This window comes from Triplophysa rosa, linkage group LG6, assembly GCF_024868665.1.
Source record: "Triplophysa rosa linkage group LG6, Trosa_1v2, whole genome shotgun sequence".
Taxonomy (NCBI): domain Eukaryota; kingdom Metazoa; phylum Chordata; class Actinopteri; order Cypriniformes; family Nemacheilidae; genus Triplophysa; species Triplophysa rosa.
The window spans coordinates 10,039,338-10,179,877 of NC_079895.1; the positions used below are offsets into that span (position 1 = coordinate 10,039,338).

Consider the following 140,540-nt stretch of genomic DNA (forward strand, 5'->3'; position numbering starts at 1 on the left):
ATAAAGGACTTTTATTTTGACGGGTTGCCGCAAAGGGGTGTTTGACAGAAGCTTCCTCGTTGTGAAACGCGACGCTGAAAGCTCCACAAGCGCAACCATGCCACTCTTTCACTCATAAACACGCAAAACAACCAGATTACAAATACATCGCTGAAATCATATGGCCCTAGATATCACACATACGTTGAGCAAACTTCCTCTAATTCGCCATTTAACACCAGAATACACAGAGATAAAACAACGCAAGTATCGATAACAGTATCGTTTGTCATGAAGCTTATGGATACTCTGGTATTGACCGGTTATGTACCGGTCCAAAAAAGTACAGGTTCTCGGTACCCATCCCTATGTATGACTACTGGTTAACGTTGATTAGCTGCACCTAGGTCTGGATGATATGGCCAAAATTGATATTGAAATATATTTATTTATTTCGGTCAATACGATATAATTCCGATAACGATATAAAAATTATTACAAAAAGCAAAATGTATGATATAAGTTGAGCGAGCCCTCTGATATGAACAATAAGATGCTGATCAAAATCATTCTAAATGCCAGCAGTGTGCAAAGCTACATATGATTATTAGTAGGGCTGTTTATTGGCAAGTGCTTCCCGATACGATACATATCACGATAGATGGGTCACGATACAATATATTGCTATGTATTTCGATACGATACACATTTGCAATATATTGCAATACTTTAAATAGAAAATGTAAAAAGTAGAGCTAGAAATACAACATGCTGTGCACCACCGGGGGTTTTCTGTAAGGATAAGTGTAAAAACATCCCTTACCTCTGCAGAGTGGCCATGATGTGCGATGCATGGACCTTTAGATCAGAGGTTTGGGTTCTCAAACTGTGGATTGCGCCCCTCAAGTGGGTAGCACAGGGGAATAAGGTGGGTCACGCAAGTCACTTGGCTGTTGTGGTGCATTACAGTTAAAACAAAAATTAAAATCTGTTTTGTAAATGAATATACGGACAAAAATGATCAATGTTAAACTTAAACTAGAGATTTATACTGGGGCACGACGGAGTGGCGCTCCATAACACCAGTAGCCCCTGCTGCGGAGCAGAGCGAGGGCTCAGACCCGGACGTGTAATGTATATTGAAATATCGAAAATGTGTTTAAAAACCATATCACCGTTATCGAAATAAATTGTATTGCGATAGATATTGTTACTGAATTATTGTCCAGCCCTAGCTGCACCTGATGTGGTCGGCTGATGCAATCTTGACTCACGTGACCTGCCAGAACTGATGCTACGCTTGATCTAAACATATAGGCCACCTCGGAAAACGTAAACAACGCTGGTTTAGATTTAACACTGCACAAATGCTAAAAAAACAAACATTTATATCCAAATCAAATCTAATATCTCAATATTCATATAAAATAAAACCGGAAGTGCTTCAGGACCCGTGTTTACACCTTGCGAAGTGGTCTATATGTACACACACTTGTTTAATGAACAGCAACGGCAAAGCATTTTCCTACGTTACTATTCCTTTAACTAACAGAGTCCTGACAATACACAATTGTGTGGTTATGCCCCTTGGTCATTGACACATAAACAAAAACATCCACATGTTAAAAAATAAACAATGAACAAGTGTTTTTTGTACAAACCTAGTTACAAAGCCACTAGCACACAAGAGCAAATGCACAAACACACGTATACACACCTGAGGAACATGTGGTGCTAAACTTAAGCTAATTAAGTGACAGACAATTGCACTCAGGGGAGACATTCTTGGGAATCACTATCAACAACTGGATCAACATGGCAGGGAAAGGGAGGTGTTTATTAGCCAGTTGTTCCTATTTTCCTTTGCACTAACGTGTTAAAACGACTCATCGCCCTCTGTAATCAGTGTTTGTTATAGAAGGTGGCATCACAAACTGGCATGAGGAATGTTTGTAATAAAAGTCAATATTAAGGGTTTATATGTTACTGCAGCTTTAAAAGACCTGCCGGCAATGGAATTTATATATTTGCCAGCAACAGCAGGTAACAGAATGCCTTCAAGTATTTTATCGAGTGCTTTTTACGTGCACTATCTTATACTGATTAAACTTAATACATCGACACCGTATAGCAAACTATTAAAGCATCATCCAGGCTGCACACATATATGTTTGCCCGTTGATCCGATTTCACTCGCCATGTAAACACCTTGGCGTCTTGGGTGCGCATTAGACATCAGTGTACACATCAAAGCCGAAAAGAAACGTGATCTCATGTAAAGGTTTATGGGTTGTATCGACAACATCGGTTTTAATAAGCTGATTTGTAATTAGCTATATCCGCGTTTTGCATGTAACGTTAAACACTTCGCTAACACTTACCGGATGTGGGGATTCATAAGTTTAATTTTGCTAGGCGAAAAAATATATATATCGCCGGATGCGTAAAAGTAACCCAACCACACACATTTGACAACAGCAATAAGGAATCGTGTGGTATGTACGTGATAATTCTATGTATTAATCACCTACCTGGCTGCGTTTCAGCACATCAGGCAGGACGTTACGTCACCTAATTAATATTCATGAGTCAAGACTGATAGTTTTTGAAGTGTGACATGTATACCATACAATTGTATCTTGTCTTATAAATGTCGTTTGCCTTTACTAAATTCTTGGCTAAAAATGATGACAAAAGCACTATTCTAAGAGGTTATTTCTAAAGGAAAAATGCAAAAAATATTCTGTCATAGAGGGTAAAAGGTATTTGATGTTGATAAGCGCTTGTTAAAATCTGGATTTAGAAAATTGTACAAGATGTGTTAAGCGCAATATGCTGGAGGTCTGTCACAACCGATAAATGATCATTTTGCCTATCTCAGATAACGTTATCCCTATCCCAGGTAGATGCAAATCTATTGTGCTACATAAGATGAGTTAAGAATGATCTCTGGTTTTGGCTCTAATGGCTAGTCGTTAGTAATGCTCAATGATTGTCATTAAGAAAACTCTTGGCTGAGCATGGGCTTTGAAAAACATAAAATACACACTGGCTGGGCATGAATTCATCACAAAAGAACTTAATGCTTTAGAGACATAATGATCAAATCTTTTATGGATATCTATGAAAGGTATTTTACATTTTCTGTGGCCTTCTTTTCACACAATGCCTTGTTTGAGAGTGAAGACCGAACATCTTTGAGTGCTGCGTGCATGAGAATTTGCTTTCTATTGTTGCAGACTATCTTCAAAAGTGGTAGAAACCCTAAACTGCCCTGCTAAAAGCCATTACTAAGACAGGACCAAAGCGAAATGGATTTAGTTGTAATCTAATATGTAAAAGGTTCTGGATTTAGCCTGGAAGATGTCATATACGAAACATATCACAATCATTTTAAACGGGGATAACTGCTTAATGTGCACTTTTTAAATCATGAGAATAGTCATTTGAGATGATTGATCTTTTGTGAATGATTGTGTTTTATAATACTGAAATCCCATTCGATGGTCATCCTTTCATTTGCTCCCTAAATCCAAAAAGTACCTTGTGCAGTGTAGCTAAACAAAGTAGTGCACAGCTTTCAAGGAGAAAGAGCATACAGCTGACAGTTTATAGTCAATTTTTTTCCTAGGATCAGCAAAGGTTAAACTCAAGTGGCTAGTAACAACTCTATTATGTGGCGCGTCTCTCATTGGCAAACAGAAGCGTTGCATGTAAAACTCTAGTGTAGGCCTGTCCCTGGAGACCCCTGTGCACAGCAGGTTAACCCGTCAGTGCTTTTTTTAAGGCCTGATTGCTAAGCCCCCTGTAGCTTGAGGTAAACTGACAATTTTCCATCAGCAGGGAGGTTGGCTTTATTAGTGATAGGGTAAAAAAAGTAAATTTGAGCGCAAAGGGTATTGTTCCCTCCAATGGAGGATTAACATATGAGAGGTCCAATCAATTAGCCTGATGCTAAGAAACACATGTGGCTTGCTAATGAAGGGACATGCAGAAAACTGAGTAAGTAGACTATGTTAAGTTAAATGTTTGTAATCAATATGTTCAGAATACAGCTATAAAATGTCATTTAAGGATTATAAAATCTGTTTTCGCTGAATATACCGCAATGTAGCAAAGCTAACATGGCTTCCCTTTATAGTAACACTGCATTACACAAAATTGACAGGTACAGCAGAAATACAGTACAACTGTCAACAAATTAATATAGATTGTGCTCTAAAAGGGATTGCCTGAAAGAGCAGTAGGGCATGAAAAGTCTATTTGATGCCTGCATTTATATCTTCAAGATGTATTTTTTTATTGTTTGCTCATCTCTAATACGTCTTTGAGACGTTTCCTGTCAGATATCATGACATATGATGTTTAGAATTTTGAATGTATGTTAAACGGCTTTTTCCAAGACCTTTATCAGATATTTTTATACAGCAGATGTTTTTCAGATCTTTAGCAGACATCTTGCAGATATACCAGTGCTATCTGGGTCATGACAGGGCTCTAGACTAACACTTGAGAGAGGTGGCACTGGTGCTACCAAATTATTCAGTTGGTGGCACCAGCCCTTAATTTGGTAGCACCAGAGTTGTGGGGTGAGTAAGAAAAAATAATCACTAAAACTTCATTAAAATGTATTTAATACATTAATAAATCAATTAGAAATTAATACAAATCATTGTTTATGATTGAATTATTTGTATTGTATATGTAAACTCTCTTTCAACACTTTACCATATTTAAAGCACATCTTTCTTAAAGCTACTTTCTTCCTTTATTTGTTGTGAACAACTCATATAAGAGAACACAATTCCTTTAATATCAGTGAGTGTTTTTGGGCCAGTCATTTGCTGTTTGATGAACATTATAAACAGAGATCTTTATTATGGTGCTGCCCCTTTAAGAGCTCGCGCAATATACTGGAACACACATGCGTTTTGTTTCCCAACTGTTTGGTTACGAAACCGAATACCTTTACAAGGTTTCTTGTTAATATGGGAATTTTTACGTTATTTTGTGTTTATATGTCCATTTCAGAGTAAGAAGGCGTGAAAGAGAAGAGAACTCCGTTTAATATTATGTTGTCTGACTCGCTGGGCGCGCGCATATCTCAAACAACCCGACCTGACAACCTGAAGGCTTTTATGCTGTGTTCTCACCAAACGCGAATTAAGCGTTTGACGCGAGTAAATTACATACAATTACATACAAGTCAGTGCAAAGACGCGCATAGACGCGAACTCGCGGCAGGCGGCGCAATTGCCGCGAATCGGGCGGCCCGTTTGAGGCGTTCTTCCGCGCAAGTTGAAATTTTGCAACTCGAGCTATAAATTCGCGCGAAGAGTTTTCGCGTCACTCTCGCGAAAATAACGAACTTTTCCCGCGAGTAATAAAGAGCGTGGAACGCGATTGCTCGCGTTTGGTGTGAACACAGTATTAGTGATTATTCTTCATGAAAGCTGCATTGATACACGTTTGGCTTCTATCAACAGCGACGTACAAATAAATAATATTTAGCGTAATGTATAACGTTTTGTATGCTTTGCAGTATTGTTAGAGAGCTTTACAATAGTATAGTGCTTAAAGTTTAAACACATGTTTCCTGCATTAGCTTCACATGCATACAATACTCGCAACACATTTCGTTATCTTTGCTGATTTGTACCTTAGCCGGGGAAATTCTAGTATTCTGCGTATTTATTTCAGTTGCGAGATTGAGCGCTTCACTCGTCTGCTCTTTCGGTCTTTCGCCTCTTATTACCCGCGAATTACATCTTTGGGGGCGGGGGCAATGATAGATAAGTGAATGGTTGAAGGAGACGAAAATGAGTGACTGAATGCGCCGCTTGCGCAATATATAATTTCTGCGCATTAAATTTATAATACGCAAAAAATATATATTGATCAGTTTGACAGTCGCACCGGTGCGACCATTAAGAAAAACTTGTCGCACTGGCAGGAAAAATAGTCGCAAAATGCGACCATTTAGTCGCAGTCTAGAGCCCTGCATGAGGTACCTCTCTCCTTCTACAGGTTTTGGCAGAATTTGAAAAGAGGGTCTGACTTTTCAATTACAGCACACTTTAATCAGGAAAAACAAATTCAACACTTGTTGGAGCTGTTGTATGTCTTAATGTTGTTGTATATCACACTTGTCACTGTTTTGCCCAAAGCCATTTGGAGAATTGTTGGTTTATTGCTGATGGGAGATATGGCAAATGATAGAAGTGTATTGCTTAAGGAGGTGCCAAGCAATGAATAATTCAAGTCCCATAACCACATATATACATACATGTCATTAAGGTATATGCTGACCCTAATAAGACGTCGACACAGGAGGCTGGGGGTAGAATCCAGACAGCATGTGGGCCATTCAATCTAGCCCTTGATTAACTCATCGTCTGTCCACTTGTCCTACAGACATGTGCTAACATGTCATAATCGTCATAATTCTCATCAGCCTCCACTTGCTCCCCAGCTTCCTGATTAGGGCCCATTTCCCAAAAGGCCCCTGGTTAAAGCTTAATAATTCCCCTTAGCCTCACCCCAGTGTACGGTGGGCCCTTCAATTAAATACAGAATATCTAACCAACGCTCGCTGACTCAGGACGGACCCTACCTCCAGCTATACGCCATGCTGACAAGCTGTACTGTTCTTTGGTTCGCGGCAATTAGTCCCCTCTTATCAAACCCCCGGCACAGAGTGTGCTCTCAAAATGTGCTTGGTTGTTTTATTTTTCGTGAAGTGCCACCACAGCGCTTTGTGGATGGGGAGGAGGGATTTGTGCCTAGTCGAAATCTGCATTAAAAACGCAGCTTGTTGCTTACTGCACCTTCAAATAGCTTTTCTCCCCTTTGTTTTGTGCGCTTTCTGTACGATAGGACAATATCTGTCAGGAGTGCCACTCTTTTAATGCAATTCCCCCTCTTCTGCATCATTGTAAACAGCTGTCAACAGTGTTTCCCATTTATTTGTCAAGTGCTAGAAGGATGGGGGGCCTAAACGAATCCCCCAGTTTGCCAGCAAGCCCACCAGGGACCGTCTTCGCTCAGACTTCCCACGCGAGCTATGCACGAGGTGGGAAGTAAATGCACTCGTTTCCCTTCCTGCTTTATTTTTCAACACCTCCTTTGAGGGCCGCATCTCAGAGACCAGACAGCCAAGAGACAGGAGGGATGTCACTACACAACACCAATTTGTGGAGCAGCATCTTCGCGCACTCCATGCTTACGAAGGCGTCCGCGGCCTTGCAACTGCTTGCATGATGATGAGATGTGCAGCTTCAAATAGAGTGCCTCTGTCGGGATGAGCAAGCCGACCGTGTCCTTCTCACCACAAATATGACTTCCAGGAGTTTGGGGATAAACAGTGTTTCTCATTGTTTTGCCACTTGTGATTTGTCAAGAAATCAATATACTCATTATCACTGTAGCTGTTTTTGAGAGCAGCGAGAGTGCGTGTGCCAGGTGCAAAAACTGAGCAGAGAGGGAGATGCATGTTGTTGACACATAGAAAAGTGAGGTATTAAGATGACGCATGTGTAGAAGATCAGAGATGACAATAGTGGTGAAGGAACTGCACTTAAAGGGATAGTTCGACCAAAAATGGTCTCCATGACTTGATCGTATTAATTTTTATTCCTACAACATTTTTTGGTTGAACTATTCCTTTAAGACATTTGTCAGTATGACCTGCACACTGCTTCTACTTGCTTTAATAATTGCATGTTTTATCAAATAAAGCAAGGTAAATGCAAACATTATTACTAGCTCAATCTTTGATTGTATAATAAATGCAATTACCTTAGAAAGTAGCGGCAGTGAATCCAATGTGTGTGGGTTTTTCTAATACAAAAATGATGATTGATTCATCTAAATGATATGCTGAAAGCATTTCAAATCATTTTGCCTATTTTCAGTGGATTTTGATATCTTAGACAGCTAAATGAAATTGTCGTTTAAAAGTCAGCATAGCAGTTACAGTGCTTTTTATCCCAAGATGTTTCATTTGAGCAAGGGTAAGGTTAATTTGACTGTGGTTGACAATCTTGTTTAATTGTTTGTGAGATTAAAAATGTAGATTTTTTGTGTCTTCAACATAATTATGTTCTTGTTAAAGTGCAAATCAGATACATGGAGGGTTCGGTTTCAGCTTGTGACCACGTATGATGGCAATTTAGCATTAAGTTGACTGTTATGAGCATAATGTTCTTCAGCAAGAATGTCCTTCTGGTAACCAGTAATATTTTTTCAAATAACATGTCTGCGTGCGTTTTGTAGAGCCGAGGCCATGTGGGAATTATTAGGTTCAAAACTGTCATTAAAATTAAATCTGGCCCATTCATTCAAATCAGCATCACTTTGGGCATTAGCTTAAGTTAGTATGTACTGTTGTTCTTGACATTGACATATGTCAGGTGCTACCTGACTAGCCACTGATGAGCTCACTGACCATGATCGCCGAGACTGTCAGGGGACCCTGGACCTCCTGCTTGGAAACTTGATGTTCAAAGTCAATCAAATTATCTCCTTCCAGTCCACTAACCCGAGCAATGAACGACCCGGCCAAACCTGATAGCATGAATCTGACGACATTGATGGAGCGATCGCTAATGCTCCTCATGGGGTAAGACATACATTGATAAATATAGTGGACGTGAACAATGCCATTGAAGAGTTTCCAAAAAAAAACAGCATAATGGCGACGAGTCAGAGATACGCTTTCTCTCTCAGTGCCTTGAGCATTGTTGTAAAAAGAAGGTATCAAATTGGACTAATATTTGCATGAGACCGAGATGTTTTTGTAGTATTCAGAGAGCTCTGCGGGTGTGCGGCCTCCTCATGTGACAACCAGACAGTGAAATAAAAAAAGTATCATTTCTACAACTTACGGCACAGGAATCTGTAGTGCACAGACGGCTACTGTTTTGATGTTCATCTTCAACCAATCCTGGTGTTTTAATAACCTGTGGAGGGCCACTTGTAAACTCTTGATGTGGGCAACGTCAAAAACTTGTACGATATGCACAGGAATATCAAACCAAATCCGTGGAGCACAGGGGTCTTTGCGTTTCACATTTGCTTTGGAGATTTAGTCAAAGGTGCTCAACGAGAAAAGTAAGAGAGACAGCTGGGAGAAAGCTTATCTTTGAGACGTAAGGGATGATATCTGTGTGTTCCTTGATATTTGGAAAAGAGCCATCAACACTCATTCCTGTCAGTTCATGTAAATACTACTGAATTGCGTTTCTCTGCTCTAAGCATTGTTCACTGCGAGGATAACAGCAGGAGAGAGACATGGGATTTCTCAGATACAGCTTATTGAAAGTACAAGTTGTCAGAGCACTTTGAAGGATTGTCTTCATAAACTGATTGTATCGAGTGCTAAGACAAATTTAACTTGACATAAAATGCATACTCTTCCCCTCTGTTTCAATACTGCACGTGTTTCTAGCTTGGCAGTGTTGAGGGTTTTATTTGGTGAGAGCAGCCAGTCGAGTGTAATTACCTTTCCATCTTTAAATCGTATAGAAAAAATGCTGAAATAACCAGGTAACTTCAAACCTTATGCTGGTTTCCATGACAAATACAGCATAATGGTGGAGAACGTGAGGGGTTCTGTTCCATTAAGTCATTAAGTCCTTATAAAACCAAACTCTGAGAGCATCTTTAGCCCCGCTGCTGCCCTCGGGCAAAGGGCCGCTGTGTTTGAAGATCAAAGTCATAGAGGTGTGACTCTAGGTTTATATGTGCGGGGAAATTGAAAATTTCCCTAAACTGGAGGGGTCTACATAAAAAAGTAGGCCACATCCCTGTAATAGTCTTCAAAAACAGGCACTGTGCTCTTTTCTGCGTTTTCAGAGCTTGAATAGCATAAAGTCCATCTGAACTGAGTTATTAGACATCAGTTAGTGACTCCATCAGTTAAGAACTATGGGTGTACATTAACCAGTTTAAGAAAAACAAAGCAAAAAAAAGCATATTTTTCTCTTAAAGATCTTTTGTAAAATTATTATATTACATACTAAATGACTTTTAATACTTTTAAAAGCGTGTGTGCACTTCAAAGAGAGAATTCATTAATACTTCTCAGCATAATGTTTCTTTATCCTCTTTTTGAAAACTGAAATTCTGGAATATCGAAAAAAAACTGTGTCTCATGTTGAAATAGTAAGACATTGTTTTTGTTCACTATTCTCACTATAATGACCATACTTTATAATCCACCACTTCTCTGATTCACACTATAGTGTCCCGTAAGTGAAAAACTCTCATTCAAAGTGATCCTGTATAAAAAGGAAAGTGTTTAGCAGGCGAGATTTTCAATGCCTTGATCATGTTTGTCCTGAATAGGCGGTGCCAGCTTGGGTTTCCTCCAGGACTTAGGCTTTTTGTTTGTGTCTATAGGCCAGAAGTGACAGCTATTCCTGCTTGCTCAAAGTAAGCTTATACATTTGTCGTGAGAAAGGCTCTGTCTGAGTCCAACCCTCATGACATGAAAGTCTCAGTTCTGTAACAGGAAACTGTACTGTACATACAATTCCACACAAACACATTATAAGAAAAGGGTGGTCTAAAAGCCCAGGGTCACAGAATAAAGGGAGGGTGAGACAGAAAGCAGGTCATTTCAAATGCAATGAGATTTCTTTAGTCCCATCATTTTTAAATTATCGCACAATATTTTTGTGTTTTTATTCCCTGACATGTCATTTTAAAACATTAGGCCAAATATTTACATTTACTGATAATTGTTTTTTTTTTAACCTGACATTCATGAGCTTAGTCAGTGCAGGTAGCAGTACAATGCAGATTTCCCAAAATAACCCTTATCTAAGTAGTGAATATAACATTTTGTAAATTAATAAGACCCCTAGACCAATGGTAAATTCAACTTTCTCATTTCTGCAGTTAATTAGATTAAAATATAATTACATTGCTATCCTATTCATGGATTTTTGTTATTGTAAAGCTAACATTTACTATATTTACTAATAAAATATGAGTAGACAATGCAAACGTTATAACTAATTTGCGCTGTTTGCTCATCAGATATGACAAACACTAAAACCTTATGCTTGCAGTAAGGAGTCCAGACATATTACTAATAATTATCTTAATTTAATGTGAAGTAGTTTCCACAAAGAAAGAAACAAACTTACTAATAAATAAATAGATAAAATTTCGCGTGGGCTATAAGGACCTGTTTTAACAATTTTCCTTTAACTATTAAATTTTTCTTCCTCCAGTGACAGGTTCAAATCAGCATGCACATATTGCGTCTATGGTCTATGAGTACACCAGTGGAATAGAAATCCTTTTCTGACAGCTTCTGATCAGATTCTGTTCACAGAACTATTGGAAAATGATTAGTGCGGAACCCTTTAGTGGTCCACTTTGAGTTATAACATTGCAGTCATTTATTTTAGGCCACTTGAATTCATCTCTTAATACTTAATGTTTTGAAACCCTGTTTTTTATAAATGAAAGCCATTGTTATTTATTTGAATATATTCAGTATTGTTTCATTTCAATCATTATTGAATATACGCAATATCCAGTGTTTTTAATTTTGTGTGCTGGGGAGGGTTTTGGCCTTTATTTAGCACTTTTGGACCTGCCGGTTCCGTAGGATGCACTTCAGACTTCTATAATATTTCTATTTTTATCCTCAATATGATTTACTACAATAATTTAAAGCGAGATTTTTAACGCTATATCTGAAAACCTGGTTAGCGAATTGGAGCTCTTAAAGCAAAGAGCATGTCCTTTTTGTGATTAAATTGTTTTTTAAACCAGGTCCGCATGTTTCCACCTTAATTTATCATCACAAATAATTTGATTAAATAAGTGTTTAGGAAAGAAATCTCCCCTAACCCCCAAGCATCATATCTACAGGCAAATAAATAGAAAACAAACAATATGGGTATAACCTTCAAATTGTGTCAAATATTCTGTTAAAAATGTTGTTGTTTATTTATATGAGGCTAGTACTATTTCAATTTTTCTTTTACCCTGGAGGTTGAATTAAGTAATAATATAAAATAGTTTTATTTTACTTTAATATATATTAATAAATATTTACTACTATTTGCGACCGCCACAAGTGAATGTGAAGCTTAGATGTATCCTTCGATTTTTTTCTCTGTAAATTCGTTTATTTTAAATTACATGAATGACTTACAGATGATAAAATTCCATAAATGTCTATTTTATTAGAAGATATTCCTTCACGGTGGACTTCTTTGGGAGAACATTAGTGAGAGAGCAACGCAAGGTTACAGCAGGTTACACTTTAGAGAGCTTTCCGTGTAGCTGTGAGATAACAGGTTGTTTTCAATTTGTGATGTGTAACCCAAAGCAAAATACATCTTTGAAATAGTCATTTCAATGTTTTGTGCGTGTGTGTTTTCCCCGGCAGTCATACTGCAGCCGTACCACACTGACTCGCATATACTCCCATTTTTAATAACTGATTCCTATTCCCATTGAACTAATTTCAGTTTACCATATATACCATATGGGATACACTGCCATTTTTTATTTATTTAGCTAAACAGAGTCAATTGCATATAGAGTCATGTATTAAGCCATATTCAAGTTCCATTCGATGCAGAATGGTCCTCTTTTTAACAAATATACTTACAGATATTATATTATATCTATAACCAGGACTCCTACACTGTATAGCTATACCTTTCAGACTTAAAAGGGATGCTATTTTGATTGTCTGGTCAACATTACAGTAGTTATTTAACAGTATAGTGTTGTGTAAGACGTTACGCAAACGCATTAAGTCGGAACAGTTTGGGCAAGCCGTTACAAGAGCTAAACAAAACGGAAAAATACAAATCCAGAATCAACACCACACAGCAAAATCGCCAGTGTTAAAAATGTCAAATTAACACTCACAGTGTATATATAATCCACTCTCTCAAAGTTAATTTGACCTTTTTAACACTGGCGATTTTACAAAAATGACTATTTAAGTTTCCAAGCAAAAAAAACAATAGCTAATATGTCACAAAAATACACATCTAACTAATTCAAAATCTAAAAACAGTGCACTGTGTGCGTGTGTGTGTGTGTGTGTGTGTGAGAGAGAGAGAGAGAGAGAGAGAGAGAGAGAGAGAGAGAGAGAGAGAGAGAGAGAGAGAGAGAGAGAGAGAGAAACTGCGCATATACGTCTGCATATTTCTGCAGGTGTGGATGAAATCGTCTGGAAAATGACTGCAGCCATTGCTCTAACAATTTAAAATGAGATTGTCTGACAACCTCGAACCATTACTGCTCTTGGTTAACATGTCGGTGCTATTTGGTCAAGTTTAAGCATTTTAAGATTAATTTGATTGAAAAACCCTTAACACACAATCCTGACATATAAGCATAATTTGTATCAAGTAATTTGGAACTTTTTTGTTTGTAACTATTATTTTGTTCGCCCATGATTAAACAATGTCAATTGTAATGTCTGGAATAAATAACGCGGTACAGTGGAGGTGCCCCCTTGCTGTATGTTCCAGTCTGTATATTGAGAGTGAGTTGACAACACTCCTAAAAAGGTGGAAAAACAATCAACTGAAGCATAAAATCACAAAAACAATAAAACGAAATATGCAACACAGTCAAGCTTAATTCTTGACACATTCTATTTACTTTTTTCTTTGCTTGCCTGTATGCGATGCTAATTTCAAATGCCTTATTTAAAATAATAATAATAAAATAACTAAAATCCAACTTTCTCTGACGCTATAAATATACGTGTTTTGTTTCAAATTGAAAGTGCACTCGTGAACAGTATTTGTCTTAGGGCAGGTCTTTCTACATGAATCAATATCAAAACCGCATGCATTGAGAAGGAAATGCCATCCAACCTCTGCAGGACGCTGACCTTTCACAGGTCACACCATCTCTCCCTAAGCAGGTCAACACACCAACACATAATTTGAAGTATGACTTATCAAAATATATGTCATATATATCCGGCGTACTACATCCAACACAAGGCAAGAATGGGCGATTTAATTAATAGTCAGAATATTAGGCAGCCCATAGGCAACAGCACATTAATAACCAGTGTTCTGATTATAACTAAACGGACAAACTAGTTTTTCGTGGGTGGTACTTATAATGTACTAACCTGTTTTATGTGAATGAAATGTGTTTATTTAGGTATACATTATGTAGACACCCATTTGCCCATCTTAGAACACTTCTGGCACCGGGTGGTAATTGTAGTGATTTTACAGTCAACAACACGAAAAGCGACAAACAGTCTATCCCTTCCCCCCGACTTTACATGAATATTAATCTAATCCTCACAGTATACAGTTACACCACATTGCTCCGGAGCTCTTACAGATAGTGACATGGATGCACATTGCTCTCAAGTACCTATAGTCTATTAATTATCCACGCTGAAAGATTGTTTTCATAACACTTTTCATGCTGTCAGTGATATAATCATACCGGGAAAATGGCATAACCAGACACTAGCCTATATGCTTTCCTGTTGCCGCATCATGCCAAATTCCCATCTTGAATTTTATTTTGTTCTACTCAGACAACTTTTTGGCAATTAAATATATACTGTATCTTATAGCTATACCAGGAATATATACGTTTATACGAAATAAATCGCTAATTCACGAGAATTTAAATAGGAGATAGGCTAAGTTACAGAAATCGTCAATCACCCCTTAACGCCGAGAAAGGGGTTTTAATGCTTTAAGAGTGCCAGAGTCAAATTCAAGTTCACGGCTGCTTGATTTAAAATGAGATTTTTACCAAAGCTCAGAGTGTGTAAGGAAGGGGGCAGTGCAGCTTCGTTAAAATTAAACCTATGCGCTTTAAAAAACGATAGAAAAGTTTAATAAAAAATTTAATAATGACATTAATTGTTGTTTATTAACTTTCTTTAGTCGGATGAGGATCGACACCTTATCAGTGTATTATTTACGTGCTTCAGTACTTATATAGCCTACATTGGGGCGAAATAAAAAAAAATACTTTTTGTCTTTTAAAATGGGAAGTCTCTCCAGTTTTATGACGGTTCCTTTTCTTTGAAAATGTTAAAACATATATATTTTAACACATAATTTAATATAATCTACTTGGCAAAAAGTGACTTTCTGAGTCACTAATTTGTTTTAAAATGAACATTAAATTCCGATTACATAAAAAACACTGATTTCAACAACGAAACTAAATATGTTGACAAATGCCTAAAAGTTACACATTTAAACCCATGTGGACATAGCGTGGCAAAGAACATGACGCGTTGTAAAGATTATACACTTGCACCACATTTTATTATATCTGTATGCAGTTAAATTCTTATCACAATATGAAGAAAACACTTCTCAAACTTTGAACAAAAACACATTTAACAAAACAACTGCCCCTGTTCAGCCCATAATTGTACATATTTATAGTAAAGAAACATTCTTTATAAATAGTGTTTCATCTGTAGCAAGTAAATACCATAATTTAATTACAAATGGATAAATATGGCAGTCGATATTTACAAAAGAAGGGTGTAGTTACAGATATTTAACGGCACGACATTGATTTGCCCCACAATCCTCCAAATATATTTCACAATTCAAACTTGCAAAGCACAAAACATCACAAGTTAAGCCCAGCAAACTAAGATATACATTCACAAGCAAATATTGTGTCTGTCTTCGTTAAAGGTTGACTTTGGCACTCTTTCCAGTTAATAGATGTTAAGTTACAATCAGTTTGCCTTAATGGGATCACAATAATCATTATGATGATACAACTTTATGGTAATATGTGCACTAAAAAGTCCAGTTAGAGAAATAGCTACCATTGAAGGAACATCTATACACCAAAAACCGACGAAATCTATTACAACCATTGGGGAAAGAGAGTGTGTATGTACAAAAACAGTGTTTGGTGCATTTGCGCACGTTTCTTCTGTCGATGTGAGTATAATAAATCCTGTTGGACAAGCGCATAATATAGGAGCGTTCGTTTGTACAAGCTGTATGGATCTCCTGGTTTTCTGAAATGGTTCCTCTTGGGATGACACAGTCTTAAACATACCATTCACTGAAATTGGACGATAAACTGCTGTGGTTGTTGGAACTGTGCACCGCTGAGGAAGGCGACAGATTGTTGTTGCTTTGGGTCTCAGTGGAGGGGGACACCAAACCAGGGGGTGTTGAAGATTCATAACCAGAACTTGCCGCTGGCGACGAGTCAGATGCAGATGGAGACGATTCATGAACCTAAAAAAATAAATATTTAAATAATTAATGACCCGCGGAATGAAACAACTTGTTCACGAAAAAGCACTGCTAAATTTAGACATGAATAGCCTTTATGTATCAAGAGTTCCAGGACATTCAAAAGTAATATTATGCATCATATGAATCACGTTTGTTGTGTCTTTTATTAAAGTTATTATAGATAATAATTATAACCTTTAATCAATTTAGGGACTAAATAAATGTGTAATGTATTTTATTATTCAACGTCTGTATGAATTACCTTCATATGCTTTCGAAGAGAGCTGGGATGAGTGTAGGACTTGTCACACATTTTGCACAGATATGGTTTATCCGACGTGTGAACGTGCATGTGTTTCTTTCGGTCACTGCTGTTCGCAAAGCGCCGATCACAGCCCTCATACTCACACTGAAATGGCTTCTCCCCTGCGAAGAAAAACGTACAAAAATGCACGGGTTTAGTTAAGTTAAATCAACACAATAGTTTTCAATTACAAAAATATGCAATTCAGCTGTAGCTACAAGAAATTATGAAGTAACTATATTCATTTGAATTTAAATTTTAATCAAAGCTGTACAGACTGCGAAAATATTTAAATTCATTTTTCTGTTCTTTAGATAGCTAGTCGTACGCAGCCTACTAATGGTGCTTTACGTCTTACAACAACACAGGGGGTCCCTCACACAACCTTATCTACAAAACACGATCGATGTGACAACAAAACCACAATAAAATATAGAAAGTCAACTGCTAGAATTCGCTTTGTTGAGCAATTAATTCAAACTAAACCAAGTTTGAAATAACGGGGACGTGCGTCACTAAACATTTTTCCTACAATCACCACACAAAACTTCACCGTTTGGTTAGAAATAATCAAAATGTAATTAACATATTGACAAATAGAAGGCTCGATGCCGCCGTGTATTCTAAAGAGGAAATTGCAACCCTGGTAATGGCCTGTGTAACACATCGACTGTCAATGCAATGGAAAGAATAACAATAGGCCCACGTATCGCCCATTCCTAGGAAACATTCTTATTTCTAAGCCGTTGTCTTTATGTTGGTAATGTTCTGTATTTACTTTTAAATTCGTACATATGCATGTGCATGTGTGCACGTGCATCTATATGGCCTCTGCAGAGTACTTTGTAATTGTTTTTAAAATGTTCTACACTAACAGAATTTATCAGCATTGCTGTCTGCTACTATTATGCAATCTTTTTTATTTTACTCAGAGCAATTAAAATATTCATTTTGTGGGCAAAATTATTGGTACAATAACCACTAGTATATTCTAAATCCTGACGTAGTAACCCGAGTGCCAGAGCATTGGTACACGCAAACATTAAACCGGTTGAAAAGATTTACGGCTGCTCTGCTCACGCGATGAGCCCTCGAGTAGCCTTTGACCCGTTTAAAGTTTATGAACCACAAACCCTCGACAGTCTCTTACATAATTCACTACATTGTTGCAAAACATCGCATTTACTCTGTACTAGACTAGACGTAATCGTTTCCAGCCGCGTTAGCAGATTAATGCACAAATGGAATATATACTAAACAATGCAATGGGTTTCTTTTTAAAGATCTAAATCTACTTTAAGCGTCAATCTACGTAGATTTCAAAGTCTAGAAATACACCAACCGGGCATAATCATCTTATTTTTGTTAGCACCACTATTTACAAGGCATGATTTGGATATGGTAAACAGAATAATGTAGTTCCAAAACATACTCGCAACATATAAGCAAATTAGTCATAATTACCTGTATGCGTTCTCTTGTGAATCTTTAGATTTTCTGATCTTGCGAAGACTTTGCCACATCCAGGGAAAGGGCAAGGGAAAGGTTTTTCTCCCGTATGCACCCGGATGTGATTGACCAGTTTATATTTGGCTTTAAATGGTTTGCTTTCACGGGGACACTCTTCCCAAAAGCAGATGTGGTTGCTCTGTTCGGGTCCTCCAACGTGCTCGACCGAGACATGGGTGACCAGCTCGTGCATGGTGCTGAAAGTTTTATTGCAACTCTTCTTGGGATTGCTGAGCTGCTCTGGATCGATCCACTTACAGATAAGCTCTTGCTTAATGCACTGCTGTCTCATGTAGCGAAAGAAGGCACCGGGGTGATGGTGATGCGCTGCCATATTCATCCCCATGTTCATATTCATGGAGCCGTACTGGTTATGCAGCTGAGCGGCTGAGTAGGGATCGGTCCTCGGACTGGAGACCTGGTGATACTGATCTGTTCGACCAAAAACCTCCCCCGGTAGTCCGAGACGCATCTGCCCGTTAAGGACGTTTGGAGAGCCGTGAGATCCATGCTGGTCGTGGATGCCAGGGAACAAAATGTGGCCTTGGCTGTCTGTATGGGAGTGATGGAGGGAGCCGGCAGTGGGGCCGAAGAGCGCGTGTTGACCGCCCGCCGGCGATGATTCCCCGAATCCACGGCTGCGAAAGAGAAAGTCCCGCGTGGAGTTAAACGGCGAGCTCGCATATGATGTGACATGAGCCGCGTGCGCACCCAGAGCCGCTGCGGGGTAACCGGGCGCTTGGCTCGTGAATGCAGAACTCTGTCCGGGAGAGAGATCGTGGTTCAGTTTGAAGGCGCCCATGTGCGCCGAGTCGACGAAGCTGTTCTGCGCTAAACTCAAGTCTCTGTCTTGCATTTCACTGGAGGAGTGATGATGCCTAGCAAATGTGCCCACTCCCAAACCAGGGAACTGATGCCCAGCGTCCAGTAACATGTTTTCGTTCACCAAAACCAGTTCTCTTTAAAGCAGTCTATGCACAACGCTTCTTCAGCAAAACAAAATAAAATCTAATGCACTACGTGAATATTAACTTCCAGATTGGAAAACACGACATGAGGCGACGAAGTTCGATCCGTTCACAGGAAAAAAAGCTTTTCGTATCGAGTTAGTCTATATTTTTCTTGTGGATAACTTGTTACTCAAAATCCCCAATGCATCGAAATGAGAAGATTCCTTTGCGCTTGTCCTTGCAAACTGAGTTGGTGTCGTTATTTTAAGATTGCACGAAAATACGAGTAATTATCTTACTGTGTCTTCTCTGTTCTTGAAGCATCTCGAATTGGAATGTTTATTTCTTTCGCTTGTCTATGTTTATCTCGGAGGGTCCCTCTTTCTCAGTGGACTGGCACTACCTCCTCTTACGCCCCCTTTAACTGGAACCCGGTCATTCATTTGGAGCGCTCTCATTGGCCGTCGCTCCTCATCAATCCAAGGTGCCCCTCCAATCCAACGCTCTCCTTTGGCAACTAATCGCTGATCGCCATCTTCCACCTACAATTACCGCCTACTTTTCGGAGAGGATTTTCGGGCAATAGGTTAGAAAGCAAAAATGTTTGCATTTTAATCAGACCGCTTTAAAAGTGTAAATCGATGTCCTAACGGACTCAATGCGTAATCCACAATGCTTTGCATGTACTGTAAATACAATATATGCATAGTTAATAATAATGTAAAATGTTTTTGAGAGAATTAGTTTATAATAATGACTAAAACAACAATCCAACAAACAGACAACGCTAACATCAATAAAATACAAACTCGTAAACATTGCTCAAGGTGCTTTGAGCCATCTGCACGTAGGATAAGTATCCAAATGACAGGCTATCGTATGAATTTAGACAGTCGAGGATTTAAAAACGAGTTTGCTCCCAGCTATACACGCAGTGGTCAGTCAACATCTGAATAAAGGACGAGAGGAAGCTAAATCACAAATAAAAATCTAATTAGTAAACAACGTTCATACATTTATCTATAAATATTGAAATTCGTTATACCAACAAATACATTAAAACGATATAGTTTGGGGGAAAGAAGGCAAAGGAAGTGTACGTATAAGCCATCATCTTTGTCGCTAATGCAATAACTCTTCTTGGATTAGAAAATGCACTGTTTGTTAGACCGTAGCAAACATGCATGCATAAATAAACTACTGTAGGCCCATAATGTACACAGTTTATTTCCTCTACAAGAATATACGTCATCACTAGATAAAAGGTTTAAAATACAATAGCAGATTACGTGTGATGTTAATGTCATGTTTTGACCTGACACATGTGAGCAAATGAGTACCAGATTACTTCATTTTTAATGCATGTTGGTTTATATACGAGCACAATCTGATACACTTTTAATAGAAAAATGTGACGTCATGGACCAAGAGCCTGTCATTCCGATTGAAAAAAATATAAATAACTTAATTGTTTTAAAAAATATTTTAATATTATGTGGTTCAAATATTTTGCGGTTATGGTCACTATACGGAACAATATGCGCTTTTACCTTACCTTGCCGGTTACATTGTACACTCCCTGACAATAATGAAACCGTCCGAGTGGAGTTATCCAAAATCATATGCTAGAGGGTTATTATATAGAGTCCAAGTCAATGCACATAAGTCACTCGAGGGACTATTTAGGGTCTACCAAAAAAAAAAAACTTCCACATATAGCATCCGAGAGTGTATTTAAATGCTGACTTTCAGTAAAAGGAAATTTACTTACAATTTATAAGAACCTATAAGTCCAATAAAGTCCCATTCCTACACTCTGTTTTCTTCGCCTCCGAACACTTTAAGTTGTAAATAAAAGAGCGAAGGATGTATAAAACTTCGGGAATTCTGTGTGCCTCAGCTCAAAGCCATGCTGTCTGAACGTTATGTACCATTCTTCCAAGACTATTTCTACCCTCTCCACAGGAAACGCAGGATCTGATCCAAGTTCAAAGTCACGTTTACCGACCTCTCTAAGAAGTTCTTTATTTCTCCAGAAAACCACAAAACCTTTCTCCTTTTCAATGGGCAGGGAGAAGAAGAAAAATTAGACAGAGTGCTGTCGGGCTGGAACGCATAGCTGCTGTTTTTATTCTTTCCACTGTTTCAAGGAAGGGAAGAAGTTCCAAAAGACTAAAACAAAACGGTTCGTTGCGTTATAAAAATATGTGTATAGGGCTATATATTTGTTCTCATGTGAAAACTGACAATCCAAGCTGACCTTTAAACCACCATTTGTGAACAGGAATAACCATAGGCTACCTCTTGGTCGACATGAAATATAGCTTTCCACAAATGTTGAATGCTCTTAGACAAAGCGACAAGACATTTCTTTCAAGTCTGACATTATCAATATGGCGACGCATTGTTGGTTACTTTTCGTGACCTTTTTTAAGGGTGTTTGACCTCCGAACCGTGGAGACCACATATGTTACCCTTTGAACTTATTATGTTAAGAAATCTTCTCTGTTCAAAGGTTGAAGGGGGACAAGTGCTAGCCATCTCCCTCCGTTATGTCGTTTTCATAAAAAACAGCTACCGAAAACTCTAAATGTCCCCTCAAAACTTTGTTTTAATTATATTATTTATTTATTTTGTATTTATACATTTATTTGTAAACTGACTTAATGAATATGATTTTTTACAGGAGTAACATTCACTCGTAATTAAAATAATATTCTTAATACAATTCAGAAGTACATTTTGGGATGTCTTAAATATTAATGCTTTGGTTTTATTAGCTGGCGCATTATTCGGCATACATCTTGGTTTCATTTACCTTAAATTAAGATAATAAAGCTGACAGCCACGATATTATCAGAAAATAAACACTTGCAATTGTTGCACTTATTGTTTAATTTGAACGAAAAACTCTAATTCAAATAGGCCTATATATAAAGATAGTTTGTCGAGTCTTCAGTTAAAAGCAAACATATTTTACAATATTTAGTATTCTTAAAATGACATAATATAGAAATATAATACCACATTTATAGTTTTTTTAATCTAAATCTAAGCCTGCTGTGCAGTTTAACCATTTCGTGTCCTTATTTAATTATTTTTTTGCAGTCATTTTTTGAAATATGGTAACAACTGCCCTGAAACATTTTGAAAGTTGTGTTTGAATTAAGACATATTAAATCAATGGCATACACTTCCTGCTGAGTTAAACATGGACTCTGTAAATGTGTGGACGTGCACGGTGACACACGCGTACAGCACACACAAACAAACAAAAAGATGAAATTATGTAAAATCTTTCTTAAACGTTATTCCTATCCACTGATGGCGAATACAACTTCAAAATGTCATGTTTAAATACGTTTTATCAATGCTTGCAGAGTTTTAGTAGGCCTAACGTTTTTTAATACATAATGACAGCTTATTCCGTCTACACTGTATTTCACCCAGGAATTTCTGAAGGAGACAGGGGTATTTCCTCCAAATATGTAATATTTACACAGAATACATTTATTTGTCTACGTAAATATAAATGTATCTGTTGAAATACATGTTCACGTTGTTGCATTTAAATGACATTACAATAAACCTATCATGACAAAAATGCCTATTGCAGTTTGTGTGTGTTTAGCCGTGTGCCGTTTTTTGGTGGCAGAACTTTGACTATCAAATAGTGTCTTGATGTTTAAAAAATGTTTTATCTTAGTATACTTACTATACATTAGGGTGTGTTAGTCTACTAAAAGCATGAAGGAAAATTGTACAACTGAATTTTGCTTGTATAAATTGGTGGTTTCATACTAAACAGCGTATTTTAAAAGACTTATTATGGATACCGGGAGGAGTCGTTCAATATGTTTCATGTATGTGAGCATCTCTGTTCCGTACGAAGAAAAACATCCTTCCACATGTGTGTGTGTCTTGGTAAACAGATTTGCCTGTAACTTTGCGAGCACAACTTTCTGGAGTGAACAGTGATGAAGGGAGTGAGGGGGCGGAACCCCGCTGAGCCTCTGCGCTGAAAGACAGCCAATCGCTTCGTTCTCTTAACTGCCAGTCACCGAAATCTGTCCAATACCCGCAGTGCCATTTCTAAACTCTATTCCCCACTGTGTCCTCCAACTGTTGTATGTTCTGCCAATCGCTTGAGGACAGAGTGGGAAAAGGAGCAAGCAGAGTTAGAGGCAGGACAAAAGAAGTTCTATAGACGGCCATATACATATATTTTAATGGTTTCAGAAGGCCTGTAGTTTGGGAAAACAATAGCAGTGAGGGTGGACATGACAGCGTAGTGATGGAGCCCCCTTTAAGCAAGAGGAATTCGGCGATAAGATTAGCGGATTTGGCATCGACTCAAGCCCTTCCTCATCAGAATATGACAGGCTTCCCGGGGATAGGGGGGCATCACCCGCACTCCCACCATGCCCACCTCCACCCTGGGGAGATGGGCAACGACCCCGGAGTGGCTCTCACTCCATTTGGACCCGAGCACATGGCACAGACCAATGCTCTCAAACTTAGTCCCTCTCAGCCTGTTCAAAGCCATCTCGAAGCCCAGACCGCGGCATCTTTCACGTCTTCTCAGACCACAGTTGGTTTCCCCGTGGCTCACCCCCACACAGGCTACGCCACCAGCAGGGACTTCATCCTCAGGAGAGAGCTCTCAGCCTCTGCTATGCATGCACTTGGCGACCAGCATAGTTCCGCCTCCTCCCCTCATCACCATGGCATGTTCATTTCCCCAACAGGTGCTTATGGGCACGCGGAAGGTGGTGCCCATCCACTTTTCTCTGGACTGCACGAGCAAGCGGCCCCAGGTGCCCACCACCACCACCACCACCATGCCCTTAACGGGCAGATGCGTCTGGGTCTACCGGGGGACATCTACGGCAGGCCAGAGCACTTCGGCCACAGGCCCGAGCACTATGGATCTTCTTCTCTACACGGCTACAACTCCATGAACTTAAATGTGAACCTCGCCACGGCTCCTCACGGAGCCACGGGAGCGTTTTTGCGATACATGAGGCAACCCATCAAGCAAGAGTTAATCTGCAAATGGATTGATCAGGAGCAGACCTCGAAGAAACCCTGCTCAAAAACTTACAGCACCATGCACGAGCTAGTGAACCATGTCACGGTAGAGCACGTCGGGGGACCGGAGCAGAGCTCTCACGTCTGTTTCTGGGAAGAGTGTCCGCGCGAGGGAAAGGCGTTTAAAGCAAAGTACAAACTTATCAATCACATCCGCGTGCACACGGGAGAGAAACCCTTCCCGTGCCCCTTTCCCGGTTGTGGCAAAGTATTCGCGCGCTCGGAAAACCTGAAGATTCATAAGAGGACTCACACAGGTTAGTTCAAATGCTCTTTGGAATCAACTTTATCCACTTACGTTTAGGTAAATGTGTATACGAATTAAATGTTCCATTGTACTTTACGGGTAATCGAAATGCCTTTCTATGCCGCGACGTGGGAAAATAAATACTTACTTGTCCCCCCCACCCCACCCCACGCACAATTTTTCCCCTCTACAAACAGTCGAGGGAACAGAGCTGTTTGTTTACAGTGCGCATTGCCGAATCTTATGCATCCTGCTTTGCCAAGCAAATTAATCTTCTGAAAAGAACCGTTTGATGTTGATTAGTCTCGTGTTCAACTTGCATACGAATCGTAGCAACTTGTGCGTATGGCAATAGTTCTACACTGGTAGTCAGGCTAGTGCTTAAAATATGCTTTTATTGATGTATTATTTTTTAAGGAGACAATTCTGTAAGGTGAAAAAAGGAAGCTGCAGTTGAGAGCGTGTTTCGTAATTTAAATGTTGCGTATGTGAATACTCCTGAACAAAACGAGTGCGAAATTTGTATTCTCCATTGGGAAACCGTGTGTAAAACCGTTTTCGGCACGTGTTGTCTCTTTTGATTCCACAACTGAGAGCTACGGTGAGTTTAATAGTTCCATACTAGTGCAAATTTAACTTATTTTGATCCACCAAACTGTGTTGGTATTACTTTGCAAAGCAAGTAAGGCCTCTGCCTTCGAAGGCAGTATCCTAACATATATTATTTAAATAAACATAGTCGCTTTGGTAGCTGTGCATGCTAATGAACTAAACCATGTTGAAATAGATATAAACAATATAAGTTCTCATCTCATCTGCGAGTCAGAAGTGTGTGGGAGTGCAAGCCAAAATGTTATTGCCAGTTGTTAAGACGTTGCATTTTTTTTAAACTATATTTAGCCCAGCATTATGTTCTGCTCATAACACGTGCTGACATGAATTACTCCCTGAATATGTAGGCTACCTTATCAAACCCATCCAGAGTAGATATAGATCATGTGCTTATGGTGGCATCTTGAATTAACATTGAATATTCGTAAAAGGATACATGTTATAATGACCCACGTTTTCACGCCATGACACAGTGAATCGCGTTTATTTTTAACATTTTGTATCCTTGAATATATGAAGCCGAGTCAGTTATTATACTTTGGGCATATGGCGGATCAAAATGTTTTTGCAGTTGTTGAACTGCCTGAATCACTGGCGTGTCCTGTAGCCTAATAACAATACAGGAAAAATACAAGATGAGATTTTGGCAAGCTTCAGTTGAAAAGTATTTACAGAGGGGTTGTACAACCATGTGGTATGTCTGAACATTTCACATGTAATGACAGAAAATAAGTAGGCTACCGTTCAGTTATAATGTGTGATATTGTTATGATTTTCACTGAGTCTCAGAATGCACAATACTATACTCCGAGGGCAAGCATAAATAATACACTTTGGCCATGCATCTATTTCTGCTAGTTACCGAGAAAAGAATATAAATAAGCTTTATTTTCTTATGAAAACAAATGTCATTACTTTCCCAGGACCTGATAATTTCAAAGATGCATGGATGGTTTCTTTATCAAAGCTATATCCATATCCTCTATGTTTTTTTTTCTCCTAGGCGAGAAGCCCTTCAAATGCGAGTTTGATGGCTGTGACAGGAAATTTGCCAACAGCAGTGACCGAAAGAAGCACTCTCACGTCCACACGAGTGATAAGCCTTACTTCTGTAAAGTAAGGGGTTGTGACAAGTCGTACACTCACCCAAGTTCTCTGCGCAAACACATGAAGGTTCACTGCAAGTCTCCTCCGCCCCCTTCCGCCAACACGGGCTCGTCTTACCATCCCTCGTCTACGCCGATGGGTGATGCCCTTTCACCCAACCTGGAGCCCCACAGGAACCGATCATCGAACCTTTCACCTCAGGTGACCAACCTAAACGAGTGGTACGTGTGCCAAGGAAGTGCCGGACCAAACAATCTACACACACCCTCCAGCGATGTGCCAACGTCGGAATCAGACGACGAGGACTCTTTCAGACACACAGATCCAAGAGCAATGCTCTGATTTTAACAGCAAGGAATATATTCATTCGTAATGGTTGCTAAAAACACACAACATTTCAAGTGATTTCATTTGAAGGACACGGAAAAGCCTGTGGCCCCCATGTTTGCTATTAAAACAGAGCACTGATGCAATTTATCTTATGATGTTAATACATTCATAAAAAGTTGTTACATGCAACATAGAAATGAAACGTGGAATTTAAATGTTACTCTTGAAATCATCACATTTTGTTTAAATTTTACGTGACCTGTCATCAAATAACTTCATATGAACTCAAGATTTATGATTGGTTGTTTTTTAGCATTAGCCTACATCCCTAAAGTTGTTACATGCAACATAAAAGTAAACGTGGAATTTAAATGTTACTCTTGAAATCATCACGTTTTTTTTTTACAATTTTACGTGAGGTGTCATCAAATAACTTCATATGAGCTCAAGATTTAGGATTGGTTGTTTTTTAGCATTAGCCTATACATTCCTTTTGTTCATAAATCTTTTATAGATGCATTTTACACGTGTAACGGGCATTGATTAAAAAAAATGCAGTGACTTTTTTAATTTTCAAACTTATATTGTCAGTGTCAAAGAAAAAAAAAATGTAAATGGGTTAAGTCTTTGTTAAAGTTTATACAACAGCTGTGGTCAGGGCGGTTTTTTTGTGATATTTAAATATTTAAACTTATATTTTATGCAAAATCAGTGTAACTTTGATTAAAGAGTACGAATATGTCCATTGAGACCCTAAATAATGTATCATTGACAGGCCTATCTCTGACTGATTTGTAAATAATTAATGGTATTGATGCTTGTGAATGTTGTCTAGTGTCTCAAGTTTTGTACATTGTAATTTATTTGCTGGTATTTGTTGGTTTAAACGTACAGATACACCAAAGAATAATATAATTTTGGTGAAATGAAGTGATGCTTTTTATCGTGTTCTGTAAAAAGGTCTTACTTGAATAGGCTGTATAATGTGAAGAAGTATTCGCATGACCTGTGTAGTAACTTTTTTTGAGGTGCATGATGGCGTTGATGGAAAACGTAAGACGGCCGTGAAGAAATGTGATGTTTGTGTATAGTTATATGGAAAACTTGAATAAAAGCAGGACGTGTAAATATCGTCTTTTAAGTAAAAAGGCTTTTATTCATTTATCAATGTACGTATCTTTTTATATTCAACAATCTACCCGTTTTGAAAACACCCACTCATTGTTAAATTCATGTTCTAAAATCAGATAATGATCTTAGTTTATGTAACATTTGGCAAAGTAAAAATAACCAAAACAAAGCCATTTCTGAAGCATTCTTTCTATACAACTGTGCAACAACTGCGCGTTTTATTACATTTCCCCTAATACATACAAAAAGTAAAATAGCAGAAAGCAACCACATGAATCATTCATGGGAAAATAAAACATTAAAGGTTTCTAACAATAAAAAGAATCTTGTATGGAGAATATCAAACAAAGTCCCCCGTCTTTTATCCTTCATAAAACGCACAATCGCACTTTCAAAGTACCCCCTGTCCCAGACTATAGACTCAAAATTGACCAGCGCAAGTCCTGCACACCTTCAAAGAGATGCACATCAGAACGGAAGACTGCACGGTGCGTTAGCATTCTATGGGTTACATTTGAATATGGTGGCAAAAATACTAACTGCCACTTAATGGCCAATCATCAAGCAGAGACCTCTCCCATGAAGCATCCCCTCTCTTAAAATAAGTATACATAATATTTTATAACAGTGAAGAGAAACCTCGCATTTTTTGCAAGAAGAGTGTGTCGAAAAGTTATGCTTTTAATTACAACAACAAAGGGGGGATATGATTGAATGAAATCACATTATTTACACGGGTCATGCTGCTTTATATAAAGATAAAAGATGAATGCTGGTGCGTCGTAGGAGATCGTAACTTTTTCGTATAGGTGAAACGCCCCATTAATAGTGTGAAGTTCAAGGGCACTTCATAAAGTGTGTGTTTACCGGCCACTGGAAACAGGCCACTTGAATTGGGAGACACTCTATTAAGATACAGTCGCACTGACCTTTAGTTTCATGCTACGTTAGAGCAGTCAATTCAGAATTGCTCATATTTTTGTTTTCAAATCTTTGAAATCCCTCGTGCGCATTAAGGTTTAATTTGGAGACAAGCGCGCGCTCTGCCCATCTTTTGTCCGGAAACTATTATTTGCCCAAGCAAAGAATGATCTTCTATTTATTTAAAACAAGTGTCCTTTGAATAGAGCAAAATAAACACGGTGAAAAATAACCAAAGGGATGGTCCCCTCGGAAAGAAAAGAGGGACTTTATAAAAGCTGCAGCAGTCACAGCTGAATGGGAGACGCTTTGAAGTAGAACTTATTATCTGAGGAATACTTTTCGGTCGTCCTAACGACGCTATTGAATCGAAAACCTATCCCTTTGTCAGCGATTTGTTCTCCTTTAGTGCAATGCCCGTGGAAATCACTTACATGGTCTACCTTAACATACAGCCTGCAAATCAGTAACTCTAAGAGTCAGACTCTCAGACGCCACTTTTCAAAAGACAAAGCAGAAGTCAGTGTGAAAACGCAGCGAGTTCTCTCCCGTATTCCCTTTATTGGACAGAATGATCACATCAGAGGAGCTGTTTACTACAGTCTAGTCAGATTTCACACCGTCAGCTTCTCATTATGTGTTTGACGAGGGTTCAAAGTACCCGAGTCATTGTGCACCTCTTTTTGCCATGCAACAAGGGCATGTGAGACACTTGTACTAAAAAAACATACAAAGTTAAAACTTTGTCATACTTATATTAGGAAAATGCGCTCCACGCCTTATAGGTCTGTGTACCGTTTGCGTGTTCAATTCCCACACCATATTTATTCTCAGAACCTGCAAACTCTCAGAGGTAAATTACGGCACTAATTAAATATTTGCCACGGTGTCTGGGGGTCTGCAGAGAGAGAAGCGTTATGAGACACGTAGAAAAAATATAAAATGAGACAAATAAAATATAAAATTATTATAAACGATATATTTGGGCTTGGTGCACGTCTAAGCTCTTAATTGAAAATGTACACTTGTCAACCACATCTAGATATTAGTTTATTTTTGTTCAACAACAAAACTATAAATCCACAATGGTTTAAACATCACAACACGTTTTCTAAAATGAGGACATATTTGCAAAAGCTCAATAATATTAGACCTTTAACAAATCCAGTTTAAAGAGAGGGGGAGACTCTCAAAGACAAACACGGAATAACTGTGCAGAAATATCCCGGCTCTATAACCACATTTTAAAAACATAACTACATTTACTATCTTCTTAATCATGTTCAAAATTATTACAACTTCAAGTAGGCTATGTGAGCTATTATAAATATCGGTTGAATGTTTTACCACAGCTTTGAAGACCAAGAAAACTGGGCACATGTTCCTTATCCAGGCAAACTGCCAAACTCTTTGCGAGCACCCTACCTGCCTACTATCTTAAGTTTCCCGAATAAGTGAGAAAACACAACCCAGTTGCAGCTGCAGGACTGCATGTTTCCTCCATGCACTCCGAGATTTAACTCTAAAACACGGACAGGGAAACTTTTGATGCACGGGCGAAAACTTATGGGGTGTTTATACAGTGCAACGTGAGTACATTTTTATGAGCTCAACTCTGAAGAGAAAAGCTGTTGCATGCGTTTCTCCTTTTAACTAACAACTGTTTTAGCGTAGTTATTGATGACGATTCGTGCTTTTTCCTCGCGCATGCATGTAAAGAGGAGGTTGTTGAGAAGGTTTGCCGTCCCATTAAGTTAGTGGCCGGATGAGTTGTTTGCTATTTGCTCTGAAAGCTCAAGCTCGACTCAGACAGCTGTGAGTTCACCTATTAGCCCCGATGTCTTTCCCAAAAGATTGCTTGAGTTAAACATCTGACAATGAGCGCAGGGGTGCCGCTTGCTTGACCTCCACTCGCTTTTAATAGTTTCGTAAGAACTTCATTAAATCAATTACTCCGCGAGCACATCATAATTTATTTGTTCGTTTCTCAAAGAATTCGTTGGTAACACTAATTTGTTGGTCAATTTAATAGATTTTATAAATGACTCGTTCATAAAAAACACAGAGCAATTTAAAAAATCTGTGTTATAAAGTTATAAATAAAATATGTTTGTAAATAAAATGCATTATTGTTACAGGTTAGATTTTTAGTTTCCGTATTTAGCCTACAGAATTTTAACACTTGTTTGGAAAAATGTTCTTTGCAACATTTAGAATTTATGTAGTTCTGAATCAGCGAGGTGCAAAACAAACTACAATTTACTACAAAATGGTTAGCCAGCAGAAGCTTATGGTTTTGTCAACTGTCTGCAAACGTTAAAAATAGACAATGTATGGCTAATGTTTCTAATGTAGAGTATTTTTGTGGTTGAAAACATTTATTTGTTTAGCATTCCTTTCACTTTATTGTATCTTCATCATTTTAAATGTTTATCTGACTTTTAAATTAAATACTTAGGTATAATGTACACATATGAATCAACGACCTGATAAATGGTGATCCAATTTTCTTTCTAAGAAAAATTCAGAGAATGCTGAAAATGTTTATTTAGTATTATCATTATTAACTAAAAGTATAAAAAACGAAGTATGGAAGTATGGAAACTAAAAAGGTAAAAAAAAGTTTTGAATTGAATGCATCTTAGTATAGCCTATATCTTAGCACAACATAGAGAATCCCTTTTATTGTTAAAACATGAATCATCCTGCCTATCTGCATGAGAAAACTGTCATAATGCATGGCCTTTCCACAACATCTGTGGGCCTCCAAACTTGGTGCTGGTCCAAATATGGATCCCCAGGATTGGGAGGCTTTCCAAGGCACTTGGTGATGAGAGCAAGGTCGTCCACGGACATGTCCAGGAGACAGAGCTCTACACCTGGTCCATTCAGCCTATGCAGCACATGAACTGCACATCAGAGCCAGGCAACTGCTTCTGTTTGCCTTGCATTTGACAGGTCCTGTTTAAATGGTCCTAAATGTGGTCTTGACTTCCAAAAAGATTTTTTTTCCATCTTTCCATCTATGTGTTCAGAAGCATTTGTGGGGCTGGGCCTTGTCCTAGGAGAGTATGCAAATGTTTTATATCAAATCTGTTTGATCTAGAAACATCATGGACAGTGTGACCTGCTTAAATGCGGACAGGCATGACCCTTTAAAAAAATGTTAGCCTTCAGTGTTTTGGCTGTTGGGCAGTGGATGTTCCAGATTGGCAGAAAACAAAATATGTTAAAAAGGATTAGTTTACTCAAAAGTGAAAAATGTGTCATAATTTATACCTACACTCACGCCATTCCAAACTCTTTTTTTTTTCATTTCTGGAACACAAAATAATAATAAAAGGGTGAGTAAAGGCTTGCATTTATTATCCCATACATACTTCTCTCAAAGTTCTCAACAACTTCATTTTAAGATTAATATCAGACTTCAAAATTCTCTAATAGAAAAATAGTGAGATATTTGGATGCAACTAATGTGCATCCAAGTGACACAATGATCTTTACTAAATTAACTTTCCATTCTGATTTTACACTCTTTAGATGCTGTTCTCTTTCCATATCTGACGAACAACCATGAGCATCACATGCCTATACAACATCTTTCATAGAGGAAAAGGTCAACATTGAGTGTGAGGAAATCATCCTGCACAGCTGGACAACCACAGTGCTGGATCATCTCATCTCAAACAAGAGGAGAGAGAAAACACAAATACACAAGTCTCAAGTGTAAGGAATAGGAAGGTTATGAAAAAAAGAGAAACAGTAAAAACGTACAAAAATATAGTCCACATCTACGCAGCAGAATCTTTGACTTGACATTGTTACATGCTTTGAAGATCTTCTGCCTTAAATATACAGAACACACACTGTATATCTCTGTTGAATAAACCCATAAGCAAACATATAGACTCCCCCAGATACCCCTCACGTGTCTGTGGTCACCAAAGACCGAGCTGGCTTCACATGAGTGCTTAGATGTTCTTAAACATCACAAGTCACTTTCTCTGTTTCAAGCTGACCTTGGAATGGCTTTTAGACATGGTTTTGAACTACTGGAACTATCTTTCATAAACCAGTGTCAAGGGTGCCCCTGAGTTGATAATGACTTGCTTTCATAACTGCTGTGACATTTCGTGAAGGTTTGCTAGGCTCACTCGCAGGCCGTATCTCCAGAACGCAATGCTTCCTTCCTCCCTCAGCAGGTGAGAATCCAAGCTGCATAGACTGCGATTTGCCTGGCTGTGTTCGCGCATCACAGAATAAATACAGGAAGGAGCATACGCTAATGTCCGACATGGATAAGCAATTTGGATTACGATTGCTACTCAGAATAACCTTAAAACTGTTTCACACTTCAGAACTGTCAGACTTTGAAGTGGCCTTTAAAAAAGTAAAGTCCATTTTGAATGTTTACTAGGAAATATGTACAGTAACTACTGTACCCTCGGTTGTTCACATGGCCAGTCTTTATCTACTGGCAACATTTTTCTACACTTGCAGGCTATATATAACGGAATATAAATGACATTAAGGCCTGATATTGGATGTTATTAAAACATGCAAGGTAGTCTTTGAGGTCACAGAATGTCTGCGTGCCTTGTCTAGTTCCTGTGGATGAAGAAAAGATAAATTAACTCGCTCACTGTGCCCTCACATAAATGAGGGTTGATGAAACCGATGATGGACTCGGGCCGCTGAAGATGTGATCCCAGTGGAGACTTTACAGTGTTCTGTCCCACTCACAAGACAAATTATATAATTAGGCACAACTCTTAGGGGATGAGCACCTTTGCCCCATTCTTGACATCTTCAGTGGTAAATGACAGCATATCTTGCTAAAATAACAGAGCAAATTCATCTTGGTGACATGAGCGGAATTCTCCTTACAATTGTATTAATTGTCTAGTTTTGGAAAATCCCTTGACATGTACTTTTTACATGACAATGTGCACCTGTGGGAGAACATTACATTTGATTATAAAGATAATCATGGTTCCTGAGCCTGCCTGAGAGATTTGTACATGAATGAAAAGCAAATTGTTTAAACATTATAGTAATTTGCATACATAATATTGGAAGAGTCCATGAATAAATTGCAACGTCTTAAGATGGCTAAAGAAATGGAATGAATTTATTTCACATGATTTAAAGGAAGAACCCATAACCCATAGCTTATGCATTTTAAATTTCATGCTTATAGGATAGTTTTTAGGTTATTTACACGTAAAAATAAAGGTGCAAAAAGGTTCTTTGCAGCGATGCCATAGAATCAATTTTGGTTCCATAAAGAACTTTTAAGACAAATATTTCTTAAAGAACCATTTCTACCTTTTTTACACTACAAAGACCATTTTGTGCTAAAGTGTTTTATGGAACCTAGCTCAAAAAAATAAAAAAAGTATTTTTAAACAATTTTTTCAGCATAATGTTTTAGCTAAACTTCAATATTTTATTTCCAAACATTGGTTTCGGAATGTTTGATAACATTCAAACCCAAAAAGAAATGAGACTGGCTTTCTGGAAACTCAAAATTCACCTATTTGAGCAGCAATCTAAATTATGCAACAAAACAGACACACTCAAAGATGACTTGCTTTCATCATGTCGTGTGTATCATCGGCATTGTCAAAATGTTCATTGAGGGCCACATGCCCTGCAAGGGGCTCCAACTAAAAAAGCAGAACCCGGGCTCCTGCCTTGCCTAGGCAGGGTTAAGCCACCTTTCCAACAAGGCAGCACCCAGCGGAACCCTCATTACTTTGGCTCCTGGAGCAGTCAGCTGTGCCGTGGCTCAGAGAAGAGTAGCTCCTTACCTGGGCATCACTGCCTTACACGCCAACATACTGTAAGTGCCTTTACCAGCCTATGACAGCCCATCCCCAACTACATCCTGCTGAACATTGAAATCATTAAGATATAGTTAGTTGCCATTCGTTGTGAAATGTTGCTGACTGACATTTGTATCCATGCATCACATCACTTTGACTTAAGAAAGATTTTAGAGACACTAAAGTCTTATTTGGTAGTAAGTTTATAGCATATGTGTATTTAGAGCATTCTTAAAATAAAGCTGCAATTTCAGCTTATATGGCTTGAGGTTTTATTAAGTTCAATCACCCCATGTGGTTTCTTTGTTGTAGAGGCAACATTTTTATTGATATGCAAACGGTGCTCCATGGACATTGCTGTTATGAGAGCTTACAGAGACAGCAGAATAGCAGAAAGGGACACACAATTAACCAATTTCCTCAAAAATCTAAATACTGGTTGCTTATAGAACAAATGTTTCTATAAAAGCTTTTTGACATACTATAAATATAAACGTGGAAGCAATAAATAACTTGTATAAAAGAGGGCCAAGCCTAATTTTGCCAGATTTGAAATTGTAAACCAATTAATTGATGGCTGTCACTGAAATAGTGATTCATGTTCCTTATTCCATTTTACTATACAATGTGTTTTTTACTCACTGTATGAATTCAAATCTCACGAATTAAGTCTTTGCATTATACAAAGAGTTACTTCATTAAGAATATTAATACAGGATCAGATTAGATTTGATCAAATGAATAAAATATTTCACTTTATTAATAAGAAGTGTTAGAGATGTTGGACATTTTAGACCAAAAGTATTGTTTTAGACGTCCTGTTAATTCTTGAATAAGCAAAGACTTATTTTTTAAAAGTTCAATTTCATATATTAAATAATGAATAAAGACGTTTTACGACGCGTGTTTTTCCCTCATAATTTTATTTCCATAATAGTCTCTGCTATTGAATAGGCCTACATCAATACATATGTTAATTAATGTCAAACGTTTTCAAAGTCGTTCAGAAAATATTATTCCATATAAATTAAGTAAAATGAAAACGCTGAATATAATTGTTTTAAAATATGGACCTGGTCGTGAGCTTATATGAAACGTTTAAATGATTTAAACGAATTCAAATAAGAAAAAAATGTTTAGTCATTGGAGTCGCCAGAAACTATGTGACTATGTGGGAAACTACAGACAAAAATACTGGCTCTAAACTTAATTATGCTAGATTATAATCAAATAATTGTGATTCTTCCAAATGAATACATTAAAATTAGGCTATTCAAACAGGTTTGTTAGATTCTACGTTCACTTTTCACTTTTACTTGTTTTTTTAATTTGATGGAAAAAACGACTTAACCAGACATTATCTACATTACATTAAAAATTCGATCACAGTACTTACTGCAATTTTTAAATAGTATTTTTAAGTAAATAAAATAAGACGTTATTGCGTTTGATGTGTTTTGCAATAAATTAATTTACGCATCCACGAATTTCACCTAAAAATATTTTTCCTCCAAAATAGGTAATACAATAAAAGTAATGGAGCACGGTGCACGAATGCAGGTTCAACAAATTAAATGTATTTTATTCATTCAAAGCCATAAAATTGTCAGCCGCCTAACAGTTAAACAGTGGTATTCACTCTTCATTCAAAGTGCTGGGTCTATAGGACAAACATGTTTAATTGGATTAGCAGAGATGATGTCATAAACTACAATTTAGAGCTCGACTGTGCAAACACAGGCACGCGCTAAACTTGTTAAAAGAACAGATCTATGAAAAAAAAATACTGGAAGAAAATAAATTTCTGATTTTTTTTATAAATATATATATTTAAAAATACCAGAAGACTTTTTTCATGCAGTTTAAAACTAAACTATCAAAGAAAAATAAAACAGAAGTACCCAAAAGGAAATAATTTCATTGAAACATTTACAAGTTGTATTTACCCCTAATTAAATCATTATCGAAGAGAATAATGACAAAAAAACATCACACTGAACACAGATAGGCTAATGTTTAGGTGTCCCATCGGACCCATGTGTCCACGCAGTATAGTTCATCATCTAAACTTCATTACATTTTAAAAATCAGACGTGAGTTCATGTTATTCGGGGAGGTTTTTTAATGCTACTAAAAAGACAATGAAAATATGAATAGATCAGTATTATAATTATACAAAAAATATATATAAATATACAGTAGGCCTACATGTGCTATTTTGAGTGCACATAAATGATCTCAGCTTGTTATGTTTGTTACGGGGCCTAATGGGGCTTAATTTTTTACAAAGAAACAAAATTATTTTTAAAGGTATAAGAGGTTTATGCGTTTCCGCTATGGCTTGTTAAACACCCAGCACATGTCAGGTGGACACGGTAAGACGACTTCTGCAGAACTTATCTCAAGGAAAGGCGATCAACCAGCAACTCAGTTTCACGTGCGCGACAAGGATGACTCGATACCTGACAGTTAAATCAATGAGTTGGAAAGGGAATTGGTGGTAACAGTCACAACAGATGTACCGAGGCTGTAGAGAGTAGCCTACACGCTTAGGGTGTAGACCAACTTTATGTGTAAAACGGGAAAATATTTGACGACGAGGCAATGACTGAACCAATAAGGCCTTTTTTGACTTATTTTATTGCTAATAATATACACTGTAAAACTTTGCTGTAGTTTTGCGGCAGGTTTGCCAGTAACTTACTGTAGATTTAATTTACAATTTTGTTTTAAACATAAACCTAGTTTTTATATTTTATTAAGACTAAATATCTTATGGAAAATGTAGCGTAATTTAAGACGTTTTAAATATTTTTACTAAAAAACAAAACAAAAATGCTCAGGAAGAATGTCATTTTTCCATTGTATAATGCCAGTAATGAGACCAGTCTCGTCTTGCTCATTACGAATATAAAAAATCTATGTGTTTTAATTTTGATTAAAGTAAAGTTTAACTCAAAATAAAAACAGTTCTAAAGGAAAATATTAAGTAGTAATCAAATCGACAGCAAGTAACAGGCAAAACTGCAAACTTACAGCAAAGTTAGTCTAATTTAAATACAGGTTCAAATTAAAAATGTGACTTTTCTCCAGTACACCTGTTATAATAAAGGATAAATACATAACCGTATCAACCTAAGAGCAGACTGATCATATATTCCTCTCGATTGGTCTGTCTGGGTGCATCTGCACTGTTCAAAGGGGGGTTTAACAGCAAAAGTCTTAACAGCCAAGAAGCAATAAATGTCGCCTTTATGAACAGCCATTCTCTTTTTGCCCCAATTTTGACAGCATCCGGCGGCACACTTCTTAAAGTTCTGTTCTTCTTTCATCAGAAAGCCAGTGGGTGAGATGGTACTAGCTGCGCCAAGCAGTCAAGACACACAGCAAGCTCACCAGCACTCAAAAGCGTATCTGTTTTATCGCATCCATGAAAGATATCGCGCAATTGTTTTAATTTCTCTCTAATTCATGAGCAGTTCTGTGATAATGAGCCAGCCGCCATAATATACATAAAACCACGATGCTCTGATTATCCTGGAGGCTACGCGACAATTGCACAATTTTGTCATAACAGAAGGAAAAGTGGATTTGAAAGGGGGCTGCCATGGGCCTGTAATTGGGGAATCCACCCATGGGTTGCTCCTAAGACTGAACAGTGAGGTGGAAATTACATCTGCCCATAGTGCAAAAAAATATTTAAAAATAATCATCAGGGTGCAGGAACAACTTTAAAAAAATTATGATGCAGTCATTCACATGTTCAAAAACGTAACTTAGTAACATATAACATTTTTGAAGTTGCTTCAAAATGTTTACATATAAAGTATTCTTATTATATACATTTAGATTAGCATTATTAAAAACTACAGTAGGCTAATAAAAAATGAATAGGCTATAATGAATACATCGTTGTGACCTTTAAATGGAGAAAACAAGAAGGCGCAAACAGAGCCTTTGAAATAATGAATAATAGTTCATGACAAGAAAATAAATATAAAGGCTGCAGGGTCAGGCCAACAAAAAATGAAAACGTTTTTTGAGACTTTTTGTCGCACTGTAACGAGTCTGATTTACTTGGCCCCTCCACTCGAAGCCATAGCAACCGCAGACAAAAGAGCGGAGGAGGTTTGCTGGGGTTTGTCCTTTGATCTGTCTCCATTTCAAATAAAGAGTCAGCTCAAAGTCTCTGCTTATTCAGAGGGAGCTATCCTTCACTCAAGCAGACACATCAGTATTCCACCAAAACATTCAAAATATAACAGTGTTGACAGGTTATATTACTTGAAAATGATGGAAATAGGGGATATTTTTAGATGCTTTGTTGTGGAAATAAGTTTAATGTTACAAACACTGTTGTCGTATGGGTGATGCGTTAATCAACACTATAAAAAGTTACATTTTACAATGTTACAATAAATGATGGATAAAGAGCGTGCTCAAAATATGCATTTGTAATATTTTTAAGTAATTTTTAAAAACTATTAAAAAAACATATTTGGTGACATTTGATAAATGCACTCTGCGTTTTTACAGAGAGATTACAGCGTTAAAAGTGCGTCTATACCCAAATAAGTTACATTTTTTCGCTTTCTAATACAATTACCAATATTCCCTAGAGCAATGTAACATTATTTGTATTTTAGTGTTTTGTTCGTCTATTATTTTTAATACTTTTTCAAAAGAGCTAATAAATGGGAATATTTGCTAATAAATTAGAAGCAAATATTCTTTCTACTTCTTGTTAATGTTATTCTAGCAAATTCACATTAACCTTCAAGCAAAAAAAAAAAAAACCCGACATTTTATAGCATTATTCGAGTAGCAATTTCACTCATTACCCCTATTGCCAATAAATTCAATTTCATTTCAATTAGACATTATTCGCAAAATGGTTCCCGCCTGCTCCTGTTGTAAACGATTGGTTTTTATTGCAGGGGAATCATCTTTGTCGAAATGAGTTTGTCATATATTGTCTAGTAAAAGAATGAAGTCATTATTGGGAGATCCCTTGGCGAGAAATTAGGCGAGCAAAATCCTCCCTGCCACACGGGTCCCATTGAGATTAATGAAAAATATGTAAAACGTTTCCTTTTAATTTTCCTCAGAAACACTTTGCATACATGCATTTTCTCCGCTGGGTTGATATCAGATAATTTATGAGAGCAATCTCAGCACATAACCATCAGGACTGTGTTTCAAGCCTAATTGAGTGCTGTCAAGATTAGGTAAGGTCCTATTCGTGTTAATTGTATTGTACTCTCTTTGGGAATACTAGTAAATGTATTTAAATAATTCCGCCTTGTGAGCTGAAAAGATTATGTCAAGTTAGAGGCATAATAGAAATATCATGACAAATAGTTAGAAATAGCATTTCGCTGTTCTGTGGAGTCTTTCAAACCCTGCACAGATCAGTTTCAAGATATTATTAAAATGAATGGTGCCTTTGGTGTATGGGTCAGGATTAATTCTGTTACTAAATGTAATTTCAATTGACATTAAAAGTAAAGGGGCAAATAATAAAAGATAGCAGGGTTACCAGCTGTAATGAAAAAAAAAACAAATTTGCGAAAGTCAGCTTTAGTTTCATATCAATCAACAATTAAATATCTATCACAAATTCAGAGGTCAGCATCACCCAAGCATTTGTGTGATTTTGTTTATTCTCGCTATTACTACTTTATGATGTGAAAAGCTTTTTTAAATAGATAAAACTGTTTTTCAATACAAAATGGTTGTGGATGAGTCTTACAACCATTCACATCTTTCAGCATCTATGTGCATTGACCTATTGATAGTACGGCCTCAAACACTGATTGGAAGTCTTCAGGACTTGCTTAAAGAGAGCAAAAGGGCTTGTCCAACACGAGTCCAAAAAGAAGACTCCAAAGAAAATGAAAAATAAATGAGCGCAAAAGGCAAGGAGCACAGGGGAGAGGGTACTGGAGACAAGCGTGGGCCGAGTGCCAGGCCGTCAGCTTACTGTCGGCCCTTTGGGTTGCTCACAGCAGCGACTTCCATCTTTCTGTCTGCTGGCTCGACCAGAGACTCTCGCCACAGACACTATTGATCACCGCTTTATGTAGAGGCCTTCATTACCATAGTGACCAACTAAACCATCAACCATTCCCCCCACCCCCATCCCAGTCATTTCTTCCAAAGATCTCATCAGCCCGTGGGAGCCCAAGACCGGCAGCAAGAAGAGGGAATGGAGTGTACTCTATGATGTATTTGTGACAAATGTGACATACAAAAACAACAACACGCTCGAGGGTAGAAAGGATGGTCATTCACTGGAAATGACATCCTGGAGTTTTATTTGAAAAGAGCCATTCTTGACAAAGTGTGTGCTTGGAACGTTGATGAAATGGGCAACGGCGGCATGTCTTTTCAGCGCCCGGGCGCATTCGTGGCAATTCACAAGCTGGATGGAGAGGTGGGACCTGCTGACCGGATAACAACGCCAAGGAAAGCAGGATAAACTGCTGATATTTACATAGAGGGAAAAGGACAAACTGCAGAGGCCCTTGTGTACGTGTTTGTGAGCGGGCGAGCGTGTGGCGTGCCACTGAGCGGGTAAGCCCAGCGCCACACCGCAGATGCATTCAGGCCTTCTATTTGAGGGAGTCCCCTGAAACAAAGGCCTACAATTTAGAGCGAGCTCACAGACGTATTCTCTCTCTGCTGGTTTTGGTAAATTCATGGAGGCTTCTTGGCAAATAGGACTTTGATGTGCAGGGCCCTGGAGCAGCCTTCAGGCTGAATGAAGGCTCGACTGCAGGGCAGCTCTGTTTGGTTGCCCTTTCAATGGGCACACACAACCTTTGCCATGGACAATAGTGTGCTCTGACACAAGAGAGAGGCAGGGGTTGGGTACTGCACACACAAACAATAAATCAACGCATAAAATGGTAATGCAACATTATAATAAATTACAGCGATTTAGGTCAATTAGACATAAATATCCAACACAGTCAAATTTAAAGGATCTTTGAAACCAAAGAGTTCTCTGCTGCTGGTTAATGCACAGGTACATTTGAGGGTGTTGATGTGAAGCGCAAGGTACGACCAGCGTGGTACAGATTTTGATGTCTGAGGAACTCGGGTTTGCATCACTTTCTGTGAACAGCCGAAGCCAATGTGACAATGTTTTGAGCTTGCTTCAGAGATGGCATGTCAATCATACTACCATGAAAGGTGAAGGCCCCCTGAAGAGAAAAGAACAGAGCACTGGATGAATAAAATGAGATAACTGAGATACTTTCTTAGAAGGATATACTATACACACGCTTCCAGAAAGCTTTATTGCCATACAAATATATGCGTTTTTTTAGAGACCCTCGGGCAACTGCATATATGCAAAGAAAATACAAATATCATAAATATGATGTAGGATGCATTTAAAATGTATTCTTATCATTACAGTATGTTGCAGTGAATCAAAAACGTCATGTTAGCTTTAACAAACAAACAAACAAACCAACCAACCACAACCGGCATATTGCTGCAGTCCTTCTCAAACCTTCAATCTCCATGTCTCCAGATTTTTATTTTTGCCATAAACCATTATTATTTGTGACCCTTTATGCATACACATTTATTTATTAAATAACAAAAAACACATGATACAGATACAAAAATGTTAAAATGTTTAAAAAGTACAAACATTCCAAGTATACCGAGGTCCAACGATCGATTTATATGAGGAACAGACGCGAAAGCGATTACCATCTGCTGTCTTCCGGTTTCTGCTGCGTTTCCCAATTTTCAAATCTGGCACCAAGTTACGTCAGGCCTTAATAGTGAAATATCATTGGTTTTCGTCTGTCTCGTGACAGACAGCGTCATTGCGTCAGCGTTGAATGTGAAATGCTATTAGCTCTCGTCGTTACCGATTACGTCATTCTAATGTTCCGGTTTGTTTAAAGATGTGTTGATGTCTGTTCCCGGAGTATAAATTTAGTTCAGAAGGTTTGCAACGCGACTTGTTTGTAATACGTTTATACTGTTTTGTTTATTGCATGGAATAAATACATGTGACTGTACTTTTACTCATGTGTTGTGTTTAATGGTTGACAAGCGGTTAGGTTTAGGGTAAGGGGAGGGATTAAACCATTAATACTTTTAAAAATGCAAAAATAAATGCGTCTTTACCTGACTGCACAAAACGCCATGGGGTCGTTTTCATAACAATCGCTAGAGGGCGCTTAAATTTAAAACGTGAACTGTTGTTGTAATAAGATACATTTACAAACGACCTATTGAGTCGTTTTTACTTGGAGGACAGGCTGAAATTTAGACATCCAAGGTTTTGGAAGTACAGCAACAATATAAGTATGTATCCTAAATCTAAGTTTGTACCTGTTGGTGCACTCTTAAAAATGCCATGAGTAAAACCTCAGGTGCGTATTCTGCAAACATGTTCTGTAACAAATCTTAAAGCAGATTGAAAAGGGCATGGAAAAACTATGGGAAAACTCAAATAAATCGAGCAACTGCGTCCCGGAATCCCGGCTTGCAAGCTTAGAGCCGAGTGAGGAAAGTGATGCTGACGCACACCCCAGGCCATCCTTAGCGTAAGAATTACTGGCAGATTGTACATTACTAGCACATCTCAGACACGCGCAGCCCTACCGAGCAGAAAACGCAGGACTCAATGATGCACTAAATTAGGAACTATAATATTCGACACCTCATTTGCTTTCCTTCCACGAAAGCTGAAAAGATACGGTACAGCATGGGTCGTGGAAGGCGTCTTGATGTTACGCCACGCTGGAAAATAGTACAGATCTCTGTATGGAAGCTCAAGGAGTAGCGAGTGTTTACCTTCCCCAACTTCTGATGCTCCTCGAACGCTGCGATCAGTTCCGAGGCCCACTTGATTCTCTCTGGGCTGGGGGCAAATTCTTCTTGAACAGCCTTGATCTGATTGGGGTGGATGACTTGCTTTCCTAAAAGGAAGAACATACATGAAGGAAATGAATCAATTTAATCTGTATAACATCATAAATACTTGATCATTTTAATAATCATGTAGATACTAGATGACAAACTAGTGACAACACAATATTTTAAAATGAAAAAAACTTAAAGTGATAGTTCACCCCAAAATATTCCTGTGGCTCAGTGGTTAGAGCATGGCGCTAGCAACGCCAAGGTCATGGGTTCGACCCCAGGGGATTGCACATAGTCAGAAACAAATGTATAGTATAATGCACTGTAAGTCGCTCTGGATAAAGCGTCTGTCAAATGCATACATATAAATTTACTTACCCCCATGTCATTTCAAACCTGTATGACTTTCTTCGCAGAACACAAAAGAAGATATTTTGAAGAATGTTGTTAACTGCCACCCATTTACTTGCATTGGTTTTGCATCTACCAACTTTCTTCAAAATATCTTCTTTTGTGCTCTGTAGAAGAAAAAAGTCATACAGGTTTGAAATGACAAGAGAATGATTAAACAATGACAGAATTTTCATTTTTGGGTGAACTATCCCTTTTAGGGCATTTCAGACCATAATGTGTTCTCTCCAAATCTAGAGACCTTGAGAATAAGTAACTGGGGAAGGGGACAACCGGGATGTTTAACATGGGTCTCGGGCTGTGACCAATGGATAACACTAAAATACTCTATAGTATAGCAGTGTTATTGTGCCCAAGGGAGGGGGGGCAGCAATAAAGATTTTGTTCTGCACCCTGTAAAGGGTCATTTAAGCAACAGCCCTGTAACCAACTACTATTGTGTGAATCACAGGTTGTGTGTGTGTGTTATTTAAAACCTAACAACAGAGATTTCAATAGAAATGAATCATGCTATAAAGATGCAGAAATCAATACATTAAAATCAATAAATTATAAATTGCAGATAGATAAAAAAATAAATAAAAATGTTATTTACTACATTAAACCATTAAACGTGTGTAAATATAATCTTGATATCTTAAATATTGACTGAATAGTGCCATGTCAAGCTTTGAAATCATAGTGTTATCTCATGATTTTGAGACTTTAGCCTGGTTTTCACAGATTGGGTAACAAATTGTTTTAAATTACTTACTGTACCTTTAACAATATAGTACTAACTAACACATTATTACAGACAGTGATTGAATTCTGTGAAAACATCAAATGTACGTAGGATTATTGCTGTAGTTTTAAAGGGCTTTGGCTCAATAGAAGGACGGCCAATGGTTGGTTTTGGCTCCTCTTTGTCCAGGAGTGAATTGTAAGGGACACCGCAGGTACAGAGGATGCTATGAATTATGGGTGTCATCCCGATTTTCGTCTCGTGCCCCGCCGAACTCCGAAACTTTACTGCATGCTTAGTTACACTCCAATCTCAGCCTCTGTGAGACTTCACTCGCTGCTTTTATTACACGACTGTGTGAGAGTCACCGAGTACACACACAGTAACTTTAACACACACACATGCAAATATAGAGGTCACGTACAGTGGCAACTGATACTTCTCATGAGATCAGTTATGTGTGCATTAATGCCTCAACATCAGGTGAAATTTTTGAATGGGACTACAGCAGATGAATTATCCAAAAGATGAAGTGAGACAGCTAAAGTTTGCAAGTCATGACTACTGACAAAACACTGTTTCATTTAACACAAGAGTATTTTAGATCATTTACTTTCTCCATTTTTTAATAGAATTTACAATTGTTCAATTTCATCTAGGGCCATTTTCAAATCTCTTCTGCACGATTTTGGAGCATCAACTAAGAAGCTAAAACGGATTACGGTCAAGGCAGCAAAAACCTTATTCTCAAAAATAACATCTGTCCAGTATTACGCCAAGATAATCAGCAATCATGTTCCAACTTCCCAGATCAATCTCCTGGGTTATGAAACTCCATTTGAGATATGACATCAGTCACCGTCATTTAGCTAGTCTCTAAAGAATAAATACAGTAAGGTAGCTAGCTGCCCACCCCAGAATTTAATACATGAGAAAACCATTAGCTCCATCTGCGTGTCTTACCTCAGCTGACCCCACTGAAACAAGCCTCTGCCATGTGTTATCCATTTCACTTCCCACATAATTCAACACACAATGTTACATAAAGCAGCATGTCAGTCACATGTTAACACGCTCTTGCGATACACTGGTGTTACTGCTGCTTTTACACATTGTCAAGGCAAAATACATCACGGCATAGTGCTCCCACTATTCAACTGAGAGTGAATGAGGCGTCAAGGAAATGCATCTCTTTACCAATGACAGCTAAAACATGAGCTTCAATCTATATTTACCAAACCAGCTTGGTGACTGTGTTTTCTTATTGAGCCAACAGTGCCACAGACGGACAAATCGTGGAGGCTGAGGACCAGCGTGTGTGTGCACCGTCCCTCCGCGGCTCTGGAGGAGACGGCCTGTTGGATCAACACCCTAAAGCTGAGGCTCAAGGTCCATGTTTGTGACGCCCATCCCAGAAAAGACTGGCAGGGGGTCGTTCCCTCACATCAACAAAATATGCCCCCTTCCCTAGACTGCCACCTGTTCAGGAGCAGTCTGTTCCGAGCCAGCTAGTGACAGAGCGTGAAAAGTGGGTGTGGTGAGGCCTAACGCCACACTGCCATTGGCCGATTGGCATTAGGGAGCATTAATGATGTGCGGTGGCAGGCCAATCACAAGGTGTCTGGTTGGCCCACTACCATTTAGCAGAGTGCGCATGAAATGATTTTCAAAAGCGCGCTTAGAGTGACACAATCTATGAAAGACACAAAAACGGCAATTTTTACAAAATATTAAAATATGAGGTTATTGTAGTACAATAGTCATGAACTGAAAGAGCTATGAAATAAATAGGAATCAAAATAATTAATCTATGAAAAAATCTTATTATTTATAATAAAAAAAAATACCTATCTACTTAATCCTAAACATTTTATTGTCTATTTTACCAGATCTTAATACAATTTTTAATACAACTTAATACAATCATTCTTATTCATTACACAACACAGTATCTGTGTACTCAATAATGCACCTAAAGTTACAAACAGGGCTAAACATGATTCAAGGTCAATTCACAGGTGGGGAGTTCAGCGGCAATGAAATAATGCTTAGACACAGTACGTGAAGTCATACATACAAAAAGAGAAAATATATGTTGGTACTTGTAAATGTACCTCTCCTGTTTTGTGGCAGATTAGATTGTAAATAAATTGTATTACCCTATTACTAATTTTAAAGGGTATATTTTATTAAAGCCAGATTATAAAATATATATAAATAAAAATGTAATAATACACTATTCGTCCATCATGCAATGTTTGTAATAATCTTAATCCTAAAACATCAAAATGAATGTAAAAGTGTGGTTTTAAACCAAACCTACAATTCTTATAAATTCTAATAAAAGGTGTCAGATTAAGTGTTAAGAAGTAAAAGGCGCATCAGATCAATAGAAAAACATTCTTAGTGTATTTATTGACTTGTATTTACAATATCCTATTTTCCTACATACAAGCACACTTACACACACACTTCACACTGAAGGTGTAACAATATAAACAGTGTTTCTGCAGGCCTCCCCATACAGAGAACTCAGACTAGCAGTGGCAAACGGGGTGACACGAGCTCAACGCATGCTACCCGAGAGCTGCTCCGATTCAGACTCGCACAAGAGAGTCATCAAACCCGACCCCACCTGCCTAATGACAGGCTGCTGTATGCAGCCCTGACTGATGGACCGTGGCACGATCAAGCCGCAGGATGGCTGCCGGGAAAATACAAACTATTTCTGTGGCACCCGATAGATTTCCTGAAACACTACAAACCCAAAAATATATAATTCTTCACAAAAATATAGCACAGTAAAATACTATAGTTACAACATTTTTTTCAAGAGTAAAACTGATATTACTCAGCTGTGTGATCAAGAAAATAAACAAAACAAAATATTTCTTATCCTGTCAGGTCCTCGACTAGTTTATTATAATTTTACAGTATACTTAATACATTTAGTAGGCCTACTGTATTTTGCCACAAACTGTTTAATTTTTGTATGTTGTTTTGCTAATAATGCAACAATTAATAAATGTTCCTAATTATTTTCTGCATTAAAAAGTAAAACGTTTTAATGTTTGCTCAATTGCATTTATGAAATAATTATTTTAAATAGAAAACTCACATATTTAATGAAATTAGTGATAGAATTATGACATCAAAAGAAAAGGAAGGAAGGGAGATCTTCAGCAGAGGAGGGTTCTGTTCAGCAGGAATGACAGTTCTAGTGTACACAGGGATGTGCAGAGAGAACAGTGTGCATTCTGCAAACAGCAATTATATATTCATTAGCAGAGACTCAGAGGAGGGCTGTGTCTGGCCACCCGTGGCCAGTTACTCGCTCACCAGGACACACACACACAAACAAAGAAACACATATGCATATGTAGACAAACAAACATAGTAAACTTTCTCTCAACCTCTCTAAATGTCTGTAGCACAAGAGGCCAAGTTCCACACATTTTAAAACACAAAAAAGGATAAAAAACGAATTTGATTGACCAGACCAGCATTTTTTATTAAAAAAATGAAATTTGGTGAGGAAATCAAAGAAAGAGCCACAGATGCAGGAACAGGGAAAGAGATGAATGTATAGCTCAGAAATGTATGTTTTCCATTCACACTTGCGTAACTTCCATTACAGGTTTATATATTGTGGCTCGGTCACAAGCATCTCAGACATGCAATCGATTATCACTTAACCCTAAATATTCCTTTAAGACTTTAAGTTTGACGTCAACCACCTCACAGCCAATCACAGGTTCTCTAAATTATCTGGCTTAGGCAGAGGGCATCTTCTAGATAAACCAGTGTATGACCTTGCACATCCCAACATGCATTTGCAAACGCATGTGAAGACCATTTTTGGGAAGGAAGATCAGTACAGCCGAGCGTGTGAAAAGAAATGTGAGAGTGTACCAGTGAAGCCCATGAGAGCTCCTTCTCTGGCCTGAAGCCTCAGTCCTTCCACATCCTGATAGTCGATGTAAACAAGATCAATCGCCTGGAGCCCGAACGCTTTGGTGGTGACCACCACTTTCTGCCGCGCGTACAGGAGCTCTTTAGCGTCTTTGGTGCGTGTGGCCCCTTTAGTTGAAACACAGGAAAAATAGATTTTTCAAAATAAAAATGTTGGGTTAATCTCATATACGTATATAAATACAAAATAGCATTATATTATATTATAAAGATAACAGACCTATGCTGGCACAGAAGTCATCCGAACCGAAGACAACGCCATCATGATGAAAACCTGCCTTTGGCCCCAAATCTCGAAGTGTTTCACACACTGCCTTTAAGAGAATGAGAAAATAAGAAGCTGTGTGTAGTGTGTGTGTGTGTGTCGGTGCTTTGGCACTCAATCAAGTCACCCAGTCAGTCGGCTCTAATTTTCCCCCAAACTCCCTTAATCGCCGTCCATGCCTCTGTTCTTCATATAGTGTTTCAAAATGGAACCTGATCAGTTATTATAAAGAAAACACACACACACACACGCACACACACAATTAACGGCCTGATGCGCCTCTGTCTCCGTGGATGGAGAAATCTGTGAAGACTCTCCAAAGTTTGAAACTAACCCCAGAACTAAGACTGGTGAAAGAAAGTCTGGAATGTGATGTGACCGTGTCAGGCGTGGAGCAGATGGAATTTCCTGAATGCTTTTGTTGGGTTCCAAATTAATTTTACTTCTCGCTGTGACTCTGCAATATTTCCCTGCCTTGCCTCTGTGATACTGTCTAGCCAGCACAACAGAGGGTTTGGGGGAGGGTAAAAGAGGAAAAGAAAATAATAAAGAGCAAAAAGGAACTGCGTATATTATAAGTGGACAAAAAAATGTCTTTTTTTATTATTGTATTTTTGAAGGTCATGTGAAAAGTAGTGAAAAATATATAAAAACATTAAAAGAATAAAAAATAAAATATTAAACATGTGATTTTACAGGGTTTTTATTTACCTTAAAATTTAGCAGACCTACAGCCGTTTCCACAAAGGTGACCAAGCGGATGGGTTCCTTAAGCTCTCTGCCTTTTAAATACTGTTGAAACCTGTCAACAAACTGAAAAAGACACACACACTCATTAAAAAATAAAAACACTTTAATCTCTTGCAAACAGACAACACCTTACGCAAAACCAACGCTAACTGAATTTAAAAACCGGGGTTTAGCAGAAATAAAAAAAATATTTTACTTCAAAGACTCTTTCCTTTGCAAAGTCTTTGGACAACTCCTGTTTCACAGGGGCCCTCGAGATATACTACACGTTCCTGGCTGAATTTACAAAGAAACGCTGAATATGAAAAGTGGAAAGGGATGAGATTTGAGCAGTCTGGGAGTGCGTTTCATTTCGGTTGAATGCCGAGCCTCTGCTTCCCCCGGTGGAAGGACTCGCAAGACGTGCGGCGTGTGATACGAAACTTCTCCTCTCTATTCATTTTCCCGCTCATATTTGAGCTCACCTAAGAAGGCTTTAAAATGAAGTTTGATTCTTTGAAGACCAAAGCGTTCAGGTTTTTTCCAACAGACCAGTTCACAGCTAGCTGTGGACTGCCAGTGGGGTTGCCCAAATTCCAAAATCTATCATCTGGAAACACACAAAAGCTCCCTCTGTCAGATATTTTCTTTTAAAGCCTGTACCAAAAAGGGAGGGGGGGTGGAAGGGGAAAAAACTCAACGCAGAAAAGTGTAATTCCCTGTTCCCCATTCGTCTCTCTTTCACACGTCGGGGACAGCAGATTAAAATAACCTCAGGTACGTTAGTTTTCCAAATAAAGGCAAAAATATCCCACACACACTTGTTTTATTAGCTCAAAGAATATGCTTTCATTGAGGGATTTTTTCTAATGGGGGAATTTTAATCATCTCCCCATTCAATCTCAGTAGGATAAATCATATCTGAGAGATTTGCATAAATATAAACCATCAAAGACTTTTCATCTTCAAAGGGGTTTTCAAGACCCAATAAGCTTTGTACTGTAATCATCTGAGGTCACAACCCTGCAGGGGTAACGCTGCTATGGCAACATAAAAACGCCAAAGGCTTAGCATAATATTCCCCTCGAACGCAAAAAGGGAGGGAGAGGGATTGGCTTGTTTAGTGGCCCTTCCATTTCCTCACCATCTCTTTTATCAGACGCTACACTGCCCTCTCCAACGGCCCCGTATTTTTGCACGAAATACGGGGCCGCTCTGCGGCAAAACAAAGCATTTCTGTAGCCCTCAATAAAAAAAACGAAAACCTCTGCCCTAAACAATCCCCGACACGCGCGCGTGCCTGCCGTGGCGGACGGACGTCGGCGAGTGACACATTACATGTGTGCTTTTATTGCGCTGAAGTATCGGGACCGAATGGCCCCTTTCAATATTTACACAAGCCCCTGGGATCTTGGCATTGAACCGTAGTCGCTTAAACGGTAATACCGCTCTCAGGTGTCAAGAGAAGAGGGCTTTTCGGTTGTCAATAGGGCTATAGAGGCCAGGCTCCTTCAGTCCTTGTTCAGCCCTCTAAAACCCACACTTCTCAACAACAAGTGCCACAAAATCAGCCCCATCCACCACCGCACGGCTGGGAACGACGAAGGGATTTCGGGGCGAGGGAGCTGCTAGAGCGAAAAAGGCGGCAAGTGGATAAATTTCAATTAATTCTCTTCAAAAGAGGGCCAGATTAAATGTTTCCGGCCTGCTGAAGTGCTCATTTCACCGTGTGGGGGAGAAGAGAATTAGGAGCGGACGGGGAGGGACGGGACTCGAGCTGGTTCTTTTCAGGACTCGGTAGTGTGGCGGCCAAAGAATGCTCACGGCTCCGAATCTGTGGGAGAATTGTCTGCGGACAAAAGGAGGAGGGGGGGAGAGTTACGCCTGTTATAGTCCAATAAGCCTTGTCAGTCAAATAAGCAGGGAGAGAAGACAGAAAGGGAGAGCAGAAGATTTTCACACAAAAGGAAACAAGTAAGTCCATCTTTTAGCAACAAATCAGTCTGGAGGTTCCTTCGCTCATCTACGTGAAAAAAGGGAAGAAAATAAACAACAGAGGGATTTAGGGTCGGCTGCAGAGAAGAGAAGAAGAGGAGGAGAGAGATAATCAGGCTTGTAGTGGTACGACTTTGTGTTGTGCGTTGGATTAGATACTCGCTGACTGCCCATCACAGACGCAACACACGCGCACAAAAAACGGGGAAAGAGAGATATTTAACGCTACACAATAGCACTTGATAGCAGGTGATTATTTTCTGGGATCAAAAGAAAAATGCTACAAATGATTTTCTTCGTCCACCACTGGATTTACAAAACCAAGAATTTTTGTTCATTTCAATTTTTAAAAACTAGTATTTTGGTAAACTGCAATGTTAAGGATTTAAACAATTATTATTTTTTAAATACCTCGATATACAATGTACCAATTCTAACTACGGGTTCTGCAAAAATATATATTTTAAAATAATACTAAATTCATAAAGGAAGGTCTTTCAAAAATGCCCTAAATCAATAAGGAAATTTTTGTTATCATGTTTAAATAGAAATGTCAACAGGTCAAAGGTCAACAGGTTCCCCAAACTCTCCATCCATCAGCCATTGGTTGAACAAACAAGTGGTTCCGCCTCAAACTCACACCATTGGTTGAGTCGATTTTGCTATGATGGGCCAAACAAACCTAACCACTGCATTACACTCTTCGGGAAATAAATCCATGAATGGCTTATTTAAACCTGCACATCAAACTAGGATACAACAAACCATTTAACATCTGAAAATGACAATCATTTCCTTTAAATCATTTTAATGACAGTAATGGTTAATTCCACAAGTTCCACAACACTACAGATTTTCTGTAGCAACACTAAAATAACAGACAGGGGATTCTGTTAAACCATGACAATGTAACTAAAATGAAAGCAGCAAAATACAGCAAAGAGAAGAGAATCACTCTCTCCTTTCATGTTTGTCTCACGCCACTTTCAAAGCTGCGTGCCCATGTCAGGTCAGTGCTACACGACTTCCTCTCCGCTCACAATCTACCATATCCTGCTGCGGCTACGGGCTCAACCATGTGCAAAGCACGTGGAGACCATGTTCTAACCCCACCACATATGTGTGCACCTTTTTTAACACACACACACACACACACACACACACACACACACACACACACACACACTGCTTGCTGTGTGTTAGCCAATGTGACATATGTCTGGAGGTTGTATTGATTTTTGAGTGGCTATGTGGGGAGTGAATGGCTGATGTTGTGGTCAATTTTATTTGGAAAAAACTCTCAAAATGGGGTTGTTTTGATATGTGGTTGAGGGAGGATTCCTGATATCTACTTTACGTAGCAAAAGAAAAAGTATATGCTTTCTCGTTTTATATTTTTATATCAGCAGGCCTAAAACAACAGTGTTTTAAAGGAACGCTAACAGGGGATGTCTAATATTTTTGGAGGAAACAAAATCAGACACAAAACCCCGACACACGGGAACGGGAAATATGACCACCTGTCTGCAATTAAAAAGGGAAAAAGCGGCCCAGGAAATATATTAGCACTAATTAAAACCACTAGTTAAAAACTTCCTGCTTCAAGCCTAAACTAACTGTGAGCAACAGACAGGGGCCCCTCCATCTCACTACCTCCGTCCCTCCCTCCCTTCATCTACCTAGTTAAGACATAGTGGCTTCTTTAGGGCCCTTTCAGTGCTCATGCCGAGCAGCTGAATACTGCAGATTTGGGCTGGGTTGGCTGATTGGGAAAATGGGCTGGAGGGATTTGGGGGTTGGTGTGTTGGCCATGCTGGGTGCCGCCGGGGCCTCCTGAGGCCGCCTGGCAGAGGCCGCCCGGCTTTGATTGATGGACAGAGGTCCACAAGAATCCTTAACACCTATTAAAAGACACACAGGTGTTGATATCACTTGAATAAAGACCTTCAACGTAAGATCAACTGCTTGATATCTTCTGTACGATAATTTTGATTATGATAAATACTTGCCTATGGTGGCCGGGAAGTGCAAAACAAAACAACAAATCGCAAAACTAAAAACAAATCTAAAAGCAAAATAAAAAATCCAAAATCAAAATGACAAATCTGAAAACGCAATATCAAATCTATAAACAGAATAGCAAATATTAAAACAAAACAACAATTCGAGAAACAAAATAAGTCAGAAACCACACGACAAGTCAGAAAGCAAAGCAACAAGTCAGAAAACACAACGACAAATCAGTCAAACCGGAAAAGGTAGGTATTTTGTTGAAATGGGATAGCTACTGCTGATTGGATGAAACTCCTGTCAATCAAGATATCCAGGACGCTCGATGTACTATGAGAAAGGACATGCATATGTGATACTGCGCATATTCATTGATTAAGGTTCAAAAGCCACATTTTGTTAATAAAGTTGAAACGGGCTCATCTTGCATTAGGAGTAGATGCGTGTCTGTTTCACACTGCATGAGCAGAGTCTTCGTGTGGCATGAGCCCTGAGCAGCACGCATAGTGCAGCTTAAAGGCGACTGCCTGTGTACCATGCATGATCATTTTCCCCTCACAAGATACATACAATATAAGCATATAACATGATATGTACTTTAATCTGTGTCCCTGTTGGTTATGGTGAGAGAGTGACTGACGCGATCGTTTGTTTCGCTTACAAATATAAACATAAGCCTATACACGCGCATCAAACGCGTGCGGTGTACGCAATGCGGTGCTGAGAGTCTCGGCCAATGTGTGAAGCCAAGCTGGAAAGCGATAACTTTGCTATGGTTTTGTTTGTACAACTGTAAAAAAATGTGAACGAATATAAAGAGACGTTCAGAACAACTTAGCCACACCGCACGCGTCAGATGCGCGTTTTCACAGTATTGTTATAGGTTTATGTTTATATTTATAAGTGAAAACAAACGCGTCAGTCACTCTCTCACCATAACCCACAGGGACACAGATTAAAGTACATATCATGTCATATGCTTATATTGTATGTATCTTGTGAGGGGAAAATGATCATGCATGGTACACATGCAGTCGCCTTTAAGCTGCACTATGCGTGCTGCTCAGGGCTCACGCCACGCGAAGACTCTGCTCATGCAGTGTGAAACAGACACGCATCTACTCCTAATGCAAGATGAGCCCGTTTCAACTTTATTAACAAAATGTGTTTTAAGATTTGCTATTCTGTTTTTAGATTTGATATTGCGTTTTCAGATTTGTCATTTTGATTTTTTATTTTGCTTTTAGATTTGTTTTTAGTTTTGCGATTTGTTGTTTTGTTTTGCACTTCCCGGCCACGGTACTTGCCACTATCAATGCCACTAATATTTTGTTTTCTTAAAGGTCCAGTGTATGACATTTAGCGACAGTAGTGGTGAAGTTGCGAATTGCAACCAATGTCTCACTCCACCCCTCCACCCTTCCTTTCAAAGCACTACAGAGGACAACACAGCACTAAGATGTTGTCACGTTTACAGGGTTTATTTTGCCGAAGGAGATAACATATTTGTGTGGATAGAAATAGTTCATTCTAAGGTAATAATAACATAGCGCTTCATTATGTAAGGTAAAAATATCATATGAAATATATATATATTCAATATAAAATATAAAAAATATAATATAATACCTCTGAAAACATAGTTATATATTTACAATAACAAACACAGCCCCTTTAATGCAACAACATGAATTTTAAAAAGGGATTTAATCTATTTTAGGGATAACTGTATGTGAACAGGGATGTTTTATATTTTTTGCCCCCTAACCGACATATCATTCCTCAACGTTACCAAATGTATAGTAGGTTTATTCAAGTGGCCCTGTGTGTCTCCGGGGACCGAGGTTGAGAGAGTGTATTTGGTGACATCTGTCTTTTCAGGCCAATTTCAAATGTCATGGCTTTTATTGAGCTGATGCCAAGAAATACAGCCCATCTCTCTCTGGGCTGAACTAGAGACATCAGGCCGTCTTTAGAGTAATGGAAAAGACTGTTATTATTGCTTTGAAAAGACCTGTGGTTTCCTCTTACCCTGTGAGTTCTGAGGTTGCTGTGTTCTTTACAAATGATGGAAAATGCAAAAGCACATCAGAGGTATTTATACTTTCTCATTTTTCAAATTAAGCAGTCTTCAATTTTTGGATTAAAATATAATTATTGCAACATTAACTATAATCATCCTACATTTGATATGGAAACACAAGCCCTCCATGCAGAACTCAAGATTCTGATGAATTTTATTTTTGGTGTGCTGTTACTCTAAGATTCTTAATAGACTCGAGTATGATTCACTCACCCACCGCACCTCTCCTGTGTCCTCCACCTTTGGCAGCATGAGTGCTGTGGGCAGCACCTCCGCCTGCAGAATGACATCCAGGTCGGCTTCAGCCAGGCCGCTGGACGCAGAGTTAACTCTGACGCATTTCTCTGTTCGCCCCAGATCCAGCTCTGCCAGCATCTTCGGGATGGTTTTCCGGGCTGCGTCCTGGCAGGCACACAAAATAAACATTCAGGTTCTATTGTGTCAAAAGCACTGACCTCTCCGGAATTGACACTACAGAATGGAAATGACTTTAAATGCAAGCTGGTCACCAAAATGACCAGCTTGCATCTGCTACGCTCTATTCAATGATGCAATAACGCATAATGTGCTTGCAACAGAACATTGAATTGCAGCGTTACATAATTCAGGCAATTCAGGATGGAAAATATATTCTTTCTAACTGTAAGAAAACAGTAAAACACAGTCAGGTTTGTGGGTGGCCTGCATGGATAAATGAAAGAGTGTCGAACTCTTTTGGTGGGCACTCAAAAAAAAAAACATAGAAGGCTTGGCCACATTTTCTAATAACTTTAATGCTTCATCTGCTCCACTGTTTAAACTTATTATTTAGACAATATATAAAATCAAAATGCTTTAATCACCCAATTTTATTTATGAAAATAGTAACAATTACTGCCAAAATCCTTCAGTGGAGCTAAGTTTGCAAATCCATTCACAAAACACTAGATTTTTACGATACCTCTCATCTCGTACCATTGTTGTCAATTCTCAATCAAAGACAGAGGCTTTAAAGCTCAAAAATTTGTATAAAATGTCATCATCCACAAACAATGTCAAGCACAAACTGAGGTCCAGTATGAATCAAACTACTTTGTAAACCCTATTGTTATGTTTTATACACTATAGTATAAACACGCACACAATACGTTTTTCTTATCACTTTTTGTTTTTATTTATTATGTTTATTGTTTGTTGTGTATTCTTGTGATGTTCTTTTATTGTATTCTTATCATGATAAACAAACAAATGTGCACACCAGTGGAAGTGTTTGTATGCTGATTTGTATGCCTTTTTACTACTTGACAATTCTTTGCATTTAAAGGGCTAGTTCACACAAAAATGAGAATTCTGTCATCATTTACTCACCCTGTCATTTCAAACCTGTATGACTTTTTTCTTCTGCAGAAAACAAAAGAAGATATTTTGTAGAATGCTGGTAATTGAACACCGGCGGTCCCCTCGGACTTGCATTGGTCTTGTGTCCATAGAACAAAAGTCAATAGGGCCCCAATGTTGTTTGGTTTCCAACATTCTTCAAAATATCTTCTTTTGTGTTCTGCAGAGGAAAGAAAGTCATACAGGTTTGAAACGGTGAGTAAATGATGATAGAATTTTTATTTTTAGGTGAACTATTACTTTAATGATAAATATTTTCCAAATATGAGATATTGTAATAAAACTGCGACCCCGGAAATACCAGTTTGGCCACTGGTGCACTTGTAAAAGATGCAAGAGTTTGGAAGCGCAGACATTATGTGAATTTACAGGGGAAGTTGTAGTTGGCGCCTGGGATTAGAGAACAGAGAAAGACCTAGAGAGAGGGATCGACCTCTCTAGTGACCATAAAGTGAAAATCCCCACACACAAGCCTTCCCCACAAACACCAAAAACACATGACCAAAGGAAGTGGAGGAAGGCAGAATCAAAGTTAATGCCAAGTTCCAGGGCCTAACTGTGACACAGCAGCACACGCCAGGAGATTCAAACCAGATGCGGCCCAAGAAAACTGAAGGTGGGAGGGAAAAAGGCTGAACAATGAGGTTTCCATTGGTCTGAACACGACACTGTCCAAAGGAAATGTGGTCTCAGTTAAGCGGTAAGAGGAAACGGTAGCTCAGGACTTGTCAGCTTAGATCAGAGGAGGGATGAGAGTGACCACGAAAGAGAGAGGAGGAGAAGAGAGGCCTTGGGGTTAATTCAACTTGAATGAGGAACTCCTTATCCTAGGTCATCTTAACACCATCCACAAAAGAGCCCCAGCCAGGGTCAACTCCACCCAAACAGTGTTTAACTTCAGCCCAGACCATGACGGCCACGTAATAAACGGCATTGAAGTCAGTCTACATCTGTGACTCCCTCTTTTATTCTAGTCTAGTCTCGACCATAAAACCCTTGTCATTCGACCTGGTAATAACAACAGCATTGTCAGTCATTTTTACAAGAAAAACACAGAATGTTCAAAGTTCTGTGAAGTCAGACTTCTACATGATATCTGAAGTGTGGAATATCCTACCAAAACGGATTAAACCCAACATACAATCTAGACACTCACATATCAAAACTAACATTATGGTCCTCAACTTACATATGGTAAGAGTTGTTTAATTGCCAATGATCAAAAACGTCTTCTCAATAGGCAGTCATGGGTACGCTTGAAGCCTATAATGTATTTGGTGATCACAGTAGTAATTTTAGGAGGGTTGATGGATTTATGAAGCCGTAACTCAGACTGGATCCCCCATGGAACAGCTTTATGAATGTTGAGTGCTCCACTGCACTGTGTTGAAGATACTGCAGAACCACTGCAAACTGGTATCACATTTATATATGTAAAAAGTGTCAGGAAAAGTGACGACAAACCAATCAGATTGAAATAACCATTGGCCCACACTGAATTGTGTAACGCATTATCAAAATTCATACCTCACAATTTTGTGCTCTTTTATCATCACGTGTATCTCTTTGAACTCATATTCCAGACAGCAAAATATCTTAATTGTTATCAGTGGAAAGGGCGCACTAACTCATCCCCCTTCAAAGTAGATTGACAGAAAGAACATTCTAGAGAAGAGCTCGGCTCCTGGGGTGCCCCAGCCACCCAGAGCCAGAATAAAATACTTTGAAAGCTGAAATGTTTTACATTAATGGAAGCCCATCCAACTAGTTGCTTCAAAAGACCCTTCCCCCAATCCCCCAGCATCCCACAGAGTGTCCAGGAGAATCACAGGTTCGAGGGATCTTTGATTCTTTCCATCATTAAAGCTCGACATAGTATCATGACAGCACGTCCACAAAACACTCCAAACAAAGGACGGACCTTCAAGTTTTAAAAAAGGCCAAATCCTTCAGATTTGTTGAGAATTTGGTCTCCAGCTGTGTGGTATGCCAAGAAATGGATCTACTCCCGGATTATTCAGTGTCTAAATCAAAGCAGTTGAAAAACGGGTTTGTTTAACATCTGAAATGCATAATGGATTCCCTATACAGTCAAACTCAGAAATGAGTGAGGGGGGAAGAAAAGCTAAAAAAAAAGAGGCAGAAAGAATTTTAAAACACTCAAATCAACTGAGACTATATAAAAAATTGTAACGTAAAATTGGTCATCATTTACCATTGTTTTTACCATTAGTCACCATTGTGTGCTCAGAAATTCTGCCTAACATGTCTTTTTTAAGCATAATATAAGAAAAAAATGATTTTTTGGGGGGTGACCTATATATTTAAACGCACATGTATTTGAAAGCAGTAGCAGACACACCACCTGTGGCCTGTTATTCCCAAGCAGCCATTAAATTTCCTTTTATTTAATTTCTGACGTTTTGCATCCCACCATGACACCTGCAACACTGGTGAAAATAAACTGTAACTACAGAATGTGGGGGAAAGTGACCCTCATTCTTTACACGTGAAATCTGTGCAAACAAATGTGCCACGGACAGGCTCTGACAGGTGACGCACCAGGCATCTGGAGCTCTATTCCAGCTGAATGATTAACAGATCCAACATCTGATCCTCTCCTCATTCCGCATTTGTCCAGTTCCGCATGAGAGGGAACCCCCGTCCCCCTAGGCTCCACGTTAGATGCTCTCAACCCCCTGAAAACCGCCACTTTTCCTCACACTGTGAGGTTAAAGAACAACCCAGGGGCTGCTATTTTTTCAGAGCACTGCTTGGGCGGCTCGAATATTACACGACTGTGTGGCCGGCCGGCTTTGCCAATCAAAACAGGCGGCTGAAATCTGATAATGAGAGATGGAGGTTTTTCTCTGAAACTCGGCGTATTGCGATACGTCGTGCTGCATTGGACGCCCAGTGTCAGGATGATAGAAAGGTTTCAGTAAAGGAGCCTTCAGATGGGCCCACCACAATGCCACATTCGACCTCTGCATCCAACCATGGAGACTTACTGTACTTGGTTGGTTGATGTGCCATTTTTTGTTCAGCACATAAAGCATCTGTCAGCAAAACTAATTTTTAAGCAGAACAATGTACACAAGTGAAACTGGACTTGTGAAAATGGCAAGCTAAACAAATAGTGCTTAAAACCAGTGTGGTGGCCTAACTAAGACTCTATCCACGCATCTTTTTTTCTCTGTTGTTGCCTTTTGTCCACACTGAGACAGAGTTTTTTCAACGGCTTTTTGAAAACGCAAGTGGATACATTTGAAAACACTGTTTTCGCGTTGTAGTGTGGATGAGGAAAACAGAGGAGTTTAAAAACGATGACGCGTTGTTTAGGCTGCTCTCCTGTTTGATAGCATTAATGTCAGTTCATGCATACTTTAGATTGCATTTTAGGAGACGGAATATTTATTTCATCTCAGTTACTGTTTGGCAGCAGAGCGCGAGTTAAGTTTCACTTTTGCAGCTTTATAGTCTCGTGTTAAAGGGCGTTGAAGGAGACTCGTGTCTAAGTTACTTTGCTCCACATTCCCACGACATAATAATTCAGAAAGTAAATAAACGCCAGACAGAAATGACACATGCTGACGTGTCTTGGGTTTTACTCATGCGCAGTACATGGATATAAGCGTTTTCAGATGTTTCAGTGCGGATGGGCAGCGTTTGGGAGACTCCGTTTTCAAATGAAAACACACCAGTGTAGCCAGGATCTAAGGCCACTGTCAACATGTTAAAATCTATTTTGAAAACGGAAGGAAAAATGTCCTAATAAAGCTAGAGACGACTGCGTTAACATACAGATCTCGCTGTGCTTCTTGGGAAATGTGACATTCGGTCAAAGCACAGCTTTTGGGGGGGGGGTTTATGTTCCATCCATGTTTTACCAACAAATTAATCTGGATAAATTTGTAAACACCTTTATCCTCAAGGCTTTTAAAAACACACAATGGGACAAGTAATGGGACACAAAATTGCTCTTTACACCAACCCTCAATTTATCCTGTTTCTTCTCGTAGTGAAGTGAAACCACCAGAGAATAGATTATTTGCTGGACACTTACAAAAGCATGGGCTGTATTCAATAAAAAATTACATTATATGGAGTACATGGGGTCCACGGAGTGTCAGCAGTAACTGACTTTCAATTTTCAAGCCATTAGAGTTTCTCACACCTGCTGCCAGGGTCAGAGCTTTGTAACAAAGTCTTTATGTAACTTGTGCCTTTGAAGCACAAGCAAACCAAAATAATAATAAATGTGCCATAGGACATTCTGATTTGATTATGATAATCTTACTGAACAGCAAAAATAGCGCATTAATGGCCTGTTTTTTTTTCAAACACAAAACTACATTCAAATGCATTAAAGACCCCAATACAGTCTTTAAAGGGGTGATGTGACACGGCTAAAACGAATATTATCCTTTGTTTTAGATGTAATTTAATGTGTATACATGATTTAAGGCTCAAAAATGCTGTATTTTCCACATACCGCATAAAGCGAGGTGTGCTATGATTGGCCAGTTAACCAGTGCGTAGTGATTGGTCGAATACTGGAAATGTAACTTCTCTTACCATATTTGGAACATCAGGTTCCAAAGCAATTGTGCTGACAGGTACGCCCACCTTACTTGCGTATACATTTGGGCGGTCTTAGTCAAATCATACCATGAACTGATGTAGATTTGTGGGGGTGTGGTTACACGAGGCGTTTCAGGCAAGTCTGGGTGAGCATTCGCTTTTAGATAGAATGCATCTTTTGTTCAGACACTTTAATTTTTGCAGTACATTTTCTCATGGACGTTGCTGAATTTAAAGTTATGTGTAATACAGACTACATAAATCAAGCAAACATTTGATTCGTTGTCGTTTGCAACCTTTCAGAATCAAACTCTTGGTGCAACAGTGAAACAGATGACTCGTCTCTATCCAAGATGTGTTCTCATTCTGATTAGCATGCATGCATTCATTTAGTCTGACTGAAACTGTTATAACTCCTCACCTTAAGCACATCTTAAATGCATTCATGATATTACGACATCATAAAACCTCAATAAGCCTTCCTTAATTATCATGATGTTTCTTCTGCTCAATGCAATCGGGACAACCCCCCTTATCGACCCTCTAAACCTACAGAGCTTCTGTGATAAAGGCATGACATACTCACACCACAAGCTTGACTGGCAAGCAGTTTCTACTGAAGACTACTAAAGTTCACTAATGCTGGGGATTCATTTTCTGTGTGAAAGCCTCAGATCGCTATTTGTATTTCTTGGCAGCCGATCGCCCTGTGTTTCTCTGGAACATTCCTGTGCTGTGCCGTTTTGGTTCTGGTAAAGAAATAGTTAGAAGAGAATAGATTTAAAATAATAAAAACTCTGTTATCACCTTCATGTCATTCGAACCTGGGTGATTTTCTTTTTATCCGTTAACAGAAATGGCGTTTAGCAGAATGTCCAAGATGCTGTCCTTAAAAATATCTGTATGCACACAGTCCTTAGTTATTAAATATTTTTTATTTAAAGTTAATATTTTATCACTAAATAAATATACAAAAATATATAAAATTATAAAAATAGCATTTTCTATTTAGTACTGCCCTGAGTAAGCTACTTTACAGATTACATAAGATTTACAAGTCCACTACATAGTAGGCCTACATACAATAATAACTGAATTGAAAAATTAAAACAAACGTTTCCCTAAGGTACAGTTAGATTTGAGATATTTCATTATTTGCAAATATCATTCATATTTTTAAATATGTTATTGATATAACCAAAAGAAGCAGGTTTGGAAAAACATGCCAAAACTTTTATTTTGATGTTGCACTATTTCTTTAAAACACAGTCTTCTTCTCAACAGAGCTTCCAGTCCTTTGGTACCCGTGAGTACCAGGAAGATGGCAAATTGAAAAGGCCAAATCTCATTTTGCAGTATTTGTCACGTGGACTCGCACACATCTACACATCACTACGCTGCTGCGATCCATTGTGGCATTCCCTCTTTGAACCGCCCCAGTGAGTGCGGTGGAAGAAATCCGAGACGTCTTCAAAATAGCGACATTGGATTTTGGACTTCTATATCAGATAACAGTTGGTTGCATAAATTATGGTAAGTTGGAAATGTTGACAGGAAGCCAAAGTATTACACTTTCAAATAAGCTCAAACTGAAATCCAAAACTATAATAGTGTATTACTGAGCCGGTCCTGACAAACAGAAGATGAGTACAGTACTTGTGAAGGCATACATGAGCAAAAGACAACAAAAACGTTGTCATGCAGGTATGGAGCTGTCCGCTGCAAGGCACACTGATGTATGTACTGCAGATTGCAAATGTAAAAACATAAGCCGCGCCACTTTTTTCATATCATTTCATCTACTGCCACCACCAGGGCTGACAAAGAACACCAAATATAAACAGAACATCAACAGCCTGCTGTCAAACAAGGTGATAGAAACGGTAATACAATTTTAATGTCTGAAAATCACAGTTGTTCAGTCAATTATTAACTTAATGTGCTTCTTCTTGTGATTGAGAAACTACTTGAAGACTGGTAAGAAAACTTAAAAAAAAGTGATATATGGCCAAAAGAGAGATGTCTGGATGTTTGTAAGTCAAACACTTACATAATACATTATTATACTAAAATAAATAATTGTAGAAACATGCAATGTTGCAAATCCCTAATAAAGAAACCTGAGCCCTGAGAAGAACCAAGCGTTTCTTCCATCAGGCCAGACCGAACCAGCAAACCTGTTGCTTAGCAAGATATCTTGCACCTGCTCCGAGTAAAGAAGCAAGTGGTAAGAGACAAGGTGAGACAGTAAGAACAAGAGAGAGACAAATCAGAGGGAGCGAGAAGTTGAAAAAAAAGAGGGCAGGGATAACTGTCATGATTCCAAGCATCAGCAGTCACCACCCGCAGATGAGTGCATCAGATGACAGAGCCTGATGTTAGTGACACTACACCTCAAAAAAACCAACAAGGGCGCGCACACACACACACACAAGGCGTACAGACAGCCATCGCAGCTCGGGTGTGCCCGTTAGCAGGGGGACTTATTCTCTACATACGTTGCCGGGTGGCTTCAGGGAGCTCGGAGCTGATCACAGAGGAACCGAAAACAACATCCGTCCACTTTCACACTTCAGTGGAAGAGGTGCCCCCCCCCCCGGCAGGGCTGCGTAGTCTTGCCATCTGGAGAATAAATCGAGTGTGAAGTACAGTATAGTTTGGGACCAAGCTCCGTGGCGGCAGCTCAGCAGTCAGTTCATTAGTTCCAAACTTCCAGGGATTGGAGATGGGGGGTGCAGTACAGAGCGAGACTGCCGCAGAGAGAAGGGGGAGGCGGGCAGGGAAGGCGAGAGGGGGAGAGCCGCCCGGTGGAATGCCCCAAACTGAGCCGCCGTCTATAGGGCATCTATGCCACAAAACACAGAAATAAACAAACTCGCCCCCGGAGAGAAAAAGACAGGTGTAGCCATCAGACCTGCCGGAGGGAGAGAAAGTGGTCTTCCCACCCCTCCTTATCGGTAAGGAGTGATGTTTTTAAATAATACGTGTGTGTAAGTTAAGTATGTAGCCAGACTGGCAGTTAGCAGTAACCGGGCAGGCAGCCTGAACTGTCTATCACGTGGCACCCAGGGGGCGGGGGCTGGCAACTGGCACAGGTTTACAAAGGGGAAACTATACAAACCAAAATAACTCTTTTAGTTTGTTGAGTAACCTCATGCAGACAAAAATACACAAAACCGTTTTGAATTAAAAGTATTTTGACCAAAAAGACATTCAGTGATTAAATTCTTTTTAAAATAAAAATTCTGTCATCAATCATTCACCTTCATGTCATTTTAAACATATACAGCCATGGTAAAAGTTACGAGACCACTGTGGCAATTCCAGTCCAGTTTTTGTTGAATTTCAACAGAAACTAACCTCAGAAATAACAAAGTCACCCAACAGCAATGTGAAAGACTGAGAGAAAGCAGACAAAAGCATTTGTTTTTGTACTGTTCTTAAAATACATATTTAAACAACACAATACAATTTTTTATATGAATATACACTCGTTTTTGGCAAGAGTCAAGATCTGCAGTGCAAAACATTGCATCTTCTTTTTTATTTTGACAAGTTTGTCCCGTTTGGATTTTCATTTGGAATCGGATGGAAGGTTGTCACTAGTTAACTACTTAAACACATAGGCCTACCTAAAAAAAAAAACTGTACATTAAAATGAAAAAAATAATAATTTTGAGGAGGTCTCTTAATTCTTTCCACTGGTGTATATGACTCTTTCCTTTGTGGAATACAAATTAATATATTACAGTGATTTTGTGTCCAAACAATGGAGATCAATGGGGGCCAAAGGCAATGTTGTTTGATTACCAACATTCTTCAAAATATCTTCTTTTGTGTTCTGCGGAAGAAAGAAAAGTCATACAGGTTTAGAATGACATGAGAATGAGTAAACTCTTCATTTTGGGTTCTTTAAGGGGTGTTCCTTATTACAACAGTGCTTTACAAAAAAGTGGCAATAACCGTACGAAAGGACAAATTAGCTCTGTTCCAAAAACCATTGAGCTGCTTTGCTGCTTACAGCCTGCATACTGCTTTCCAATTTGGAACGCTCTACATAGGCCACAACTCCTGGGGCCACTTCCGTCCGCTCTCAACTAAATAAAAAGTGCCACTAAGGTCACAAAACGCTTTTATACATAGAATTTTACAGCAATAATATATTCCAAATGATATCAGCCTTTCAAAACACTATCATTTCAAATAATGAGGCATCCAAACGTACTGAAATATTTCGGAAACCTGTTGGTTACATCGGCGCCTCACGAAAATAACTCTTAATCTGAGAAGTTATTTTCAGAACCAGTGCGTGTGCATACGTGTGATGTTTTCCCACTCCGTCATCCACGCAGGCCCACGCAAATGTAACTGAGCTGCAGGAGGAGTGCCGTTTACTAGCACAGAAAATAAAACACCTATCTATAGGTATACATAAACCCCTGTGGATTTCCAATTGCCGGAATGGGAAAAACAGCTGAGCGTGTGGGAAGTGAAAGAGCGAGTGGCAAGGAGCGAAGCGTTTTATTATTGAGTTAATAACTCATTTTTACATTACGCAGTTGTGCGCTAGCAAATAAATAATAGATCGCAGCTTTCCCCATTCTATGCCAGGCTCTTTAAAACTAACATATGGTCTTTCAAATTGACTGTGTCTCGTACGAAGGATTGTAAGCGCTTACGGCCCTAAAAGATTTATGCCATCAAAAAGATGAGGAGCAATGGGATTATATTTCAGGCTCCTCGCAAAGTACATTGGTATTTTCTAGAGTGAGTTATTAGCATTTTTATCTTGGAAAGGTACAAACAGCGTTAATTTTATCAGTCCTGACAGGGACATGAGATAGGAAAGAAAAAACGTTCAGCCTAGAGACGGACCCAAGACCTTCTCTAATGTTATTTTCCCCCTCTCAGATCACCTAGCATTAATATTCCTCAATGAAATAATCCTATCTGGGCAGAACGCTTCTTAAACTCAGAATTACTGTTCGGTGCTTTAATCTTTTCATACAGTTCTTGTAAAAACAACCATAACTTTTGTAAAACAGACATGCTGATCTATATCAGTTAACAATGCCATGTTTGGAGAGCCGAGCATCAATACAAAACAGGACACTTTGTACATCTTTTTCAACACTTGAAGACTGTCAAGGGTGGATTAACTCGAAACCGAGGCACTGAAACTAGTTATTTTTTCAGCTTTAGTGGATACTTGATGTATCTTTTTGAAACCGTTTCCCCCACTTAACAGTGATAAAGAAATTAGTGGGTGTTACAAAACATTGGGATCCTTCACCTTTTCTCAGGGGTCATAGTTTAGCTGTCTGTCAAACTCTTTTTTTCCCCACTCAAGCAGGAACAGCCTCTGGCCATATCAATCATCTTTATTAACATGACTTAAAAACCTTTGTTACCAGACTCCTTTCCACCGCTTCTCCTTTAGCTCCTGCACCAATCACAATTTCATGGAGAGGTAAACAGGGCCAATTGGCTGGCTGTGTGGGCGGGTCGAGAATGCTTTTAACCTGCAGCATCTGCTGACTTCCCGCTGTTTGCTCTGTGTGAAGTGGGCACCTTGTTTCAAGGGAATGTGATAGGGGGGCATTTTTGCCTTTATTGGCACATAATGGGACGGAAATGTGCTCGTTTTAGGCAATGCGCTTAGGCAGCTTTCTTTGGAGCGATTAAGGATCAGCACCTGGCTAAAAGAGAGCTTTGAATGATGAGGATTTTGAGGTTACGTCAGGTGTTGGGTAAAGAATGGGGGTAGTCGGTACCTTCATGTTGAGGGCGACCCCATCCTCACAGTCGAGAACGGCACAGTCCACGTTCAGCGAAGTCAGTTTCTGCAGTTTTCTCTCATCGTTGCCCGGCACGTAGAGAACGGCGCGGCGAGGTATGTACTTTAGGGAGGTTCCAGAAGTATGGTGGGCACGCTGATTACTTTGACACCAGGGCACCGCTGCCAAGAGTCGCCGACTGATCCCCCTGAGAAAATACACATTTAAACACACAAATTGAATATACTGTGAAACTGTATTTGCATAGTTACCATTGTAAAAGTTCAGTTAAAAAAAGTTTTTGAGACATTTTCAATTAATCTCAAAGCCCTCCAGACACTTCATTTCTCTTACAAATCTTCACAAACTGACAAAACAAGGTTTGTTTTCCTCTTTGTCTCCTAATGGATAAGCACCGTTGACCTGAGGCTCTTATCTTTGACAACTTCAGAGCGAACGCTTCTTCTTTCATGCTAATTCACAACGGCTCAGCAAGCACAGCTGAAAAAAAACTATTTAAAGCCAAGCCAATACGGATTACAAACCCCACCACAACAATCATAACTTAAAGGTATAGTTCTCCAAAAAATGAAAATTCTGTCATCATTTACTCACCCTGTATCCTTTCAAACCTGCATGACGTTCTTTCTTCTGCAGAACACAAAAGAAGATATTTTTGTTGGTAACCGAACGGCACCCATTGATTTGCATTGGTTTTGTGTGCATACAATAGAAGTGAATGGGTACCACCGTTGTTTGGTTACCAACATTCTTTAAAATACCTTCTTTTGTGTTCTGCAGAAGAAAGAAAGTCATACAGGTTTGAAATGAAAAGAGGGGGGGGGTAAATGATGACATGATTTTTTATTTTTGGGGTGAACTATCCCTTTTGGTAAATTACTTCTTAGCATTTATTTAAACAGAGACACCCAAAATTTCTGTTCCTCTAGTCGAGATGCTCTTTTACGACTTCAAACACATTTCATCACTAATAACCACACACACATTTAATTGTTTTCTTCTGCAAATCAGGATGTTCAAACAATTAGCCTTAATAAATGCGACAAATAATTGGTATCACATACAAGTAATTACCTCCAACAACATTTGTTGGTTCCTGCTCATGAAGGGACTGTATGAGTTGACTGTATTCCTTTCCTCCTTGAAATAAAGAAGGGGGTAGCAGAGTGATTTTGGGGAGGTGCGGGGGTTTAAGAATTCTCTTTGGGTCTTTGTTGTCGAAAGAAGCTAAAGTCACATCAATATCCACTTAATCCCATCTTTCAAGCTTACAATTGCCCTCAAGAACCAAGCAGGCATATTCTCGACCGAGATGATGTAGCTACACCGGGCAATTAAAAGCAATTCAGGTAGTTATGGCTGTGAGTGGGCCTAAGTACACAGAGTCTCAGTAGGGATTCTCATTCTATAGTGTGCAGATTTGGTCAGTGGCACTACCACAACATGCAGGAAAAGGAGGAAATGAAAAAAAACTACTGCACTTAGTATGAGGAGAGAAAGAGAGGGGAGAGGAACTTGCTATTAGTCAATACCTCAAAGCTTACAATGCCCGAATTGGCAATAAAGAATCTAAACAGTGAAATTGTAGGCAATGTGTGTAGGAGGTTGAAAAGACATGGGTAAAACAAAAGGGGAGGGAGGATCCAATTTAAATCATCTAAATTCGACGCATACTGCTGCAGGGTGAAATGTTAAAAAGGCATTTTAAGTAGGCACTTGAAAAAGAAATAAATTACCTTGTAAGTAGGAGGCTTACAAAACGACAGCACTTGTAATTAAAGAATAGATTTCATAAAGGTAAAGAAAAATAACTCCATGGGGGAAGAGGGGTTTTCATGATGGATCTTTATCAGAGAGAGAGAGAGAGAGAGAGAGAGAGAGAGAGAGAGAGAGAGAGAGAGAGAGAGAGAGAGAGAGCGCAGATCGCTTGATGGAGGTATGAGGGGTCTAATAGAGAGACACCATTCAGCGCTACTCTCTCTATGCCTTTTTAAACACAGTGGGGGTCTCACTTTGCTTCAACCTAGCTGCCATGGGGAAAGAGAGAAGTTTGCTGTGTTTAGTTGTTAGTGTTGCTTTTATGTTCGAAGGAGATAGAGGAGGAAAAGACAAACCGGTCAAATCAGTAAAGGTTTTGGCGTTTTCAAAAGCACAGGGCTAACCCTCACACGTGTGCTGTGGTCGACCGTGATGGTGTGTGTTCAGCAGGGGAGCCCTTTGACTGTGTGTTCCTAAGCTGTAGACATGTACATGACAGGGTTCTAGACTCATTTTTCCCAAGTGCGACTCACTTTCTCAGTTGGTCGCACCAACTTACAATTTGGTCGCACCCTTTTTTATGGTAATCATAATGACCTTGCGTAATGACCTCAGTTGATGAATCGTGCTGTTAATTTGTCACTCTGTCTTTTAAAATAGTTAGATATAGACCGCTTCATATTTGCACTTTTACGCTTGCGAGCGCAATAAATGCAAAGAAACTTTGTATTTGTTATTTTATACAGTTGTAATTATTTAGTTTTATATTCAAGTGATATATTTGCTATGAAATGATCTGACACAAATATAACCTGTCACTCTTCACAATCCTCCTTTATTGCCCTCTTCGCAAAAAGCTGTATTTTTGCCACTGGCCTTCTTTATTTTTTACCACATAAAATTAAATTAAATTAGCTACTGTAGCTTAAAACTCAAAAGTAACTCGGAACTAAATTATTATAAATGTACTTTATTACTACACATTGTCATAAATAAACTTTTAATACTAAATCTTATAAGCCACTCTTGTTAAATGGTCTAAGCACGCTTGTATTCCGAGGTGTCTTGAGTGACTGATTTGATGGGTTTAGACAGTGAGTCTCTTGAGTTCAGTGTTTGATATACGAGTTGTTTCAACAAAATGAATCGGTTCAAAAGAGTCATTACGTCGCAAATCGGACATTAGCGGAAATTGACGCGCTGTTGGTTATTCACAGCTGTTAGGACATCGCAAAAGATAGAAGTTAACAAGGAAACTTGATTTTTACTTTATGTCGGCTGTATGTGCAGAGCACTTGTCAGGGAAGAAAAGGCAACATGTTTTTGAGCACATTCACACCCAGCTGTCATTCAGGTAAAAATATTCTCAAAATGCACCATGTGAAACATTTGATTCCGACCTTGCTTTTGATTAACGTGTGAGGGAGAGACCGATGTGTTCGACTTCATTAATCGCTGCGCAGAACGATCGGAATATGACATCAATGTTCCGTGAGAGCGTTTTAAAAGCATATGGAGCAGTCTGTCCCGTAGTGCTTTTATGCGGTTCGGTTTGCGCAACACCAAATGAAGTCAAACACACACTTTAGTTTAGAGACAGATGGAGTGCACAAGCTCTCTGCTCGCTTCCTGCACTTATCACAAGCGCGTCATTCACCACTCATAAATCACATTAAATGTTAAATAAATCTTTGGCTTTAAAATTCGTTTTACGCACTCGCACCAATGCGACCCTGTGAAATTTTTCCTCGCACATTATTAAAAAACGATCGCATTTGCGAGCATTTTGGTCGCAGTCTAGAGCCCTGCATGACCATGTTATCACTTTTAATAACAAGAGATTTCATCCAAGCTGCATGAAGACACACAGATGATTGTAACAATAATAAGAAACATATTCTCCCACATTCTCTTTGACTTAAATATGGTTTTAGCGGCAACAACATAAACATTGAGTGGCCCAAACTTAACTTCCGGTAGACCGCTGCAAAGAATCAATAACTGTTGAGTAGTTTTAATTTAATTGAATACAATGAATATACAATAAAATATGAATATAAATTAAATGTATAATTAATTGTTATATTATAACCAAACACAGAACGGAAGTTAACTTTGGGTCAAGCACGTGCGTCTGATGAAACCATCTATAGGTTAGAGATTTTTGTCTTAAAAAATAACCGAAGGTGAAGTCAAGTACAAACTGAGAAAACTGTCAAAGTGCACCAATTAACCTGCATTCACCCACATTAATTTCCTGTCAAAACTGTAAATCATCCGGTGATGGTTTGTCGGTCTTAGCTGGTTTAAACTGGTCTCCAGGCTGACCAAGCTGGTTAAGCTGGTCAACCAGCTGGTCTCCTAGGCAACAAGCAGACCAGCTTAACAAAGAAACCATTTTTAGCTTTATTTTGTTTATTTAGCATGAATTATAGAAACTGCTTGATCTATTTATTATATTATTATATTTTAAACGTGGCAAAACAATCTCATCAACCTTTGAAAAGCTCTTCTTAACTTCAATCCTCACTTTAGTTTCTTTAATTATAATACATTTTTATGATGAAAAAAAGCTTACTTTAAAACTGAATAAAACCAAAAGAATACCTTAATTAAGAAAAGGGTCAGTGGTTTGAATTCCACTTAGCACATTTGAAATCCCCCCCATTTTTTTAAGCGCTTTTTATTCAGCCCAGAGCATTAAAATTCACTCTGACAAAGGAATTTAATTCTCAAGTGGAGGAATTGATTGACAGACCAGCCAAAAAAAAAGTGATATTTGAACTCAGAAATGATCTCAGCAACACAGCCATGTCACCCAGCGAAACACTTTTGTATCCATTAATAAAATAAAAATATAAACGCTTTTCAAAATCTCATAGTTTATAGACCGTTTCATCAGACGCGTGCGCCTGACCCCCAGTTAACTTCCGGTTTGTGTTTGGCTAGAGTCTAATAATATAGCTATTTATATTTTATTGAATTTATGTTCATATTCATTTATATTATTATTTTATTGTATAATAATTGTATTAAATATTTTTTTTTACATTTTGTTGTATGTTCATTTTACTAAATAAACTATTTGTTGAATGGGTCCTGTAGTTTTGACCCATTTAAACAAACAGTATGGTACATTGACATCTAGCGGTTGAGCTTGGTATCGGAGTCTAAATTCAACATATTGGAGAGACAAGTTTAGCCAAGTAACGGTTCTTCTCGGTTTCTTTTGATTGTTATCAGAAATAATCTACAGGCACTCTGTTGTTTGTGAATGTGTAACGGAAATTCAGTTGGGGTCACAAAAGAGAGCATGCGCAGTAACGTTTGTTTATGTTGTTAAGATGAAACAGTCTATAATATAGCACTTTTAAGTTATAATAACTGCTATGCTGAAACACTGCAAAGCTAATTAGCATTAGCTAATGGAGTAGCATGCACTGTTGGCTTACTTAGCCGTGGAAGTCTTAAAACTTTGTTGCATACCACTTTTACATTATAAACCAACCTAAAATTCCACTTAACAATGTCTAATGAGATTTTTATACGAATATTTAACATGGCAATTCATTCACTGAGCTCACCGCAGGAAAATGAGCTTATCTCCCAGTGATTTATTTGATTACATGATTTGGCCGTTTCTCATTTGGACCCGCACTTAGCTAAGAAAACTCTGAAATTAATAAGCGCAATGGTAACTCAAGTGGCCAATATTATGTGTACAATAAATCACATAAAAAGCAACACAGACCATGAGCAATAAAAACAAGAAGCAATAAATGTTATTACAGCGCTACGGCAGCTCTGGAACCATTTGGAGAGAGCCGGTCTTCCCAACCAGATCCATACAGAGCTTCCGAGATACGCAATCTGGACCATTTTATTGATACATCTGTCCGGCATTTTGCCTTGTCATTAAACTATGATATATGCTTTATAAGTTCAGCAATCCCTGATGTATACAACATTTCTGCAGTCCTCAGTTTTCGGACTTGAAAGGCTATGATAACACGAGGCAGTTAGCTTAGCAGTTAGTGGATTTACTGGTGAGAGTTCTGAGGTTTTCTGCTCTTTGCTGTTTTTATATGCTTCAACACAGGCCTGGTCCTCATTATATGCAAGTCTGGGTTCCCTACATTAGGAGGCCGGAGAGAATACAGAATCCACTGGTGTTTTGGTCAGACATTGATACTCGCCTGTAGCTGACTGATATGCTACAACTGCCTGAACAAACTCTGAAATGCAGATGCGTTAGAATTAAAAAGACCATAAACATTTCTCTTTAACTGTTCTTATGCAATCTTAGGTGACTTTACTTTCTTCTAAATTTGAGATTAGACCACAAGTAGAAGGTGAGGGTATTTATGGGGTCATATGCCCTCAGTTTCAAAATGCCAAATTACCGGGAAACATGATTTAAAGATTTACTGCAAGACTGTAACATCTGCTTAAGTAGCCATTATAATTCTCCTAATGATACTGTAGCCGAACAAACTCAGATACACTCATTTAACCGCCCACTGAGTTTGTCCAAACTAAAAACATGCTGGTGACATTTTGAATAATATGTGCTACAATACAACTTTAGATTAAGCGTGCATTTTATGATAAAACCAAAAGACCAGCGTTTTATCTTTTCTTACACTGACTAAACAAACGATGTGCCAAATCGTCCTCAAAGAAGCTATGAAAATCACATAAAAAACTTTTAGTCGACATAGTAATAAAAATATCAGTTTCCGTACAAAATAAAGAGAATTACGTTTTGTTTTGGCTGTCTGCTGCAGCATTGCATTTCCTTTAAACTCCTCTGTTTCATGTATTCATAAACAGCTCTGGACACGGAACCATGGATAAATATGTTGTCCAATTTAACCCCCCCTCACTTTCCTGTCTCATACAAGTCAACTGCAGTCCTCTCAATATGCAGATTTAACAATTATTTCCAGCGTCTGGCAGCAACAACAGTAGCTGTGTCTAAAATGCACAAAATTAAAGATTTGTGTTTCTACTCTGCGATAATCAGCATCTTTTTAATATGCAAACTATTTTCAGGATCTGTCGCGTTCTGGCTTTTAAATTAAATTTGGAATTGGGGGGGTAGAAGGATGAAACAGAAGGGGGGAAACCACAACACACAAATCAATGCTATGATGCATAAACATGAAATAGTTTGGAAGACGGAGAAAAAAACAAACGGTCAAGGAGTCATCAATATTTATCCCATTTCCAGGCCTTGTCTTGCCCCCCGCCTCTTCTTGGCACCAGGCTAAAACAATCCCAGTAAAAGCTGCTTCTCAGCATGGGATCGGTCTTGTTTTTTTAGCCTGAGACACGAGGGCCAGCGTTAAAAATCCGGCCAAATTAACCATAGGGCATTGATGATGGTCAGGAAGACAAACTGAAACTCTCTTCTCTGCCTTACCATCTCTCCCTCCTGTCCCTCAAGGGGCTGTCAGACATATCTGATCCTCTCGTAACAGGATCAGCTGGTGGCTGGTGACCTTGGCAACAGTATCTTAGAAGTCTTCTGTTCTCCGTTTTTCCATCGTCCCATCGCCGCTGCTTCATTAGAGTGGATTTTACACCCTAATCTGCACAATGAGGCTGAAGTCATAGCAGTTATGCGCACTGGCCAACGCATCTACCTGTAATCCTTCTGGAATAGGGCTGCTCACTCTTTCTTTCTGTTCTTCCACAAAGCTGCACACACACAAAGACTGACAAACCGCAAACTCTAAGCTCTAATTCTTCTCCACACAAAGGCTCAGACTACAGACAGCTCAGCTGTCAAGCATCAGAGTGTTTTTGTTTCCTGGACTAAAGACTCATGACTGCCTGCCCACAGCACAAGAAACGTCTATATCCAATTCACTTCACCAGAGCGGAGACGGCAAAATAATGACGGCAAGACATTGACAAAATCTGGTCGGTCCCAAACACACTTTTGCCAGGAGCTGCAGATGCGGGCGCTAATAAACACGTGAAAAAACGAAAGTTACAACCCGATGTGAGAAACCAACTGCCCTGATGCATTCTCTTTCACAGCAGGTTGGAAACTGAAAATTTCCCATAAATTTTTCTTTAGAAATAATTGAGAAAGCTCCATCAAAAGGAGGGAGCAAGTGTAGGGTGTGGGGAGGGCAACGGGGTTACCTTTTAACTTAGCATTTTTATTGACTCCGGGAAAACAAAATAAGGAATCCTACTAAGAGTGTGCACTCGGCAATAGCCATTCAGGCCTTTGGAGCTCCATTGTAGCACTTTGAAGGGTCTGAAAGGAAACCCCACTGGTGAAAATCCAGTGGAACATCTCCACAACAGAGCACAACTGTTCCCTTTTGGTTTGAATGGGAGGGAGATAAAAGGGGAGATGGACTTCTGAGGTACAGCCAGAAACAAAGGCAACAAAAGTGCTGATCATGAGGGAAAGACACAACTCGTTGCGGCGGAGGGGCGCGGAGAAAAGGAGATGTAGACAATGGCCCTCACGGCCAAATGACACACTGAAGAACTGAAAAATCTACACAAGAAGTGCTTCCCTCCCCACTTCGCAAAAACCCACAAGGAACTGCTGGATGGCCGAGGGGTTGGGGCGTCTAACAGGCGATGGGGACGAGGGAGAGAAACAAACGCAAGACTGACAGCGGAATATGGGCAGAGGAGTGAAGAAAACTGAAACAGTCAAAGAACCTGACTAGAAGAGGGTGACACCATCGTAAGTGCGTTTTTGAAGGAAAGACGAAAGAAGAAAGAGGCCGACTGACAGACAGACAGTATGAGAGAGAGAGAGAAAGTCGCTCCTGTCTGGTTAGGCACTTTAAAGGTGACGCTGGATTCCCGATGCATTCCCACAGCGAGAGCTCTGCCACAGCGGCACTACTCCTGATGCCCGCTCTGTTCTTTTCCAGGACTTTTGAAGTACCTCTTTGTGCATCAACACAATTAGCTTTTAACCCCCGGAGTAACATTCATCCCCAACCACTCGCCCATTCAACATGTGGATGACTCTTAAAGAGCCGTTAGCCTTCATCTCGTCCTGACAAAAAGCCCTCGTGACTCCAGACACAAATAAGGCCAATCTATAATTATCATGCCCTCCGCTAACATTTCCCCCGCTTATTGCAGACACTTTGTTGGAACAGAAAAGATTCTTTTAGCGGAGCCAGGGTGTGCTGTCCATTTTAATAAGTGGCAGGGCTTCATTTACAGTTAAATCGTGTCACCTCCAAGACTGAGAGCATCTGAATACAAGCGGGCGAGGAGGAAAGGGGGGACTGATTTGTTTGACATGTTTTTATAAAATCTTTCCAAACGATGGCTGCCTCCCCCCACACCGGGTCATTTGCATGCTCCGGCACACAGCCTCGGCCTGAAAGATTAATGCTGATATGCATACAGAAAGAACAATTTTGAGATATGCATAACGTAGTTTGGAATGTTGTGTGCGTGCCTGTCCTTAGAACTTAAAAGTAAAGAAGCATAAAGATCAACTATCATAGTTCAGAGTAACGTTTAATTTAAGAAATGATTCAAACATGAATAAATACTTTAATGACAAGATGTAAATATCTGCCCTTGTAAAACACCGCAATATTGTGGGTGGTTGCTAACTGGCCTAAGTCAAAAAACAAATTGGATGAAAAAAGCACGCAATCTTATCCATGACCTCTACATTTCATCTTTGCAAAAACCACAAATAAGATAATGAATCAAACAGTATTTTACATGTCCAAAAAAATTCAAAAACTGATATTTTACAATATTATACACCGATACTGATAATAACAGATCTGAGCATTCCCAGGCAAACAGTTTTGCCGATCAAGTCACTGCTCCGGTGAAGCACTGCCCCAAGCAATGGAGAGGAGCCACTTTTAACTCACGACTCTTTCTTTTCCTCTCACTTTAGCTGATTAATGGATCAACGCTGTAATTGATTAGCGGCAAGGTGTGAATTTAACCAGAGTTCAGCAGCAATAATAGTCTCCTGACAATAGCAGCCGACGTAAAATGTAAAATGATAGCCTGCAGCCTGATGGCCATCAAAGGAGCGCAGCCCACATAAAGGGGCCGGCTATTCTCTGGAGCGCTGAATTTCTCTGGGCCCTTTTCTCTTGGTAATGCTGTCAGTTTAACTGACAGGAACTATTATGGACGGTGCTTGTCAGCTCACCTTCATAAAACAAGCTATAAAACAGCAAATAACAGGCTTATATGGCTTCATTATCTGAGGCACTCTAAATCACAGTGGAGGCGCTGGGTTCTCGCGCGTGTGCGTACCGTCCCTTCGGCTAAACCCTCAACTGAGAGGGCAGACGGGGCGTTTTGAGAGAGTAAAAGAGAGAGAGACAGAGAGAGTTGAGCGGGTCAGTCTCTTCTGTAAGGACTAATAAACCTCATCCTTTTCATCAGCCACGACGCAGAGAGAAGCTCCTCACCATGTTCACCGATCATTATCCGACACGTTATTAATTAGCCCACATCCATTCGCCTATAGTTCTGAACCGATGCGATCAGGGGCACCCGACGTTAAGATAAAACGTTCTCACAGCGGGATGCAGCCAAAGTGGAGAGAACGAAAAAGGGAGAATAGATCGAGAAACAAAGAGAAAATAAAAAACCAACACAATGTTAATAAAAGTAGCGCTCTGGTGAAATTATTTGAGACGTAACGTGAGGAAGCGGGTGGCCGAGGCACAGATGGAGATTGCATCTGGGAGAGGAAACCTTTTGCCACTGCAGCATGCTTGACGAGCGATCGCTTTTATTTATTTCATGCAAATAGATCCGGGCCTTTACTAACCTGACAGCGGGGGCCGCGAGGTGTAGGCCGTCGAGGCGCTGAGCATTTTTCACTGCTCGCCGAGGTGCTGCAGGGTTGCACTGTGGGATAGGTGGAGGTTTAACTGGATTTTGTATCATTTGTATCAAAACATTTCAGCTCAGAGTTGGGCTGTCACAATAAAGTTTTCACTATGCGATTATTGTGGCCAAAAGATTTATAACTTCTACATAAAAGTCAAATTCATCTTTGAATTTTTTTATTTTCTGTTTTTTATCAATCACACTCAAAATAAGAGTGTAGGGAGGATCTTAGGGCAACATTTTTTAAATTATTTAAAATATTATGATACATGTAGAATTAACACAATATCGGTAATCATGATATTTAATATGGCTGTTATTGTCAATACTAGTATATTGAGAAACCTAAGGTTGTGCAATTGATCGTAATTGATCATAGTTGTAAATTTAGGCAAAAACAAAATAATCAAGGTGAAATTATTATTGAATGCCACTTACATAAAAAAAATTCATAAAGTTAAAAAGTTATTTGTTTACGTTGTTTCAAAAGTCAGCGAGGAATCAAGTTAAATAACCGCGATATCAATATTGGGCAAAATATCGTGATTATGATTTTTGAGTTTCAGTTTGATTGGCTAATTTTACCAAAACTGTCACTATATTTCTGCACGCCCTCATCCAGTCTTTAAGTGGAACAACAAAAATATTGTTGTTTTGTGTACATTTGAAAACAGTCGTTAAAATGAATATGAATGAAATTAGAAAATAATTGAAGGGGACAACAAATCAGTTTCACTGATAGTCTGCCTTCGGCTGAGATAAACAAATGAGGTAATTGTTTGGCAAACAGTGCGATCTGAGCGGTGTGGTTGCAATTGTTTTAGCAGCAACAGTGAGCGGAAGACAGAGAAAGAGGAGGAACCAGAGGACAGTGTGACTGTCTCTTTAAATGGAGAGAGCAAGAGAGAGAAAGAGAGTCACAAGTTGAGAGGGTTTGACTGATTAGTGTTTGTTTTAAACAGCAGTGCCATGATTGACGAGTCACTGCCAGAAGCCCCAGAGTTGTCCCTTACAATGTCTCTCACACACACACACACACACACACGCACACGCACACGCACACGCACACACACACACACACACACACACACACACACACACACACACACACACACACGAACAACAAAAGAAGGAGACATTAACTCAAACAACATTACATTTTCTGAAAAAATAATGGTTACCCAAACATTTCTTCATCCACCCAAAAAAAACACAAGCTATTGCTAAGCAACTATGGCCCAGTTTCACAGACGAGGCTTAAAACTAGTCCCAGACTAAAATGAATGTTTGACCTGTCTTAACTGAATATAACTTGCCCAGAAATATCTTAAAATATGTTACTGCCATTGTTTTGTCTCAAGATGCACACCAGTAATGTATTCTTCTAAGGCATTTTTATAAAAGTGACATAAATGTCTTAATTCAACTAAGGCATAGTCCTGGCTTAAACTAAACCGTGTCTGTGAAACCGGGCCTATATATTTTAACTCATGTCCATAACACAAACACTGCAAAACACAAATAATTAAAGTTTGCCCAAATCTCTTAGCAACACACCAAACCTGTTTAAAAAAAAAGTCATCACAGATGTGCAGGTGCGTGTATGTATAAACATGTGACCACGTACCCATGAACTCTTGCATGCACCCACACACAGCTGGCAAAACAAATCTAACCTACATACAATCTCAGAGGAAGCACACACACACATACACACACTCTGTAAAGACGACTCTTATACTCATTCAGTTCCAGACGGGCATTGCTTTGTCATACCTCTGCTCTCGACAGGCCCTGCCGTCTCCACGCCACGCTCAACTCTTCTGGCTGTGCTCCAGAGCACCTCAAACACACGCCTCGCTCTCTCCCTCCGCCATATGGACAGATCGGAGCCCTTTGTAGTCATCTCTCTATGGAGGGCCTACCTGACTAAAGCCCAGCGGACTGCGAACTGCAGGGACGAGCAAGCCGGCGCCTCCGACTGGCTCTTAAACACGCCGTAACACTAACCATCTGACTGGCGTAACACTAGTAGTACCCTTCACACACAGACACACCAGACGGATATATCATGAGTACTGTACTGTAAAGGTTTTCAACTGCTTTTACAGATCTATGTTTTAGAGAAGATTGAATGTAATGCAAATTGTGAAGGAAAATAAATTCTATAAAGAGGATATGACGGTGCCACAAATGCCCCATTTGGTGTTGATTCTCCTCCTTTATTTTCGTACAAACTCAAATCCATCCAAAGTCTTTCAACAACTGTACACACAAGAACTGAGGAGATATTTAACATCCTGTCATCATTTATTCACCCCCAAGCTGTAAAGAACCTGTATGACTTTATTCTATGAAACACAAAACAGGACATTTTGAGAAATGTCTTAGTGGTTTGTGTCCATCAATAGAAGTCAATGGGGGCCAATGTTGTTTGGTTGCCAAAAGATGAGTAAATAAAAGTGAAGCGTGCAACACTTCAAAAATGCTAACCATTCTGACTAAGGCCAGAACACTGTAGTGGTCATAATTTCAAACAATGACCAATGAATTATATTATCCCACACAGATAAATAAAAATGTGATTAGTTTCATGAGCCCTTTTAGTCTGTTCCTCATCAAAACATCAAAGCTCCTGAAGGTTCAGAAGATTTTCCTTTCATGCCCCATGGAAGACAGAAAGCCATACAGGTTTGGAATCACATGACTGTGTTATATTTTTGGGGTGAACATTAAGTCATCAGAATGCTTACAGAACAACTATTGTCAGGAGGCAGGACCCATAGCGCTGTGTGCGTAGGGGGAAAGATGGATGACCTAGCTGCACCGCAGGTTGCTGAGGCCCATGGCATGGCATGTGAATACTGGACAAATAGTGAGAATGTAGTCAAAAACAGAGAGACACATATTAGCACAGGTAAAATCTTTCCGTACCAGCTCAAAGCTAACTGGATATCTGGGTTTGGAACAGAAGTAGACCAAATCAAACAATCAGCTTTGTTCTGACTTTGTATTCAGGTGTCATGTTTGTGTGACAATTTGCTCTGCTTTTGGAGGCAGCTCCATCTAATCCAAAACACTTCCTCTAAAGCGTCAAGGCACCAGCCGGATTGGTTTACTCCGCCCTCTAGTGGTAGAACAGAGAACAGCAGGTGTTTCTGTTGCATCGCCTGAAAAATGTTTTATGGTACAGCAAAATATTGCAAAGTGTTTCTTTTAGTATAAATGTTGGCAATTAAGGATTAAAAAATGAAAAAGTGAAGAAAAATTAACCATTTTTACTAATTGTTTTCTACAGTACAACCTATATTATTTCACACTATTAAAGCAAAATGTGTAATTTATTATAATGCCATTCTTATTTTAATCAAGCAATGCTGAGATTGATCATGTTCTATAATTTTTGTAAATTAATAAGAAACTGAAATCTCATAATTTGCAGTTTAGCAGCTTTTAAATTTAATCATTTAATAATAATATAATTTTATATATTACATAAATTAATTAATTTATTTTATGTATGTTTAGAAATCAAGATAAAAATGTAAAAACATAAATCAGCTCAGGTTTTCAATCAGACATGAGCTGGGAGAAATATAGTGGCTATAAATGGTTTAAAATCACATTTCCTTAAATTGGCCAGATGAACCAGAATGCAGTCAGACACTGAAAATGAGAGGTGCATTTTTCACGGGTGTCCCGTGCGAAAAAGGCACCCAAAGACGACACGGAACCGGCTACTGCCATTACTCAACAAAGAGCCTGTGACACACACTGACCCTGGGGTGAGCGGGTAGAGTGAAACCTGTCATGAACTATGCGCATTTACAGCATTATTACACATTTACGCAGGATTCAGATCCTCTCAGGCATGAATGTTTCCACCAGACCTGCAATAATAACATCTAAACAGCTAATATCAACAGGACAACCATCCAAATGGTGCACGCATGGCTGGTGCAGAGCTATAACTCCGTATCAAGCCAAATTTGTGTGACTGGTCTCATACACATCTATTAGAATTTATAATCGCAGTATAGTGGTGGAATAATATGTGACCCAGTCTGTGAAAATCAGCCTGAAGTCTCCAAATCTAATTTTGGGATAACGAGCATCAAAGTTTGATTTCAACAATTTCACTATAATTTCAATTTTTACTCAGTCAATATTACAGATATCAAGATTATATTTTCACAGAATGTTACTCACATCTTATGTTAGATTTTATGTAGAAAAAAGTCAATCACAAAATGACGTTAGCTGGGTTTTTGCAGACTGGTTTGCATATTTAAGGGCGTTAAGATCAACCAAAACTGAATATTGTGTAATGATTTAGTCACCCCTTTTTTGTTACCAAGCCTTATCGCTTATGATTACGTTTTAAAGGTTGTTCTTATTCTTCTCTTCCACACAATAAAAGTGGATGGGGCAAGGGGTTGTAAAGCTCAAAAATGAACAAAAAAGCTGTTGAACAAAAACAATTCATCACTGATGAATATACAATAAATATTAATATAAAACATAGTGTTATATTACTAGCCACTAGCTAACCGATAAACAAACACAGACAGGAAGTTAACTACGGGCCAGGTGTGTCTATTGAAACAGTCTATAGTCTAAATAGTCTGAAGTCACAACATAGCTTGTGTGATAATCAGACTGTAAGTCATTAAGCTCTTCAATTTTTGACCTGAAAGTTGTGGTCACCATTTACATTCATTGTATGGCAGAAAGCTTGGACATTCTACTTAAAAAAGCTCTTCATGCAGATTTTAAAAGATGCTGAGTAAATAATCATATGATAATAAAAGATTTTTAATAATGATTTTTGATTTCTAACTAAATCATAAATTAATAGCAAAATCTCTCTAAGCAAATAAAGAAGAATCTGTTGAAGTTTCTTTATTGGACCATCAGAGAGCAAGGGTATTGTTGTGTGCGTATATGCGTTTGTGTGTTTGTGAGCGTGTGACCCAGCAGCCTCTGTGACTGCAATAGCACAGGCAGGACTCCCCCACCCACCGCCCTCCCTTCGGCCCAGTCCAGATCCTTTAATTAATACTGGCTTAGACCCGATTGCTTTTGACACTACAGGGAGTTTCCTGAGGCCCAGCCTACTTTTGCCCCACAACACAGTGACCGAATCCACAGAGGCCGCCCACCTCCACTCACATACAGGACCTTGTGAGGACAGTAATTAAAATCCAACCATATTCTAGTTAAGAATTAACTCAAATAACAGCCTTTGGTTCATACAGTCTGTCTCGAGTGGGTAAAATAACGAGGTTCAGCCTTTAACAATGTCCGGCACGCTCTGAATGAGTGTGACGGCGGGAAACGTGTTAACTCACAGAACATACGGCCTGAATTTCGGTCTAACCTGTGAACTACAATCTGTGCCAAATGCACAGCTGAAAACTTAATTTCCTCTATAATTTAAGGCTCTGGGTTCGTGTAAACCACAGAGGGACATAAGCTAAACATTTTCTCTCAGGTTAACCACAGTGACAGCCGTAGCACTAGGGTAGCAAATCCAGCAAACCGACATTTATCGCTGCCACATTTTCACCCAGCGAGCCTCACGAGGAGGAGTGGTGAGCGTTCGTTGCAGCACAGTAGCGTACGGCGCTCCACGTGGGGCCAGCACGTGCGTGTCAGACATCCAACTTCGCTCTGTGTGTAGTAGCCGCTGCGATCCTGAGATCTGCGGTCTGTACGATACAGTGCTTCACGCCAAACATATCATTACATCAGATGTCTTACCGTACAAGCAATGTTTGTTATAAATACTTCACTTTAGATACTTTATAGTGTTGTTATTCAAACTGGAGTAGCATGTGAATGTCTAAGCAGAATTCTCAGCAGATGTGTATTTCTGGAAGGTAAATACTGGGTATTGTTTAATTAGTGTGACAATAGAAACATGACAGAAGGCTACGGTTGTAATCCAACGTTCCAAACCACTAAAACCAGTCTATATACATACAGAATCGAACAGAATCTGGAATACAAATGCCGAGCGGAGGGCAGGAGAGAATAAAAGTGAACGTGGAAAGGCAGAGCGGAGGTGGGAGGGTGGAAAAGGGCAGCATGTTTGTTTTCTTGCCTCTGGCTAATGAATTTACTAAACTGCCAGGTGGATGCAAATAGCGGAGCAGGCGCCTCAACCCAGCAGACAGCAAACTTCACATCTGTAGAAACGCCGCAGTAAATCCAGAAGGCCTACATCAGTGTGTAACCGAGGGGGCAGGGGGGCTAAATAACCCTAAGGAGAAACGCATACAGTCAAATAACTCTTTAAAACAGACTGTCAACAGATTACAGCTAACACCAAACAGCTAAGTGGAGTTCCACAGGGCACAGGAGTTTGTTTTATTAAACGATGGTCCTCTTATTCAACATTACCAACTCTGTTCAAACAGCAACATTGGACAGGCTAAATATTCGAATATGCATGGAGGGATGACCCAGACAGTTAGCACACAAGATATCTGCTCCAGTTTAATACAAACTAGAGTGGGCAAGTTACACAGCACGAAGGCTTAAAAAAGTGTAAAATGTTACAAACATGTAATTGAAATGCTTCTGATTCCTTAAAGCTGCAATCTGCAAAAAAATGACAACAATCAGTTATTGAGCATGTGCATGAAAAGTTATTATTTTAATCCGTCTCTTTTCATTACAGCGATTCACAATAGTGAGCTTATGATGTAAGTTGAGTTGTTTGGTCAAATTTCACAGGAAATGTATTTTAAAGGAACAGTTCCCCCAAAAATGAAATTATGTTACACAGAATAAAAGTTTTGTGACTTCTGAGTTCTATTGCATTGATTGTTTTTTTTTTCTTTGGTACTGTCCTATGGTTATTTTTAGTTCTTTTAGTTATGGTAAATGAACCTTAAAGGAACAGTTCACCCAAAAATGAAAGTTCTGTCTTCATTTAATCTCCCTCAAGTTGTTCCAAATCAGTAGGAAGAAATGCTTGTAACCAAACTGTTCTTGGCCACCATTAACTACCATAGTAGGAAAAATAATTATGTATTTATAAATGTATAATATCTTTATAAATATTTGTGAATTTCTTTGTTCTTTTGAACACGAAAGAAGATATTTTGGAGAATGTAGGAAACCGTTCTGGGGCACTTTTGACTACCGTTGTAATTTTTCCTACTATGGTAGTCAATTTTGTTCATTAGAACAAAAAAAATGTATAGATTTGGAACAACACGAGGGTGAGTAAATGATAACAGAACTTTCATTTTGAGGTGAACTATCCGTTTAAGTCATTTTAATTCAACCCACATAAAGATGAGTATGCAGCATAACCTGGATTTTTATGTTTCAAATTGAGATGGTAATATAGAGGAAAGTTACGGACTGCAGCTTTAAATAACTTTAATAAAAGACTGTTGTTAATTTAAGAGTAAAAGAAACCCTCACGAAACAAAAACTATACATACTGGAAAACATACACTGGAAATATACTGGAATATACTGGAAAATATACTAGAAATATACCGGAAAACATAATGCAATACATTAAATAATACAGTATATTTCCATATATTGGAAATTGTGTTTTTTTCAATATATGAAAAGCATTAATTCCTTATGTATTATTCAATATATTATAATATATTAACAATGTATTACAAAGCATTTAAATAACCAATATATTTAATCACTAAATATATTACTTCATATATCAAATGAGATCATATATTAATAGATAATATTTAGGAAAATATATTTTCTTTGTGTATGAGAATCTAAATTACACTTAGAAATGTATATAAACGATTTAAAAAAGTGTTAGACGAGAGTACGTTTGACTTTTGCCTCAGCTCATCTGGTTGCAGGGCTGCAAGAAATACAATGCAACACAAAATACATGAAATTTAATGTAGCATTGTAGAAAAACTATAGCTGCATTACTGTCATGCTACTGATAAAACAATAGTGCAGCTACTCTCTTAAAAATAAAGTTCCTCCTCAGTAGTGTCAGATTCTAATACGGTCAGTAAAATTTAATTCTCACATGATCTCCAGTTAGGTAAATAAAGTCTAGATAATCAGTATGGTGGAGAGAGGGTGATAGAAAGGGAGGGATAGAAGCTGTTGTGCTTGGCTGTGGGCAGCATCCAACCACCTCCCTTCCTTCTCAACCCCACCTGGGCAAAAATTTTCCACCACCTGATACACATCAACACGGAAAATACGCATCAAGCATTTAGAGCAGGTACGCAAACCTGTGTCTTTGGCTGAGAAAGGATTTATATAAAATAACACTGGCTGCGGTGACTTTGAAAGCCAGAGAAAAGCAAGGCCAGGAGCGTCTTTCACTGGAATCCAGCATTGGCACCTTCGGTTAACTTGCTAACCGCCGGCAGCACGGCTCACGGCTGAGAGGAAATTATTTGAAAAGGTTCCATATTATATTTCAGAAGCTTTCCTGTGCAGGCGGAATATCGCGCGCTAATGATGGAAACTTCAACCGAGTAACACCCAGGTCAGGCAGGATGGTACTGAACACACGCTATTTTGCTTGGATAAAACTGGCATTTTCAAAACAAACCATCTAATGGTGGCGTCACTTGATAACCTATATCGTTATTGTTTGTGCTTTGACAGGACTCCAAAAATAGACGGGACTGCATCACCCTACACCCACCTCCGCAAGTCAAACCACAAACAAAACCGAGCACCGTTAGCAGCGAGTTTTAGAACTGAGCTTTACCACAGAGTAACTTTAATGAAGTCCGGCTGCGTCACCTTAAAGGAAGAGCAGCAAACTGGTTTCAATTTAGACTTGTAAGGGACAGAAGCTTTCCAAAATCCCAGGCCTCATGACTTCCTTCCGTGGATGTAGAGGAATGCTGCGTCTGGCTTTATGCACTGCTGTAGGACTACAATAAAGCCAGTAGAAGCGAAGGGGGGCACGTTTTTAACCTCATCTATGAGAGCTACCGAAGCCTGGGAAAAAACGTAAGCAGACGCAGAGCTGTAATCTAAAGTTGACCCCTATAAATCGTTACCTAGAAAACCATCACGCGTCTAATGACATACAAGGGCAACATATGATGGCAAAGAGTATATGTGGTTCAATTCTGAAAACAAGTCATCAAATATAATAGAGTCTTTCTGTCTAAATCAACCCGCCAAACATTTACCAAGACAATTATGCTAAGGCAGGCAAAGAATAAAAATCTAACTACCTTTGAAATTGGTGTGTCAAAGGCACTTGGCACTTACAGGCCAAAATGCTAAAAAATAGCGATGCAACCCAACCCAACTAAAAGTCTGTATGTGTACCTACTGTAACACACAAATGAAAACTTACAAAAAACAAATGACAAACTAAACTGCAAAATGAACAGATATTTACTAAGCCAGTGCGAGGCTTGACTTCAATAAAACAATATAGAAATAAGTAATATTAAAACCTTTTTAATATTCTGTAAAAAGTTCTGTGCTTGTTATGTATTTCAATGCTTTATTCAGCAACAGTGTTTCTCAATAATCCTCCTTTGTCAGCTTTTTCTCAAATATATTTATATAGTTGATTAATTAAGAATAACTCAATAGTTGAATCTGTATATTGTAAAGTATTCACTTAAATTTGACTAAAATGACTGACAGCCCTTAAACAAACAACAAAGTTAAATGCTTCAGTAAAATGAGCACCAAAAAAGTGACCCGCTGTCATGGCAACGAAAACCAGACAAAGGGGCGAAATCTAAAAATCTTGTTCAAAGCAAGCTCGCCGTAGCCTGTATCAAACGTGCAGTGGTTAAATCAGTGGAACAAGAAGTCCCTTTTCTGACCACGGCTGTATCCTGTATTTTCCAATTATCACCTTTTAAAGGCCAGCTGGGTGCATTCCAAACCATCAGGGGGCAATTCCATTTGCATTGCTCTGAGACAAAGTCATGCTCAAGTACGCTCGTAGTAAAGTTCATTAGGAGTGGAGAGACACCATCATTGCTTTCATTATTTTGGGAACAGGTTTCCTCATTTTCTGATCCTGGGCCTGTGTTATTGATCCAATCTTTCGCGCTCTCTCAGCTATAACACCAATCAGAATCTGCACAAAATCGGAGTCCTGAATGCAAGCCACAGGGAAATATACTTCATTAAACGGGGGAGAAAATTGTCATTCAGGATAAACTGGGCGGTTGCTTTACGTCAGTTTTTCTCTGCCCTATACAGCAGTAAATGTCTTGTTTTTAGCAATGAATATGACATCTGTTTATATTTGTATAAACACTGATACATGTCTTGAAATATCAGCACTTCAAGTCATTATGTTTATGGTTTAAAAACCATAATCAAGTATCGTAAGTTTTGGGCTCAGTTAAATAATGATCATGGTACAGTAAATGTGACATTTGCTACCGTAGGTTTTTGCAGTATTTGACCTTATATAACATCATGTTCTATAATTGTTGTTAAAGGGACAGTTCACCCAAAAATGAAAATTCTGTCATCATTTACTCACCCTCAGATTGTTCCAAACCTGTATATATATTTTTTTGCTGAACACACAGGAAGATATTTGGAAGAATGTCAGATCTCATGCCCCATTGATTCCCATAGTATTTATTTTCCCTATGGCAGTAAATGGGGGATGAGATCTGACATTCTTCCAAATATCTTCCTGAGTGTTCAGCAGAACTAAGAAACTTATACCGGTTTGGAACAATTTAAGGGTGAGTAAATGATGACAGAATTTTCATTTTTGGGTGAAGTATCCCTGTAATAAATGAAAACCAATAAAAATAAGTGGAATTGGGAAGCACAATATTGAATTAAAATGTTATATATTAAATAAATACGATTAAGCTTTTCAAAAATAAATTTGAAATATTAAAAAAATACAATTTATATAACAACATATGTTTGGTAACCCACACACATAATACGTTAATGAAATATACACATTAGTGTTTTCAATCATTTTAATACATTGTGGTATTCATTTTTCATCCATTTTTTAATTCAAAGAACAGCTTCTGCTAAATCATTGCTGGTTCTGCAGTGTAAAATTCTGCTATTGACTATGAAAAAAGGCCTTGCATAACTCAGGGACTTAAACACTACCTCGTCTGTGAGCTACATTCAGTATCTGAGCCTATAAAGTCTTACCCCTACAACATAATTTACTTCAAAATTAATTTTCGAGTTTAGAAAGACCCTGCTGTGGTGCAATTCGGCTGCCGTACAAAAAAAATCTGCAACGCTCACGGGTAGTTTCGCCTGTGCAAGCGTAAAAAGTCAACACGACCCCAGGCCAACATAATAGCAGATCAAACACAATGTACAAAAGAAAAGAAACAAACAATGGGCACCAGTTCGCACTGGCAAAGATATATCTAAATCAGGAAGCTACCGTGTGAATGGAGAATAGGGGGACAAAGCCCCGCTTTGAGCTTTCGCAGAGTCGTGGCCCCTGATCTGTCCAGACAGAGGGAAGGGGCCGAGGTGTGAAGGAGGAGAGAGACGAGGGCCCCTGGGACATGCACCCACCTCCACACCAGCAGCCTTTTAATGTACTGTGTCTAATGTGCCCATTTATGTTTTGGGGAACAGTGCACAGACTCAGGTTTTTGGGAGGCCTCGGGGCGAAGAGCATGGCTATCACCTATCCCAACAGCTGGGGCCCAGAAGGGTAAACAAAGGCCCATAGGAAGTAGCGCATGGTTGCAGCCGGGTCTGAAAGGCATGTGTTTACTGCGGTCTGACAACAAGCAGAGCGAGATGGATATCACGTGCCACATCCAAGTAAAAAAGAACAAGGAAGACAAACAAAAGGAAAACAAAATATTGAACAGAATCCAAGAAGACATCCCAACAGGTGTCCAAAACAGGAGGGAGCTGACTTTTTTGCTGTTACATTAAAAACAAACCCATCCCTGACGCATGGACCACAAGAAAGGCCCCCAAATGTTGTTTTGTTGCATTTCATATTTAGTGTCCAGTTGCCTTAATTTGCAATCTTGTGATGGGCTCATTGTCAAATGGACAGATCAAAGCTGTGCCAACTGGACCAAGGGGGGTTTGTGGGGACAAGTCAGAGCCTAAAATTAAAGGCCTCAAAACGCTGTTACTTCAAAGGCTTTGGTGCCATTCCCAGGTCGTCACTTTCAAATGACCTGGGGCCTCATGTATCAAAGCCGCGTACGCACAAAAACTTTGCGTACACCAGCTTTCACACTCACGGTCGGGTGTACTAACAGTGAAATTAACGTGAGAATGCGAGTTCCTCCACGCCAACTTCATGTCTGGCATGAGTTTTTTTGTGCGTACGCACATTTAGATCTTTGTCCGTACGCAATGTTTTAGTATGGAATCAACGCAAGTCTTTGAACATGAGGCCCCAGGGGCATCATTTATAACTATCGCATACACATAAAACATGCCCTGAAAGAGGCGTACGACTTCCAACGCAAAAGATGGGATTTATAAAAACAAACTTGACGGAAAAATTTGCGCACCTGCACGCAAACTCTGACCCATGCGTATGCACATTCTGGAGACAAGGGGCGACACAAATGGTGAGTTAGTGAACTTAGATTGCAGAAAGTAGGCCTAAGTGTAGGGCAGAAACGATTCCTCGAGTAACTCGAGTAATTCGAATACAAAAAATCATCGAGGCAATTTTTGTTGCCTCGTTTAATCCATTTAACTACAGTACACATGGAGCACTACGTTTCCCCACAGACCATTATTACTGACGCACAGCCCGCTAAACTCTTCATGTTACGGGGCTCTCAAGTCTCACGAATTCACCGCGAGACACATGCATTTTAGTCTGTTCACACGCTCACACATATTTCTCATGCTGATAAATAAGTGATAGCTTATTGAAATGGTGAACTGCTATTTTACTTTATTTAACTGCTAGTTTTAGTCTATTTTGCGAGTGAAACTTGTTTTCCGGCTGCACTGAGTCTATAAAACTAGATGCGGTCTAGTGGATGCCGAATCCTGTTATTTACACATGTCATCTGTCTGTTCTGCGTGTCTGCGTGAATGAACTGCACAGTTTAACGTGCTACACGTGTGATGCTCATGAATTTGTCTGCGTCTGCGCTGTATGAGGACATGAACACATGAACTTCATCTCCAGAGTTGCTCTGAGAGTTTATTTCAGAACATTTTACTGAGTGAAGCTAACACACTAAAAAAAAGCGTAATCCGACGACCTTACAAAATAAAAGTCTGGTTAACTCAGTATTTTTATGTGGACAAATATATTACTATTTAATAGTAAAAAAAGAAACTAAAACTAATTTAGATAAACTAAATGCATCATGCATAAGCTGAATTTAGTTGTTTAGTTGAAATTATTCTTTCTATTTTTATTAATGTTTCTTATTTATACATTTGTATTAGGCCTATATTGCATTTTGAATGGCAATGGAATGTACTAAATGGGTTTAGTTTTCACAGATATTAATGTATGCAATTTCAGCAATAAATATGTTAATTTTTCTAAAAATGAAACAAATTAGTTGTTCATTTTAAGAGACCTGTCTTGTTTTCTCTTGTATATTTAGAGTTTGCTCTTTAATAAAGAAAAAGTACTTATTATCCAAATACCCGATTAATCGATAGAAAAATCAGTAGAATACTCGATTACTTAAATAATCGATAGCTGCAGCCCTACGTAAGTGTGAAAACAATTATAGGCATTAATGCCTCACACACATTTATTTTGACCTCATATCCGTTAAAGATCCACATTATCACGAAGATTAAATCTGCAGAGTTATTTGCGCTTGTATTGAGTGATTGTTTAATGCACCTTCTTCTAAAATCCAACTCAATCTTAAATAAAAATTCAATCTAAATATTTAATCAGCGCTGTCTCACCATCACACTATGAGCGCATGAGGAGGAGATCATCTGACTGAATAGGGACAGCTTCAAATACGATAACTGCAGAACACAGTGTAAATAAATACTAAATATATTTTCCTTAAATACTGTGCATAATCATCAAATGTCAAAGTCTGGAATACAGACATTAAGCTCTCGCACAATCATTTCTCTTTATGTACAAGTTATCAGACCTAACAATGATCATAACAAAACCGGAATGAAGAAACATTCGTCTTTTACAATTATGTCTTCAAATTTGATCTCAGGTGAAGGACACCGCTGATTAATGAGGTGATTTTAATGAGGTGTTAAAGATCAGTCTAAATGCTGTAAACATTTAAATGCTGCAGAGACCTTTGGCTTTAATATAATAATAATTATTATTAATAATAATTATAACAATTACTAATTTGGAAATCTCAGTGAATTTCATGTGTGGCCATTTGTGATTTCGTTACGGAGATAAAGGATCGGAATCGGGTGTTTTCGGCAGTTTTACATCATTTTTTGCTATTTTTCTATGGCATCTGACAGCGGTTGGACCCGGAAATGGTACCATTATGGTGCGTGACGTCAGGCTTAACAAGCGGATTGGTGCCAGGCTTATTAATATAGGAATCAGCATTCATGAGGTGCTTTGCATTGACTATTTATGGGTAAAAATGGGCATGTACAGGGCGGGATATGAGGCTGATTCACGTATACTCACTTGCAGGTGATCTATGATTTATAAAGTGAATATTGCTTACAGGTGTGCGTACGCACGGTTTTATAAATCTGAATATTTTTTGGCGTACGCTATTTTTGGTTTTCGGCTGCACGTACACTTTTAGTAAGGATCCTACACACAGTTTTATAAATGAGACCCCTTCTCTGTAATTCACATGTCTCCATAATCATCGCCCTTCGTGCCGACAGAAAACAAATCCTTTCGGATCAGACAGATGATTTAAAAAGGAAGGCTGTGGCAGCACCAATTTCAGTTCAATTTCTGTTTGTCGGCCGGTCGGGAAGGTTAAACCATTTAGAGGACCCTTTCAGACAAGATAGGTACGGAGAACCGCCGCTGGCTGATTCACACTTTTCTTTGTTCTCAAGTGACAAAAATGTGTCATAAGTTGTGTCATCATCTGATAGAAAGAATATGTGTAAAGCAAAAATGAAGGAAACACCCTCAACTGTTGGAGCATTTAGCAGCTGGGGCACATGATTCTGATAAAGAACGCTCTTCTGGGGAAATTTACAAAGGTGTTAAAATAATTCACTTTGTGCTCTCGCGGAAGGAAAATCAGAGAATAATTAGCCTAGTTGTTTGTTGGCACATCAGCTATTAGGTGATAATGAGTTCAGAAGCAAACTGTTTGAAAAGGGCTGTTTGATCTACGCACTGGCTCCCAAATGAATCTTGTGTAACAATTAAACCTTCCCTTAGATGCACATCTAAACATCAACGTTATTTATAAATCGAATTAAGTTAAATATTTTTGACCCAAAGCCTCCCAGTTAAAACAGTCTAGAATAAATACCCAATGTGCATTGCAAATAACACTTGAATTATTTTTACCTACATGGAGTCCCATCTGAATTACTGGTTTGTTACCTAATGGAAACAAACATATTTGCCACGATTCGACCTTCGCAAAATTGAAAACAGCCCCACCTTTAAGGACTTCCTGTATCACACCCAAGCGTCCCACAGACAGGTTGCACATTGATTTGCCCGTGTTATTATTAGCGTAATCTAGAGACCGTTCAAACATATTTTAGTCGTTGTGGTGAAAACCACCAAATAATTTATAAATAAGGCTCAGCATTACTCTGCATTTCTATGTGGATTCCTGTTGAAAATCCAATTCAAAAAGCAACTGGCGCACAACACTGGATTACTACTGACAACCTGATTCAACATGCTCCTTTTAGCCAGAGGATTCCCATCTATTTCTAGGAGAGCATGACATGATAACGCAGTTCAGAAAAAGTGCAGCCAAGAGTCGCTGTCCTCTTCCCGACCCAAGCCACCGAGCGGTCAGGGAACAGATTAAACAGAAAGCGTGGTCTGGAGAAAAAACAAAGCTTGTACGTTATGGTCACACCTCTCCGTAGGGTCAGCCTCGGGGCAGACGGCGTTACGGTGGTGCTACGCTCGATACTGTATCGCAGCTTTCTCGGCACCTTAACAACATGATGATCCCGTGATTAAGAGTGACATGAGATAAGCCCTGCCTGACACTGTTACCATGACACCTCCGCGCTGACACCAGCTGCATGCAACAGGAAAGCTTTCCTGGAGAAAGTGTCTCCAGTCGATAACAAACAACAAAAACGACAAGAAAACGGCCCTTTATGAGCCACATTCTATGAAATCGGTGGTTCAAGCCCTGAGTTCAATTAGAGGCAGAGATGGCATGCCAGAGTAATCACTCATGTACTAGCAATGTAGAAAAGACCCTCCAAGGCATGACTGGCCCCCTGGTTTTAACCGTATCCAACGGACGAGCCGTCCACCCCCCTCGTTTACAGCCGACACTTACCCCCTGTATTCCTGTAAATAAGTGACGTGGCTTTAACGGTGCCCAGATTCCACCATGGGAAAAGGTTTCCAGCCTCGTCATCCCTTCTCATAACAAAAGGGCCACATTTCACTGCACCTCCATGAACAAAGGGGATCTGGCTGGTGCCCAATACAGAAATAAATTGCGGTGAATGAGACGCTGCCTTCACAAGTGACCCTTAAACCCAGGGTAAACCTCGTGGCGTCATAACAAAGCCAGACTGCACCTTTTCACGGTCGAAAAGTGCAGACAGCTTTTGACAGTCGTCCCCGGTTTTAAGGTAAAAAAAGCGCCCATCATAAAGTGGGGTCTAGGAAACAGGATAAGCACTCCAGCCAAGACTATAAAACGCTCGCTGGGAACTTGAAAGCCACGCAGGCAAACTTGAGGGCTGCCATCTGGAAACAATAAACAAACAAAAACTAACCAAACAAATATTGTGTGTAGTAGAAAAACTGAGGCACTAACTGTAACCGAACCGAAGGCTGAAAACACAGGGTCAGCGATGCGGATGGAAGCGTCCTACGAGGACAAGTGTGATGAGGTATTTGGCTCGGTCCGCTTCCTGTGTGTGGCAGGACCTTGGCCTGGTTCTAATGAGCTACAGAGCTAGCGGGGCAGCGTCGGCCCTTTATTTCCACTGATGTGAACAGGCACCCATCACGCTCCCCATTAAGAGGCGCAAGCAAACGGTCGGCGGGGCTCCTGTGCACCTCCAACGGACCTCTGCCAAAATGACACAGAGTGAGATTAACAGGACCAGGCCTAGTAAAGAGAGAACATCCAGGAGGTAAAGGGCAACAGGGATCAGAACCGACCTCACTGTATTTACACTGTTTAATAGCTCATCTGAATAAGCTTTCAGAGTAATGGATGTTCTGCAGGGACACATCCTCTTTGCTTGAAGCGTCAGAGTATGTGCTGACATTGGAAACAAACTACTTTCTTTAGTCTTAAGCTAAAAGACACATACCAGAGAGTGCACAAGTAGCGATGGGGAAAGAGGAAGTGAGGTGTAATCGTTGCGGGGGTGATATTTTAGTAGTTTTTTCAGGTTCGCCGTGCTCCTAACACATGTCTGCCGAAAGCAGAGAAAACTGATTAGCTCCCTCCAAATCCCATAGACGTGTGAATACCTGAAAAGATATCAGGTTCAGCCAAACCTAGAAAATCAAACTGGAGAGAGTTTATTGCACTCATGGCAAAAAAGTACTAATTATCTAATCTAATTAACTAAGGATTTTCTTTTTCAAAATTAGGGAAATCAATACGCAGTTTCCAGTAAGAATCTTTACTGGATTTTTTCAGATCTATGAATCACATTTTGTTTTTTTCTTTTTTCAAAATTTGAAATTACTAGCTTGTCTATATTATTACAATAGTGTGTTTTAAATTGCCATGCTCACGGTGAACAGTCGCTACATAGAAAAGTATTTCTGTCTATCTGACAAAAGCGGTGTTACTCACATTATGAAAGTGTGAACTAGAGACGGCTCCCTGAGGAACGAGAGAATTCAGAGACGCGAGTCGTTTTCCTCACGAACAACAAAAACCTAGAGCATTTTAAACCTATTATGAAAAAGAGGCCTAATAACCTAAATTTGACATTTAACAGTTACTATAAAATTAACAGTGAATCACTGCAACATGAGCCAAATGTTCTACTTGGGATTGCAATAGTTCATCCAAAACAGTGGGAAAACAAAGCCATAAACCAATACGAAAATTACAAAAACATTTATCAAAACTACAACTGGTGTTTTAAGTCCAAAGCACTTTGAAACACGGTGAGAGTATGCAGCATGGCCAGGCTGTAAATAAGCTACAGACCCTATTCTAATATCCGAGCCATAAGACCGGTCAAGAGGTAGAATTTAGGATCCTCAGCGCCACCTGTCTTTCAAACCCTGCTGACTGCAAAGCTTGAACCTCCCGCTGCGTACCCTGAACCCCGATGTGCTCATTTCCAAAGCTAATGAGAAACGGTGGAACGTTGGCGGACCGGTGGAACCTTACAGGCGCAGAGAGAGGAAACCAGGCTCAACCTCAGGGCTCCTATCTCCCCATTTACATGTGCTGCACCATGGGAAATCTGCTCCTATTATTATCTCTTCTCTTATTGCTTATGTTCTTTTAATATTTCATTCAGTCATTAAAAAAAGGGATGGATATCATTTCATTGCACGCTTCATCGCCGGAGACTAATTTCACTGTAAGTGTTGTTTGCGCTGGCCTTTAAATTAGAACTTAAGATCCGTGCTTCTACATAAGATCTGCAGTCTCTAGTGATTTAGGAGGTGGAGTAAGAGCAGATTTATGTATTTTGGCACATGCCAGCCACATGCACTTAATACTGATTCAACTACTGTACATGGAATTTTAAAATAATAATACTAAATACACAGTCTATGTGCAGTATAATATGACCGATCAATATAATTTGTAGGTCAAGTCTAAACTTCGGGCTGTAAAAAAAATAACAAACCAACATTGAACTAGAGCCAGTAACTTTTACATTTTTGCATTTGACATGCAAATATGACTTACAGTGAATCTATACATTTTTATCAGTAGGCCTATGTGTGTTTCCTAAGGATGACCTTTGCTCTACAGAAACACGCAAACCTCCAAAACGTATAGAAAATATACAATTTTCCTACAATAATTCATTTCATATGAAGAAACTGTGGGGGGATATCAAATAAAGAATACAGGGGTATGCCTGTCAATAAAACGGCAACTTAAAACTTTTCATTGACTTGCAGGGTTACCTACACTGCACAACCAAAGAGAACATTGCAAACACTGACACCATGGGGACACAGAGAGAACTGCTGCCACAACAAATTGAACAACCGCAAACAATCTCTCTGCTGCCTGCTGTAAACTCAGCACTAAAGTTAATGATTATGATGTATAAGACAGGAAATGCATGGTGATTACTGCTGATCTTGGCACGGTGTGGCATTCCCAGCAGAGGCTGGCTAGTCCAGGTGTCTTTCCAGAGGTCTGCCTAGAGTATGATAAACTGAGCATGGCAGACGCTGTGGCAGGAGATCATGCAAGCCAACCCACACACCTCACACTCCAGCCAGTTCACCTGATGCAAGCGGTGACTCAGTGGTTTCTCTATAAACATTTTCTCAGAAATGTATTCCAGCACGCAGTGAGGCGTGTTTGTTAATCAAAAGCATTAGACAGCTAATAAACAACAGCCTAACGTAACATCTTATTGTTTTACTGTAAACATTCGGATTGCAATAGTGTTACTGTTTTCCAGTTAGTAATACAAATATTAGGAATAATCTTGCGAAAAAGTTGATTGCATACTGTGTTGTTAAAATCGACAAGCACTTTTTAAATACTTTTCATAGCCTATATAATTTGATAAATAATGATTTATGGCAAATAATAAAAATCACGAAATATGCAGTGATTTGCAATGCATTTGCAATAACACTGTGTATTTATTGTATATAATTTTCCTTTATTAATAATCATTTAAATTAATCAATAATAAGATAATAATTTCATTGTCTGTACTAAAATGATGTTTTTATAAAGTTGCATTGCAGCCATGCAAAATTGTGAAATAACATTATACAAATAAATTTTTGTTTGAGAGCTGGAGAATGTGAAACTGTTTTTTTGTGTGGCTTAGGTCCAAATATTATTTATTTCATGCAACTTAATCTTGACCTAAAAAATGCAACTGTAACATGAGAGTTTCTCATCAAACAAACCCTTTTTTAATTTTAACTGGATCTCTTATAACCATTTTGTAACAACTGCTGCGTCCAAATTCATGTGAAAAGTCAAAACGTTTCAACATCCCATAGCTGTTATGACTGAAAACACTGCATATTCCCCAAACTGTTCATTCAATCCTAGCGGCAAGCTGGATCTCTGAACCACATGAGTCCAGCGGTCTGGCTCTAGAACAAGATTCTATTGTTGCATTGTTCACACATTCCTGAAAGGCCATGTTTATACAGATGCTATTCCACGGGCTATCTGAGGAGCTGCTCTCTGGCTGAGACCCTCGGTTGATCAAAGGTTTTAATGCAAGAGCAGAGGCACTTGTTTGGGTCGGTGGGGACCCGGAGCACAAATCTCCATCTGTTGGCCGTATGGACCTTCTCAGTTACCTCTGAGACAAGAACGCTTCGAAAATGCCATCCCTCTGCATTCAGTTTACTCAGCTGGCTCTCAATCCTGTTACCTCCTCTTTGTTTTCCCCCAGAACATGTGTTAAGTTAATGCTCTGTAACAAATTTCAAAGGCCAACTTAGGGGGGTTCAACAACAGGTAATAGACCGATTTATTGATGTACTGATCCGAAAGGCAAGAGCGAGAACACTTTATGATGGAAGAAAACTATATTGTTTTTTTCACTCAGTCGTGTTTTGGGGTTACGTGAACGACACGACAGACAAATAAACAAGGACTAAAACCTCACACATTTTATGAAGGGGAAACCAGAGACAGCTCGGAGTACAACGTACTTATTACGCACTAAAACAACCTCAGGCTCGCTTTGATCGCACCGGTCAGCCGGTTGACCGAGAATTCAGTCCAAAAGCTCCACACAGGTCATATTCTGTAATCCTGACAAATTTGCAGAATTTGGTTACAGTAAAGCTCAGGTTGAAATTGGATTAAGGCCACACACCTCTGTTCCTGTTACCAGCACCAATCAACGTGGAAATGAGTTGTCAACACATCACTATTTACTCAGCACTCATTTATTTTCCTATGGGATGCCTAAGGCTGCACCTACACTAAAAGGCACCAGATGAGGGGGACTGGTGGCTTTGAACATTTAAAATGATCTGTCCTCTCCTGTCGACTTTGTTCGGAAATGTCACAGTCCTTCCACACACACACACGGAATATTAGAACAGGAAACAACAACAACCCTAATTTATCCCTTTCATGCACTACCGAGTTTGAAGCGGTTGATATAAAATTCTAAACGTGTGCTGAGGGTGTATATTTGATCCAGTGGTAGTTTAACGGCAAATAATATGAACAGTTAACTTGATGGAATCCAGTAAATTGATTCTGAAAATGAGCATAAGCAGGATTGGATCCAATAAGAGTAAAAAAATACAAATAAAACAATACATATTTCCCTATATGCTTTGTAAACGAAGGCTCCTGTAGATTTGTCAAATCAAACTCTCTAAATTTGCTTTCCACTGCTTCTACAAATCAAGCATTTGCTCATGACTGAAAAAGTTATAGTAGCACATTACACGTCATGGTTTTATAATCCGTACTATAAAGCCCTGGCAGGCCCCAAAAGGGGAAGCTGCCCATTAACTTATAAGGTCCAGACCCGGGAAGTGTAATTGACAAGCTCTAGGCTACTTTCATCACTTGTCGAGCTCATAGCTGCAAGCCATGTTTCCTCTGGGATGCTGATGCATCTTTGACATAAGGGTGTTTGTGACATATCCCAGTCTACCTCTAAGCGAGCGGCTCTCAGCTCTCCATAAAACATGCACACATATTACGCTCGCAGGTCTCAGAATTGAGTCCACCCTGTGCAGTTAACCATGTGTTCAAACTTCCTTCCGATCCAAATCAGTTTGCTTAGAGGCTTTTGGGGAACGACAGCGCCCGCAGTTATTGAACAAATGGAAATCCAGTTTCTCCACATCTGTGAATGTGCTCAGGCAGACAGATTTAAAAATGAAAAGCAAACTAACTAAGCTCTCAAAAGTGTTACTCTAGAGACGCAAAACAAATGGATTTGTCTTCAAGGGCTAACAAATATAAACTACTGGTATAATTAACAGAGCTAAACACACTCTCTTGGACGACCTCAGGCACCAAAACTGTCATTGGATGCACTTCACATTCACATACAAACTGCAAATATGACAAACCCTGTGTGACAGTCACTTCACACTGTAGATTAGCTGGTCCATCACTAGAGCGCCTCTGGAAATTCATCTGCTATGAATTACAGCCACCTGGCACCAAGTCCTGATGACCAATGCCCAATACAGACAGATTACTAGGACCTTAAAACCATGCCTTCTTTGTAATTGACATTTAAACAGTTTGAAGTCCCTCATTAAAGTCTCTCAGGAGGAATTAGACACAGATGTACCATGCAGAAGTACAGTACTAATTTGCTTTAGAGATCTGTATTGGTCATTTGAGATAGCACAGGATAAGACAAGCTTTTCATATATCCTCTAATTTGTAAGGCTACATAATTTCCCTTTTATACAGGGTCAGTTTAATTATGCGATCATTTACGAGAGGTCGTGCTATATTATATAGTCAGAGCTCAAAGGTGACGTTCACAATACAGGACATACAGAAAATCAATAAACATTTAAAACTGTATAATTCAAAATAATAATGAACCATAAAAATGGTTTTCACTGGGAAAACACAGAATCAACCACAGATAATTCCAAGAAACAGCGAAAACCACGTAAATAAAACATAAAATACGTCATTAGTAAATCAACTATTACATTGCTATCCTATTCTTATCTTTGAAGACTCATTGCTCTGTCACAAAATGGCGTAAATATAAACGTGCTCAAACATGGTTTAATCAGGATTATGGGACAAGTGCTCAAGATTTCTGAGAAACTTCAGCTTTTTACCATTTATCTTCAAATAGATTTATCAGCAAACCACACACGTGGTGGTGTATAAATTACCACGCTAAGATTATATGTTCGTTCCGAACACACAAAAAAGTGCGCAACATATAAACCGTTCTTCTTTTAAAAGAAATATTCAATGTCAATGTCATGAACATAGCAATCGCTTTAATTCTCTCCCTCTCCACACATATGACGACCTTTCATAAGATACAATGCATAATTACAACGCACATTGATTTTAAACGATTTCACGTGTGTATAAGGTATCATTTGAAATGAAAACGATGGAAAATCTTGACTTGGTTCAAACTTACAGTACTGTTTCTCTTCCGCAAGCACAGCCTATGCGCAGCGCCATGTTTCCAGCGTCCTTGCACACGAGTTTCCTATTGGCTGCTGGCGTTGCTGTTGTAAAATTAAAGACATTTGATTGGCCAGGCAGAAAGCAGGTGCCTTTAAAGAGCCGCCTCTTTCTAACTCGCAGACCACGAACATGTATCTGTTCTGGGCTGGAAAAAAGCGATTATGATTTATATATGCCAGATATAAAGAAATCCCTATTCAATATTATGTCTTACATACTATTCACTATAGGCTACTATAAAATGACATTCTACCTAAGCATTTTTGTTTTGTTTTCTAGTAAAGACATCTTAAATTACATTTACATAACAAGAAAAGTGACCTAAGATACTTAGTCTTGTTTTATGAAAGAAAATATAAGAACTATGTAAGTTTATGTTTAAAAAAAATGTAAATTACATCTACAGTAAGTTACTGGCAAACCTGCTGCAATACAACAGCAAAGTTTTACAGTGTTCTGTAAAAAATATTTTTAAATGGAAATATGGGGTGAATACACATTATTTTTCTGTTAGTGCTCTTTCTTGTCCTTGTCATTGAATAAATGCATTTTAAATTACGTTTTAATACCAAAATATCTAATAGCAAGATATTTAAAAAATTGTCATTGGACTAAGGTGAACAAAAGGGCCATATATGCACATTTTGATAACCTGGATTATCTGCCAAAATGAGCAGTATGCAACCATGAGCCTGAAGAGCTGAAATAAACAATTGTAATTTTTTGTCTTTTTTGACTCTTCATCTTTATCTTTTTTTCTAACCACGGTAAGACAAGGTAATACTCACCCACTATTAAACATACATATAATGAGGTCATGTGACAATAATACTACACTATTTATTTTTTGTAAATATTAATCAATGTACAATATACAGTACTGGGCAGTTTACCGTAAGCTATAGTCTTCAATTCCAAACAAGTCTCAGTTTGGTGGTAATTCTGGTTGTCGTGTCTATGCTCTGACGTGCACGACACCATCACTGGAGCTCGCTCCAGGAGCTGGCGCACAGCAGTGGTGAATTACTACTACTACCATCAGCCAGGTCCATGCGTGGCAAACAAATGACACGCAATATTTGCCATGATTAAATCAGCAGGGGATTTTGAGAAAATGTCAGGTTTCAAAACCCTTTCTCTGGGTATGCAGTGGTTGTACACAGCATTGCTTGGAGGGGAGGAACTTTGAAAGATCCAAAAAAAACCTATTATGTTTCACAGTGATTTACTGACCAACAGAATATAAAGATGTAAAAAAGTATTATGTTATTTTAAGATTCAGCATGTTGGTACTCTAATTGACTATGTACTACACATTATGCAGAATTATTTCCTTAATTACAACATATATTTCTACTGGCTTAAAAATTATGAATGCAGTATCCTCAGCAATATTATAGAGAGAACAATATTGTGGTGCATGCTTAACTTAAGCAATCAATAGCACATCTTATATAAATCATATTCTAAAACTGCATGGGTTATAATAAAAATGATCATAACACAACCGGTGCAAAATGAGAACCCATATTGCAATTTATTTAAAATTCCATTCATGGGTAACTAGGAAACACCCTTTTCGCACCCACATCTTTTCATCAAACTCAATTGTCTGTTTATCCAGTTTTGATAGCGTTTGGCACACTTACTTTGGAGCACAGCAAGATCCACAACTTCTATTCTGGTCACCCCTAGGAACCACAGATGCCCCAAAAGGGGGGTCTGTGCCATCTGATGAAAGTCGCTCGAATACTATAGCAAGATCATAATTTGACCGTTTCACTTTCTATTCTAAAAGTAATACACGTTCAGCATTTTTGATGCCAGTGACAATTTGAAGATGAATATTATATTTTGACGTAAAAATATACAGAACACATAGCAATTATCGGCAGCTTTTGTTCTCTTTTAATCCATCCTGGTAGAAGTAGACAATGAATCAGCAGGGTTTGGTGTTGTGGATGCCTGGGTTTATTGGAAATTTTGACATACTTTAGTTATATGGAAAGTCACAATCTAAGACTAGCATTTTAAGTAATCAAATGTTGTGTATAATTGTTTGTTGTTTTGATTAATATTATATTCGTAAATTTATTACATTAATTGTCAAATTATTCATTTCTGATGCCTACCAAAAAATAAAAAATGAAAAAATAATACAAGAATAGGCAGGGTCAATATATATAAAGGCAAAAACATATATCGAACACATAAAATAAAACAAATTAGAAAATAGAAAAATGAAAATCTCAAAGCTTGCCTACAAGTGCTATCAATGCTCTGCCAGGGTTGGCAATGTTCACCCAGGGGAACAACCCATCACAGAAATGTCACTGGATTTGGTATGAAACCATGACATTTAGACCTAAGATATGCATTTTCAGGAAGCTTGTTTTTTTAAATTATAACTTAACACGCATGCTTCACACACGCAAGTATATCTACAAGAAGTAAAAACTGTAAACTATATTATAAACTATACAATATATTTCTGCAATGTTACCTACCTAATTTTGTGTTAGTGGTATAAGTGTTTTTATTGGTGTTTTATTTGAGTTCAAAATAAAAAAGAGATTCAGAAGCATTAAAAATATTGTCACAGAAATTAACACACAATCTTTTATATTAAGTAACATGCAGCAGAGGTGCCCCCTTTTTTTAAACTTTTGGGTCTCTGAACACTGCCAAAACAGTACTGGGCTACAGTATATGATATAACTCAAGACAGCAGCAATTTGTGACATTATCACTGTTCATTTAGAATGAAGACCCCAACCTAAATTCAAAGCGGGCCACACGTCACAAACAACCCATGTCATGGTCACAACACCTCCAACCTGTAAAATTACGAAGCCGAGATTATTTTTCGTTGCCTTCTTGCATTAGTAGGCATCTCGGTTTTGTGCCGCCAGCAAAGGATGAGTGAACGAGCAAGAGAGGGAGAAAGAGTCCATCATTACTGAAGTACATTCACCCACAACTCAGATTAGGTATTACAAATGATATCATGGCAATTTGTCACGCTCCCCAGTTCAGTGATGTTTTACCGACTCATTTGCTATGATACCTTGTTACGGATCCAGCTGCGAATCAGAGGCTTGTCATGGGCTTGGGGCAGACCCCCCTCTGCGGCTACCCAATGACCTGGAAGGCAACAGGGGATGCCAGTGCCTGGAGCATGTGCTGCACTGACAGAGCAGCAGGGCTCTGTCAAAAGGCCTCCCATACAAACTTTCCAGATCACTCTGTTTTTAACAGATGAGTAAGCAGCCACGGAGCGAGCCTTCGGATTTGTGAATAACAGGTTTCATTTTGGGTTTTGGTGGCCCTTTTTGACACACCCTGTTTCGCCTGCCTTCGAGGGGGATTGTGCGATGGTGAATCTGGATGAAGGGGGGGAGATTGCATGTGGCAGGGTCACTGGTTGGGTTAAGCAACAATTCAGACATGTGCTTTTAACTGACAAACGCCTGTGATGGTATCTTGCCCAGATTTTAGCACAAAGATATTGATCAATGCCAGAGAAACACCTGCTCTTTAAGGTAGTAACAGTATAGTTTTTAGACAATCAATAAGTCCTCTATGCATATTAAAGATTAGTCACTGTACAAAATGTAACAGCAGCCAAATCTGCCCGAGCACTGTTAGAATTTAAATGATTTGAGCATAACTGGCAATGTCACAAAACATTAGCCCCCAGAGGCCTAAAGTAAATGGTGTAGAGAAAAGACTTGCAACAAGATTGTGGTCATTGACCCAGTAGTTGCTTGCACTCGGGGTTGAAGGACCTGGTCTACGCATTAACAAAATCACAGGAAACGCTTTCAGGAGCCCCCACCCCTCCACACTGAAAACAACTTTCTCACCTCATTTAACTAAACTAATGAGCCACATTCAGGACCATGCATTTCTGAAAAAAAAGAAAGAAAATAAACAGGCAAATTATAAAAATGACCAGCATAGCACCTGCCATGAAGTAAACGTGCATGTATTCTCAGAATTAAATTCCATTATTATTTTTCCTCATTTAAGGCTCTTACTTTTTTGGTGGACTAAAATGAACCCCATTAAAGTTAAAAGGAGTTCTAAGAACTAATATAGGCCTACGTCAAGTCTTTTGAAGCCATACATTCTTAGAGATGTATATATAAAATAGAAAAAAATATCATATCGGTTTGAACTGACATGAGAATAAATAGCAAATTAAAGATATAGTTCACCCAAAAGTGAAAAGTTTTCATCATTTATGTGCACTCATACTCACCGTTCAAAACCTGTATGAGTTTCTTTATCCTGTAGAACACAAAAGAAGATTGAAAAACATTGGCAACCAAACAACATTGGACCCCATAGACTTCCATTGTATCGGCACAAAATCAATCATTTCTCAGTACATCTTATTTTCTGTTCCACAAAGACTCAAATACAAGCTAGACATAATTTTTATTCTTGGGTTAAATGTTCTTTCCAAACATTCTGATGTGATTTATTTTACTGAATTTTTTACATTGCATTTTGTTCTATTTGTCATTTTTACACAGATTTCCTCTGCTGCATTGTTAACAATCCCTCTCTCCTCCCTTTCTCTCCTCACTCCTCTCATTCTTTCTTTCTTTCTTTCTTTCTTTCTTTCTTTCTTTCTTTCTTTCTTTCTTTCTTTCTTTCTTTCTCTCTGGTGACCTTCCCCTCTCATCAAACAGACAAGGACAATATGTTTGCTTATGCCATGGTCACATGATCTATGAATTGATATGAGTTCATTCATTATTCATGCTCAGTTTTGCATAAGCATTTCCCTATCATGCCTGTCACTTACATAGTCAACATTATGAAAGCAGCCCGTCTCCTCACAGTGGTCACAACTAGCTAGTTAGTACAGACATGACTTGCACAGGGGACATGCACCAAATGCCACTCCACTGACCCGTGAACTATAAAAACAAGCAAACAGCGACAGCAAGACAAGTGGTGGCAGTATCTGATTATTAATATATTATTGGGGCGAGGAAACATGCCCCACTGCCAAAGCCGTGGGTAAGCCTGAATACATTGGTCCTCTAGCACTCTAGCTGGTGATGAGGGGAAAGATGAAAACAGGTCTTACTCCTCTGGCTGGACTTATAAAAGCAGGTCATGTCACAAATTGGGTCTAATTATTGTGGGTGCCAATGAAAGCTTATTCGATGAATTCTTTGAATTGACACAAAGTGTTATCGATAGGGGTACAGCTCATAAACGGTCATCATTTTTTATCTTAAACATGTATTTTCAAACAGTGGCAGGAAGCAATAAGCAAATGTGTTACAATATAGATTTTTATGAATTGTTTTTTAAGCAAAAGAAGAAGTGTCAACCCAGGAGACACATAAAATAATGATATTTTGTTTATTTTGTGTATGCTTGCTTAAACAATTTGCTTTTTGTTATTGCGCCACCTAGTGGATACACCACTGTACACAACTTAACACCACTGGCTTCAGCTTAGATCACAAACATGTTCACAGATATTCCTCAAGCCAAACAGACCAATTCACACTATCCCTGAAGTGTTTGCATTGTGTCCATCCATCAGCTAATAAAATAACATAATTAACACTTAAAAGCGCTTAGGGTACCAAATTTGCTCGAGCTCCTCAATACACCCTTAACACTGACTTGACGATCTATAAAGCTCTTTTATGTTCGCACCTTTTTGATATAAATATCCTCCCACCCTGGGCATAAGAAAGCTGTCAGCAGAACATTTGTTTTCCATTTTTCACCACTGAGGGCTGTTCAGGAGGCTGGAGTTTGACAAGGCGTTAAAAATTTACACCAACACTTACTATTTGCCCTTCAGAAAATTTTAGCAGCTCAGCAGATGGGGTTTAATCTGGCACCATTTATTTTCTTCTCATTTTCTATCATTCAAATCAATGCCACTGAGTTTACACACTCTGCATAAAGGTGCACGCTTGAGTTCACCGACAAAGCTCAGAGAGTATGCTTTACTGCTGAAGACTGTACACTGTTTAGTGCGTAATATTTTATAAAGATATTTTAGGCAAAGATGTAAAAGATGTCTAAATAGATGTAAAAAATTGTTTATGCAGCAATAAACAACTCAAGCACTAGCTAGGGATTGTCATGTGATTTCTTTTTGTTGCATTTTGCTCACAAAATTAAAGCAATCCTAATTTTATGCTATTAATGCTAATAATATGCTATTGTGAACTTTTCAAATATACTGTATAACAAATGATAAGTTTGTCATTTTAGATGTCTAACACTGTTTAATGTAATATTAGGCATGGCTTTAATAATACCAATGTTAACATTTTACAGGAGGTCTTTAAGACGAAACACAAGACTATTTGGTTGAACTTAGTTTACCATAGATTGACCTATAGTCAAGTCAAAAGGAACAACACTGAAACTAGTCAAATTCTTGCTGTTCTTCTCATGTAAACTTTATAGCGACATTAGTTGTTGCTGTGTAACCAGACTTCCTGCCAAACACCAAGTGCTTCAAGTGGACACAGAACTTTGCTCTGTTTGCTTTCTTTTCCGACTCAGTATGTCCAGTGATTGAGACACCTTTATTAAACTGTGAAGGCTCACGAGGGGTAAATCTAACAGGGATCACACCTCACTAATATAAACTACCCTATGAATAGATCAGCACACATCTGTTCCCTTCAGTGTCTGAGCCTCCTTAAATGAGTCTCGCTATGGCTGAAGGCGAGCCCGTTAGAGGCTAAGCGATCTAGACGTGGGAGATGCCGAAACTCAAGGCCGTGATGAAAGCACCAGGGCACACATGGAATTCCGCATGTCAGGTGGCTAGTCAGACTGAAATAGATATCACCAGCACAGCCCGGAGAGTCAAATCCATGCCCGCTGTTGACCTGATACCAGCAAGAAGACCATGGAGTATGGCCGAGTGACCGGGCAGGGCTTGAGTCGTCCAGTTGTCACATCCCTGATGCTGATTCGGTTTAATGAGCGGCATGCTGTCACCACACATCGCTTCTCTGTGTACGCTTACAATCTGACAGCTGTGGAACCTGCTGGAGCCTGTGGAACTCCTCTGTCCTGCTAAAGAACCTCGGAATTACGTGTTGTTCACAAACAAATAAACAATACGGGAAATCAGGAGTATTTGCACGCAAGCCTTTCGCGAGGATGGGCTTAAACGTGTGACTGACTTGGTTCTTTACAAACTGTGTAGTATGTATGTGGTCAGTATGGACTGCGGATGATGATGTCATTACGGTATATGAGGGAGATGCTGACTCAGTCCTTATTTGTTTGGTTGAAATATGTAACACTGAGAGGCTTACAAATTGTTTTTATCAAACTGAACAAATACATAGAACCTGCTCAATATGATGAATCAGACATTGTAGGCCTGAATCCATCTTAAACAGAAGTGCACAGAACAGGAGAAAGATTATCTTTCACTAACTTTAGGTTTATTATGACTCTAAAATATATATTTTTGCCTCTGAAGACATTTCAACAGACTAGCCTCCACCCTAAATTCCTCTTGAGCATCCTTCTGGAAAATGGCATAAGGTTTACAAAACATCATTGTGGCTGTGGCACCAATTACTGTTAATATATGTCAAATGGGTAAAGCGCAGGCTTAAAAGCAGACTGATCACTCCGATAACGCCAACTGTCACTCTGTTAGCCGCAGCGCAGCCCCACTGGAATAATTAGTCCACTCTCTGTGAATAAAACAAAATGAAAAACAGTCATAATGACATCCAAAATATGGGCCGGCCTTCCCCTCTGATGACCTGAAAACAAGCTTTGCACAGACCAGATAAAAATATAGTAATATTGGTTCACTTTACTTTTTCATAGTGTGCCTTTTTGCTTTACTGTAGATTTGCATTTTGTTTTTTTATCAGTTAAATGTCCATGGACTGGATAACCAAACGTAATCAATAATTCTTAAATACAGTCAAAACACAGGTAAATTAAAAGATAATAAAAACAAATAAAATCAAAGTTCAGTACACAGATATGACACATAATTTAAAAAAGTCAAATAAAATATATAACCCATATTGCATGTAAATGGTGGCATAATGGCTTGCCTTAAAGGGACAGTTCACCCAAAAATGAACATTCTGTCACTATTTACTTGTTCTGTTGAACACAAAGAAAGATATTTGGAAAATATCCAAATACATCCAAAGAATGTTAGCAATTTTCAGTTCTGGGACAGCTGGGAGAAATATTGTATTTTTTGTTCTGTTGAACACAAAATGAGATAGCCCATTTTGAAGAATGCAGGAACGCTGGCTTTATAAGCACGTTGAGCAATACACCAACAAATTAAAGTTCTAAAATAATAGTTTCAAAATCAACTTTAATGAAAGTAACTTCAATTTAAAGTTCATTCAAAGTAACTGCAAACCTTAAACATTCATGGGATTATATCTTAAAATCCTAAAACTAAGTTTAGTATTTTATATACAGTGATGCAATATGTGCAAAAACAAGTCAAGAAAAAGATTTAGTGCTGAAAAATCACAATATCACGATGAAGCATATTTAGGAGGGAACTGTAAATTTGAGGGATTTGAGGGATGCTGACATTTTATGGCCTTTAACCTTTCTTATTTTTTATTTTTTTATTTTTCCACTTTCTTAATGCTTCAAACAAAACGTTTATAGAATTATAGTTTTGATTGGTAAGAAATTTATTTATTTATTTCTCAATGTCATTTCAGTATTCATTTCATATTTTATAATATTATTTACCTAATAAGCCAGAAGCCACTTGCAAGAAACCCCACGAGTTAAAAAAATCCTTATAAAACTATTCCAATTGTTTCTTTTTTGAAGGACTTTCTTGCAGTTGGGCCTGGATCCTTAATGACATGCTTCGGGAACTAAATTCGATTTTAAACATGAAACAAATAGCCTACTCTTAGCGCCAAAGGTTGAGCTACATCTTCACATAACATGAATAATCACGCTGTTTCATTAGTTCCTACAAAAGATAAAAACGACTTCAAGTAACGAACTGGTCAAATCAAACGCTTGGGTAAAATGCTCCATGTCTCTCGCTCTCTCACAGGGCAGACAGTCGGGCCACCGCTCAACTGTGTGAAGCCAGCTGGCTGCGGCGTCCCCGAAAGCACAGAACGTGTCCCCCGCTGAGTGCAACTGAGAACCGCAGACCTGCCTTTACTCTGCACACAGATCTGAAAGACACATACTGCAAGGCAGAGCAGCAAGCACTCAAACACGCAAACATACGGATTGCGCCTTTACCACATCTCGTTATTTCTCTACAGATACATTGCGTTTGTGAAATACACTGTGAGTGTCTCTTTAAGAGCGCAGACAGCTAAACGTTGCGCTAAATTTGACACGCAGATACATTTACGAGGGGGGTCTTCACGCGAGTGTAAATGAGTGACATCGCTAGAAAGGCGCGTCCGAGAAAGCCACGTGTAATTGGTGATGATAGAAATGGACACAAGCCACATGAGGCCACCGACAAAGAACCGCCATCGTCACCAACAAAGGGCTGGCGGGAAAGATGACGGCTCTGAAAGGGGCAGGGCAGCTTCAAAGCCCACCGGAGTCAGTCTTTTCTTCTTCACACATCCAGAAAGCTCTATGAAAAGTGTTTTTTCAGCATATCATTATCATTCAGCCTAAACCATTTCACAATACAGGATCAATGCTGCATGAATGAGAGATGTCATAATTACCCTGAGTCAATAGAAACATTTAAATGGTCTGGTTATGTGTGGAAAGAAGTTAAGATGAGTTCAATCTTTACATTAACTTAAACAAAGTTAGCTTTGATGCATCTTAACATGGCTGGAATGACTACAATTAAAAACAACAGCACGAATTTCTAGGGGCATGGTTTGGGCACATGAGGGAGACATAGGCCTAAATTGAAGATATTTTTTACTGTTTGAAATAATGTACAAAATGCACACAAGAACAGAAAATCTAAAATAATCAAATTTGGGACTGTGGCTTGTTAGGTTTGTTTTCGAAAGTTATAGGTACAAAAATATTGAGCCACCATTATTGGTCAGACAATTCAAGTGAAAAATAATGAAGATACGCATTCCACTGAACATAACTTTAATGACAACATCCTTAAAACAACAGAGAACAGAACAATATGCCAGTATTTACGAGCTGTAAAATGTATGCACTTTTATAAAAATGCCAGTTCCTCAAGCGATTCAAGCTTCAAGCACATTGGCTGGTGCGCTCCTCCCTCTAGTTGTCATAAAAGGAATGAACATGTGTTTGTTCAGATTTTTATGTTGGTAACACTCCTTCTTCACCATAATCTTTTATTCTCTAGAAATTTGGTAGCAATCTTTAGTTTTGCATATCTTATATTCAGTTAACCAATCTGACTAGAAATACTGCTGCCAATAACCTGCACAATGGCGGCATCTGGTAGCCATGGCATTTGACTTGGCATTTTCACATTCATTAATAATTACTATCTGTGTCTTAGATGCTAGACTCCTGTGTGGATGATCGAGACCATACTTTTAATAACGGCATAAAGTGTGAAACAATACTGTACCTATGTGAATACGACCGAAGTGGATTACACTTGTGTTGTTAATGAATGCACCAGTAACGTTCTCTGTCGTTTGCAACATCTTCTGTAAAATCACATTTAAGATCAAATTAAGGTAAGAAAAATTATATTGAAGAAAAAACAATTCCAGCCTTTATAATGTAATTTGGATGCATGCATCTAGTTTTATTCTAGTTGTTGCATTTAAATGCATATTTCTCTCCAAATCAGTTTCATTCAGTGGTCCCTCCCCTCCTTGAACAAACAGAAAAAGGTCAGACTTCTAAAAACTGACTTTCATGTTTATCTCATGCTGGGTCATCACCTACAATTTCCAAAATCCTATTCTGTCACTTAGCCATCAACACATCACAGACACAGGCTCTGCATATTACAGTAACTTGCCCTGCGAGCTCCCTTTTCTCACATTCAGTGAGCAAAAGCATGGACCTGGATTTTTTCCCTGCCAGATAGATCTTGTGGATAGAACACCATGGGTTGAATTATACTTTAAAATGTTTGAAATTTATTAAATCAGATCATAAAATATCAATCCAAGACAAGTACAAGTTACGTTAAAAATTAAGTAGCTGGAGACTTAGTGTTGTTAATTAGTAAAATTTAGTTAGTTAAGTATAGTTAAGGGGACTTTTTCACATCCACTTAAAACTAAACCATTAAGACCAGGTTAAAAGAAATGGCATAGATTCAAAGGTATAGTCTACCATGTTTGATTGATTTGGTTTGACATAGAAAGATATAATACATTTTGTTCTCTGGCTCAATATATTTTTGGGTCATAATGAAAATGAATCATGTACATTTTTATGTAGAGGTGATAAGGTCGTTTTTTGGGAGCAGGAAGAGTTTTTTTTAACCTTGTGTCAGTACTACTGATCTAATGTGTGGTATTAGCTCCTGTCCACACAAGGCACCAGTGTTATGACATGCATGTGTCGTATCATAACTGTAAATGACTGGTGACGATTAGTGACCTTTTGCTGGTCTCAAACTATTTACTTCAATACAGTACAGCAGTTATAGTGGAAACCAGCTGTGACCATGCCAAGCTGCAACTGTACTTACAGTAACTCATATCTCAGGACATACTGATGGTGGCCAAGCTGTGTGAAAAAAACCCAAATGATTTACAAATGATTTGTGCTTATGTTTCATAAATGATGCCTTATCAACACTTGCAAAAATAAATGAATAATGACAGTTGAAATACTACATTATAGGCAATTTTTTTGTAATGTCTTTTATGATGTCTTTGTGATGTCTTTTTACGTCTCGCAAAAAAAGTACTCAACTCAAAACATAAGGCTGTATTTGAACAGCTTCTTTGGATAAACATGCTTCTTACTCCCATAATAGTGCAGTTTGGGCATCTTCCTCCATAGGCTTAGTGGAACATACAAACCAGCAAAGTGTTTGAGGAACATTTTTACTTTTGAAATCTAACTACTAGGGGTAGACAATCCATGATGTCTATTAAAAAACAGTCCATGATGAATGAAAATTACATGGTTGAAATTCCAGATGTAATGAAAAGGTATCCTGTAAGGTGCCCAAGTTGTGCCGGACAGATTGATCAACTCTACAGGCTCAATAAAGTTACCTTTAGGAGTGGGGTTAGAGCTTTAGCCTGTCAGGTTCACTACATGGCATTTTTCTGTACAGACATCGGCATGCAGTATCTGTCACGATTGTGCAAGCGAAGAAGAACCCAGATGCCGGCAGTGGTACGGGTTAACAAACAAGACTTTAATAAGGGTAAAACAAAAACTCCCACAATGGGGGACAGACAAGATAACTCAGAGACTCTTCCAAAAAAGTAAACAAAAACTTCCCACGTGGGGGCAAAACCAGAAACAACAGTAAATAACTAAACTAGACAGGGTATTTAGACAGCGCTAGACTTACTTGTGACAGCCCACGACAAGAGGTAAATACACACAGGTAAGTACAAAGGTACAAGTACAACAATCGAGCACAGGACAATGAACAGGAGGGTATTTTATAGGGAAGCAAACAAAGGAAGATAACGAGGGGCAGGTGAGGAACATGAGACAGGGCAGGAAAGCAATACGGGAAACGAGAGGGGCGGGGCCAATGACGAGACACGAGAAAGCACATGGCATGTCAATGGTAAACAAGCCATGACTTTCTCACACTAAACATAAGGGATCTGTCACGATCCTGCCACAAGACTAGAAAATCATGAACATGAAGGCAGGACCATGACAGTATCAGTATATCAGTAGCATATCACTTGCAGGATGTTGCACAGTGCAAAGATTATGTAAGGGCGCAAATGGAAAGTTGACATATCCTGCAAAGTGACAGTGTGCCTGTGACCATAATGTAATTTATCCAAAACTATTTTACATTTTGCCCTTTACCATTATTGTGCATGTATTTTATGATTGTATTCACAGAGAGACTATAGACTATTTCTAATTCATGTCAAATTAACTAGTGAATGAAAAAACAACATTTAACAGGATAGCACCACAGTTCTTTGTCTTTTATCCATTTATGTAAATTTTGACCTAAAATCTTGGAGCAGACTAATAGTTGCGGTCATGTGCAAGTTCAATTGCTGACCACAGAAAACTATTTAATCGAACATCGAATACATTCCTAACCCTTTTAATATAGCATATGTATTTTTTTCGCCATTTTCATCAACAGCACTGAGCCTGAGAGTGCAACCCGTTCTCACTCCCGACTCGTCACATATTTACGCTCGGTCAGCGCCCCACAGCGTCACTTTTGAACGCGCAGGGTACCTTTGGCGTCGTTTTTCGACGAACAGGGAACTGCGTTGCTGTTTTCTAAATACTCCTAGACCGAGATGCGTGCAATTCTTAGCATTTCATAATTATTTATGGTTTTAATATTTTGTAGCACCTAACCCCAACCTCACCCTCAGCCTAACCCTAACCACTTCTCAGCCAGATAAAACACAACACGCGAATAGAAGTACAGTCACAGGTATTTATTGCACAAACTGACCAACAGCATTACAAAATATACCAAACAACTCGTTTCGAAGACCTTTTTGCACCAAAGCCGTACAATAACTTTACATGAAGATGCCGTGCGAGTCCGTGAATACATGAAGTCGGCTCCCATTCAAAAGATAAACCGGAACAGCTAGATGCAGTCGGTTGCGGGAGCCAATACCGTTTCACGTTCAAAGCCAACGAAATGACGCAATCGGTCACCAGACACGGGAGAGCCAATGGCATCGAAGTTGACGTAACTTCCTCGGGCGGCAAATTTTGAACGTCGTTCTTCACTGGATTTGAGATTTACGGCGGACGGTGATCGGTTTCGCAATTCGCATCTGTTCCTGATACAAATCGATCGTTTCGCGTTGGTACCCTTGGAATATCTGTATTTTTGAACCACATTGTGACTGCTTGTATTATGTGTTTTATATTACGATAAATAAACTGTTTTAAACATTCAATAAACATTACTTGCTGAAACTGTCTGAATAGTGTCATGTAAACGCAACTATCCTGGCCATTAAACTTAAATTAAACCCCGAAACATCATTATTGCAAATTATATCTAATATACATTTTCATAATGACGGCGAAATTCGCGTGCCCTTCACGTCGAAAAACGACGCCAAAGGGGTACCCTGCGCGTTCAAAACTGACGCCGAAGGGCGCTGACCGAGCGTAAATATGTGACGACTCCGGAGTGAGAATGTGTTGCAGAGTGAGGTACATTGTGGTTATAAACCACAGATGCTATCAGTATTATGATCTGCTCTCTGCAGACTATGTGTACCAACACTAAATCAAAGTTTGCACAACCATGCGTAATTTCAATTCAGTTAAAAACTGCTTAAAGCAACTTCTGTTGGATCTTGATTTTTTTACAGCCGTCAGCAGTGTGTGCTCTCTGAGGGTAAATGTTGTGACAAGCTACCAACTTGTTGGCATGTTAACTGGGTCAGTACTGCACGAAAACGAGTTTTTGCTTTCATGCAGTAAGGACTAGAGGAAGAGGTTTCACCACAGGTGTTAAAATGTATTCACTGATAAAAACAGAATGACGAAAAAGAACTGACAAACAGAAAAGCCAGAAAAAGATATGAACAATAAAATAATTCGTATAATTATTCTCATGGGTCATTATGATAATGCAGGATTTGAATAACATACTTTGAATAACATTTTACTCTACTAAAAGGTTTAACCACATTTGTGAACAACCAATCAGGTGAAAGGGGGTGGGTTTATAATGGAGTAATTCAGCGTAATCACACATTGACAAACTCACTTATTACTAAGCCACATCACCTTCTAGATTAAAGAGAGACAGACGGTCAAACTTTCTGTGAGTATTCAATTTGTATTTGATTCAGTTTTGGTAATGTTATGATTTTTTAATCATAAAGTTTTGTTTAGTGATAACTGCTAGTTCTGTAAGAACAGCTCAATGTTTCGCGTGAAGAAGATAATCATCTGCAACTTTAAATCTTTAAACACAAAGCATGTGCAAATCTTTTGGTATTGTGCTTCCTCCTTAACCAAAGTTCCTGTTCCCCAACAGTCTCAGGAAAATGTTCACATTTTCCACAATGCCACTGAACGACAGCTCCACAAACCAAACTTGCGATGTGTTCATCTACAAGGAATCTGCTCGGATCCTCTTTCCCATTTTTTACTCCCTGGTTCTTATCATCAGCGTTGCTGGCAACAGCCTGGTTCTCTGCATCATCTGTCAGAGGAAACATAAAATGAACTCCACCACGATATATATGATAAACCTGGCCATCTCTGACACGCTTTTCACATTGGCTCTGCCCGGCAGGATCACTTACTACATCCGTGGCTTCGACTGGCCCTTTGGAGATTTCTTGTGCAGACTGACGGCCGTGATCTTCTACAGCAACACCTATGCTGGCATCGCCTTCATGACCTGTATCAGTGTGGATCGTTACTTGGCCATGCTGCACCGTCAGCGATGTCAGAGATTGAGGAACACCACGGTGGTAAAAGGTATCTGTGTTCTGGTATGGATGGTGGTTCTCCTTGAAACATCCCCCATGCTCTTTCGAAGCATGACTGAACAAAGACCAGGCCATTGGACATGCATGGAATTCTCCAATTTTATGGAAAAAAAGATGGCATATGGTCTTCTGGTTGCTTGCATCATCGGGTTTTGCATGCCTTTGGCACTCATTCTGCGCTGCTATAGCCAGGTCAATTCCAAGCTATCCAGGACGGCCAAGGAGAACCCGATGACAAGCAGGTCAGGAAGCAGCAGCAGGGCCAGAAATACAATATTACTCATTCTGCTGAGCTTCATAGTGTGCTTTACTCCTTACCACATTAACATCATGCAGTTTTCAGTCAGAAGACTGTTCACTGAGCCCTCCTGTGAAGATCTGAAGTCTTTGAAAATGTCCCTGCAGGTGACTGTTGCCATGATGAACTTTAACTGCTGCCTTGACCCTGTTATTTACTTTTTCGCCATTAAAACCTACAAGCAGAGAGTGGTGAGCCTTTTTAAGACCTACATTTCAACTTCTGCATCATCTAAGAGCATGCAGGAGAACAGCAGCAGTAATACATGAGTGCTGTTATTATTCATTTGAGGAAGGATCGGATGAAGGCAACTGCAAAAGAGATGCCAACACATTTGTAAAGATGTGCCTGGACTGCTGCAGGCTCCAGAAAGAGTTTTTAAACGCTTTTCATTGATTTTTTTTAAAGAAATCTTACCATTGATGGTTTAAGTCTGTTTTATTTGTTTTGGATTTTTGTCCACAAGTTAATGTTTAAAAAGATCACTGACAGTTCTGACACAGATCACTTTTTTACTTAACATTGTTGCTTAGTTGTGTAACATATTTAACATAATTCTTTGAATCAGATTCTGATCGTTTTATTGGTGCTGAAACAGGGATGATACATTTCAGGGAAAATCCCATATAAGGTCAAAAAGACTAGAAATCGTCTTACAATTCTGAGTAAAAATGCTTACGGAGGTGTGTGACTGACATTTTGTAATACTGAGTTTTGCTGTGTAATATTAACGTGTAACTTGTTCTAAACATGTTTAGACTGTGACTTTCACTGGCTGAATACCAATTAAAGATCATCAGTTTAATCAGTTTGTTGTGTCATTTTTATTCATGGTCTTCAAGTATCATCCTGAAAAAAAAAAGAATTTGATGGCCTACTTGATGGCATTTTACTTAGTAACTCAAGGGAAAGCACGACAAAACACTGAACACTGAAACAAGAAACTATCCGTATCACATCTCAGCACTTCTCAGAATGTCTTGCATTTGGTTTATGCGTCCTTCGTAGTTCTGACATATGAATCATCACACAGATACCTAACCGAAAAGTTACTGTGCAATGACTTCACCATCATATTCTTCGGCGCGGGTATATAGAGCACACGGCACGTGTGTTTGATGTGGGCTTCACTCATCCACTATTCTTCTTCCTACTTAATTTTACCCGAGTGTCAGAACAGGATATCGACATACCCACAAGCACATGAAGTGTTTTTTTAGCTGCTACAGGTGGTCTACTATAGGCTTTGTTGTGTATTCCATGAAGCTACGCGTCTATAAATAAATGTGACGAATGTGGCAGGCATGAAGCAGCCCTACAAAAAGCAAGGATGTAGGTGGCATATGATGTGGGTGATAAAATCCTCTTTGTGAAGTATATATGCTTGAAGACTATAATCTGAATATGACATCAATTCTGCTAGTAGATTAAACATAGGTCTTCACACGGTAGCTGAAATGTGGCAATAACATTGCGTTTTCTTAACCCACACACCAGCACCAATGTATTATATTTGCCCACATTAGGGTGGTAAAAGACACCTATTGGACTAAATATGTTGAGTCAAATGAACACAACAACACTTTAATATTTCCATTAAGACTATCTGAATCATACACAGAAGATGTTACACATTTTGGATAATTGACATGATTCTCCAGATTTCACATAATGAAAAACAAACTGACTGATATCGGAACCGAATTTAATGATACAGCCTGGAACAGTCGGGCAGGTCTAAACCAAAAGCAGCAAGCCTTACAGTGTTGTGCATTTTTAAATAAAATTTAAATAACAAGCATCCCTAAAATTTAAATTCCTTATTAATTTGAATAATTTCTTGTAACTTCTGTCTCACCAAAGTTGTGTTTCCTTTTTTTCAACCTCTAATGAACACTTTTATGCTGACACACAAACCCATGTTATGTTTCTTTTATAAAAAGCTGTTATGTTTATTTTACAAGAGATTATTAATTCTGTGCTGAAAATAGATGCACCTATAATACTGTACAATGGAACTCTGCCAAAGGTCAAATTTGCTAAACATCTTCAAACTACGATCATATCAGGCTGATATGTGTTTCATTTCCATGCAGCTTTAATTTCAACATCAGTTACGCAAAACAGAATCAATGTTTAAAAGGTCACTGGTCAGTGAATTTGTGAATTCTGGAAGCATCCGTCATACATAGCACTAGCATAGCATAGCATTAGACAGAACAACACCCTATAAATAAATTAATTTAGTCCATGAATACACAAAAGGGCTGCTTACTAGACATGTGACATCTCATTGAAAAGAAATTTAAACAATGAAATTTGCAAAAGGGGAACTGATGAGCTTATGTGGAAGCAAACTAAATTAGGTTAGAAAAACTGTCAGTAAGCTTTCTCTTGAGGTTTACTTAAGTGATGATTCACGTGTCTTGCACATGCACAGAAAATGCTCTCATATTTCTACAAAATGCCCAGTATAATTCTGTATTTTTTTATTTTTCTCATTTTCAATTAAATACAGTACATGGCATGTTTTACCTTTTAAAACATATTTAGCAGTTCACTAGTTCTTATTGAAGAAAACATCACTACTTGGCTTGCTCATACTTATACTCTAAAAAATGCTGGATACCAAACAATGAGTTGAAACAACACAGCGTTTTGGGTAAAAAACAAACCAACACTGTAAAACTTTGCTGTAATTTCGCAGCAGGTTTGCCAGTAACTTACTGTAGATTTAATGTACAATTTTGTTTTAAGCATAAACTTACCTAGTTTATATATTTTTCTTTCATACATGTAAATGTATCATAATTTAAGAAGTTTTAAATATTTTTACAGAAAACAAGAGAAAGATGCTTAGGAAGAATGTCATTTTTTGCAGTGTTGCTGTGCTAATGCCATAGTCTCTTCTTACTCATTTTGAATCTCAAAAGTCAAAGTGTTTTAATTTTGATTAAAGTACATTTGAAAAAAGTACTAATTGGAAAGTATATTAAGTAGTAATTAAATCTACAGTAAGTTACTGGCAAACCTGCTGCAAAAACTACAGCAAAGTTTTACAGTGAACATGGGATAATTTATAACCCAGTGGTTGGTTTTGTCCATATTGTTTCCCCAACCATGAGTTGAAAACAACCCAGCATTTTGTACAATATAATTTAGAACAGTGGTTCCCAAACTTTTTTGCCGGGCTCCGCTTTTGTAGAGAACCATGTTTTCGAGCCCCACTGGATCCCCACCACCTGCATGCACCCACAAAATGACACGTGTGGTGTCACATGTCATGAAATGTGTTCTTTACCTGCAAACTCACATAATATTTAAGTATGATTTGATTTCAATATAATATGATTTTATTTGTACATGCAGAGGAAGTAGTGCATGGGTTTTTAAAGCAAGCTCTTAAAGGAGTAGTTCACCTCAAAATTAGCAACCAATGACTTTCCATAGAAGGAATTTAATTACTATGGAAAGTCAATGGGGGCTTATTTTGAAGTGAACTACTTTAACAGTAAGATAAGAAACTAAAATATTATTAAATATTATTAAAAAATAATGTTATAACAATAACAAATAAAAACAACTATAACAATATAGTAAAGAAAACTGTCAGGGCTTTATTTGAAACATTGCAATAACAGTACTGCAATTTGTGTGACATCTGACTAACAAACCTTAATAAGGAACTGGTCACTTTTAAGACTGTAAGTCACTGATCCGGCAAATGCCAGTAAACAGCAACATTGTCAGCTGGCAGTTGAATTAACAAAGTTGGGAATCACAGATGACAATACCTAAGCCTTGTTGCACCCCCCTTGTAAAGACCTTGCGCCTCCTCTAGGGGTACCGCCCCCCAGATTGGGAACCACTGATTTAGATAACAATATCAGTATTTCATTTAACAACTTATCCAACAACACGCGTAACCAAAATTTAATGTAATATTTTATGATCCTAAACTTTTACTTTTTTTCAGCTGGGTCAGATTGCAATTGGAATGCATTCCAAAGTTTGCCTTAATACATGGTCAGATTGGTTAACTGTTGACATAAGTGCGATTGTTGTGTTCACATACTGTATGCCTCTATGAAATGAACACAACGTGAGTCAAAATGCAGCAGTTTCCAAATAAAATACATTAAAAGGGACTCTTTTGACTTGGCCAGTTGGCAACCACCCAGAAAACACAAGTAGAACACCATAGCAACCTCATATTAACTTTCAAACTCATTTTTTAAAATATTAGGATGTCACGTTCCATTGTTCTAAATACTGGTGTTTGTTGTTAAACATGCATGCTTTTGGCAGATACTGTTATTCAAAGCAACTGTATGTGCATTCAGATGTGCAAAATATATTTTTTCACATTCAGTGTTTTGTGTGTGTGAAAGTATTTTGTTTGCATGGGAAGTCAGCACTTGAAAACCATTGTTAATTTCAACAACATAATCTTGTATTTCCTCATTGCAAGCCCTGGTGTGAAACAACCATGTGTTACTGCCATCTAGCGAATCAACCCATACCTGCAAGCCTAAGGTAGATCTGTGTGGGTTTTTTCTGTGAAATTCTATCCTTTCAGTGATACCTGATATCTTTGCTGTCACATCACTAATCGCTTAAAAAGTGTACTGTAACGTTTTGAATCACCAGTCAAAATATCCCACAGCTAAATTACAATGTTGTATTTAATAAATCAATCGACCTATAGGTTGTCACACGTTTTGCTTCAGCATCTGAAACTCTTGAGTTTGAGTCCTTGAACTTTTAAACACATATTATTTTTGGGCATTATGTGACAGGTAAATAGAGATTGACAGGAGAGCATTGGGTGTGTGGAGAGAGGAGAATCGGATCCGCAAAGCACCACAGGTCAGGATTTTAATCTGGGTCAGCCAGAGGCACATGCACTAGCAGCGCTACATGTCAGCGCGCGCTAACCACTAGGCTAGGCGCCAACACACACGTCAGAATCCTCAGCGCTCACAACTGATGTGATGGACCTGCCTTTGTTTGTGACCTCATCATGTCCTTGAAGTGGCTACACATTATCACAATATATCATCTTTTATGCTGGTGGTGTTACAACTCTCGACATGTGCAGCCATATTCAGTCTTCTTACTGGAAGGTCAGGTAAAACGGGCAAGGCAAAATCATAATCCAACCAAAACAAAACGTTGTTAACACAGTAATTTCCTGATATATTGTACGGTGTGCTATATGATGCAATTTCATGCCATGACAACCACAATAACATACAGTATAAACAATCACAACTCAACAAAAATCCTGTCATATCTGCATGTAGAAACACAGGCACAGAATGACATGCGCTCAGCCTGATGCTACTTCTCTTTATAAATGTATTTAATTTATTTATTAGAAAGTCACAAGTGAGAAATGTTAATCCGTGATATCATGCATGATTTTAGAAAATAGAATTTCAAATGTAACATGTCTAAACACCATTTATCTCTCAGCTTGTGAATAATAACAGAAGTTCATGTTCTGTGTTTCCACAAAATGCTATCAGTGAGTTATCCGGATACCGTGGTAAACATGTTTTTCGATCACCAGCAAAGCCCATACCGAGTTGTGTGAATTCAGCGAGAACATGATTACCACAAACTCTAACTTCCTGCTGGGGTGTCGCAACCTTCAAGACCATTGCTGTCAAATATTGCAATTTAATTCAACAAAAATATATGAAACGCAATGGAAAACACTAGCACACAAAATACATAAGTTCATTATTGCTTATTAAAGCTATGGATGGCAAAAACAATTTTGTATGATTTACCACACAAACTTAATTTACTACAAACCACTGCTAACACAAGGCCATGGCGGAAAGATTTCAATTACAGAATGCATACTGCCGTGCCATGCCATTTACTGCCGTGTGACTGTTCAGAACATGCAAATCCTTTGAAAGCTGTGAGCTTTCTAAAACTTTCTGTTCAACAGATGTTAAAAGGGATTTCCTATTTGTAACAATATTTGATTCGCAGTCTTTCACAAAACCATATCGACTTCTCCTTTTTACAGACCAGACAATAAATGTTAACACTATAAACTCACTAATTCTGCCTTCCTGTTTGCAGCCATTTTCTGAGTAGCTCTTTCGTTAAAAAAGAAAAGATATATTCATTATTTATCAAAAGCGTAGGATTAAGGCGATACTCGTCTTCCTTTCCGCTGTAAAGCCTTTTAATAATATCATGGCCTGTTTTTGAGACACATTCTGGAATCATCACATTTTTTGGCTTTCTATCTTTTTTTTTTTTTACAGTAAATAAGATGGCACTATCAGTTCATCTCAAAAAAACATGTGGGTTCTGTGACGTAAGCCTGGACAAAACCTTCAGGAGACGATTTTCTTAGTATTATCTTCAACTTTGTGACACTCAAAACGGAGATATCTGTTTCATTCTGACTCAAAACAGAAACGTTTATCTGGCATGTTAAAGAAATGAAATGATTTCGTCAGGCAGTATGCTGATCTCTGTGGTGTCTGTGGCCCTTATGATATTCCCACATGGCAACACTGCAGCATACAATTGTGTATAAACTATTTGTATAGCTTTTTTCTAAAATGTACTGTATGCTGCTTTTAGGATCCAGTCTCTGTTCAGATGATTTAAATAGCAGCATTTCTCAGTTATGCCATTTAAAAAACAAGCAGACACAGACAGTCTGGTCTGTCATGTGCGTTTGACTCACGGTACCATTGCACGCTTTTCTGACTTTCCATTCAGACAGGGTCAGACAGACTCATGATTAAGTTTGCTGTATGTACTATAAATAGTTTTTAGCAGATGCTGATATTCAATATGTCCATATCTGACCCAAACCATGGGTTGAATTTAAAAAGACAGTAACATTCTATCACTTTCATCACAGATATCACAGATTGTTTTACTTCTGGACACACCAGTTTTAGGATCATTTTTCAGTTTTGCATTCTGCGGTAGGTGTGAAAACCACCCTGTGATGCGAGTTAACAACATCTCTATAAAACAATTTGTGCTTTTAAGTTGTCACCTTGCAGTGCAGAAGCAAGGGTGTGTGCACCACAATGTGTTTGGAATAGGGGTCAGTCTGTATAGATAGAAACAGAATCGTTACTTTGTGTCAGAGGTTTCCTATTTGTCATCATAACTTGTTTTTTTACAATAGACTGTCAAAAAGATAGACCATAACCTCACCATGAACCATGTTCATGGAAAACTCTTTAATATTTTGTCATACCAAACAGTAAGTTTAACGCACTAGCAGTTTAAAAACTTGTAAAAACCTATTTAAAATGCGTTTTGAATGCTTTGTTTATACATAGAGTAAGTGAGAAAGAATGTGTGTGCTAATGAACGAAACAATTTGTTGGTCAACAAAACCAATGATTTAAATTATTTGTAAAAAAAAGGATTGAAATTTGAAGAGTAAAACTGTAAATTAAATACAGAAATAATATTGAAATGCAGACATCATGCCACAGTGCAGAGATATGGTACATGTATAGAGCGGGATTCCCCTCATTTTGGATATTAGTTTTGGAAAAATTCTGAACACTTTCTAACCACATCAAACAACCGATTGATGAATAATTTCCAGGTGAAAGGTCACCTCCGGAATAATTAGTCATTCCTTTGAATGTATTAGAGTCTATGCAGGCGTTGGGGTGAGGGTAAGACATTTTGATTGCGTAAATGTAAAGTGTTTGGCAGAAGATTGAAAGATTAATCAAATACCACATCCTCTCAAATGTTTTGTGGGAAGGTAGTTTTGTGAAAAAGGTAACCCTTAGTGGAAAATAACCTGTAAAGTTTTATTTCAATAAACATTTCAGAGTTTGGCAGTTTTCTAAACATAGAAGAGTTCAGATGCAAAACCCTCTAAAAGCCACCTCCGTCAAAAATTAGATTATGATGTTGAGCGAATACACATAGTATCAATTTTGCTTCAAAACCCACTAAATACCACTCTGCCCAGTCTGAAATATCTGGTACTGCTGAAAGTGAATGGAGGAGCCTGATGAAAAATGCTAATTTAAACGGAAAGTCGTCTGACGGATTTAGATGGTTTTGCATCTGAATTCTTAGGTGAACAAGTTTATGTTTGGAAACCATCCCCCCGTTTTCAGCTCTGACGAATATAAATATTCAATAATTTTACTCAATACTAGAAGCTATAAAGAACAAAATCATGGAGTGTCATCTGTAATGTCAGCCCTTATAAAAATAGGTTTGTTACTTGTTTTATGTGCATAAAAGTCATACATCAGAACTATTGGGTTTTTTGCTTTAACAAAATTAAAACGCATGCGTACAGGTGCTAATGTGATGTTTATACAGAGTCTTTCCAAACCTAGCAGATGTATTTTTCAACTTCTAACAATAGAACGAAGAACTGGCCACTTTCACAACTGCTGTCACACCCTGTCGATGCTGAAAACCATAAAGAATGAAATGCATTTTAAGAGAATTAGAACTTTATTCCTTATTCAAAACATGCCGTTTAAATACCCTGTCTGACTTTCTTCTGCACAAAAGAAGATATTTGGAAGAATATACAGTATTTGGAAAATGGCGGTACCCATTCACTTCTATTGTACGGACACAAAACCAATGCAAGTCAATGGGTCGGTTGTCATTGTTCGGTTACCAGCATTCTTCAAAATGTCTTCTTTTGTGTTCTGCAGAAAGAAAGTCATACAGGTTTAAAATGACAGAAGAGTGAGTAAATGATGACCAAATTAAAATTTTGGGGTGAAATATCCCTCTAACATGCACATAAATATGTTTTCTGCTTTTTTTGTACTCATTATTCATTTGGCGAATTTAACAATTTAAATAAACATTTGAAAAGAAAAGGTGTCAAAGAAGTGTAAAGGGTAAAAAAATACTCTGCCAGAAACTACAGTGAAATACAAAACACGTGTATGACAATTAACACGTGACAAATGAGACATCCTCACTCGACAACTTCTGTGAAAAAAACCTTGATCTTGATCAGCAATTCAGGAAACTATGTCGTCATGGTAACAAAATCATACAGCAAACAGCATTTCACTGCTCATTTGGAGTGTGCGAGGAAAACGTGATTAATGCTGGACCAGGAGGCGCTACTTCTGACTCTGCCATGATCAGACAGACGAAACAAAAGCACAAAACTGGGGCGTAAGAAAGCATTGGTAAGTGCTACGATATTAATTTTGATTTATGAATGATTATTTTAATACCTAATAATTTTTATTAGACGTTAAAGTCAAAACATTTGAAAGCTTAATTGTATTTAAAAAAGTTAAAGAATTGATGTCACTTAAACTGGACATTATTTAACTTCTAATAGACAAACTTTAGTCTTTTCTTATTAGTTTATGATGTAACATAATGTATGTTAATGTTAATGCTAATGATGTAATATAAATTATATTTTGTAATATTTTCATGACTATAAATAAATAAGTTGATTAAAAGTTGCTCAAGAATATGAAATTTACTGTAGTTTGCTGTATTGGTTGAGAGCATGTGAGTACTGACACATGATGGGAAACTTCATTGTACTGACTGATGCACATCATGACTAAATCCTTTAACAGTGTGATTATACTACGATACACTAAAGAAACATACGGACTAAAATAAATGTTGATTTGCTTAAAAAACTTAACGGCGCCTCTTTCTGTCATAAATGCAAGAGGAAAATGTGGTTAATGGCTTAGCAGAAGTGCAGGCATTACAAAATCACCATTGCCCCATCATTAATAAGTGTTTTCTACAACGACTCGTTTCCTCCAGTCAAGGTCTTTGTTGACTATTTGTATTGCCCTTTGTGAAAGGGCAAGATTTTGTGTAGGACTGACAGGAAACACATTTCACAGCTCTAAAAGCTAGTTGCGCTTGCTCTAACCGTCAGTTTTTGCATTTGTGCTGATGATTGACATAAAACTTCCTTGCCATTCACTGTGGTCTCACACATTTCCTCAGAAAGACCTTCAACTGTTCTCGCTTATTTTTAACTTTAGAGTCATAATGAGTTTAGATGTGAGTGAATGTTTTGAAACCACACCTGGCTTGTGGTGTTTTGGTGTACAGTGTACTGTTTACATCAGGTAACCAGTGTAAAAGGAAAAAAAAGTTTTGTACTTCCTTAGTGAAGCAATAGTGAGCGGATAAAAAAATGAAGTGTGTTTTCAGTATTGTAGTAATGCTTCTGTTTTCCTCTTCTCAGATTTCACAACTGCTCAAATGGCTACGATAACAGCTCTAAACAGCACATTCAACAATGACTCCCTCGCCTGTACCAACCTGTATGACCATCGCAGTTGGGCTCATATTTTCTTGCCCATCATGTACTCCCTAATTTGCATTGTGGGATTCTTGGGCAACGCCTTGGCGCTGCACGTCATTTGGCCTAACTTAAAAAAAATGAACTCAACCACTCTCTACTCGGCCAACCTGGTGGTGTCGGACATCTTGTTTTCGCTCTCTCTGCCTTTGCGTGTGGTTTACTACGCTAAGGGGTTTCACTGGCCGATGGGGGAAGGACTGTGCAAGGCGATAGCTCTGCTGTTTTACATCAACATGTACGCCGGCGTCAACTTCATGACCTGCTTAAGTGTCGATCGCTTCATCGCTGTGGTTTTACCCTTGCGCTTCTCTCGGTTTCGGAAAGTTCAGAACGTTAAGTACATTTGTGTGGCTGTCTGGGTAGTGGTCCTGATGCAGACCCTGCCTTTGCTTTCAATGCCAATGACGAATGTGGAGGAGAGTGGACACACAACATGTATGGAGTATCCCAACTTTGAGAAGATCGAAAACTTACCCGTCATGCTCATCGGTGCGGTGCTCCTGGGATACGGCATTCCGGTGATCACCATACTGGTCTGTTACTCCGCCCTGTGCTACAAGCTCCGCTTACTGGCCAAATCCAATAAACTCACAGAGAAATCAGGTCGCAGTCGCAAAGCCATCGGCGTGATTTGTGCTGTCATTCTTGTATTTGTGGTTTGCTACAGCCCCTATCACGTCGACCTCCTGCAGTACATGGCCAGGAAGTTGCAGTACAAACCAGACTGCTCAGAACTGCATAACTTTCAGATCTCCCTTCACATCACTGTCTGCCTGATGAATCTCAACTCATGTCTGGACCCCTTCATCTACTTCTTCGCCTGCAAGGGCTATAAGAAGAAGGTGCTCAAACTGCTCAAGAAGCAAGTGAGCATGTCCTTTTCAAGTGTGGTCAGGACCTCACCGGAGGGCTCTTCTAAAGATGTATTTGCAAGCGAGAAATTCCACATGAACAACAGAACCTGTCAGAAACCGAGAAGCAGCATGCTGGTGGATGATGAGTAAGGGCCGAAAGAGACTACACACACATTGACACGTCACCAGATGTGGTCAGATGACTGTGTAAAACGTTCTCATAACCACACAGCTCAGTTCTTACCTCTGGATTATTTTTTTCACAAAGTTTAAAGCTAAATGCCAACAGTTTGTGGGAAACATGTCTTGCTGTACAAAGATTATTGCACATTTCTTATTGTATTACGTAACTTGGTCTGATGTTTTTAATTGCTTTTTGAATAATAAAGAATATGAGAAATATAAAAAAGGCTGAAACTACATAACTACATGTGGTCAGTTGGTGACCCAGGGGATTCACCTGACCTGTACATACTGTATATTTAATGCCAAGTCTAATAATAATAATGTTAAAATTAACTTCACAAAATGATCATTTTCAGCACAAAAAAATACAAAAATGTTTTTTATCACATGCAGTCATGCACAAAGGCATGCTGTTCACTGAGTTCTTCTTAAAGGGGCCATATGACACGGCTAAAACGAATATTATCGTTTGTTTTAGATGTAATGCAATGTGTATACATGATTTAAGGTTCAAAAACGCTTTATTTTGTTTTTTACAAAGCTCATCACTCTAAAAAGCAAGGTGTGCTGTGATTGGCCAGTTAACCAGTGTGTAGTGATTGGTCGAAAACTGAAATGTAACGCCTCTTACCATATTTGGGTTCCAAAGCAATTGTACTGACAGGTACGCCCACCTTACTTGCGTATACATTTGGGTGGTCTTAGTCAAATCATACCACACAACTGACCTAGATTTGTGGGGGTGTGGTTACACGAGGCTTTTCAGGCAGGTCTGCGTGAGTATTCGCGTTAAGATAGAATGCACTATTTGTTCCGACAATTTAGTTTTTGCAATTTTACTTGTCTAATACATGCATGGGCAACTTGTAACACACCAAAGACATAAAAACACGTAGTCGCGCCATATGACCCCTTCAAAGTTCTCTCACCAGTATTTTTTATTATTCACAAGCACATGGCAATGGGTGAGTTTATTCTTAACTCAGTATGAAAAACCTTCTGTTTGCAAAGAACTGGACCAAAAAGTAAATCAATGAGTAAACTAAGACAGTTGTTGTAAGAATAATCTGAAGATAAGATCAAGTATGCAATCACAACTATATTGCTAGGGTTAAAACAAAAGTCCTAGAATGCTAATAACATAAATATTATTTTCGGTCAACTGTATGCTACTCATAATGTAAAAAAAGTCCTTAAGTCCTTACTATAACAACTCAACTACATTTAATATACATTACAAGTGAGCCACGCAACCATGAATCATATTAAATAAATAAATACACAATTTAATAATTTTTAATTAAAAACTGATTTTCATGCATTCAGTTATTCGTCCACGTCCTGTCACCTCACACTGGGGGGCAGCAGAGCTCAAGTTACAACGCCTTGTAGTCGAGTACAATTCATTCAATGCATTTACGACAAATGGCCAAAAGAGGGAGACATAACCTAAAAGTTACCTAAAAGACAATTTCGTACATTTTAAAAACGTTTTTTATTTTTCCCAGAATAGGCCTACTGGAGCTGTGGATTGTGCGTTTAAAAATATGAGAATGATTAACATTAGCTCTAATGGTTTGTTGTAGCGTGCCTGTGAGGAATCTGCTCGTCTGATGGTTAGCATGCCTTGTACTGTATGCTTAGCAAAGTATAAACCAGAACTGAAGACTGAAGAACGTAAAGTCCCTACAGTTGTACCCTTTAGAGAGGTACCTTGATGTCACTTAGTTGATTGCAGTAGGAGTTGAAGTAGTTATATTAGTCAGGTATATGAATTCCTTTAGTGTAAATACAGTACATAAATTAAGTTTAAATACAAATAAATTCAATATGGGGTTATGTTCCATTCATGAATATTATATATCATATTATATACCACGTTCATGCTACAAATGACAGTTCAAAAGTAAAACTTGCATAATCTTGCTCATGTCCCTCTCTTATGTTTACATTTAAGTCTATATAAACAGTCAGATGATTCGGTCATTGTTTGGTTTACATAGTCGCTTCTCTAGAACAATAATTTTAGCACCTGCACTACAGAATAGGCTATGTCATATAAAAATCCCTCTTGGGTGCCTCCTTTCTAGATTAAGGTGAAGCATAATTTATAGCCTACAGTAATAGAAAAAGTGCTTCAATGCCTTTTGTCATTGTCTTAAAAAAATCCAAAAACTGTAGCCAGAACATATGTTTTGTTTAAGACCGAGAACATACGATTAAACTCAGAATCATAGGTCAACCTGTTTAACCACATGCAGTGAACTGTGACACTGTGGCCAGTGCATGTGGGATAGTGGTAACTATTTTTTGTTGCTATATAGGTACTTCAGTTTTCTTCATTAATGATTTAAAGTGTCTTTTTTAAAACTAAATCTACATCTTACAGAACCTATCTTGTTTATAAATACTTTAACAAGGAAGTTCAAACTCATTTTTGCAACAGCGTCAACTTACATCAACATTAAACCTCTTTTTACTTGCACTTTCTAAATGTTTATAATTTGTAAAAAATGTAACCACATTTCTTAAAAAAAGATCAGAATAGTACAGATCTGTGCAAAAACAATGTATTTCATAGTAGAATATTTACACTACTTTTTATTTACAACTATCACATATGTGATCATTTTCACTTCCTTTTTTAAAGGAGGAAATGAAATCAGCAATGTTCACTCGGAGACCAAGCAGACGTTCCTCATTTCACAGGCCGTAAGTTCATTTGCTTAAACTCTTACAACAATCTTTACCATAAACAAAAATTCCAACGTTTCCGATGTTAACAGAATAATGTTTGTGTGTAGTAATCCGCAGTGTAAGTAACTGTTGACTTCCTGGTGTGGGTGGATGTTGAACAGAGGAAATGTCACACAGCATTTGAAGGGGTGAATGAATCATTGTACAGTGTAGGTGTAACATTGGCCCGACTCTTTGAGGTGGGGTAAACATTCACGGTGAAGCATGCAGTCTACTGTAATAACGGAGAATATGAATACACAGCCACTCACTCATATCTGAACTGTTCCACTACACTTAAATTACATGAATGTCATAGAGGGTAAAAAATAAAAATAAAAATATATCCCTTCTAGCCACAACCCAACCTCATCCACAGACGCACGTCCAACTGAAGCCCAAAGTCAAGCAAAAGTCCATTAAGGTCATCATCACACTGATCGTTCAGGTGCTGGTGTGTTTTGTGCCTTTTCATATCTGTTTTGTTTCCCTGCAGGGGCAAAGTCAAATCATAATAAAACGTATGAATGAGATCGTACAAATTTATATTTACATTTATGCATTTGGCAGATGCTTTTTTTATTCAAAGCGACTTACATTGCATTGTATTATACATTTACACGACTGAGCCACCTCATAAAATATGAATTCCCATCAGATTGCATAAATATATATTCATTCGTATGAAAGATATTTTGTATTAAAATACGACTGAAAGTCGTGCTATAAGTGGCTTGAAAAAAGTCACGCCGAGTGACACGAAAAAAGGGGAAATTCGTGTTCATGAATCAATAGATTTCATTTCATGACTATGTCACAAATTCCTGTGAAACTGTTTTGCACATCCAATTGTTTGAAATAATAACAATAATAATAATTTTGGTTAAAATTGACTGTTTGGTTAAAAGACATTGTAAAAATAGCTATGGAGAATTGATTTAGTTCAGATAAAAGGAAAACAATTGTTTGCAGATGCCATTTGATCATTTGTTATCTAATTTGATACGCTTGCATTTGTAAGAGCGGATTTTGTGTTAAAATACTATTTAGAGACACCGTACATATTACCATATTTTGCAATGATGTTAAGTCTACCTGCCTCTACACAGTAAAATATTGAACTTCCTGCTAAAGTTTGTCTGCAGGACACTTCAATTGTGTTGGTTTGACACCAGATGGGAGCTTAAATGGAGAGCCAACAAATGAAGCCATATGAAAACAGTGAACAACTATTTCAAAGTTTTGTGAGAGGTACACAACTGAATTTGTCTTAAAACAGTATAGTTGTCCCCAGCAAAGTAAAACACCCTGTTGAAAAAACAACAGCATATGCTGGTTAGGTAGGTTTTGAAGCATGGCTTGTTTGTGCTGGTTTAAGATGGCCATGTGCTCACAGTAAAATCGCCAGTGTTAAAAAAAGTCAAATTAACACTCACAGTGTATATATAATCCACACTCTCAAAGTGTGGATTATATAAACACTGTGAGAGTTAATTTGACCCTTTTTAACACTGGCGATTTTGCTGTGCTGGTTATGTGCTGGTTTAAACTGGTCCTAACCAGCTCAGGACCATCTTAAACCAGCACATGACCAGCTTAGGACCAGCTCATGACCAGTTTAAACCAGCACATGACCAGCTTGAACAAGCAAATGACCAGCTTAAACCAGCACAAACCAGCTACCATGCTTCACAACCCACAACCAGCAATTCTGTTTTTTTCAACAGGGATAGTGATCTGCCCTTATCAGCTCTAAGGATTTTCTCCGTGTGTACTTGAGGTTATAAGATGGGCTGCAGTTTCAAACATACATTACAAAGATCTCATTTCTTGTTCATACACCAACAACCTCAGCATCCTGTGTTTAATTAAAACTCCTCAACACCAGATGCCTTCTGTTGCCACCTGCTGTGCGCTGCTCCCAGGAGAGCTAATGCTGTGTGACAAACCCTATTTTCCCAATCAATAACCAGCATCAAAATCTGTCACATCTTTACTTCTCCTCCATTTTTAAACTGCATATGACATACTGTAGGCTTTAACACGCGTTACAGGAAACAAAGGGGCTTTACAGAAACCGAAAGAAAAAAAATCTAAACTAAATTAAGACATCGTTTACATGACTTCCTTAATGTTAGAGCTGAGCACCACGGCGATGGCACATTGCAGTTGTCTCCCGCATAAGCCTCAGAATAGTTCTAAATCCAACACACTGTGATATGATGGATCACTGAGGTGGGTATATTTAAAAAATACTTTCTGTTTAGTCTTTTATTTTTAATTGAATTTTTATTTTGTAATGTATAGAATGAAATGAGGTCAATTAAAACTATAGGCTTAGTCATTTAAAAAAGCTCTATGGTAACATGTGGAATCTTCGTAACATGTTTATTTAATTATATAGGTTAATGGATATATTTAAATATTGTTATTGAATGTTATTGAATCTTTTAGGGCACAGGATGATTTAACATTTAACAGGATGATTAAACATGTCAATTTATACAACAGTCACAATTCAGATAAAAGCTAAAGTCGATAAAAGCTAAGAACGTTAGCTGTCCTTTACAAATTGTAAAAGTTTTTCATATTTAACCAATAAAACATTGATTATTGTGTAAACTTGAAGTAAAACACTTGTTGAGAAGCATTTATGTGCACACACTTTCATTTTCACGAACTTCTCTTTATAGCTTTTTTACTTCTCTTTATGTAATGCCTTGAAGATATTAACACTTATCAGATCCAAAAATCACTTGCAGCATGTTTTGAAGCATTTAACCAAATTATAAAAAGTCTTTGTATACTAAGTATGTCAGTTGTGTTTTCCATTTGTGTTAATGCTACTCCATTCTGTTTGTTCTAGATTGATTGTACAAAGAAGGCACTTGTATCTTACATTGATTCCTTTTTAAGGGTAAAATCTTGCAAACCATAATGAATCAAAGCACATCTTCTCTTATCATGGAGAACCATGTTCCCCAGGTATACCGGACTGCCAGCATAGCCTTCTATGCTATAATCTTCACCATTGGCTTGGTGGTTAACTTGACTGCGCTCTGGGTCTTTGCTTTGACCACAAAAAGACGGAACTCGATCACTGTTTACATGATCAATGTGGCTTTAGTGGACCTGATCTTCATATTAATGCTCCCCTTTCGAATGGTCTACTACAGTCAAGACTACTGGCCCTTTGGGGATGTGTTCTGCAGGATCAACGCCGCGCTAACTGTCCTCTACCCCTGCCTGGCGTTGTGGCTGTTCGCCCTCATAAGCACAGATCGCTACGTGGCCATAGTGCAACCACGACACACCCGAGAACTGAAGAGCGTCCGTAAAGCGTTGCTGTCCTGCGCGGGGGTCTGGATCATGACCCTGGGTAGCACAGCTCCTCTTGTTCTTCTAGATAAAGAAGATCCAGACCGCGTCTCAAACCATACCACTTGCATCAAGATGCATGACATCATCTACCTAAAGCCAGACTATCCCGTCCACTTCACACGTCTCATCTTTTTCTTCTTGGTGCCGGTTTCCATCATGGTGGGCTGTTACATCATCATTGTTGACAACCTCATCCACGGACGCACGTCCAAACTGAAGCCCAAAGTCAAGCAGAAGTCCATTAAGATCATCATCACCCTGATCGTTCAGGTGCTGGTGTGTTTTGTGCCTTTTCATATCTGTTTTGTTTCCCTGCTACTGCAGAGCGACAAGCCGGGTTATAATACCTGGGGGAGCTTTACCACCTTTTTAATGAACGCAAGTACAGTGCTGGACATCATACTCTTCTACATTGTTTCAAAGCAGTTTCAGGACCGTGTGATGAGCGTCATCCTGTACAGGAACTACCTGAGAAGCGTTCGTCGGAAGAGCCTTCATACCAACAGCGTACGCTCACTGAGCAACCTCACCAGCGCCATGATCTGAGGATTACATCTGATAGAAACATCAGTGTGCATAACAGAGATTGTAAAAAAAATCATTTTTTTGCTTGAATGTAAACATGTAAATTGTTTTTGGTTAGATTGATTTTCATACAATTAGGAACTGATGCCCATTTCACACATATAGGTATGTATGAAATTTGTGAGCACAGATGAGAAATATTTGATGTTGTCCTATTTTGACAAGAATATAGTTTTCTTGCTATTAAAAGTCCACATGTATATTGAATATTGTTTAAGTTTATATGTTTAAGGGGTCACTTTATCAATTTTTATAAAATAAAAGCACTTTATAATAATATGTTTTATGGAGAATTCTTCACAATTTGACTGTATTTCTTTTACAAAAAGCTATGAAATAAGAAATTGTAATCGCAATAAAAATTAAATTGAATGATATGCTATAATGCGTGATTTAATGTTCTGTAAAATAACGTGTAATATATAGAATGCCAATAGGTGGCGCTACTGCACAGTGCACGTATTTGCAACCCCAACAGTGCTTTGACCCAATATCACCATCAGGTGGTGTCATGTAATAACAGTCCAATATAAAACCATTAGAAGGTCATGTGCATTATAGTTTAAAGTGCCATTAGATCTGCTCATAATTCGGGCCTGTGTTTTTTTTTTCATTATTTCTTTGTTTTCTTCAAGTTTCCATAAAATACATGAATACTGATTTTAAAAAAAATTAAAGAACCATTACCCACATGTTGATGTTCACTGGACAAGTCAACATTTTTAAAACGGAGCCCACCAAATACACTGTATAAGAAGTCTTTTACCTCTAATCGTTCTGTTTTGGCATTACAGATTCAAACTCCTTTGAGCTTATCGAGAACTGTCACCTTACCTTTCATGATTAACCACTGAATCAATCATGTCAAGAGGAGAACCATATAGATTAAATGGGCAATGATAGAAAATCACAGCTAAGGTGCCTCCAGTAAGGACGGGTTAAATGGAGACGGTGTACGCTTAGATCGTGCAGAAATTGATAAGCAACAAAGGCACTGCATTAAATACCTTACAGAGAGGATTAATGATAACACAGCAGGGGAAGGTGAGTGGTTGGAGAGCCATGGGACCAATATATTGGTTTATCTTTCATTGCACTGCACATGGAACAGCAATTGCAGTTTTGGAAATGTGATTTGTTTTGTAAGATGTGTGTGTGGGGGATCTGTATTTCTGGCATAAAAAAAGACAAAAATGTCTTTATTAAAAAAGTCTGTATCATGTATAACATATATGGTACCTGTTGATCAGGACAGTTTAAACACAGTTTAAGAACCACATTTGGCCATTTGACTTAATGTTATATATCCAAGGTTTATTTAGCATTAAAATAGTATTCAATATACAGTACATATTTTATATATAACACCGTTGGTCAGATGTTGTGTCACCGTAACATGTACGTGACATATTGGGACGAATAACAGCTTTACTGTAAATTAGAGACGTCTACAGCAAACACACATCACAGCACCTGATGCACATCAAAGTAAAGTTAATATCATCCGACAGAGACAGACACTCTCTGAGCAATTGCAGTCTTCTGTCCAGCCCGTATGATGAATTATCTGGAAGCTCTCTCTGTAATTTCGAATCTTCATAACAAGTGCTTTTGCCATAGGAAAAATTAATGGAAACAAGATTGTCTTTCATTTGAGTTGATTTAGCCGCCTCGGCAGCCAGATGTCTCGCTCTGGGAATAAAACAGTCGGTGCTTAAACAAAGCCCAGCTAAAACTACCTTTTTTCTGCCGCTTGCGTTACAAACAAATCAGCCGGCGCACAATGGCCATCTGTTTGTTATTTGATATGTGTGAATACATGTTGTAATGACTTTGTTTGTGAATCAGTCAGTGCAGTGGAACACACGAGAGCTCTCCAAGTGGCGGAGTGTTTGGAGCTAATCATATAATTGGACACAATAGTCAATGACAAATGGAGTTGCGCGGAGCCAGCCAGCTGGGAAGTGAATATGTAATCATTGTAAAATCATATCATTTTGCATATTTGAAGACAGCTTAATAGAGTTTGCTTGTCAGCACACTATCAAGTGATGATCAGAGTGGGCCCGCAGTATTTGTTTGGTGGGATATTGCTCGGCAGCGTCTCCGGTGGGTTCAATCGAGTGGGTACAGTGCTGTCTTTATGCCTCAGCTGTTGCACAGTTTATATTGTGGTATGGGAATTATAATGGGATTCTGATGTTTGTGAGCACTTATAACACAACCAAATTCACAAATCACGTAAGATACATGAATGGATCTGGAGGTGTTTGATTTTTGTGTCATCAGACCGCTCGAGGGGGCTATGATTCATATGCACAGTTTTAGTCTCAATGTACCGGAGTACAGGTGGCTAAACTATAGACATGTAATGACAGATGAACCTACTTCACTGTGACGCCCAAACAGTTAAGCAATATTCATGATACTACAGTACAAAGTAGCTTTAAAGGGATAGTTCACCCAAAGATGAAAATTCTGTCATAAACTACTCACCCTCAAGTTGGTCTAAACTGCATTCATTGTTTAAAGAGCCATGTTGGCTACTATGAAGTTGTAACTGAATAAAAATATTTAATGTACAACAAGGTACAAAATTCGTCTGTAATGTATTTTTAAAGTTGTATCAATTTTAGCCATTTTTTTAAGATACAAGGATTTTGCAAACAATTATTTTAATGTATTTTATGAAGTAAAAGCTTAAGTTACATGTATTATACAACTCAGATGGATTCAATTTAAATTTTAACTAACAGTAACAATATGCAAAACATACTGGATATACAGTAATTTATGTATTTCTTCTAAATACAGTAAATTAAAATCAAGCAATTTGCTGTGAAAAATACAGCATTATACTGTTGTTATTAAAAAGTACAGTTTTTTTCCTGTATTCTGCGATTACAGTAAATGCCTGTAAATTAAATTACAGTACTGTGGCTGTAAAAATTACAGTAACTGGCTGGCAACCCTGCTGCCAGTAGTTTACTGTAAATTTTACAGGATTTTTTTTACAGTGTGTAATTTTGTTTTTGTTTGGTTGAACACAAAGAAAGATTTTTGGAAGAATGTTAGATTTCTGGTGCATCATTGACTACAGTAGAAAAAAATATTGTATATATTTTTTGTACTGTTGAACACAAAATAAGATATTTTGAAGAATTTAGGAAAACAAAACCATTTTAATTTTTTCTACTATGGTAGTCAATGGTGCCCCAGAAATCTCAGTTGCTAACATTTTTCTAAATATTTTTCTTTGTTTTCAACATAACAAAGACATGTATACAGGTTTAGAACAACTTGAGGTTAAGTAAATGAAGACAGACTTTTTTATCTTTTTGTGAACGATCCCTTTAAATGTATACATGGTTAGCTTTGCTATCTTGTATCCACTCAAAGCCTGAACATATGCACTGCCTCACAGCAATTCGTAACTGTTTTACAAACTTGTGTCTTTACTCATTTGCACATTTTACTATGATCTGCTCCTTATTGGTTTTTACAAAAATGTGCATTTTTGTACGATTTACATCATTTATAAATTAGCAGCCATGTAAAATATCGACTCATTCCAACGGGATCAAGTTAAAATGTTATTATTATTAAAATGGATAGTTCACCCCAAAATGAAAATCCTGTCATCATTTATGTTATTCCAAACATGTGTAACTGTCTTTCTTCTGATTTTCTGAAGAATGTTGGTGCATTGACTTCCACTGTATGGACAAAACTACTGAGACATTTCTCAAACAATCTTCTCTTGTGTTACACAGAAGAAGGAGTCACATACAGGTTTACAAAGACAAGACGGTGAACTATACCTTTAATTCTAGAAACCCATAAAAGCAAGTTAATACAAACTCTTCATTTCAGAGAAAAATTCTGTGCAACTTAATATTGTAGTTAATACTTAAAAATTGAAAATGTAAATTTTTATTATATTATATACAATGATTTCACCTTCTCAGTGTCCTTTTGAAATGACATGCTCAGTTCAAGAGCCCTATAAACAACAGCATGGCATTGTTCAATACATTCATGCTGCCTGCCAAGAGAACAGATACATAAAGATTTGACATTTGACAGAAAGAGCATTATACTAATAACTACTTATGCAGGGTCAGCTGGTATACTGCACCATGTGGTCAAGCTTCCGAGAATCTGGCCTGAAAATTCCAGCCAACCCCTCAGCAAAAACCCCTCAGTCTAAAGCATGCCAAATGTGGCATTTTGGCCTAATGAATTGGGGTGGATAATGGCGTTCGAACACGATTGGATGGTGCCCTTCATTAGCTCTGCAGCCCCGGAAATCTCAAAAAATGCCTCATGTGGTACCCAGTGCTGCCTGTATTTACCCTCACGAGCTAACACATTAGTACTTTGTCTAGTTAGAAATGGAGAAAAGCGCTCTTCAATCTATATTACAAGGCATAATCTCACTGAAAGAATGCGTTCGGTGCAATGAGTCCCATTGACCCGTCAGTTAGCAGTGAAGAGGTGAGGAAAATGTATGGCTTTGATTACAGCTGCTGCTATTTTAGCGGACAGGGCTGTTGCTGATTCACACACAGAGAATAGAAGCACCATTAGAGGGCATAAATAATGTACAGTCCTTTCTACCCTACTCAGCTAAGTGCTTTGAAACCTTGGGCTCTAGTTGTCAGGTTTTCAATAGATTAGGACAAGATTTATTTAAAGTCTGTAAAGTAGCATGTTCCTGACAGCGTTCAGGGGGATCGAGTGTTGCGCGCAAAAGCGCGCCGCCCCGGTTTTAATTGTAGCGTTGAGAAGCAGACAGGCCTCGTGTTAGATCGGTTAAATATTTCATTCGTTCTCGCTTAAACTTCCCCGCGATCCATGGTATAACACCAGCGGAACACAGAAGGTGGAATTACAGCAGGGATAAGAGACATGAAAGTTGTAATTCCGAACACTGCCCTTGCTAAAGCCCACAAAGAAAGATTTGTGTTAAGAGGAACGGATCAAAGATTTTACTCTCTTTCTGTCTCTCTCCATCGCTCGCCGAATTTGTCTTTCTTCCACCCACTTCCTTTAATTCTCGCTATCTTCTCTCTCAACTCGTCCTCCTCTGCCTGTTATCCTACTGAAGTTACAACTGAGAAAACAATTAAATCCAATTTAAAATTCGACTACATGTCTGTGTCATACCTCATTATGAGTAGATTTTTGGTATTCACAATAATTGAAACCTGACGCGTTAAGTGTGCAGGCGGACTCCCACTGCAGGGCCAGGGGAAAGGCAAAAAAACGACTGATTTTGTGCGTCTGAGAGAAAGAGCGAGAACACTAGACCTCTCCGGTGTGACAGCGCAGGGCAGCCGTGCGCAGGGATCTGACAGCGGGCAGGGTTCTTGTGCGTGCGCGTCACG

The 140,540-nt window shown here is 38.6% G+C and overlaps 6 protein-coding genes across 7 annotated transcripts; 4 read left to right on the forward strand and 2 right to left on the reverse strand.

Annotated features, from left to right (window-relative positions):
• Nucleotides 1-15,259: 15,259 nt before the first annotated feature.
• zic2a (zic family member 2 (odd-paired homolog, Drosophila), a) lies at nt 15,260-20,915 on the reverse strand. Its single transcript, XM_057336954.1, has 4 exons — nt 20,761-20,915; nt 17,995-19,547; nt 16,489-16,652; nt 15,260-16,226 (listed from the first exon to the last, which is right to left on the reverse strand). Exons 2-4 carry the CDS (start codon nt 18,971-18,973, stop codon nt 16,032-16,034), a joined length of 1,338 nt encoding a protein of 445 aa, XP_057192937.1. The 5' UTR covers nt 18,974-19,547; nt 20,761-20,915; the 3' UTR covers nt 15,260-16,031.
• A 2,203-nt stretch (nt 20,916-23,118) lies between these two features.
• Nucleotides 23,119-27,538, forward strand: zic5 (zic family member 5 (odd-paired homolog, Drosophila)). Its single transcript, XM_057336953.1, has 2 exons — nt 23,119-24,337; nt 25,943-27,538. The coding sequence occupies exons 1-2, from the start codon at nt 23,284-23,286 to the stop codon at nt 26,386-26,388; spliced, it is 1,500 nt and encodes a 499-aa protein (XP_057192936.1). The 5' UTR covers nt 23,119-23,283; the 3' UTR covers nt 26,389-27,538.
• Nucleotides 27,539-35,687: 8,149 nt separating this feature from the next.
• clybl (citrate lyase beta like) lies at nt 35,688-101,184 on the reverse strand. Of its 2 annotated transcripts, none has more exons than XM_057336956.1 (8): nt 101,111-101,184; nt 67,076-67,286; nt 55,563-55,742; nt 49,235-49,336; nt 48,479-48,572; nt 48,199-48,366; nt 43,083-43,207; nt 35,688-41,464 (listed from the first exon to the last, which is right to left on the reverse strand). In XM_057336956.1, exons 1-8 carry the CDS (start codon nt 101,152-101,154, stop codon nt 41,369-41,371), a joined length of 1,020 nt encoding a protein of 339 aa, XP_057192939.1. In that variant the 5' UTR covers nt 101,155-101,184; the 3' UTR covers nt 35,688-41,368. The 2 variants fall into 2 exon arrangements, with proteins under 2 accessions (XP_057192939.1, XP_057192938.1); XM_057336955.1 differs by having other exon boundaries at nt 35,689-41,464; nt 55,554-55,742.
• Nucleotides 101,185-116,005: 14,821 nt separating this feature from the next.
• Nucleotides 116,006-117,863, forward strand: si:ch211-184m13.4 (uncharacterized protein LOC798560 homolog). Its single transcript, XM_057336414.1, has 2 exons — nt 116,006-116,086; nt 116,303-117,863. Exon 2 carries the CDS (start codon nt 116,313-116,315, stop codon nt 117,327-117,329), a length of 1,017 nt encoding a protein of 338 aa, XP_057192397.1. The 5' UTR covers nt 116,006-116,086; nt 116,303-116,312; the 3' UTR covers nt 117,330-117,863.
• An 8,251-nt stretch (nt 117,864-126,114) lies between these two features.
• gpr183a (G protein-coupled receptor 183a) lies at nt 126,115-128,662 on the forward strand. The gene is made up of 2 exons (XM_057336224.1): nt 126,115-126,248; nt 127,289-128,662. The coding sequence occupies exon 2, from the start codon at nt 127,306-127,308 to the stop codon at nt 128,410-128,412; it is 1,107 nt and encodes a 368-aa protein (XP_057192207.1). The 5' UTR covers nt 126,115-126,248; nt 127,289-127,305; the 3' UTR covers nt 128,413-128,662.
• Nucleotides 128,663-132,914: 4,252 nt separating this feature from the next.
• gpr18 (G protein-coupled receptor 18) lies at nt 132,915-135,489 on the forward strand. Its single transcript, XM_057336262.1, has 2 exons — nt 132,915-133,419; nt 134,051-135,489. The coding sequence occupies exon 2, from the start codon at nt 134,122-134,124 to the stop codon at nt 135,109-135,111; it is 990 nt and encodes a 329-aa protein (XP_057192245.1). The 5' UTR covers nt 132,915-133,419; nt 134,051-134,121; the 3' UTR covers nt 135,112-135,489.
• The last annotated feature ends 5,051 nt before the right edge of the window (nt 135,490-140,540 follow it).

Coding starts and splice junctions, on each gene's coding strand:
- zic2a (XM_057336954.1), bottom strand. CDS start 18,973: ATGTTACTGGACGCTGGGCATCAGTTCCCTGGTTTGGGAGTGGGCACA. Junction 16,653..17,994: donor TCACAAGAGAACGCATACAG/GTAATTATGACT, acceptor TTTTCTTCGCAG/GGGAGAAGCCATTTCAGTGT. Junction 16,227..16,488: donor CTCTTCGAAAGCATATGAAG/GTAATTCATACA, acceptor TTATTTTTTTAG/GTTCATGAATCGTCTCCATC.
- zic5 (XM_057336953.1), top strand. CDS start 23,284: ATGGAGCCCCCTTTAAGCAAGAGGAATTCGGCGATAAGATTAGCGGAT. Junction 24,338..25,942: donor TCATAAGAGGACTCACACAG/GTTAGTTCAAAT, acceptor TTTTTCTCCTAG/GCGAGAAGCCCTTCAAATGC.
- clybl (XM_057336955.1), bottom strand. CDS start 101,154: ATGGCGCTGCGCATAGGCTGTGCTTGCGGAAGAGAAACAGTACT. Junction 55,743..67,075: donor GGGTCGCCCTCAACATGAAG/GTACCGACTACC, acceptor TGTGCCTGCCAG/GACGCAGCCCGGAAAACCAT. Junction 41,465..43,082: donor AGCATCAGAAGTTGGGGAAG/GTAAACACTCGC, acceptor TTTTCTCTTCAG/GGGGCCTTCACCTTTCATGG.
- si:ch211-184m13.4 (XM_057336414.1), top strand. CDS start 116,313: ATGTTCACATTTTCCACAATGCCACTGAACGACAGCTCCACAAACCAA.
- gpr183a (XM_057336224.1), top strand. CDS start 127,306: ATGGCTACGATAACAGCTCTAAACAGCACATTCAACAATGACTCCCTC.
- gpr18 (XM_057336262.1), top strand. CDS start 134,122: ATGAATCAAAGCACATCTTCTCTTATCATGGAGAACCATGTTCCCCAG.